We start from the raw sequence: 144179 nt of genomic DNA, 5'->3' as shown, positions 1-144179 counted from the left end.
GCTTGATGCCCGGGGCACGTAACAGCGGAGAACCCAGTGGAATTAATTTGACTGAGAAGTACCCAGGCCAGAGCTAGGAAAGCTTAGAAGGAGAAATGAATACTTGAGATCAAAATATCAGGACCCTGAGAGCTGATGCAAGGTGACTAGGCTGGTGCCTGTTGTGTGCACTGCACAACTCCAGGGGGCACCCTTTACTCATAATCATTGTAGATTTGTACAGTCATTTTGACAAATTTCTAGAAGGTATCAGAAAAGTGTCTTGAGTCTCCCACAATATGCTGGGGAAAAAAAATAAAATGGTGCTTGCCATACAAAAAAAAAAAGAAAAGTGTCTTGAGGAAGGATTTTTTTCTAACCCACACCAAGTTTCCACATGGACTAGCTGACTAGCTGACTAGTCCATGGACTGGAGGGATGAGGTGAGCAAGCCAAGCCCCAAAGGCAAGCTTCAAGGCTGGATCCCATGGCTTTAGGAGCCTAGCCTGGGAGCAGGCACTTCCAAGATTGCAACTACCACTGCTCTGCGGCTGTGGGCCACATCACTACCCCTAAACCTGACCTCTTGCCAGCTTGCTCTGTAAGTCAATCCAGAGATTATCTGGTGAGAACAAGCCCAAGGTGCCCACTCTCTACTCCTCTTCTCCCAAGGAGCTCCACCTTCTCACTTTCCACTTCTGTTGAAGGCCCCACCATTTTTCCATTGCCCAAGGCTGAAATCCTGAAATCAGCCTGGAGCCCCTCACCCCTCTTCTACTTTGGCATTCATCCAGAGATCACGCCCTCTTCCTTTGACAGCCTTGAGATCTCTTGCATCCAGTCCCTCATTCCCAGGCCTCTCGCCACCGTCCCAGTTCAGACTCATCTCCTGTTCCCTGAACCACACAAAACCCTCCTTCCTGGTCTTCAGATCACCAGTCTTCCTGCTTCATTGTTTGTCCTAAAACACTGCTGCAAACACATCATTTCCTGCCCCCCAAACTTCACTAACATTGGCCTGAATCAAGGCCAAACTGCCCCAGCCCAGTATAATACCACTATTCCCCTCCATGTAGGCAACACCCAGCAAAACCGGAATCCTTCTTGTTCACAGTTAAGTAGCCAGCAACCTCAAGAAAGCAATTTATCTAAGCCTGTTTCCTCACCAGTTAAATGTGGATATTAACCTTACCTACTTGATAGAGCTATTATAAAGATTAAATATGACAATCTATGCAAATGCTTAATGTGCTGTTGAACTCATAGTAAATGTCAGCGTAGATGTTGGTAAGGAAGAGAATCTCCTCTCCCAAACATGCCTTAAATTGCTTCATTTAAACTCTGGCTCAAGATCGTTCTCTTTCATATTCAATTCTAGCCAAATTCGACAGCTATTAGGCCCAATAAACGTATTTGATCTGGCCATCTGCTTTGCATTCTTCCTTTAATTTCCCCAAACTTGCCTTCTCTAGCTCTCAAGGAATGCAATCTTCTTGGAAGGAAGTGAAGTCATAGGAAGTGCGGCCCACTTATCTCCACACTTTGACCAGACTCTTCCTACCTTGTAAAAAAAAAAAATCATTCAAACCGAAGTTTCATTACAGATGCACGGAACACATTTTCTTTCAGTTCTTGAAAATGCAGGTCTTACTTTCCATTAACACTTAGCTACATATTTTTTTAAGGATGAAATATAATTCCTTTACGAATGCAAGAAAGATTTAAAATAGTTGAAAAACAAACTGTCTTCCCAGAGTGCAGAGAATTAGAGCGATAGAATGCAGAGTAGGAAATTCAGGTTTAGACAGATCTTGGATACAAGACCAGCTCTGCCACTTCCTACACCAGCTCAAGAGAATGGGACCTTGAGTGTAAATCAAACGACAGGGCTCCAAATCTGGATATTGTAGGTACCAGGAGATTACTCTGCGTCTCCGTTTCCTCATCTGTAAAATGGAGATAATGATACTCTCTCTGCTGGCTGTTGTGAGAACTAAATGGTACTAACTATAAAGACCCAACGTAGAGCCTGACTGAGCCCCAAAAGGGCCTGCTGCTCCCTTCCACACTTCCTGCCCACTGGGACTAGGGTGGCTTAAAGAACACCTGCTACTTTGTTTTTAAGCATGTATATGTTTTTTTCAGACTGCACATCCTGGGAACCAAAACTAGAATGATGGCAACATTTGGCAACTATATATGTCTGCTTGGGCTACCATAGCAAAATGCCATAGATTGAATGACTTAAACAACAGAAATGTATTTTGTTTGTAAAGACAGGAAAGTCCAAGATCAAGGTGATGGCAAGGTAGGTTTCGTCCTGAGGCCTCATCTCTTGGCTTGTAGGCAGCTGCCTCCTCCTGGTGTGTCCACAGGGCCCCTCCCTGGTGTCTGTGGGTGGCAAGAGAGCAAGTTCTCTGGTGTCCCTGCAAATAATGCCACTAACCCACCCCACCCTTACACCTCATCTAACCCTAATTACCTCCCCAAAGCCCCATCTTCACACACCATTACATTGGGGATCAGGGCTTTAGCAGGTAAATTTGGGGAACACAAGCATTCAGACCTTAACAACAAAACTTGACACTGCCCTTACTATTACAGGATCCTGACCTCCCTCCTCTGTCTCCGTATCTATCTGGGGGAAGTCTCCACCTGCTCACTAGCGGGGCTGCCCAGCCACTGCATAGCACCAGCCATCTTGCTTCTCTCCTGCTCCAATGCTGAGGTCTCCAAAACTCAAAAGTGCTGCCAAAGTACCAAGTCACCCCAGAGACCATGGAAAAACCAGCCTCCAGCACGGCCAAGTCCACTGCCTCCTGTTGCCGCTTCCCCTGAGTCTGCAGTGCCAGTCCTGAGAAGGTGCTCCTGGTGCCGGAGCTACGGAAGTGCCAACGCCTGCCACCTGTCACAGCTGGGGCCCAGCGTCCTGACCCACTGAAGCCCTCCCACCTTTGCTCTAGGCTGTGTTACAGCTTTCAGACAAACAGCTTTCCTCCCCCTCTTCAATATTCAGCACAGCTCTCTGTCCACACTGCATAGAGCATGCATTTAATAGGTGCTCAATAAATGCCATTTAACTGGTGGTGGCCCAAGCTAAAGGCAGTCCTGCAGAGCAAGTGCTGTACTCAAGACCATCCTTATCTCTGCCTGCAAGGCATTGGTCTTCAACAAAGCTTGTGGAGTTCAATTCTCACTCTCCTGAGGAACAAAGTAGGTTCCTAAAACCAGAGCTTTCCAACCAGCATGCTGCAAATAGGTCACCAGGAGATGCCATTGCCCCAAAATCTCCTGGGCTGCTGGGCTGAGGTTGAAGGGAAAGTGTCACAGGGCTAGACTCCTGGTGCAGACAGCAGCCCCCCAGCTTGTCTCAGACAACACCCTATTATCGTTCTCTGTGTGTAGTATGACTAGGAGAAGGTTGAGAAGCATTTCTCATGCCAAAGAGCAGACCCCTCTTTCCATCGTGTCTGTACCCTGGGACAAGCCCTGCCTGGGTTCAAAATGCCTAAGAATTAGTGAGTCAGGTACCATTTGAGTCCCTATGCTCAGTTCCACCCAGGCTGGATCCCATCCCTTCTTTTGCTTCCTTCACTCTTGTCTCACATTTGTCCTCAGCTGCTTTCTCAGTAGTGTGACCTCTTCATTTAGACCTTATCCCACCCCCCAGCCATCATCCTCCCACATCTTTCCCAGTCTTCCAGAACAATAATTTGCTCCCTGACAATTGTTTGAATGGAATTCCTTAAAACTGAGTGCAAAGAGGAAGGAGACTTCGTGTTTGGGGACAATTTTTAGTAGGACCCCCACACTTGGCTGCTGTGAAAAGCCATGCTATCAAATCAAATGCTGCTCAGTTAATATTTGTAAGCAAATGAGCACATTACTTTATCTGCATCCACCAGGAGGAAGCTGAGAGAGAGATTATACATAAGGCAGTTCCTCTGGTCAAGTAATGCTGGTCGTGGATAAAAAGGAGGAGGAGGGCGGAAAACATTTATTTCCGTGTGAGGATAAACACTGGGTACCTCACCCATGTGAAACCACTTGAATTCCCTCACTCTTTCAATCCTTCTAGTCCGACAGCTCCTTAAATGCAACCAGGCAATGATTTCTCCCTAGAACTGTGTTACTTGCCTAATTACAACCTTCCTTAGTTCGTTCCCCTCATTTCTCACTAAATTGTGAGAAGTAGGAATCAAACTTACCCCTCACAACCACTTTGCAACATAAAAGAGGATGAGATTCCCTCTGTCAAAAGAGAAGAGGTTGCTTCCGTCTATACATGATTTGCTGCATATGGATTGATCCGTATTGAAAAAATAGGTCTATGAGCACTAGAACAGAGATTGGAGGAGAGTATTTCCCAGTAGGGTTCAGTGGAGGGTTTTTTTTGTATGGGTACAAGTAGATTCGATATTACCACAATATGATATTTTCAATTTATTTATGAGGGTTATATGAAAGCCACAGGCATTGTACTCTAGGAACAGGAGACCCCCGCTAACTCCTGCCCTCACCTTCTGCCTAGCCTCATGGGAGAGAGTTCCCATCCTGACCCTATGTGACACTTTACCACTTAAAGACAGAGGAGGAAGAAGAAGGAGGAGGAGGAGGAGGAGGAGGAGGAGGAGGAGGAGGAGGAGGAGAAGGAGAAGGAGAAGGAGAAGGAGAAGGAGAAGGAGAAGGAGAAGGAGAAGGAGAAGGAGAAGGAGGAGAAAGAACTGTGGAAGTTAGCAGTGATGGAAATTAGAAGCATTTTGTAGCCCGTCTATTCCGTACACCCTCTTCTCCTGCGCCTCCTCCTCCTCCTTCTTCTTCAGCATTCGTGGTCCCAGTGTTCAGTCCCAAAGGCTTTCTCGGGCAGAAGTGCCTTTCTGGTATTTCTGTAACCAGTATGCATTCCTTTGACTTCATCAAGGCCTTTTTTCCAGACTCTCTCTGAAAATGCAAATGTCTCTGGGATGGAAATGTTAAGGACACGCTAAAGAACCGAGGCTTCAATGGGACAGAGAATTATACCAGTCATAATATTTTCATGGTAATTTACAGTTGATTAAGCACTTTCATGAGATAGAGCCTCGTTTGATTCTTACTAACAAATATATGACTCAGAAAGGCAAGAAATATTTTTAGTATTTTCATTCCTATTTTAGAGAAAAGACTCCTGACAACCAGAAATATTGACCTAGCACTGCCATCCTATCCAAGGTAAAAGGCTGATTACAGACCCAAACTCAGATTTCCACTTATCTGAGAATGGAGCTGGCCACAGTTAGGGCCGTTCCTACTCCTCCCTCTCCCTGCCCCGCCCCTGCTCCCCACATTGATCAGTCCAGAGTCTTTGTCCCGGAATCCCGGCTGTGCCTGGTCCCAGGTCCAGACACCTTCTCCCATCTCCTCCCACGTTTCCCTGCAGTCAGGCAATTGCCTGAAGGACCCTGGGCCCTGTCCTGACTTCCCCACGCTGCACCAGCAACCCAATTCTACATAATTCAGCAATCACAAATATCTGCTGAGCACCTGCTGAGCACCAGGCTCTAGGGATTAGGGTACAGCATTGTAGGATTGGATCCAAAGTCCTTCCTCCAAATAGGGGCTGTCTTGCTTGGTTATTTGCCGAATTCCAGTGGTGAAGGTAATAATCATGCCTAAGAGTTATGGAGACTTTGCAATGTGTCGGTGACTATTCTGAGCATTTGACTTACGCTAACTCATCCAATCCTCATAACAGCCCTATAAGGTATTATTCACATCTAACAAATGAGAGAACTGAACAGAGAGAGACTGCCTCGTAAGACTACACACCTAGCAGAGGTAGACAGAGGCACCTGGCTCCAGTCCATGCTCTTATCCGTTAGGCTATGCTGAAAACTGGCAGAAGCAGTGGAAAGAGAAACCACCTTAAATTCAGTATGTGTGAATTCACCACTTACTATGTGCTCAGGCCAGGGCACATACAGGAAATAAATGTGAATGTCTCCGGGAAAGAGCTTCCTTACTCCTCTCAAATACAAGTGCAGCCTGGGAAACACGTCTCCAGCAGAGATGATGTCCCGGCAGCAGGGAGGACCCCAGGCCTCCAAAGTCATCACTCATTCGCCCATTCTGTCTGCACCCCCTTCACCCTGCCCTGTCTCTCTGGCCCTCGTTAATCCTGGGCGCTGGATCCCAGAAGCACCACAGTCCCCTTGTTCTGATGATGCTTCGGCTCTGTCCCCAGTCACCCCAGTGCTCGCTCAGGGACCCGTTTCTGACAGTCAGCTCCTGACTTTGGTAATAGGTCAGCTCATCCCAATCTAACCTCGCCTCCCCCTACCTGGACGCGGGTTAAGATACTAGCCTAGACTTTCTACCTGTCTACACAATACGCACACTTGACTCACCTTGGTCCCTTCGATTCATCTTCATTCATTTATTCCTTCAACAAATAATGTGCATCTACTAGGTGCCGGGCAATGTACAAAACACTTCCTTATAAATGCGTTATCCCTTTCCATTTTCCCAGGGACACCATCAGGTTTCTATTACCCCCCATTTTATTTCTGAAGTAGCTGAGCTCCTGGCACTTCCATCAAATTCTTTGAGAACTAGGATGCTAGTTGAGAGGCCCTGGAGGCAAGCCTGCCCTTCACTTTTCTACCCCAGCCTGCAGCAAGCACTCAGCAAACAGTTAAATCGCACTGGGCTATCAGGCAGCTTCCTCGTGACAAAGCCAGTGGCCAGCTCCCTGCTCTGGGGGCCCTGTGTCATTCATACGCAGTGGAAATTGGCCTGGGATGTTTCCCTGCTGTTATCAGCAGCCACCAGGCGCCACCAGAGCTTTGCAAACTGGGGCTGACTAGAACCCTAGCTGTAGCCACATCTCCCACAGAGCAAGCCCAAAGCAGTCACCCGCGGTTAGGGGGTGCCACCCACAAGCAGCGAGGACCCCTTCCAGCCTCTTCTCCTCCTGGGGAGGTGAGCTTTCAGCCTGGGCTCCTGGAAGAGTATACATATGATGTCTGCTCTTTCCTGTGGCCCCAGAGGCCCTGACAGGCGTCGGCTCTGTCCTGACATATCCTGATGATAACGAACCAATGATGCCTCCTCGGCCGCTTGCTAAGTCATCATATCCCAGGGTGATGCCATCTGCTGCGGAGATCAGCTAGAGACTCTGGCCCGAAGCAGCAGCATACAGAGGGATTTTAGCCCGGGCCTCACGCCAGGCACAGAGGCACTAAAAGTCAGGCCTGACCTGACTGCAGGGTTTAGAATTCAGAGCCAATGGACCAAGCATCCCCAAGGGGAAAAGCAAATCCTTTCTGAAGACAGTGGCTCCTTCTGTTTCCTCTTAGGAACCCATTAATAAAATGAGAATGAAAATATAGTCCCACTAAAAGAACATATTTAGAACAATCGTTCCCTTTCAGCAGGTTGTGATTCCTGTAACTCTCAGGGAACAGCTTTGGGCCCGAGTGGCGACTCCCACGCAAGACGCAATCTGTCCCGCAGGGGAATGAGTCAGCCGCGGCGGGGAGGCGGCCAGCCGGCAGCACGCTCCGGTCGCTCGCAGCTGACCCGGCTTTTCTAACAACATGAGCTTTCAACCCAACTAGCAAGTCACCTCTCTCTGTTTCAGAAGGAGGCGTATCTCAGAAGCTTCCAAATTACAAAGGACGTGGCCTAAGCAGCGACTGTCCCACTGCAGAGCAGGACCGATGCCACCAACTCTTCCCCAGCCTGGGTTTTCAAAACACAAAAGTCTACATGCACCTTTGTCCCCTCACAGCTGTCAGTACCGATGCCTTCGGTGCTCCCAGCTAGGAATCTGCCGTGGCAGGACTTCCTTACGTGACATGCAGACGTGCACGCGCCCCCAGCGCTTCCCGAGGCTGAAGTGCACGCCAAGCCTGTGCTGGGATTTGGGACCGAGGCTGTGAATGTAAAAAGCACAGGCTGCCGCCGGGCCAGGCCAGTCGCCCTTTCTCTCTATCTTCGCTCAGCAACAGGACAGAGGCCCTGCGTGACACCGGCATGTCAGCCCCCGTTGCAGGAACGCCTGCCTTCCCAGCCCAGCGCCCTCGTGAGTCACTCTCCCCAGAGGCTCTGCCCCAGGAGCTGAGCCTCGAGCAAGGGACCAGGCAGCCTTTGTGCAGCCAGAGCCCGACTGATCGGCACTCAGCAGCCGTAGCTCCCCACTGCCAGGGAGCCTGCCCTCCCTGCCCAGATGTCGCCTTTACTGGGAAGGACGCCCCTGAGCCCCTCCCCCGTGGAGCCCACTGACAGAGTCCCCTGCCCGTCCAGGCTTTGCACGCTGTTGCCGGTGCCTGCCCACCTGACTTGTTCCAGCACTTTCCACTGGAGCCCTAGGAAAACACTTGGCTCAGCGACATGTGATGCTGACGTTCGTTGTCCCTGCTCCGTTTCCTCAGTCTTCTCTGCCGCTGCCCCCTAGACGCCCCGCACGTGCATCTATTCCAGCTACTAGAAGTCTCAGCGTGGAGGCACCAGGCATGAAGCGGCGCTGTCCACACTGTGGAGGCCCCTGCCCCCTCTAGATTCAGGGACAGCAGTGTCTTCGGGCTGCCTGAAGATGATCAGAAGAGGACGACTGTTTTCTTACAGTCCTGCCTTTCTCAAAGGCAGCTCCTCACAGCCCGTGTTCCTCCTTGGACCCAGGTCTTCCCTCCCTGCAGCCAAAGTGGTCTTCCTGAAACGTCCGTCTGGCCGTGTCGCTTCTCTGCACAAAACCCTTCGGCGAGGCCACACGGTCCACGGCTGTGCTTAAGAGCACAGCCTCTGAAGCTGGGCTGCTGGTTTCAGTCCCGACTCTCCCATTACTAGCTGGGTGACCCTGTGTCTTGGTTTCTCATCTGTAAAATGGGAATAATAAGAGTGCATGTTTCTTAGAGTTACTTTAAAGACTGATCGAGGTTAGCAGTGTGGACCTAGAACAATATCTGGCGCAGAGCAGGCATTCTGTAAACACTTGGCGCTCCCCACTGCCAACCATTGAAAATCCAAGTTTCTTAAATGGTCAAAAAATGTCGGCCAGGCATGGTGGCTCACGCCTGTAATCCCAGCACTCTGGGAGGCCGAGGTGAGCGGATTGCTCGAGGTCAGGAGTTCGAAACCAGCCTGAGCAAGAGCGAGACCCCATCTATACTATAAATAGAAAGAAATTAATTGGCCAACCAATATATATAGAAAAAATTAGCCGGGCATGGTGGCGCATGCCTGTAGTCCCAGCTACTCGGGAGGCTGAGGCAGGAGGATCGCTTGAGCCCAGGAGTTTGAGGTTGCTGTGAGCTAGGCTGACGCCACGGCACTCACTCTAGCCTGGACAACAAAGTGAGACTCTGTCACAAAAAAATTAAAAAAAATAAAAAATAAATGTCTTTGCTATCTGCTGCACTGACCCTTCCTGCCTCACCTCTCAAACCCCTAAGCCAGCGCACAGGGCTCCAAACACACTAAGCCAACTGCAGCCCCCAAGTGTACCCCTCTCTCTCCCCTCTCTCTCCCCTCTTCTCCTCACCTCCTTCCCCACTAGCTCTTTGCCTACCCAAGTGCCCCCACCTTCCCACTCCCTGCACACAGCCCCACCACGGCTTAGTGGCCTTTCTCTGTGCCCCCTGGCTCCCTCGTGTCACCTCCTACACTATATTCTACTTCCCTGTTTTTCACTAGCCTAAAAGCCCAGCCGTCTTCTCAGCGTGTTGCACAGTGCCTATTACCTAGTGGGTGCTCAGTAAATATTTGACGAAAGAGCGAGTGTCCAAGCTGTATGATAAATCAGTCAGCAGCCATATTGCCAACTCCCCAGTCACTGCGAATTCAATCGTTTCTAGACTCAGCTCTCAGCACCAAGAGAGGATGTCCAGATCCCAGCTGGACAGCAGGGACCGTGGCAGGGCAGGGATGGAATCTGGCCTGGCAGGGGGCAGCAACGACGAGCAGGCCTGGACTTAGCCTCAAAACTGGGACATGCACGGAGCACAGGACCCCGAGACGTTAGGGAAGGAGCTCTGGACTGCTGGGCAGCACCGGAGACCCGGCCTCGCCACCGGCTTGTTAGACAGCCCTGTCATCTCTCCTCTCCGGGCCTCAGTGTCCTCACCTGTAAGGGAGGGGTTTGACTTTTAACCTCTCTAAGGATTATTCCAACTCTTAAAAAACCCTAAGTTTATGATTCAAGTCATTCCTCCACTCTGAACGCGTGCAGTGGTTTCGCATTGCTTTTATTTTATTTTATTTTAGTTTTATTTTTTTTGAGACAGAGTCTCGCTCTGTTGCCCAGGCTAGAGTGAGTGCCATGGCGTCAGCCTAGCTCACAGCAACCTCAAACTCCTGGGCTCAAGCAATCCTGCTGCCTCAGCCTCCCGAGTAGCTGGGACTACAGGCATGTGCCACCATGCCTGGCTGATTTTTTCTATATATATATATATTAGTTGGCCAATTAATTTCTTTCTATTTATAGTAGAGACGGGGGTCTCGCTCTTGCTCAGGCTGGTTTCGAACTCCTGACCTCGAGCAATCCGCCCGCCTCGGCCTCCCAGAGTGCTAGGATTACAGGCGTGAGCCAGCGCGCCCGGCCCGCATTGCCTTTAGAATCAAGAGTGAACACCGCACGGCCACAGACGCTGAGCCTCCCTCCGCTGCTCCCGCCCGACCCCCAACCCTCTCGCTCCGTGGGAACCCTCCTGTCACGGCCACACCATTTCCTCGGGCCTATCCCCTGCTCTCCGTGAGCTGGATGTTCTTCCACCCGAAGTGCCTTCCCCCGTCCCTGCAGGCCTGACATCCTCCCCCTTTTCAAGACCCAGCTCGGATCCCAACTCCTTCCAACCTCCTCTGTGCGACTTTCCCCAACCTTCCCCAGCAGCCCCATCCGGGCCCTGGCCTTCCTCGCTGCCTCCACCGTGGTCCGTGCACAGCTACCACGGAGCTCACCTTCACTGGTCCCTGCGTGCTAGCACTTTCTTCCCGAAAGAAACCTGGGCTTCTCCCAGAGGCCCTGTCTCTATTTTTACACCTTTCTCTCACCCTGCCTCATACCGTTAGCCGAATAATTGCACTGAGTAAGCCTCAGGTTGGCTCACTAAGTAACTTTCTGACTGAATCATACCTCTGAGAGTCCACAGCTGTCAGAGAATGGTGCTAAATGTGACGATATTTAGGGAACTCGGTATTTGCTGATGGCCTCATACAAAACTGTGCGGTCACCTCCCTCTGGGCACCTGAGACTCCTTCACCTAAGAGACCTACACCTTCTAACCCTCCCTGCCCTACTCTCTCCCACCGCACCCTCATAAACCCTTAGCCCAAAGGCAAATGTAAGGAAATGCAAGCAAGAAGAATCTGTCAAATGTCCCATCCCCTTTTGGGACTTCCGCCTGAGTTAAGTCCACCTCCAGCTTAGCGGACCCAGTCTACTTTTCATGACTAATTTTTACCTAAAATAGACTATCCTGACTGCTAATTTTCTCTCTTTTTTTTTTCAAACAATAATGTCAGGCAATTTGCTTCCTCACCCATGGCATTTATTCGGAAGCACCCAGCATCGTTTCTTTCCTGAGCCTTCCAGGAATAGAATTCTCACTCCCCTCTTCCCTTCCCTTCCTTCTTCCCCAGCCCACACTTCCCATCGGGCAGAACAATATTAATCGGCCTAACGACACCAGCGCAGTTGACGCAGCCCTTTCTCGCTCTCGCTGCACTGGCTGCTGTCCCTGGGGAACAGACTCCCAGCCCTGCCCCAGCCCTCCACAGCCCCGGCCATGCCCGGACCACCGCGTGACGTCTGTGGGTGAAGGTGTTCGCTGCTGTGGTAAAGGAAAATGTCCCAGACAGACCGAGAGGGGCAGGAGCCAGGAACGGCGTCAGAGAAGGGCCATGACAGGAGGACAGGCAGAAAGCTGAAACTCAAAGATCAAAGTCAATGGCTGGTGGAAGTAAGGTGCCCATTTAGGAACCTGCATCTACCCCTTTCTGTGTCATTCGATAAGGTCAAGTCTTGGAATAACTGCCAAGAGCAGCTTCCCCTTTCCCCCGAACACGGATGGTGCCAGATACAGATTTCTTTCAGCCGTAAGCCAGCCTAGTGACTTTCAGAGCAGTACTCAGGCAAAGCTCACGCAGGCAGCCCCCACATACAAAGGGATTTGCGCCCCATCTGTGTCTAAGTCAGTTTTTGTGAACTTAACATGCTTTTTTTCCCCCAGAGAATTGCTTTCAGAAAAGGGGTGCCCGGGTTCCAAAACTACCTGCAACAACTAATTTCCACCCAAAATGTAGCTGCCATAGCACACATTTGCAAAAGGAAAAACCACTTAGTAGGAAGGAAAAAAATGAGTCTGATATTAGAAATGAGTATCGAAAGATGAGTTTAAATAATGAGTAAAATCAGATCGGGAGTTCCTCAAGGGCATAAATTGTTTCTTATTTAATTATTTGTCTGCCTTCCCAGTCTTAGCTCGCTGCCCATCACTAAATGTTTTTGCTCATTGAGTTTCAGTGCTTGAGAATAAAGTAGGTTTCATTAACAGTGGACTGAGGCCGGGCGTGGTGTCTCACACCTGCAATCCTAGGACTCTGGGAAGCCAAGGCAGGGGGCTCGCTTGAGCCCAGGAGCTCAAGACCAGCCTGAGCAAGAGCGAGACCCTGTCTCTACAAAACGTAGAAAAGTTAGCCAGGTGTGGTGGTGAGCACCTGTAGTCCCAGCTACTCGGGAGGCTGAGGCAGGAGGATGGCTTGAGCCCAGGAGTTGGAGGTTGCAGTGAGTAGTGATGATGCCCCTGCACCCTAGTGGGGCAAGAGAGCAAGACTCTGTCGGGGAAAAAAAAAGTGGATTAGGAGGTATCTGAAGATTTGTGTGGATTTTCTGAAATTAATTCCAGGACTCTAGATCCTGACCACCCCAGTTGCCCAACTTCACTCTCAGAGAACTTTCCTTTCCTTTTCTTTTTTTTTCTTTTCCTTTCCACAGATATATTGGTGGCAATATTCACGCATTTATCGATGATAATAAGAATCTTTTTTGTCTACAAATGGATTAAACAGAAAAAAGGGGGAAAGGAGGAGAAAAGAAAGTAAATGAAGGAGGGAGATTTTCCTAAGATGCCTGGACAAAACCTGGGGATGGGGAGAAGGGGATGTTATTAAGCTAGAAGGGAAAGAAAGGAGAGAGAGGAGAGAAGAAGAGAGGAGAAGAGAGGAGAGGAGAGGAGAGGAGAGGAGAGGAGAGGAGAGGAGAGGAGAGGAGAGGAGAGGAGAGGAGAGGAGAGGAGAGGAGAGGAGAGGAGAGGAGAGGAGAGGAGAGGAGAGGAGAGGAGAGAAGAGAAGAGAAGAGAAGAGAAGAGAAGAGAAGAGAAGAGAAGAGAAGAGAAGAGAAGAGAAGAGAAGAGAAGAGAAGAATAAAAAAGAGAAGAAACCCAAGCTCATTACAGGCAAGTTCTTCACACCTAATCTAGACCCTGCGTGCCTCTGAATCTCATTATCTCTGTAGCCTCTGTGTCTTGTGACTCCCAGATCTTGTCCCATGAACAGTTCTCACTCTGTATTTGGACAATTGCTTTAAAAAAAAAAAGTCTTAAGTGTTAACTTCATCCTATTAATTTCAGCCTATTATTCCAAACTGCTAAAATGATTTTAAAACCTTCAACCCACCATCATTTTTTATTACTAGATGTCCTGTTTCTTTCTTCCACTGAGTCATGGATAAAATTGTTGAACGGGACAAAGCCAAGGTGGAGGACACAGTCGTCTGCCTCAACCAGAGACCATCCCACAGGCTGAGAGAGGGGATTGTTTGTTCCAGCAGGTCTAAGTACATGGGACAACAACAGCATCCAGTCAAATATTGCACCCTCTGCTCCACGGACATAGCAGAGAGCACTTTCCAGAACGCAGGGCAGAAATGGCAGCACCCTGTATCCACAACTTTCCAATGCAAATTAATCGCCCTGGTTTGAGAAGTAGAATAACGTTAATTTCTCATATATTCTTCTTGTAGGGAGTGATCACTGCATGCATTTCAAAATATTCATAATCTCTTTAAGAAATGAATGCCTGAACGTTATCTGTGGGCATCTTGCTTATCTCCCATCTCTGGCTGTGGTTTCTCAGCCCGTATCTGCAAAGCTCTGAAGTCAGATCTGCACATTTCGCAGGCAGAGCCCACCACTGCCTCGCCTGGGCTGAGAGCAAACCTGCCTGCTTTAAATTTTCCATTCTTCTTTCTGGAGGAAAGGAGGCTTGTGTCAAGTCCTTTTTGGAATAGGTAGGGTAATAAATAAGCAAGAATAAATGTAAACAAGAGAATCACGGGACAGGATGAATTTTTTAATCTTGAATCTACTTTTCCATGCAGTGAGGATTTCTGGATCCAAACAAGGTTTCAAAAGCCTTTTTCTATTACACTCAGCAGTTTGTAGAGCCTTTCTTCCCGGTACCTTTTCCTGTCATGCTTTTCCCTAGGAATCGAGTCTTATGCCCTTTCCTTTTCTTTCCAAGCTCCTACAGCAGGCAGCACCCTGGGTTCAGGGGCGGGAGGAAGTTCACACACTTGGCTTCTCCTTCACTTAGGAGAATCCGTTTTGAGTCACTGTGCAACTTCATGTCACCACCCTCACGTTCCCCAGCGGCTCAGTCCTCCCTTCCTATGGCTGTCTGCAAGGAAGTTGGTGGACGAGTTAATGCAGTGGGACAGTACGACTCTGAGTCAATGTCTGAACATTTCCCCTCAAGTTAAGGGGCCGGGGGAAGGTGCCCAGTACAATGAAGAAAAATAAAGACACTACAGTTATCTAAATTAGACCCCACTGCCATTAGGTAAGTGTGACCTGCCAAAGGGCTGTGTAAGGGCAGCAAGCCCTGCTTTCTCCCTACCAATCTAACGTTTTGCAGGAAATGAAATGATGCCTTTGGAAAAACAGTTTAAAAATGATAATACCTAATGTTGGCAGGCGTATGGCAAAGTAAACGTACTCACTTATTGCTTGTCACAAGATAAATTGGTGCGATCATTTTGGATTGTTAATGCAAAGCAAGAATCAACAAGAAATTCACAACTTTAGACCCAGTCATGCCACTCCAAGGAACTTACCCTGAAGAAATAGAGAGAAGAAGAAAGAAATATAGGCAAAAAGAAACTCACTGAAGCATAATTGTGAGCCTTGCAAAATGCCACGTATGCACTCAAAAACATTTGCTGAAATCCCACTACTGGGTATCTACTCAAAGGAAAAAGAAGTCATTATAATATAATATAATATAATATAATATAAAAGACATGTGCACTTTATCTTAGTGCAAGTCACAGTTGCAAAGATACAGAATCAACCTAAGTACTCATCGACTGATGAGAGAATAAACAAAATGTGACATACATTAATACATATGCTATGGAGTACTACTCAGCCATAAAAAAGAATGAAATAATGTCTTGTGCAGCAACTTGGATGGAACTGGAGGCCATTATCCTAAGTGAAGTGTCTCAGGAATGGAAAAATAAACACCACGTGTTCTCACTTATAAGTGGGAGCTAAACTATGGGTATATATGGTCATACAGAGTGGACATTTGAGACTCAGAAGCAGGGAGAGGGATGAAAAATTACCTATTGGGTCCTACACTAAAATCTCTGACCTCACCACTATCCATTTCACCTACGTAACAAAAACAATCTGTACCCCCTAAATCTATTGAAATTAATTAATTAATTTAAAAAATAATAATAATTACCTCCTAATTTTTAAAAAATTTGCTGAAAAATAAATCCAACAGCCTGGTAATGATCTAATAAATTTTGGTACATGAATAAAATGGAGTATTACACAGCAATTAGAATTATAATAGAAAGTCTATCAAAAGATGGGGGAGATTACACAGTATAAAATTACACTTCAAAATAATATAGTTAATACAAATTGAATGCAAGTACAGTCCTCCCTCAGCATACTCGGGGGACTGGCTGCAGGACCCCTGTGTATACCAAAATCCATGCATACCCACAGTAGGCCCTGTGAACCCATGTACACAAAAATTGGCTGCCTGCATGCTCATGTTTCACATCCTGTGAATACTGTATTTTCTATCCATGTTTGGTTGAAAAAACATCCTCGTATAAATGAACCCTTGTAGGTCATACCCGTTGTTGTTCAAGGGTCAATTGTAAACAAATGTATGTACATAAGAGATAATATGCTAAAACAAAAATAGTTATGCAAAGTGAGAGAACTGAAAACAATTTTTAAAGTTTATTAAATTTTCTTTAATCCTGTTGTATTCTCTTTGCCACCTCAGAAGTGCTTTTTTACAGAAAGAAAAACACACTGCCCATGAAGGCAAGAGACAGTAAAGTCCTCTAGAACACTTTGTTCCCATGAATTTTTTATCTTTTTTTTTTAACCACTTTATTGAGGTTTCCTTGACATATAAAAAGCTGCACATATTCAACGTCTACAACCCAATGAGCTCTAATGTTGTCATCCTACCTCCCTGGGCTAGTTTTGCGAGTGTTTAGCAGGATTCTTCCGCTCTTCTAGAAGGTCACAAATGGGAGTGGCTCCTGCCTGGCACCACCAGGACGGGGCAACGTGCAGAGCCGGGGGGCGTTGAGATTGGGTGTCCTTCATGATTAGAGTTCAGTGAAGCTACACTGGGGCTCTCAGATGTCTTCTTCTCCTCACCCAAACACATGCAAAAAACCCCCCAACAACCACGTTTTTAAATAGGCAATAAACAGACTTAGTTAAATACAGAGGGTGCCTCCAGTCCAGAGGGACAAGTAAGTACAAACCTTGGAGCTCAGGAGCAGAGTGTGCAAGTGAGAGGGAATTCCTCCCATTCTCGGTCCTAGAACTGAGGGGCGGGCACGTGTGAGGTGTGGACGTGTGAGGTGCGGACGGGAGGAGACGCTCCTCTCCTGCCCACCCACCGACCAGTTCCGGGTGAAGGACACAGCCATGTTCCCGAAAGATCTCAGGCAGGCCCGGGCAATTATACAATATCCTAGCAACTACTTTGATATCAGACAGGAACTTGCTGATCACTTGTTTCTGTTTTTAGAGCCACTACCTGCAGAGTGCTGGGCATTTGACAAGTATTTTATCTCCCTCCATCTCAAAACAGCCCTGCAAATGAAGCATGATCAGGCCCCGCCCTACAGATGAGGAGGATAAGGTTCAACCAGCTTTACAAATTATGCCGAGCTCAGCAACTGCGAAGCTTCATCCACTGCCCTACCCTGCTGGACCACAAGATCAGGCGGAAGAGTCTGGGGTGGGGAAAGAGCCTGGTCCTTAGCAGCACCTGGTCACTTAGGGCCACCTGCTCAGAGCCCCAAGAATAAAAATCATACTCCATTGGTTTGGGGTTCAAAACTACTCTTTCTCCCAGGCTTGCCATCCCTTTCATGATGTCCTTTGAATTTAGAGAGCATTTGTCTGGCTTTTCATAAAGAAAATTCCACTTTTTCTACAATAAGCACATTGTTTGATATTCAGGAAAAAAATTAATAAAACCATATTAAAAAATCAGGAGACAGAGGAGACAGTGGGAGAAAACATTATACAGCAGATGAATCCACTTCCAGCACCATTTTCATTTTGGTTTCTGTCTTAACTTGGCTCACAACAGCTCCGTCTCTTAGCACCAGGCATGTGTACCCAGCATCTAATTATGTTAAGCTTGGAACAGTTTAAGCCACCCAAGCAAAGCCCGGCCTTCAGTGACAGAAAACCCTCCTGCCACTTCCCAGCTGAGTGCCTAAGATAGTGCCTTACCTACCCTCTCAGAGCCTCAGTTTCCCATCTATGACATAAGGACAGTCATCTTGGCTCACAGTGATATGGCAAAGGTCAAATTCAGTAAAATGTCTGCAATCTCTCTGGAAACTGTAAAGGACCATGTCCATATTTTGGGGCATTACAGTTTTACACATTGATTTGCTTAACATTCATCCTGCTAGCTTCCTCATTTGCAGCCCTCTGGCAAGTAGAAATCTGGGACACAACGCAGCGATTCTGGACACATAGAGAAAATGCAAACCATGAGCAAACCTAGCATAAATACACAGATTTACCAGAAAATCCTGTATATTGTAGCAAAGAAATTAATATCGGTGCATGAATATAGATGATTAATTTACTAACCAACTCTCATTCATTAGTCAAAGGTGGTTTCCTAAAGAAGGAAGGACTTTGGGTGATTTTTAAATACCAGCAAGAGGAACCTAAGATGCACTTAGGTGGGGGAAGTGGTCTGCTGACCCAGGATAGCAAGTAGATTTATCTCACCCCATGCCCCAGGCTGTCAAGAGAAGACAAAGGTATGAGAAGACATAGATAAAGAACATAGACCATGTTCCCTGTTTCACTGTGAGTCACATGAAGACCCTTGAAAGGTGAGGAAGTCAACTCAGAGCCTAAGGATGGCAAAATGAGGCTTCCTACCTTCTGCATACCTATAGCCCTTGAGATTAAGAGCTACTTAGATGACAGAGAGAAAGAGAAAAACAAGAGCTCTCTGACAGGCTGTCGCCGTTGCTCTGGTTCCAGCTTCCTCTCCAAGGCCAGGGATCTCTAGAGCTACATGAACAGCTATCAAGCAAGATCTGAAAAACTCATCTGCAATAAGATCTCTTTTGCAAGCGTAACAGCCCCAGCTGAAATGGACTGGCTTCTTAAAGCACTTTGCCGGCACTCTTAGAAAATCCTGTTGCGGGAGCACTACATGAGTGAGGGAGTGGAGAGCAGGGATGGTGGGTGGGTTTACTAAATTCTAAGAGCCAGTGGCCTCGTGGTGCTTTGTCTCTGGAGACAGGACTCAGGTGTTCTGGGCCCTAACAGACTTCTCTTGTTTTATTGCCTCCTCTGTCCGTCCCCCTTTTGTCCTTTTAATTCCTCTGGGGTGCAGCAATGCAACAGGGCCATGTTATGCAATGGGCTCAACCATCTGCTCTCTGAAGGCGCCACCTCGAAGCAGATGGGTTCTTCTTCCTGAGCTAATCCTCATCAGGAAGCTGCTTGCCAGCCCCACCCTAACATCTGCCTGGAGTCCCTGTGTTATCTACACGGTGCTCATCAGCCCCGCAGGCCCTAGAGTCGTGGGTCGCAGCTTGGGCGCCAGTAAAGCATGCAGCACTGCCTCCTCCAGAGCCAGCCACATGCCAGGAAACCTCCACGCTTTCACTGCCAGGCAGGCAGACGGGCCTCAGAAAACCACAAGCTTTGTCTCCTTGCACACCCCCCTCCAATATCGACTTGCCAGCTCCAAAGCACACGGATGACAAATGCATTATAGCCTCCTCAAAACAGCTTCATAAATGATGGTTTGGTTTTGAGGCAGGTTTGTGTGTTTGGTTTGGTTTTTTGCCTATCCTACTGGGAAGGCAGCTGTCTTCCTGACAACGTTTCAGTTATCGCCATGGCTCTCTTTAAAGCTCCTAGTCTTGCATGGGTAGCTCTTTCTCTAAAAGGAAACTCTGCAGCATCACTTTATTTATTTATTTATTTTTAATTCTGCGTCAGAAGACGACCTGCAGGCAGTGCAGGGCGGTTGGTTGGTCGGGGCTTTGCTGCCACCTAGTGTCCGGTCTGGAGGATGACGGGCGGAGCGGCGGGGACCCCGCGGATGTGGATCCTCGCGCGGTCGCGGTCGGTCCGCAGTGAGACTTGCAGGCTCCCGGGCCTCGTCTGCATTGCGGTGGGCGTGCGTGATCGTGCAGAGCTCTGGGTCACAAGGCGGCTCTGAGCGAAGGAGGCGGAACACGCACCCCCACAAACAGAAAACCCAAGGCTGGCGTCTGCGGTGCCCCCACCCCCTCACCTGGGCAAGGTGGGTGGGGCCGGCACGCCCCACTTCCACAGACCCTTGCAATGGCCCTGGGGCGACTTCTCTCCCACCCGATTCCTGTGCCCCTCTCTCGCCTAGGGAATAAACGGAAAGACGGAGGAGGAGGAGGCAGAGAAACATCCTGGGATTTTCTCTGGGTTCCTCAACCCCCTACGGAGAGCTCTAAGGACTCAAACCAAGACCTGAGGGAGAGAAGCAGATCTTAAAATGCAGCAATCTCCAGGAAATGCAAACCACTAAGGTGACATGCATGGCTTCCCATAGAAGGGTGTGGAGGAACCATGCTGAGCATGAACTCTGATCTTTTTCTTTTGCTAAAAACTCCTTCCTCAGGAGGCCAGCTGGGTCAGGCTGACAAACGGTAAATTCCCACTAAGCGCCAACCTGATTCTGGTATGGCATTAACATCACCTAAAAGATAAGAAGCCCCTGTCTTAACTCAAGCATCCTAGCAGATGCCTATCCTAAATTTAAAATATCTTAAAGCATCCTAGCAGGCGCCTATTGTAAATTTAAAATGTCCTCCTGTCTGGACCTCCCAGAGTGCTCACACCCTTATCTTAAAATAAGCATATCCTTTCTGGTCTTCTAGATAAAGTCTAACTCTCTCAGCCAATTGCCAAAGAATCTTTAAACCCACCTATAACCTGTAAGCACCCCCCCCCCTTGGAGATGTCGCACCTTTTTGGGCCAAACCAATGTATGCCTCTCATGTATTGATTTGTGGCTTTGCCTGTAACCCCTGTCTCTCTGAAAATGTATAAAACTGAACTGTAACCCAGCCACAGCGAGCCCACTTGCTCAAGGCCTCTTGGCAGTGGCTCTGGGTCATGGTCCTCAAATTTGGCTCAGAATAAATCTCTTTAAAATTATTTTACAGAGTTTGGCTTTTTTTTTCGGTTGACACTGTGAACCACCTAGAAACAAACACTTAGGAAAAATACCCAAAGCTGATTTAACTACAAATATGTCTGACGGTTGGTTGTGATCTCTCTGCAAGTCCAAACCCCAATAGCGCCTGGCATGTCTTATGTATGCCCAAAGTTGGGACAAGACTTCTTCAAACCTTTAATGATAGTGCTGTGAATTTAAGGAGGGTCAGGGACTGGAAAGCTTGATGAATTTGATTTTCTAGTTAACAGAGTTAATGAGGAAATTGTCTCTCTTTTCCAGGAAAGTGGTTTCTGGCAGTTACAACTGTCAGTGCTCATCTGTGCCCCGTTGAATATTTGTGTTAATGCATGGGAAGACAACAGCACACGTGCTTATCAAATTTTATATGGCATAGGCCGGAAGGTTTGATAACCCATTATATGGCAGAATTCATTAAAAAATAATCTAACAGGCTTATCCCATAAGACTAAAGTCCTGCTAATAGTTTTTTTGTTTGTTTGTTTGTTTGTTTTTTAAGTTGACCACACAAATACAAGATGTGGAAACTTGGATTAATATCAATTGATGTGGGAGAACCTAGGCATTTCAGTCGCCCTGTGTGGCCACCAAAAATGCCAACAGAGTCTTAGGCAGCACTGGTAGAGAAAGTCAGTGTTTGGGGCAGAGACGGTGGCAGTTCCGCTGAATACTGCAGTGGGAGGCAGCGTCGTGTCTGCAATGCAGCATTCTCTTCTGCACGCAACAGCACAAAAGGAAAGGCAGCTAACTCTGAAAATTCTGGAAATCATAGATTATGGTGACAGTTGCACAACTCTGTAAATATACTAAAAAAAAGCAATGAATTTTACACTTTAAACAGGTAAACTTTATGGTATGTAAATTACATATCAATAAAACAATTAAGAGGGGGGGAGGAGGGGATGAGTGAAAACCTACCTAATGGGTACAATAAACACTATTCAGGTGATGGGCACACTTATAGCCCTGATTCAAGCATTACAAAAGTGATCCATGTCACCAAAAACATGTGTACCCTGTAATATTTTGAAATTTAAAAAATAATAAAACAATTAAAATAATAGTTCCTACCTCACAGGTTTGGATTCAATTGGATATGCATATAAAGCACGTAGCATAGTGCCTGGCATATGATAAGTGCTCAATACATGTTAGCAATTATGTTTAGCTCACAAAGTCCAACCTCAAGACACTTCAGTGAGTCATTCTTAAATGGCGCTGAATGTAGACAAACATTGTCTAGGTTGAGCTGCAATAAGCTTGTCTGGAATTTTCTGGTTTTGTTCTTGCTTTTACCATCTACCTCTTCCCCAAAGTAAGACGAAGGTCACGGCTTGTGAGGTGCTCTCCTCAGCACCTGTCAATGACTCTAACAGTGAAAAAAAAGGAGAGAGAAAGGGAAATAATGAGAGGGAGGAAGGAAAGAAGAGAAGAAAGAAAGAAGGAAGGAGGGAAGAAAGGAAGGACAGGATCTCCAAGGAGAGATATAACTCCAGGAGAGTGGGATCTAAGCTATGCAAACAAAAAAATTTTTGCTTCTAAAAAGATATGATCTTATAAAGACACAACCTTGACAAAAATATACGCAGATTTTTTAAAATCAAACCAAACATGTTGTTTTTCAGTCTAAAATTTCCAAGCACTGCTAAGGATTATTTCTAAAATTTCTGGATTAATACCTATGGAGAACCTACTACACACCAAGCACGTGTGCAAGGTTTTAGAGAGAAAGCGGTGGAAGACAATCTTTTGTTATCAGCCAGGGCCAGGTCCAATCCACTCACATGCAATAAATCAATCACTGTGACATGGGTTTTATAAAAGAGAAAAGATTTATTCTCAAGGCTGTAGAGTGATCCTTGAGCCTTGAGAACACCTCTCAATTCTGCCTCCCCAAAGATAAGGCTTAGGGATATTTATAGGTTAGGGAAGTAGGGTGTTCTAAGGCATGGGGAAAGGTAATTGGCAGGGAGGGAAAATGAAGTAACAGGTTCATCCGCACAAGCACAGTAGGGGTTCATGGCATCACACAGGACATATGTACAGAAAATGGTTTTGGCCCTCCAACATCAAAAAGCCACCTCTTGGCCATTTTCACAGGCTCATTTGAAAGGTCGGTGGTCTCAGCCTGTTTGAACTAAACAGGGGCTGCACCAAGTTTCTGAAAAATAACTGAAGCCAGTGAAGGTTAAGTTTCAGTGTTCACAGGCATGGCCTCCAGCTACCATAACCTTCAGCTTCATGGAAAAAGGGGAAAAGAAATAACAAAATGCAAGTGACCAAAAGCAAGCAAGGCGGGCAAACTTGATCAAATTAACCTCTCGGTTTCACTTTGTCCCCAATTGTAACCCAGACAGTCATCCACCCTGTGACAGCAGAATAAATCAATTCCCAACATTTCCATTTTCAAAACAGTGGTGTAGAGGCAAGTTGGCTTCTCCACCCCCAACAAAAGAACAAAAACAAATATATAGTGTTGAGATTTTCACCAGCAACAACCCAGAGCTCAAGTATGAGAATGAGACAGTTCCCAGGAACACAGAGACACAGAAAAACCCTGCACAGACAGTGGGAGGAGCAGACTGCCACATCCATGACACCCTTGCCCTCCATTCTGCCAGGCACCACCTGCCTAGAAAATCTCCTCTCAATTCACAGTTTCTACACTGAAAAAAGTGAAATTGAGGTGGTCAACAGCTTCCCCACCTTCCTGAGTACCCTCGCAGAGCTGTCTTTGCTTTACCCCATGGGTAGCATTATAACTGCCTGAGAAGAGAAATATTCCCAAGGACAAGCAGAGACAAAGGGAGGAGGTAGGACTACCATCCCCAGCCAGGAAACTCTGCTCTGTGTCTCAGCCAAAGGAGACATCAAATAAAAGTGGCTGTAGGAGGTATGATCCCAGGTCCCCTGAGCAAGAGCCAGCCTTCCCACACTGCCAGCGTAATCCCTTTGGGCTCTACCCAATTAGGACAGGCAGCACCCCAACCATCCACTAGAACCCAGGCAAACCTGGACTTAAGATGCCACCTAGAGCCAAAGAGAAGGCAGTGACCCAGCAGTGAAGATGTGCTAAGCAAATGTATTCAATAAAAACCAAAGCAAGCTGGACAGAGAAAAGTGGAATAAAGAACGAATCCTTCAACGCAAACACATAGGTGTATACCCACAAGAAACAACAGAAAACAGGGAACCATGACCTCCCCAAAAGGGCAAAGCAAAAATCCAGTGACTGACCCTAACAAGATGGCAATTCATGAGCTCTCTGACCATGAATGCAAAACAGCAGTTTTAAGGAAACTCAGTGATCTCCAAGATAACACAAAGAAGCAATTCAGAAATTGATCAAAGAAATTTAACAAAGAGATTGAAATAATAAAAAAATCAAACAAATCTTGGAACTGAGAAATATATTTGCTGAACTAAAGAACTCTTTAGAGGCTCTCAACAGCAGAGTGAACCAAGTAGAGGAAAGAATCAGTGAGCTTAAAGACAGGTTATTTGAAAATACACAGTCAGAAAAGAAAAAAGCATGAAAACAAATGAAGACCACCTATCTACAAAATTAAGAAAATTACCCCAGAAGACCAAATCTGAGAATTATTAGTGTTCAAGAGGGAGTTCAGCAAGAGCAAGGGGTGGAAGGCTTATTCAAAGAAATAACAGAAAACTTTCCAAAACTCAAGAAAGATATAAATATCCAGGTAAGGAAGGCCTTAGAACACCATATAGATTGACCCCAAATAAGATTACTTCAATACATTTAATAATCAAACTCTCAAAGGTCAAAGACAAAGAAGCAAATAACATAAAAAGGAGTTCCTGAGGAGGCCCTGAGAAAAAGTGAGTGCTATGAAATGTCTCCGATGCCTGTGGATTTTCTCCTCGCTCTACCACGCCCGCCACTTTGACTCTGCACTTTCTTATTGTTTGCAGGCTGCCGAACAGCAGCCAAGTGTTGTGCGATCATCAACCACCTCCTCGCCTCCCCCACAACTATGCTTGACTAGAAAAATAATAATCATCATCTCCTCGCCTCAGTAAAGCTCACCTGTCTGATGTCCTTCCCTCAGCAGCTCACTTCACTGCTAGCTAAATAATATGATCGTTTGTACAGTATGGAATAGTATAGGCAGTGATAAGTTGACTACATACTCTTCAGAGATAATATTTACATAATAAAAGATGTTTTCTTGTCTCATCCCCAATGAGACACAAATTGGCAAAAAATAAAATTAAGTTGGAGTAGGTGAGGAAGCAGGAGGTAGACTCTTGGAGGCTCCATCGTCACAGGCTTTCAAATCCTATCACAGGGGCTGTGACCTGCTCCATGCGTGGGTGAGTTAAACCCATGTTTTCTCATCGGTGAAGTGAGCAGACTGCAGTAAATGCCTCCTAAAGTCCTTATGAGAGAGCAATCCTTGAGCTACCGTGAGTGTGCACAGGCTGCGTGTGCAAGGCTGTGTTCTGGCGTGGTTGTCACGTGGCAGTAGGGAGACGGGGAGGACCTACACAACGGAGGTGGCACTTCCTCTGCCTGTCACCCAGAGGGGAGATGGTGAGCCTCAGAAGGGAAACTCCCGCTTTTTTTGTATGTATCAGTCTCTCGGTTTGAATATCAGGGAATTTAGATATCTATTGAGGGCATCTCACCTAATGAATGGAAAGATGATCCTCCTGAACCACGGGGCAAGGTGGGAGCTGTCCAGGGTGCTGCAGACTCGGTGATCAGACGCAAGAGTTCCTATGGTTTGGTTCCATTTAAATGAAGGTCAGGAACAGGTTAAACTAAGACACGGTGGTAACGGTCAGAGTCCTGTTGATCTTGGGGCCAAGGATTTCCATGGAAGGAGCCCAGGGGAGCCTTCTGGGTGCTGGAAGTGTTCTACATCTTGATCTTGTTGGGGTTTCACAGGCATGTATGCATACGTAAATATTCATCAAGCTGTACACTTAATGATTTGTATTCTTACAAATATCACATCTCAATACAAATAAAGATGTGTAAATAGGATGTTGATAAATTGAAGATGATTAACCTATACCTTTAAAATTAATTTTTCTGGATGTATGGACCCCTTTATGCATAGTTTTCACACGCAAGCACTAAGCCTCTAGAAGAAAGCCATTACAGCGTGGTCTGTGCACCACGTGGGACAGTCGTAGCTCCGTGTCCGAACCCCGGTGACAGAAGCCAGCACTGAGAGGCTGTGGCAGTTTTGAGAGATACCCCAGGAATCTAGAAGCTGCGAAATCTAAATGCCCCTCCTCACAGAACATTATCCCTCTGTTGGCCCTGAGAAGGAGCAGGGTTTGATTTTCGCAGTGGTGACGGTGGTTTCCATCACCATTAACTGCCGGCTGTGGTACTTGTGACCCAGGCCCCTAAGTGCACACTGAGAACCAAGCTGTCTGTGGCGCTGCTGAGCACACAGGCTGAACAGTGGTGACAATTCAAGCACACCCTTGGGATCCAGCCACATTGTGGAAATACTCTCTGCTAGTCAACCAGAAAGAGAGCAGTATTCGTCCAGCTAGCCGTGGGACTCGCGTTTAACACACACTCTGCCCGGTATAGATCTGCAGAAAGCAAATGTTGGGAACATTCATGTAAAGAGACCATCTCGGTCCCCATTCTGGGCTAGCCTAGTAATAATGTAGGTGAACGAAGCTTTCTACTTGCCACTGCTTTTAACCACTTACCTTTATAGGTGTTTTAAATTTCACTCTGTTTCCAATAAATCTCCAGCTTCAGCTCCATTTTCTCTATTTCTAGGCACCTCTAGTGCATTTTTTCAGGCCTAATGCAGCCCGTAACATAGCGAAACTTGGAACTAACAAGGCTGCGTGCCTTTGCCGGCGCTGGGCTTTTGGTGCTTCCTGTCGTAGTCAGGACTCTTCAGTGCAAGTGATAGGAACCTCGGAACCAAAACCAACTCTGCCCAGAGAGGCAGAGTCCAGTACAACCCCCAAAATAGACGTGTGGATGGTGGAGGAGGGAAGGCAGAGCCCCCAAGAGTTTCGGGGTCCTATTCCCAAAACAAGGTTGGGTGCTGGGCAGACGACACCATAGATGTCTCTACAGTAATGACGATGGAATGGTTTTGGAGTCTTCAGACGGAGAGGCTCTTCCCTGATATCTGTTTTAGTACCACATACACCTCCCGTAACCTCTGTTCCAGGCCCTCATGCTCTGCTTGCCAACCTGGCCAGGAGCAAACAAGCGGCTCAGTACGGTGAGGATGGCGGGAGAGAATAAAAAGGGATCAGTTGAAAGAATTGCCACTGGAATGCCCCCATTGCCGTTCCCAGCTTTGAGTGACCCACCGTTCCATAAAACAGGGTTCATATTCCTCACAAACGTGATATTTTAACCTTTTGCTTATTTACTCAAATGTATTCTAGTCTTGGGGGAAATTGGCAAATACCTACCAAACTTCAAAATATTTCTTATCGAGCTTTTTTCTTAATAACGTAGGTGATGCAAATATCACTCCCCTCACGTGACCTCCCCCCCTGCCCCTTTCTCCCGGTTCCGGGGGACCACGACTCAGCAGCGTCCTGAGAGCAGCTGGCTTCGGTACGGTGGCAGAGGGATTTGTGATAAGCCTGGCTCACCCGGGGACAGGGAGCTGGTGAGGTCACACAGACCCAAATAAAGGCCCCACAAGGGGGGACACTTTCAAATAGACCAGGCTTTAGGGAGAGTTAGAATCTCTACCATGTGGCTAAAAAAAAATTGTATAACTATTTCTATTCAGGTAGGATTTCAGTTTCTCTTAAATTTCGTGTGATTGATAGGCCAGAAAACCTGAAGTGGCACCGTTTCTTTTTTATCTTATAATGCACTAGGTAAAGAAGATATATGAGCAAGGAAATGGTATGCAAGACTCCAAAGTTTATCTAACACATCAGAGAAACTGTCATTTATCACACCGACTTAAGCAATTAGTGTTGCTTCTTCCGATCAGAAATTAGCCCTAAGACTATTTGGAGAACAGACCCAAAAGTCTCTGGCTGGGTGGATAACAGCAAATACAGATGCTGTATGCAGCACCAACACAACAAATAGAGATTGTGTGTTTAAGGACCATTGCAGATTCCAGGCTGAGCATCCCACAAGATTGGTGAGATGGGATCGCCCCACCATCAGCTAATGCTCACATCATTGCTCTGCAGTAGACCCAATTCACCTGCACAGTATAAAAGAAAAAAGAACGAAGGTCATTGCCTCCTTCTGTTCTGTGCTGCTGGGCCACATCTTCTGCCTGCCCCGGGCTGGGGGAGGTACGGGAAGGCTGAGACTGAAGGCGGGTTTTGATAGACCTAATTGCACTCCATGACTAACAGCCACAGTGACTAATGAAGAGGCCTTTGCCAGACCTGCCGGGGTAACTGGAGGCCACAGTAGCCTCGAGTTCTAACAGAATGAGAAATGGCCACTTTTTATAACTTGCCAAAATGCCATCTTGCAGAGATGCTAATATATTAATATCTTAATGGCCTGTAATGGGATTGCAAAGGGACTGGGAAGCCAGAAACAGTCCTGGCTTGGGGGCATATGGGGACATTGTGCCTGGGCCACTCACACACCCATCAGCAGCCCAGAGCTCTGGCCAAGCAACCCTGAGTGGGATAATGAGGGTTCCCAGGACACCATGTAGCTGGAGTGGCATTGTATCCAGTTGTTGCCAGAGATCCAAAAAACGGAATAGTACAGAAATATTGGGCAGTGCTAAACACATGTTAAAGGACATTTCGCCATAGAAAGAGCCAAGGACTCAACAGTGCCATGTTTGGAGTGGGGTGGGTTTGCATGGGCTCAGCTGACGGAACGTTGGAGGGGCAGCTGAGCCACTGTGAGCCTCCAGGTGGAACCTTAGACCCTCTGTGAAGGCCCTGCGGAGGCCGTCTCAGTCTACGCAGTGTGACGTTGATGTTTGGAGAACCGCTCATCACGCAGGTCTGGAAGCCTCACTCCCGTGGTTATTAGCACATCCAGTCGTGGGTAGCAAAGAAACAGGTAACTCATGAAACAGTGATTTTGCTCATTGGTGACTGCAATGACTTTGGCTGGGGCAGAGGTGGAGACTCATCAGAAATGAGGTTCCTGGGGCATTTGTTCCGTTTCTCTATTCTAGGCAAGTAGCTTCCAAACCTGGCTCCTCGACCATTGCTTGGAGTACTTATTCGAAATGCAGATTCCTGGTCTCCAACCCCAAAGATTCTGATCCAGCAGGTATGGGGTGTGCCCGGGAATCTGCATTTCTATCAGGTGCTCCAGGTGATCCCAGAACAGGGGATCCAAGGACCTATGTTTGGGAATAACGCCTCTAGCGCCCCATCTCCATATTATCATCATCCATTACTGAGAGTCCGTTGAGCCTCAGATGAGGAGCCCGGGAAACACCCAGGTTGTTCCTGGGCTCCCACCTGACACACCACGTGTCCTGGGGACGTGTCTTCTCTGAGCTCCACACCACCCTTCTAGCACACACACTCCACACCAGTTCAGCTCAGGAAATGTTTATTGGGCACCTATGACGGGCAAGGCACAGTACCAGGTGCAGTGGGTACAAAGACAAGGCTAGCCCACCCTCCAGAGGCTTGCAGTCCAGCTGGGAGAGAGACACACTCGCAGGTAACAAAAATACAAGGCAGAAGGAGGTGGGCTCCGTGGCAGAGGCGAAAACAGTGGGGGAGCAGGGAGCAGGGAAAGATCAGCTATACCTCGGCCCATCAGATGCTAAATGCAGGGAGTGACGCTCAGCCCGTCCCTGGGAGGTGGGGAGGACTCGCACAGTGGACTGACAGAGAAGGACACTTCCGGCTCAGGCGAGGTGTAGAGGTGGGAAAGTACAATGGAAGTTCGGAGAACAGAGACATCTGCCAAGACCGAAACACGGATGCCACAGGGAGAGCAGAGGGAGCTAAAGCCGGGGAAGCGTTTTCAGGGCAGATGGTGGAGGGTCTCCTTACAGTAAGGAGATGTGACTTCATTCCATAGGCAATGGTGAGCCATTGAAGGTTCCTGAGCGAGGGGGTGACAGGACCTCATTTCCTCGCTTCTGTGAGTTGATACATGCTGTAATACGTGATTAGCTTTATCCTGGGTGTTAACCTTACTCTATGGACTCACACCCTCTCTTGATCTCAAAGCAGAAACCAACCTGGGCCCTGTGGCCAAACATACAGTTGATCCTTGAACAACACAGGTTTGAACTGTGCAAGTCACTTATATGTGGATTGTCAGCCAAACACAGATTGAAAATACGGTATTTGTGATGCAAAACCCACGTATGTGGAGGGCCGACTGTCCACACACACAGGTTCCGCAGGGCCAACCGTGAAGGACTTGTGTGGGTGGATTTGGGTACATGCAGGGGTCCTTCCTGGAACCAAACCCCCAGGTGTTCTCAGGGACGACTGTACTTTCCCGGGCTGCACAAAGGAAGCAGTGGCCTTAACTAGGTAAACTTTGAGCTCACCCGACAGCTTTCTACCACCTCCGCAGAAAAGGAAGTGAGGCTTTCCAGAACCATCTGAGAGGAAGGGGCAGGGCACAAGGAAGGTATCCCTGAACTTCTGTCATCTAAGCAGGGCAAGGATAAGCTGCAGAGGAATGGTAGTGCAAAAGAGAGCGGTGGAGAGGCACAAGAGATGCAATCAACATCATCCAAACTAAACCCTGTCCCAGGAGGACTTGTGGTATAACCCACCCCCCAGCCCCCGGGAGGGGAGAGCCTGCAGTCGGACCCCCGGATTGAGTAGATGGGGTTTCTAAGCGCTCTACACAGAGAGGGTCCCAGGACCCCGCCTAACTGTCCAGCGAGGCAGGGGAATGGCGCCCACTGCCACCCGGGCCGCCCCAGCCCGAGAAGGGATGCGAGGCCACTGCCGTCCAGGTGGACACGGCGATGCTGGTCAGCGCGGGCTCCCCCAGGACCTCCATGGCAGCCGAAGTGGGTGCTGGGGCGGAGAGCACGGAGGGGGGCGAGGTCACAGCCGGGTTCCCGAGGAGGAATGCCCCCGCGGTGCTGGCGTGCACCTCTGCGCCCGGCCCGGCGGGGGCCCCGCCACCGTTGCTGATGGTCACCAGGCACGGATAGGGGCTGCGGAGACAGAGAGAAGAGGGGCGTGTCCGATGGCACTCTGAGGGAGAAGTGCCCCCCGCAAGCCCGCGCACGGTGCTGAGGAGGGCAGGCCGCAGACTAGGCCTGACTTCTAGCTGTGACACGGATTGGCCCCATTTCTGCAGAAGAGCCGAGAGAAGCAGCGAGGTCCGGTGGAATGAGGATAAAATTAGGTGTCCTGAGACCCGGGTTCTGGTGCTGGCCCTGCCACTGGCAACTTACTCGGTGGACACAGCGTTTCATTCCTCCCGCCTCCCTTGTGGCCTGCATACACGGGCAGGGCAGCGAAAGGCAGGCACCGTGCGTGTGCCCCCTGCCCCCGCTGGCCCACGGGGGCATGTGGCTCGGTAAGCAGCACATGACACTGTCAGAAGACGTGGGCTTGAATCCCAGCTCCACCACTGCCTGGTTCCGTGACCTTGGCCAAATGATTTCATGTCTCTGAGTGTCATTTTTCTCATCTTCAAGATTTGGAGTGATAATTTTACATACCTTACAGAGATCGCTCTGAGGATTAGATGGGTATATGATGCCCAGCACCTGGCACTCAGTAAATGGGGGTTGTTATAAGGAAGTCCTCCGTTCCTGGTCTCCACCTGTCAGCTCTGGTCCCTGGCACAAAGGCTGGGGACTTGGGCCACTCTCCTTGCCTTCTCTAGTTCTACAGCACTGGGTCACAAACTTGGCTGCCCATTGGAAGCACTTAGTGAGTTTTAAAAACTAATACCGATGCCTGAGTCCCACCCCGAAAGGTTGATTCAACCGGTCTGGCATGCAGTCTGGGCATCAGAATTTTTTAAAGCTTCCCAGTCGATCACGATGTGCAGCAAAGCTTGTGTGTCCGTGTAGAACTCGCCGCTCAGGCCTGCAGCTGGAACAGGTGCAATGACCACCGATGTTCTCAGCCTTTAGTCACCACCTGTTCTGACATTTTAGAGTCTCTGCAGTGTCTGGCGCTGGATTGCTTGATAACACTGCATCGCATTGATACGTTATCAATGACGGCACTGAACATATTTGTGTTTTTCAAACAAAATCTTTACAGGGGAAAAAAACAGAAAAGAAAAAAACAGGGGGAAAAAAAAAAAAAAACCTTTACAAAGTCAGTAATGGGTTAAATAAGCCAACAGGGAAACCAGAGGTGGCAACACCACCCTGCACCCTGTGCCGTATGTCACATGCTACAGACCTCCTTGGACCTGCAGGGCCCATCCTCCGAGCTCCCAGAGCGCTCAGCATGCTGGGATTCTGGCCCTGCTGTCCAGAACAGGCTTTCCTGACTTATCACTTAGAGACGCTTTCTGATGCCTCCTGGGCCGGCGGGGGAACCACAGACTCTGAGTTACGCTGCTCGCTGTGTGACCTTCGGGAAGTTTCTAATGCCTCTGAGGTTTAGGCTCCTCATCAGTAAAAGAGGAAGTTTTATGCCTCGCAGATGTTGGTACTGCAGGTGACTTACGTAAAGTATCCGGCACAGAACTTGGCACGGGATTATCTAATATCCTCAAGGACCCTCAACTTCATGCTCTTCTCTCACCTCCTATCACAGCCCAAATCAATGCTTTTCCCTTCGGCCCCCAGACCAGCACCGTCCAACAGAAATGCAGTGCCAGCCACACATGTAAGTTGACATTTCCTAGTAGCCACACTTAGAAAAAGAAAATAATGAGCTTATTGTTAATGTTTTATGTAATTGAAAATATTTAAAATGCTATCATTTCAACATGTGTTTGGTATAAGAAATATTAGTGAAATTTTTATCCTTTGTTTCATACTAAGTCTTCGAAATCCTGAGCATCACACTCACAGCACATCTCAATGTGGACTAGCTGCATTTCAAGTGTTCAAGAGCCACAGGTGGCCGGTGGCGGCTGCACCGGAGCCTTGTGGGCCACATGTCGTCAGCAGCAGCTGGGAGCCCATTAGAAATGCAGAGTCTCAGGCCCCCACCCAGGCCTACTGATCAGATTCTGCATTTTAACAACACCCTCGGATGACTCCAAAACATTATAGTATGAGAAGCACTGCTGTAGACTAAAGGCCGTCACATTCTCCTAACTTTCTCTAGACCCCCCAAATCACAAGTCATCTGAAGTCTCCCCAAGTCCCATCTTTTAATTTGGAATCCCTTGTGGACCTTCTCAAAATTCTGCATACTCATATGAACATAGGAGCTGACACTTACAAAGCAGATTACTGCATTTTCTTATTTTGCTGCACACCTTAACTCCATGGAGTAGCTCGCACTGTTTCCATGCTACAGATAAGAAAGTTGAAACTTGGTAAGGCTAAGAAAATTGTCACCAAAGTCACCAAGTCAATGTAGGAGGTAGAACTGGGACTCGAACCCATGTCTGTCAGACCACAAGGTACCTTCTCTTTCCCCACCACAACGCGGATTTTCAGAAGTCAGAACTAAATGCAGATCTCTGGAATGTGGATTGTACCACAGGTCCCGTGCGTTACAGTTGGCCCTCTTGCCAGGGCTGTGGGCCAGGCACCCACAGCCTGTCCTCCTTTTAGGACAGGTGGCTTATGAGAATATGGAAAGCCAAGGGTCTTGATTTCTCAGTGTATAGTTACACTTTTCCTCTTTAGTTCCCCGATAGACAGTATCTGTCTGCTACCACCACAGTTTAAAGTATTTTTGACGGAGTTTAAGACAAATTATCTCAGGCTGTCGTGTTTTTCCCTTTAAAATATAAAATGCCAAAGCCACAAAAGAAAGAATATATGACCGAGCAGGTGCTTTCCCACGACTAGTTAAGAAAGGAGAACTCCGTCCTGTTGTCACCTTCACTTGCTAGTTAGTGGCTTAGAAACTGGGACAAAGACTCAGACCAAGCCACCCTAGGAAAAGGATGAACTTGAGTCCCCAGTGCCAAAGCAAACCCCCAAGACCGCCAACGAGTGCGCCGCTGGCGCCGGGCTTACCTAGGCCCTGGGTTGACGGGGCCGTTGGCGTGGGGCACGGACAGGAGGCTGGCGTGCGGCGCGGAGGATAAGGAAGTCCAGCTGTCGGGTCCCGAGAAAACTTGCAGATTATTGCTTGAGCTTTCTATCAAATTCACTTTGGGGAAATAACAACAGTTGAATTGAGGGTGCGTGTAGAACACAGGAAGATGGTGACCCATGACATTGCCCTGGGGCAAAATATACCCATGGCTTGTACTGCAGGCATCGACAGTTTGTTGGCGCTTTCTCAGGGAAACGGAAAAGAGGAAGGAACTTAGGTTTATTGACCGGCAACCATATATGCCAGGTATGGTTCGCAGTTTAATCTCCACAACAACTTCCCGTCTCCATTTTATAGACTAGGCTCAGAGAGGTAGGATGATTTGCCTCTGTGACACAGATCTGTCTGGCTCATTCCCCCACATTCACTGCCCTGTGAGCAGGGACCATAGCAGCCTCCCCTCAAGACGAGCCCAATTGCTCCAGCGTGCCAGATGAGATGTCTGAGGTCCGGGACCTTTACCCTTGTCAGCAGTCCCTGAGTAGATTTAAACATCTCAAGAATAGTGTCTTCTCATAGGATGGAAACGACTGTGAGATCTCACTTGTGTATGCAGCCTAAGAAAGTTCCTGCACAGAAGCACAGTAGACTGGTAGTGACCAGGGGCGGGGAGGTGGGGAAATGAGGAGATGCTGGTCAAGGTATACAAAGTTGCAGTTACGTAGGATGACCAAGTCTAGAGAAGGAATCTACAGCATGACGACTGTAGTCACTAATACTGTATAGGATACTGGACATTTGCAAAGAGAGTAGATTTCAGGTGCTCTCATCATAAAAAAATAAATAAATAAATAACCATGTGAGAAGATGGATATGTTAATTTGCTTGACTGTAGTAACATTTCACATGTGTATATCAAAACATCATGTTGTGCACTTTAAATACATATCATTTTTCTGGGGGGAAAAAGAATAATGTCTTCTATTTCTTTGAATCTCCATTTGCATAAATAGTGTGTATGTGTGTGTGTGTGTGTGTATATATATATATATATATATATATATGAGGGAAAGACAGAAAAGAGAAAGAGAGAGAAGAAGGAAGGGGAAAGGGGGAAAGGGAGGAAGTGGAGGAAGATTCCAGTGTGTATTCCCCATGCTATAGCTAGAACGTGTCCCCAGTTCATGTGTTGGAAACTTAGACCCCGGTGACACAGTGCTGAGAGGTGGGACCTTTCAGAGATGATTAGGCCACGAGGGCTCTGCCGTCATTAATAAATTAATGCCAATGCTGTGGGAGTGGGCTCCTTAGAGAAGGAAGCGTTCGGGCCCCCTTCCCGCCCTCTGTCACCCATAGAGGACTCCTGCCATATTATCATGCAGCAAAAAGACCCTCGCAAGACACCAGCACCTTGCTCTTGGGCTTTCCACCCTCCAGAACTGTGAAAAAATACATTTCTGTTGTTTATAAAGTACTCAGTCTCAGGGATTTTGTTACAGCACTGCACCTGAGACTACAGTGGACTAAGACGCCTGGCCATGCTGCTCTTTTCATGATCTGCACTTGCCACCTCCTCAGCCTTAGCCCTTGCATCTTCCATCCATCCCTCTACCCTCCGCTCCAAACCTGTCTCTGGACAGCCCGGGCTCTTTACCCTTCTGTGTCTTTGCTCTCCTGGACCACCTGCACCACTGCCTGTGTCACACGTCACACCATCTGCCTTTCACCCCTGCCCACTCCCACTCTGTCCTTTTCCATTCATTCTGCAAGGCTCAATTTAAATGTCAGCTCTTCTGGGCAGCTTTCGCTGCCCCACCGGGCGTATCAAATGCTCCTTTTCCTTCGTTCCCCTGGCACCTCGGCTTGTGTGGTTCACAAACTGTTTCTCAAACTTTCATGTGCACGTGAATCTCCTGGGGATATTCTTAAAGTGCAGACTCCGATTCAGGAGGACAACCTGAGAGTCTACTTTTCTAACAAGATTCTAGGTGATGCTGCAGGTCCGAGGACCCCATCAGAGCTCATGACATTGTATTATGATTCCTTATTTATGTATTTGTGTAGGCCTGAGCTCCTCCAGGGAAGAAACTGTGTCTTAATCACCTTCCTGCCCTCACTGCCTGTAGCAACCTGGTGCATCGCAGGTGCTCAGACGGCACGCTCTGGGTGATGACTACAGGAAAGAACCAGGAAGTCGAGTGAGACACTGCTCAGTTCTGATATCGTTAAGCTACATTTTCTCCCCTCCTGGCAGCAGCTGTTGAGGTCGCCGGCAGTGGCAGGCTAAGGAACATAGTGACAGTAGCTGGTGACCAGGAAAGCCCTCTACCAATGCAGAGTTCGGGGTGTCCCTGAAGAAGGAAGGAGGCTGGAACCTAAACACTCTTCACCATGTCCCATGCCACGAACTTTACTTGCTTTAGTGTCAATCTCTTCACATTGGTATAGAATCTCCATAAAGGTAGGGTATTTGCCCATTTTTTATGTGCCTAAAACAAAGCCTGGCATATAGTTGGTCCTCAATAAATATTTGTTGCATGAATAACTTTTTGTTGTTGTTGTTGTTGTTGTTCACCTAGGCTAGAGTGTTGCGGCATCAGTCTAGCTCACTGCAACCTCAAATTCCTGGCTCAAGCAATCCTCCTGCCTTGGCCTCCCTAGTAGCTGGGACTACAGGCATGTGCCACCACACCCAGCTAATTTTTTCTATTTTTAGTAAAGACAGGGTCTCATTCTTGCTCAGGCTGATCTCAAACTTCTGACCATAAGCGATCCTCCTGCCTTGGCCTCCCAGAGTGCTAGGATTACAGACGTGAGCCACCATGCCCAACCTGCATAAATAATTTAATGAAAAATTAACTTTTGTTATCATTTCTCCTTTCTTCCTACAAATCTAATAACTAGGCAAGGTCTAGGAAGCTTTCACAAGGCTAAGGTAGACAGGCAGCAGTCAATGAGGAAAAAAAGCACATAGACAATAGCGTTAACTTAAATAAACTATCAGACTGCAAAAATTATAGTTGGGTTTGCATGTCTCCAGCTGAATCAAGCTGAGGCCTGAACTATTAGAAGAAACCTTCCTAATAGTTCTCCAACACTGGACCCAGTATTCCCTGGACTGAGCCGTGAATGCAACAGCAGAAAATGGCCACGTGAAGGCTACGTGAACTGAGTGTCTTAGACCCACTCAATTTGGCTTGGCTTTTAGAGATGAACCTGAAACCACTCAGTACATCACCACCCTGGCCTTTCACACCCGTTGGAAACCAGGAGACTGAGTGTTTTATGAAATAATTGTAAAACACTAAGACTGTTATAACCAGTTCATAAAATATTTTTTTATAATTTATTTTTACTTTTATTTCTTTTTTTTTTAATTCAGTCTCTGTAGAGACTGTCAAAAATTGCCAATGCTGACTATACTTCAAGTTGTCATGTCGGGGTATTAGGGAAACTTTTCAATTAGCAATAATTGCATCTCAGATAAACCTCACTGGCTACGATACTGCCATTGCGCAAAACTGAGATCATCAAATATTAATACATAAAATAATAATAAAACATAGAAGTAATAATATACAATAATATTAGATATGCATTTTAGATGAAATGGGTTCCACCTTCAGACACTTCTTTTATTAGCTGTTCATCCCCTTCTCCCCCTGCCCCCCACCCCAGCCCACACCCCAAGAGTTTAATTAGCAGATCACACACCAGAGGGAGCGTGGTTTCTATGCATGTACGCAGAAGGGTAGGGGGCCTGCCGGTGTCCCCGGAGGCCCGAGTAGTGCTCACAGCCGTGGTGCGGGTGGGGGGCAGGCAGAGGCAAAGGAGCAGCGTACGGGTAGTTGGTGTTTCCTGCAGGGCACACGCCATCTGGATTGGAAAAGATCCAGCCTCCCACTGGAACAGAAAAGAGGAAGACGCAGAGACTGAGTCTGTGAACTTCCACATCAAAACTCAAGTGACTGGCTGTTTTGTGCAGCTACTAATACAGTTCTTGTGACACTGATGCCTTCCTGCGTGGGGTGCCCCCAGCCCAGCTGCGGCTGCCCTTGCCCACAAGCAGGTAACTCAGCCTCTCTGCAGGTGCAAGACCAGTCCTATCAAAGGACCCTGTCCAAGGGTGGAAAACCCCTTAAGGAACACTGGAATGTAGCTATGCCAATCTGAACCTGAAGTTAACAAAAATGCAAAAGTTAAGTTGCTTCTGACTTAATTTAATTAAAATGAAAGCCAGTCTAGGAGGCATTAAATGGACATGTAACTCACTGACCTACAGCTACTAGGGAATGTCCGGTGTGGTTACACAGTAAGAGCAGAGGCCTCTCTATTTCTGCCTAGTAGGAAGGTGTCTTCAGTTCTTACTCCAAGCAAGACAGAGCATAATCACTCCCATCACTCTCCACAAATAGAATTCTCATAGCACAAAGAGAGAGAAGGAGCTGGCCTAGCACACCTTGACAGCAAGCATTTTGCAGAATTTTTCAAAAGGCTGCAAAATACTTCATAGAAATTAGTTAGTGACGATTCTATACAGAATGAGTTAATGGGACTGAGACTTAGTAGTGCAGGCCCTGAAATAAGAAGCATGTGCTCTTACTGACCAGATCTTAGCTGAGAGATGCACAGATGGGGACTCAGACAGGACCAAAGCTATTCCTTAACAATACTGACTAGGCATTATTACCTGGGCTTCAACAATGAGGAAATGGATCTTGGTATTAGAATCTACTATCTTTGCTTTTTAAGTATAAGTAAACAATTGTACAGAATTCATATTACAGTCACTCTCAACAAATCCTCTTATCATCCTCATTTTCCCATTGTTCTATAAACCTATGGCACAAGGGGTCCTTACCTATCAATATTCAGGTGTCCAGAGGGCAAAACCAGGCAATGGCCCCTCAGGACCACTCAGTTTGTAGCACATAATATACACAACTCAAGGCTGGGCATGGTGGCTCACAACTGTAATCCTAGCACTCTGGGAGGCCAAGGTGATAGGATCACTTGAGATCAGGAGTTTGAGACCAGCCTAAGCAAGTGTGAGACCCCGTTTCTACTAAAACTATAAAAAACTAGCTGGGTGTGGTGGCATATGCCTATAGCCCCAGCTACTCAGGAGGCTGAGGCAAGAGGATCACTGAAGCCCAGGAGTTTGAGGTTGCTGTGAGCTAGGGTGACACCATGGCACTCTAGTCCAGGTGATAGAGCGAGACTCCATCTCAAAACAAACAAACAAACAAGCAAACAAACAAAATATATACACACACACCCCACAAGAAATCTGCTGAGATTATAACACATAAATTTTGAAACAGTGCAGTTCTGCACATTGCATATATATGACAAGAACTTGGAAAACCTAGGAGAAAATTGGATAATTTTCTGAATAAATTCCTACACACATACAACCTACCAAGAACCAAGAAGAAACGCAAAACCTGAATAAACCAATAACAAGAAATGAGATAGAAGCAGTAATAAAAGGTTTCCCATCATGGATAAGTCTAGGACCCAATGAATTTATTGCTGAATTCTCCAGCCATTCAAAAAAGAACTAAGGCCAATCCAAAAACTATTCCAAAAAATCGAGGAGGAAGGGTTATTCCCAAACTCATTCTATGAGGCCTTTATCACCCTGATACCAAAACCAAAGGCACAACAAAAAAAGAAAACTATGTGCCAATATCTCTGATGAACATAGATGCAAAAATCCTCAACAAAATACCAGCAAACTGATTTCTACAATACATTAAAAAGATTGTTCATCATGATCAAATGGGATTCATCTCAGGCATGCAAGGATGGTTCAATATACAAAAATCAATCAATGCGATACATGTTATCAACAGAACAAAGGACAAAAACCATATGATCATTTCAATTGATGCTGAAAAAGCATCTGATAAAATTCAACACCACTTCATGATTAAAACTCTCAAAAAACTAGGTATAGAAGGAACATACCGCAATATTATAAATGCCATATATGATACACTCACAGCTAGTCTCATACTGAATGGGGAAAAGCTGAAAGCCTTTATTCTAAAATCTAAAACAAGACAAGGATGCCCACTTTCACCACTGTTACTCAACATAGTACTGGAAGTTCTAGCTAGAGCAATCAGACAAGAGAAAAACATAAAAGGCATGCAAATTGGGAAGGAAGAAGTCAAATTATCTTTGTTTGCAGATAATATGATCTTATATCTAGAAAAACCTAAAGACTCCACAAAAATACAATTAGAACCAATAAACAAATTCAGTAAAGTTGCAGAATACAAAATCAACATACAAAATGCTACTGAGCATTTCTGTATGCCAACAGTAAACAATGTGAAAAAGAAACCAAGAAAATAATCCCATTTGCAATAACTACAAATAAAATAAAATACCTAGGAATAAACTTGACCAAAAAAATGAAAGACCCCAATAACAAAAATGTAAAACATTGATAAAAAATAGAAAAGGACATACAAAAGGGAAAAATATTCCATACTCATGGATTGGAAAAATCAACATTGTTAAAATGTCCATACTACACAAAGTAATCTACAAATTCAATACAATCCCCATCAAAATATCAATTACATTCTTCACAGAAATAAAAAAAAAATCCTAAAATTTATATGGAACCACCAAAGACCCTGAATTGCCAAAGCCATTTTGAACAAAAAGAGAAAAACTGGAGGAAACACATTACCTGATTTCAAATTATACTACAGAGCCATAGTAACCAAAACAGCATGGTATTGACATAAAAGCAGACACACAAACCAATGGATCAGAGTAGAGAACCCAAAAATAAATCCACACATCTATAGTGAACTTATCTTCAACAAAGATGCCGAGAACATACAGTGATGAAAGGATGATCTCTTCAATAAATGGTGTTGGGAAAATTGGATATCTATATGCAAAAGAATGACACTAGACCCTTATCTCTCACCATATACAAAAATCAAATCAAAATGTATTAAATACTTAAATCTAAGACCTGAAATTATGAAACTACTAAAATAAAACAGTAGGGAAATACTTCAGGATATTGGTTTCTTTTCTTTTCTTTCTTTCTTTCTCTCTCTTTTTTTTTTTTTTTTTTTTTTTTGAGACAGAGCCCAGGCTAGAGTGCCATGGCATCAGCCTAGCTCACAGCAACCTCAAACTCCTGGGCTCCTCCTGCCTCTGCCTCCAGAGTAGCTGGTACTACAGGTGCATGCAACCTTGCCCGTCTAAGTTTTTCTATTTTTAGTAGAGATGGGATCTCACTCTTGCTCAGGCTGGTCTCCAATTCCTAACTTCAAGTGATCCTCCTACCTCTGCCTCCCAGAGTGCTAGGATTACAGACATGAACCATCACACCCACTCAGGGCATTGGTTTAGGCAAGGACTTCTTGAGTAATACCCACAAAGCACAGGCAATCAAAGCAAAATTGGACAAACAGAACCATATCAAGCTAAAAAGCTTCTGCACTGCAAAGGAAACAATCAATGAAGAGAAGAGACAATCCCACAGAATGGGAGAAAATATCTGCAAACTACCCACTTGACATGGGACAAATAACTAGAATATATATAAAGAGCTCCAACATTGCAGGAGGAAAAAAATCAAATAATGCAATTTAAAATGGGCAAAGGATCTGAATAGACATTTCTCAAAAGAAGACATACAAATAGTCAACAGGTATATGAAAAAAACGTTCAACATTATTAGTCATCAGAGAAATGCAAATCAAAAATCCAATGCCATATCATCTCACAGCAGTTAAAATAGCTTTTATCAAAAAGGTAGGCAATAATGAATGATGATGAGGATATGAAGAAAGGGGAACCCTAGTACACTCTTGGTGGGAATGTAAATTAGTGCAACCACTGTGGAAAACAGTATGGAAGTTCCTCCAAAAACTAAAAGGTAGTTTTACTAAAACTACCTTCAGTCATAAGGTAATCAGACCTTATGACTCAGCAATCCCACTGCTGGCTATATATACAAAGGAGAGGAATTCAGTATATCGAAAAGAAATCCACACCCCATGTTTATTGCAGCACTATTCACAATAGCCAAGATTTAGAATCAACCTAAGTGTCCATCAACAGAAGAATGGATAAAGAAATTACGGTACAGGCCAGGCACGGTGGCTCACACCTATAATCCTAGCACTCTGGGAGGCTGAGGCAGGAGAATTGCTTGAGTTCAGGAGTTCGAGAATAGCCTAAGCAAGAGTGAGATCCTGTCTCTACCAAAATGAAAGACAAAAAAAAAAAAAAAAAAAACAGCTGGGCACTGCAGCTCACGCCTGGAGTCCCAGCTACCTGGGAGGCTGAGGCAGCAGGATTACTTAGAGCCTAGGAGTTCAAGGTTGCAGTGAGCTACAATGATGTCACTGCACTCTACCCAGGGTGACAGAGTGAAACTCTGTTTCAACAACAACAATACAAAAACAAGGCAATGGAACACCCCTCCCCACAAGCCCCCACCCATTCATAAAAAAAGGAAAAAATGTTACAAAAAAAAAAAAAAAAGAAGAAGAAATAATCATGGCACATATACACAGTGGAATACCACATAACCAGAAAAAAGGATTTGCAGCAACTTGGATGGAACTGGAGAACATTATGTTAAGTGAAATAAGCCAAGCACAGAAAGACAAATCTCTCAAGTTCTCATTCATATATAAGAGGTTCATATTAAAAACAATTCATCTCATGGAGTCAGAGAATAGAATGATGGTTACCAGAGGCTGGTAATGGCAGCAGGGAGGGGAAATAAAGTAGGGTTGGCTAATGGGCACAAAAATATAGTTAGATAATTAGATAGAATAAACAATATTTGATAGCACAATAAAGTGACCAGAATCAATAATAAGTTGGGGTATACTTTAAAATAACTAAAAGAGTGGAATGGGAATGTTCCTAACACTAAGAAATGAAAAACTCCTGAGGTGATGGATATCCCAACTGCCCTGATTTGATTAATTCACATTGTATGCCTGTATCAAAACATCACATGCACCCTATAGACAACTTTATGTATAATTACCGATATTTAAAAAAATAAAAACTAGAGTCTAAGAAATTCATCATTCTCAATCTTATCTCCTGCCTAAAATTTGTTTAAGCTCCCTAAGCCAATGACCACCTGGGAAAACAGAAAGGAATTCTGGGAATTCTGGAAAGGGCATAAACTTATGTGGAGCAGAAGGAATAACTTGCTGGGTGTCACTCTGGAACAGACCTTAAGCAGCCGGGACAGGCAACAAGTCCGAGTGTGGCGGGAGATCATTCCCAGTGTGACCCCACACCTGCCCCCTCCCGTGCACCCAACTCACAGTGAGAATAGGCCACATGCTGGCTCTCCGATACAGCCTCTGGAACGTCTTTTAGGTGATTCCTGAAAGAGTAACAAAAGGGCACCATGGTCATCTACCTTATTGTCCAGGTGCAGCATAAAGCACACCCAAAATTCCCTTTGGAAAGCAATCTATTTCTTGGAATAAGAAAACCAAACACCTTTTTCTCAAAGCTGCTGTCCTTCCGCCATCCTCCTGCCTCCAGGACACCGTCCCTACCTGTGCGATGGCTCTCCGAGCTGCAATTTCACATTTACCCCTCTTCACCATAGCACAGCTAGCCCTGTTTACTTTGATCTGACGGATCCCCAGCCATTGCTCCTGCCTGGCGGGGTTCAAGCAAGTCCTGAGATTCGCACAGGACGTCAGACACACATTCCAGCATACGGGTATGTTCCACCCACCAGCAACCCTGTGAGGGCAATATTATTATACTTTTCTAATTTCGAAGATTAGAAAAGTGGGTCTCAGGGAGGTAAACTGATTTATCCCAGAGCAAACAACCGGGGAAGAAAGACAGAGGGAAGACGCAGGACCTCTCAGCCACAGTCCTAAATTCTTTGTAGTAGACCGTGCTCCTATCGTTTTGAGTCTAGATTCTGTTATCTCACATACCGGCTTGCTCTTTAGGCCTTTTGTTAGCTGAAAAAGTTATAATTACATCTTATCCGGCATCAAGATATTTGAATATTGAACAGGACGGGTGACATATCATTACAAACATCTGTCCATTCATCCAAAGTCTCATCAGAGCCTTTAAGGTAATATTGAAAAAATTTAAAATTCAGGCAATACAGTTGAACACTTCAAAGGTAATCATATTTGTACACTAGGCCTTGTCAATAGAAAAGACAATGATACGAACCATTATCTTTTGTTTTGTCCTGTGATGGAAAAGAAAGACTCAGAGATGGCAAGTCAAGTCACTGGGCCAAAGTGGCAGAGTTATCACTCACACACACCCCCAAAGTCTCCAGCTTCTTTCCTCCCCCAAGAAATGTGGACCTCCCTCCATTCCTCACCTTTCCTAGGCTAAGTGTAGTTTTAAAAAAACTTATTAAGACTATACTACTTATAAGTAATTAGGAGAAGGGCAGAGTTGATTATGATAAATCTAAATCAGTTAATTATTTTTTAAATTGGACTGTGCTGCTTTCAAAACAGAGCCAACAAAACACTGCTCGTTAAAGGTTCTCCTGGATCCTGTAGTATAAGCAGATAATTATGATTTGGTTGAAGTTTGTTGATTTTGTTGAATATGTTTTTCCATTAGATGGATTTTTTGAGACAACATTTTTTGAGACTCACATGCAGCTGTAAGAAATAATACAGAGAGCTTCCTTGTAGCTTTTACCCAGTTTTCCCCAATGGGAATAACTTTCAAAACTATAGTATCACAACCAGAATATTTACGTGGACACAGCCAAGATACTGATCATTTCCATCACCATAAGGGTCCCTCCTGTTGCCCTTTTATAGCCAAGCCCACTTGTCTTCCTCCCCTTTGCCCTCTCTTTTTTTTTTTTTTCACTTTTTTTTTTATTTTGGCATATTATGGGGGTACAGATTTTAAGGTTTCAATAAATGCCCATTTTCCCCCCTCCCCCCACAAGTCTGAGTCTCCAGCATGATCATCCCCTAGATGGTGCACAACTCACTCATTATATATGTATATACCCGCCCCCCCTCCCCCCTGCCCAATACCCTATTACTGCAGTACCTATGTGACCACTTAGGTGCTGTTCAGTTAATACCAATTTGCTGGTGAGTATATGTGGTGCTTGTTTTTCCATTCTTGGGAAACTTCACTTAATAGTATGGGTTCCAGCTCTAACCAGGAAAATATAAGATGTGCTATATCACCATTGTTTCTTAGAGCTGAATAGTACTCCATGGTATACATATACCACATTTTATTAATCCAGTCTTGGATTGATGGGCACTTGGGCTGTTTCCACAGCCTTGCAATTATGAATTGTGCTGCTATAAACATTCGAGTGCAGGTGTCTGCCCTCTCTTGTTGAATATTGAAATGCACATTGAAAGCATATTTTCCAACAAAGATAACATGCTACTTGTCTAGTTCCTTTCAAGATGATCATACATTTCACATTTGCATAAGTCAACCCATAAGATTTTACTGAAATTTCTCTACTCACCTTTCCTTGGCATCCAAGAAGGCTTTGGCAAAAGGGTTGTACTTGATTTTGAGAGCCGTTATCTTGCATTTACAAAGACAAGAAGTGTTAGTGAAACCAGGACACATGGGCAGACAGAACTCTTTGTCTTCCCCTGTGAATTTATATAAAACCAGGAAAATTCCCTCTGGGTTTTTTTTCCCTCTCCTCTCCATGGTTCTTTGCTGACTCCTACACTAAAACACTGTCGCACTGTCTCCAACAAAAAACATTTTATTGTGGCATGTGGTGAAACACCAGATGCCGCGTAAAGTGAGAAAAGAAAGGGCAAAGCGTTAGAAATGAGCAAAGCCCTCTGTGCTGAATCTAGCATTCATTGCTTTATTCATTTATTCATTTTCTTCAACATTCATGGAGCCCCTGGCACATGTTGCCTTTCTAGTCACTTGGAGCACCGTGGAGAGGAGCACAGGAGTGATCCCGCCTCTCCTGGAGAGTGTGGTCTATAGTCGATTCCCTCACTCTTAAGCAATCACTTGCCCATTGGGCAGTGTCTATGCAAACACAAACTATCGCCCACATCCCCTATCCCCTCGCCACCCCCTTTAGTCAGAGCCATCTGACTAAGATGATGTCAGAGAACGTCAGAGGCAGAGATAGAGAAATATTTGGTTTTCTCTCTCCCCCCCGGGATGTAAGGGCCTTGAGGACAGGGTACTCATCTGCTGTACCTATTCGTTGCTGGGACTATTCGTTGCAGTAGTCTCAGCATCTAGAACAATACCCAGCCCAACATTTGTTGTCATGCCCAACAAATATTTGAGGCTGGAACAAACATTAAGAAGAGTGTTTATGTCAGCAAAGGCCTGAGACTTGGCTGTTCTCTGGTGGAAGGAAGAAAAGCAAAATAAAAACCCAACTCTTTCTGGCCCAGAGCTTGTGGGAGGAAATAGGAAAAAGAGGGAGGAGAGGTTTGGGGTCCAATAGGTATGACCTGGCCCTTCTCTTGGCTTAAACCTGGAGAGGTTGAGCTGGGAGGGAGGTTTGGGCCTCCCCCCTCCAAGCCACCTGCCGGCCTCTCAGGGTGCATCTGGTCGAGTTGGCAGGGAAACATGGCTGGCAGAGGGAGGCTCTGGGGCTTGATTTTCCAGAGCTTGATTGCCACGGGGCATGTTTAAGACCCAGACACAGCCAGCCGAGTCAGGACGGGGAGCCTGCTGGAGGGGTTGCCATGGCCAGTCAGGTGGCTCAGCGAGAAGGTCCAGCACCTGTGGGGAGGGGAAGCTCCTGACTGTTCGCCAAGCCAGCAGCCAAGTGGCAAGTTCAGCCGCCACCGACCGAGAGTGCCAGCAGCAGGCAAGCGGGCAGGGGCCTTGCCTGGAGGCCAGAGGAGGCTAGGACGTGGTCTCTAGACCTCCCCAACTCCCAGCGTCACAGAGACCCCTCACACACTGAGACTGCAGCCCAGGAGGGAATGCTGGGAGGGAGGGGGGAGGACTGTCTGAGAAACAGAGTGACGTTGTCCTACAAAGACTGGCCACCGCTGGCCACCGGCTGCGGGACTGTTCATCAGAGAGCTCGTTTCTGTCCCTTTGGCAAGCTGCAAGAGCTCTGCCAAGAGGTCAACTTACTTATAGAAAAGAAATTACATTTTCTCTCTACATCTGTGATGTGAGTTAAAGCTGCAACTTAATTTCACCTGTAGACACTTAAGGCAGTAGTTTCCAAACTCAGGTGACCCCTAGATTCCTCTAGGGAGACTCTTAAAACTACAGGCTCTGGGCCGGGCGCTGTGGCTCACGCCTGTAATCCTAGCTCTTGGGAGGCCGAGGCGGGCGGATTGCTCAAGGTCAGGAGTTCAAAACCAGCCTGAGCAAGAGCGAGACCCTCATCTCTACTATAAATAGAAAGAAATTAATTGGCCAACTGATATATATATATATAAAAAATTAGCCAGGCATGGTGGCGCATGCCTGTAGTCCCAGCTACCCGGGAGGCTGAGGCAGAAGGATCACTCGAGCCCAGGAGTTTGAGGTTGCTGTGAGCTAGGCTGACGCCACGGCACTCACTCTAGCCTGGGCAACAAAGCGAGACTCTGTCTCAAAAAAAAAAACAAAAAAAAAAAAAAAAAAACTACAGGCTCTGGGCACCGTCCTTGGAGAGTCTGACTCATTTGGCTGGGTGGCAGCCCAAACTCTGTCTTTTCAATCCTCCAAGTAAAGAAACACAGATGAAAGCAACAATAAGGATATCCTTCGTTTAACCTATGAGTTGTCAAAGATGGAAAAGACTGATAACAGCCATTGTGGATAATGGTGTGGGAGACGCCCTTTTGGGGGAGGCAATTTGGCAATGTCTATCAAAATTATACACATACACTTCCCTTGACAGGACAATTCCAATTTTTGGTATTCATCTGTGCAAGTAAATAATGATAGATAGCACCAGGATATTCATTGCAGCATTATTTCTAATAGAAAATAAAACAACTGGAAACAACCTAAATGCCCATTGGTGGGGGGCTGATTGCATGAAATATGGTATAACCATACAATCGAAATTCTGCAGCGTGACAGAAAAAGAGATATGCCTGGATTCATTTACATAGAAAGATATCCATCCTACACTGTTAAATTGGGGAAAAATAAATTTGCAGATTAATAATCTTTATTAATAATGTATATAACATGAGCCATTTATGTAAGGAAATCTCCATTCACATATACATTTATTTATGCATAGCAAATGTGTGGAAAAAAAAACCCACTCTAAGCTATATTTGTAGTGTCCACAGAAAGTGAGATTCCAAAGGCAAAAGAAAAATGTCAACCTTTTAGTTTTCATTTTTACTTTACATACCTCTGTACTATTGGTTTACTGTGTGTTTTTTAAATAAATACATATTACCTTTCAAACGTTGTTAAAGTTTAATCAAAAAGAATCTAGCCTTCTCTGGGTGCTGCCGGCAAACAGCAGGCCAGGGCACCCCTGGGGTACGAGACAGACCCAAAGCAGTTCAGAGAGGCCAGATGCTGACCGCTCAGCTCTTGCAGTCAGAGTGGCTCAACTTACTGGGCAGGGAAAGACCTACCCGTGCTCAGATATTAAACATTAGCAAGCAGGACAGATAGCATAATGAAACCCAAAGGAGACGGCACCTTGGATCACTTCCCACAGACCTGCTTCTAGAGCAGGGGAGTGTAGACCCCACAGCCCCTGCCCCGTCGTGCCCACTGCAGACACTCCCAGCTCTGTGCAGGCCAGGGGCACATCAGGGCCCCAAAACAAAGACTTCTGAGTTTCAACAGAACTCAAGAGTTTTATAAGAATGCACAACTGTGCCCTCTTGACACCAGAAAAGGGCACACTCTTGGAAACGGGCAAGAGGAGGTGTAGAGCAGCTACCCCATTGTTTACTGTCATCTCTGCTGAGTGTATCTGAATCCTGGAAAACCTTTCATCTCATAGGACCCCCAACCCACCCTGCCACACTCTCCCAGGTGACATTCTCACACACACACACACACACACACACACAACTTACCTCCTCATTCTGATAGGCAGTCACAGCTATGAACTGGGTCTCAGGGAAGGAGCAGTTCATCACCATGCGGTGGGCACCTCCAACACGCACTATGTGAACCTGGGGTTCGTACTTATGCAGAGAATTCAACATTATCTGTTGAGGTGGGAGAGGAAGAGAGAGAAGAGAAAGCGAAGCCCGGTGTTTCGCAGGTGATAGTGGAGCCAGCGCCTTTGGTTATTCCCAAGCTCAGCGCTCACCCGGGTTAGGGACACACATGCCAAACCCCAGGTCACCGGCACTGCCACTGCACGTCTGAGAATGAGTGGGGAGGGGGTTCAGAAGCTCCCAGGCGCGTAACACGGAAGCCCCCGCAGGACGGAGGGGTAGGCCGCCAGAGAGGAATCGGGTTCAGAGTGCTCAGTTTCCTGCCCAAATCCTGGCTTCCTTGGTTTCCCTTCCCCTATTTTCAGCACAATACTGTGCATTTCAACCCATTAAATAACACTGTTTGGGGTTTTTTTTATATATATATGAGGACCCTAATAACTCAAAATACTGACCATGGCTGCATTTTACACGTGACTACGGAGTCATGAAATCATCTGATGGTCACAGATAATCCACTCTTTATGATTCAAACGAAAGGTTTATGGAAAGTCTCGAGTTGTGAAATCCGGTAGGCAATAACAATTTACTTTTCAATTCCCTGTTTCAATAAAGAACTAGAGCCTTCTGAGTAACGCGGAGACTGGGTGGCATCACCCCCACCTCCTAAAACCTGACTCCCAGGTCCCGGCCAGCCACGCACGGAGAGAGCCACACGTGCAGGCTGGGACGAGAGTCCAGACCCTCCCTCCCAGCCGCACGTCTGTTCCCCAGGAGCAGTCTGCGGTCTATAAAGTCACTGACAGCCTTGCACAGCGGGCTAGAATTCACAATCCTACCACAGAAAACGAGCGGAAAGCACCCCAAAATCTTGTTTACTCTAATTGTAGGCCTTAAATAAAACCTTCCTTATTTCAGGTTTGTTTGGATTATTATTTTTTTTTTTCTGAAAAACCAAAGCTGCCTCAATATTCTATTGATAATTATCATAATGCCCAAGCCGGGGTAGTAATTATTTCATTTAGGAGCAGCTTTTTATGAAGGTATTTGTCTATTGCCAAAATGCCACTTACACCAAAAAGAGGGGAGAGAGGGAATAACAAAACCCTGGTACCTCGGAACATCTTCCTCCAGGGCTGGGTAAAAGCCCTGCACACAAGACCCAACTATGAAAAGGGCCCTGATGATTAAGTAAACCACCGGCTCTCTCACTCTCTCCACAGCAGGAAGTCCATTAAAAACTGAAAGCAGCAATTAAGAGCTGTTTATTCCTGTTTACATTTGGACTCCAGGGAATAATTGGCTTCTGTGGGAGAAGAGGCTGGTGAGGACACCTCTAATTGCCTAAATGCACCCTTGATATTTCTTGATTGGTGTTGCGGGGAGGCCAGGGTGGGCGGCCAGGCGACCTGCGCGTACCTGCCCACCTCCGTTGAGCTTGTTGGTCAGCTTCACCTTGCTGAAGGAGATGGGGGCTTTCATCCAGTGGGCCCCGAAGTTGGGGGAGTCGGGGTGGATGTAGACGCAGCTGTGGCTGGAGACCTCCGGCTTGCCCGCGGGCACCCACTCGCCGTTGACGTACTTCCAGCGGTGGCTGTCCATGGGGACAAAGTCCAGCAGGAGGGAGTACATGGCATTGGGGTCCAGCCCGGAGACACTAATCTTCAGAACAGGGAACATCCGTCTGAAAGAAAAGACAAGGCAGAAGCTCAGCCGCGGGAGGGACGTTAGAGGACCTCCCGCCTTGTCCAGAGGTCTCTCAGCCGGAAGGAGACCGTCCATGGGATCCCTCGGAGGGAGGCCAGACAAACGGGGCCCACGTCCCCAACTCCAACCCACCAGAGCCTCTTCTTATAAACGCATCTGATGTTGGGGATTTACTTTAAAACGTCTTCCGTTTTAAAGTCTGAAAACCACTGATGTAATGATTGGACAAAGGAGGAACCGGAAGCTTGAGGTGTATTATCGGTCAGATGCCCCGGCCTTACAGAGCTTTTTCTTCAAAGATTTCCCACCAGGGCTCTAACGCTGCCAACCCCGCCCTTCCCAGTCTCACCGAGAACACCATTCCTGACAGTCGTGGCATTTATAGCAAAAAACGAGGTTATGTGGTAAAATAAGTGAGGGAACTGTTGGCCATACAGTTAGACAAGTTCTTTTCTTCTAGGACGTCTCAGAACCTCTAACATACAATGAACGCCAAGAACCTTCGAAAAAAAAAATGTGGACCTGTGCACGCCCTAAACTTATGTGACAGTGGAACTATCTTTTAACTGAGCATTTTGTGGGAATCTGTGTCCAAGGCACACATTTTTGAGATGTGCAGCTCTGGCTTTATCGATCCTTCTTCCACCCTTTAGAACAATATCCACGAGTTTACTCTCACAAATATTTGCATCTGATTCTAGAATATTTTCATCACCCCCTCCCCCCCCAACCCCAAAAAACTCATAGCCGTTAGCAGTCACTCTCCATTCTGCCTAGATTTCTTGTCTCCAGAAAGAAAAGCAGAGGGAAGAGGTTCCCACCAGCCAGGCAGGAGGGAGGCAGAGTTCCTGTCCCTTGTGCTTCCGATGTCCAGAGTCACTGCCTAAGGTAAGATCTGGAGCGGACGCAGGGCTGGGCAGCGGAGGGCTTGCATATGACGCAAGACAGCCAACACCAGCAGGGCGTGTAGCAGGCGCAAAGCCCTGGAACAAGCACTTTCCATGAATTAACTTGCTGAGTTCATGCAACAACTTTATGAGGGTGTCTTGGAGAGAAAGTGAACTTAAATAGGAGGCTAGGACAAGAATATGAATTAAATGAAACTTCTAGGGGGGGAAACTGCATCAGAGAATGCATCCGAAATCCAGATCTTGGCTGAGCGGTCCCCTCCCTTCATGAGATGACTGTACTTTCATGTTAGCTCAAATGATGAGCTACCTCTAGAGGGCTGGCTATGTGGTGTAAAATCCTCCTGCTTTAATAGAAGGATTTTTTTTTCTCTATTATTTTCTCTTGATATCAGATTAAGCTATTCCCTTTTACAATATATTTTAAGGTTTTCAACTATTTCAATAGTATCAGCCAATTGTAGAGAACAGAAGGCCTCTGAAAGCACAAACGTCATTTGCAAAAAATCATAAGAGTGGGCATCAGAAATGACTTCAGGGATCACAGAGAGTCATTTGACAGCCAGGGGTCTGGCTCATTTACCTGAGGCAAGCGGACAAATGGCCCCTGTGTGCTGGTCTAGTGCTTTTCCTGAAGTGCTAACGTTTATTTTACTTTATTTTTTATTTTAAAGAAAATACAAAAGTGACATGCGTATAATTGTCATTTTGCACACTAAAGTTTAAAAGTACCAAAAGTTTTCTCAGCAAGATGATGTAGTACATGTAAAAGCAAAAAAAAAAAAAAAAAATTAAAAATTAAAAAAGCTCATAAAGCATATGCTCCGAATGAACTAACCTGCCGGGGTAATGTCGAAACTACTCAAGCATGACAGCAAGATGTGAAACGTGAGGAAGTTTCAAGTAATTCTGACATGATTTAAGAGATGATTTAGGCCAGGCGTGGCAGCTCACGCCTGTAATCCTAGCACTCTGGGAGGCCGAGGCGGGAGCATTGCTTGAGGTCAGGAGTTTGAGACCAGCCTGAGCAAGCATGAGATCCCGACTCTACTAAAAATAGAAAAAAATAGCCCAGCAACCAAAAATAGAAACAAAAAATTAGCCGGGCATGGTGGCGAGTGCCTGTAGTCCCAGCTACTCGGGAGGCTGAGGCAGGAGGCTCACTTGAGCCCAGGAGTTTGAGGTTGCTGTGAGCTAGGCTGACGCCACAGCACTCTAGCCAAAGCAACAGAGCAAAACTCTGTCTCAAAAAAAGGAGAGGGGGAAAAAGAGACATGATTTAGTGCAAGATAATTTTTCTAATGGTAACAGTTGTCATGTACAGTTGGGCCTCTGTTTCTGCAGCTTCTGCATCAGTAGACTCAACCAAATGCAGATTTAAAAGATTTGAAGAAAATACAATAAAAATAAAACAATATAGTATAATAACTATACAGCATTTATATGTATAATGGCTTTTTTATTTCATGCCATATTCAGAGCTACGCATGATGTTTTAAAGAAACCACGATCACAAGAATAGACGCTTAACATGATCAGCCAACAGAGAAACTCAAAACCAAACTGCAGTGAGCCGCCACTTCACACCCAGGAGGGTGGCTGTAGTGTAAAACGCAGACAACAACAAGTGTCAGCAAGGATGTAGAGAAACTGGAACCCCGTACATTGCTGGTGGGAATGAGGTAAAAGAGTGTGGTTACATTAGAAAACAGTCTGGAGGTTCCTCAGCTGGTTAAATGCGGAGTTACTATATAAGCCAGCGATTCCACTCCTAGGCACAACCACAAGAAAAATGACAACAGTTCCACACAAAAATTTGTACACAGCTCTACAGCATTATTCTTTTTTTTTTTTTTTGAGTGCCCAGGCTACAGTGAGTGCCGTGGCGTCAGCCTAGCTCACAGCAACCTCAAACTCCTGGGCTCAAGCAATCCTTCTGCCTCAGCCTCCCAAGTAGCTGGGACTACAGGCATGCGCCACCATGCCCGGCTCATCTTTCCTATATATATTAGTTGGCCAATTAATTTCTTTCTATTTACAGTAGAGATGGTGTCTCGCTCTTGTTCAGGCTGGTTTCGAACTCCTGACCTACAGCGATCCGCCCACCTCGGCCTCCCAGAGTGCTAGGATTACAGACGTGAGCCACCACGCCCGGCCTCAAACAGCATTATTCTTAATAGCCAAAACATAGAACACCCAAATGTCCATCAACTGGATGAATGGATAAACAAAATGTGTGATGTCCATACAATCAAGTAGTGTTTAGTAATAAAAAGGAAGGAAGTACTGATACATGCTACAACACGGATGAACCTTGGAATCATTACGCTAAGTGAAAGAAGTCATTCACAAAAGACCACATACTATAGGATTCTATAGGTATGAAATATCCAGACTAGATAAAGCCATACAGACAAATAGTAGATTAGTGATTGCCAGAAGCTGAGGAGGTAATGGCTAAAGGGCACAGGGTTTCTTTCTGAAGTAATAAAAATGTTCTAAAATTAATTGTGGAGATGGATGCAGGACTCTGAGTATACCAAAAACCACTGACCTGTACACTTCAAATAGATGAATTGTATGCTGGGTGAATTATATCACAATAAATCTGTAAATATAATATATAATAAAAATAACTAAAGGGCATGATTTCATTCTTTGTTATGGCTGAGTAGTATTCCATTGTGTCTTAAGTGACACAAGCCAGACACCGAAAGACAAATACCACATGTTCTCACTCCTAAGTGAGAGCTAAAAAGTGTGTCCGCATGGCTGTAGAGGGTGGGATGACAGACAATGGAGACTTGGAAGGGTGAGAGGGTGAGGGGGTGAGAGAGGGTGGATCATGAGAAATTACTTACTGGGTACAACGTACGTTATTCGGCTGATGGCCACCCTAACAGCCCTGACTAGAACACTATGCAATCTACGCATGTAACTAAATTGCACTTATACCCCATACATTTATATAATCTTAATAATCTTTTTAAGAAGCTTTCCCCACACTTATTACATTGATAGGGTCTCTCTCCAGTGTGATTTCGCTGATGTTCTGTAAGACTTGTCCTTTGAACGAAGACTTTTTCACATCAAACAACAACCAATAAAGACACCATGGAGTTCCATCTCTTAGGAGAAGGACATATCTGAAAAATGGTAGAATGATTAATCACTTTATTTTCTTTATTATTTCATTTGCCAAGATCTTTGCAACTATTTCCGGGTTTTCTCACTACACAAATGAACTAAGAAGTACCATGTACTTTCTAATCTCTTTGAGGACCTAAGAAATACGTAAATCAGTCCTTAATTCACAGCGTAACTTCCCTTAATCCACCCTTGAGAAAAAGTCTCTTCAAAGAGAGAGTAAGAGAGAGAGGGAGAAACTGCAGAAAATGTGGCAGTGTAAATAAGCACTTGTGAAAAACCGTGTTGAAGAAGCACAGGTGATTGGGCTTTGCCTGCAAACTCGTTTCGCTTTTGCTCTGAGGCTGGCTTTCCAGCTTTCGTTTCACCGTCAGGGACTCTTCAGAGCCAGCACTGCTGGAGGAGGCAATGAGATGGGATTTTGCAGGAAGAAAAGGGGCAGAAACGCGGCAGGCTTTGCAGGCGGGAGAACAGCAGGGACGTCTAAAAGCAAAATTCAAGACGTTTCACTTGTAAACGCCTTCCTTCATCTCCCCGCAATACTATACTCATCAAGAACTCATCACAGCTTTCAGAGGTCTGTGTGTGTGTGTGTGTGTGTGTGTGTGTGTGTGTGTGTGTGTGGCACCCATCCTGCATGGAGGGGTGACATTTCCATGAAGGTCAGCAGGCATGAGAATAGCAGAAGGTGTCAATTAAAAATAAATAAATGAAGAAAAAAGAAGAATAGCATCAGAGAAGTAAGGCGATCTGGTGAGAGGCAGAACACACAAATGCATATGATGCTCTTAAGTTGTAATTGTACAGTTTAGAGAAAGTCCACGGGCTACAGGGACACGGAAATGTATTCACCTGATGTGCAACCTTAATTGTCTCCTTTTGCACCGCCTTCACTGGAAACTACAAACTTCAGCTCAAAGTCACTGCAACAATACCTTTTAATCATGAACAAATTCAAACTTAGTGATTCCCAACTCTTATTTTATGATGACAAGTGAATGCACAGTTATATCAGAAAAATGCTCCCAATTTCTTAAAATCTGCTCAAGGCGAATTTAATCAGAATTAAGTCAAAATCAGTTAACTGTACGGAAATACACATGAAATATTACAATGTCTCCTTAGGTGAAGATGTTACAGGCAAAGCAAACAAGATATGTAATTTTATTTGCCTCTGAAGTCTGAAATGAATTTTTTCTGTAACAAAAAGTTATAAGTTCCTAGCTCAAAGAATGGAGATGAAAGGAAACACAGGCTGGATGCAGGAGAATGATCCCAGTGAGCTCTAGGAGGTATGATAACTGTTATTGTTACATCCGAATGACTACTGAACATGAATGACTAAAAGTTTTAAATAGAACAAAGAAGAGTAGAAAGAAAAGAAAAGAAGGAAAGGGGAAGGAAGAAGTAGTAAAATTGGCAGGGGAAGAAATGGAGGAAAGTAGAAAGACAGGGAGGAAGGAAGGAAGAGAGGGAGGGAGGGAGAGGGGAAGAAAGGAAGGGAGGGAGGGAGGGACAGAGGAAGGAAAGTAGGCTGGCCACCATCAGGGTCCCAGTTTCCGGATAACTCTGTGGTTTTCAGGGAAAATCCTCTCTCTTTACTATTTCCGATCACTGTCAGAGGCAAGCCTCCTATTTATATATATGAAAGTTGATCTCCATCAGATAATGAGTCTTAATTCTTTCATCAGCCCATCCTATCCTATTTCAAAACTTGCTATTACGCAGAACAATGAGACCTCAAGTAGACAGAAGTGATCTAAACAAGGCTAATTGAGGCTTTTTTTAAAAAGTCAGGAAGTCAACCGCCTACGGGTGAAAAGGGCTAGGGCGGGTATTACATACCAGGAACATTCTTTTCCACAGAAAAGGGCTACAGATCTACCTGGGCAGGGGTTTGGAGGAGACACCTCGAGTCTACAGACATAGGGAAATGGATAGAAAGGAGACACAGAGGAATAAATAGTTAGGGGGAAAAGAGAGGAGGAAGAAAGGAATAAAGAAGAAGGCGAAGCAAGAAAGGTATGTCTATGTCAGGAATGGTAAAGTGCTACGAACAGTTTAATCTGAGAAACTACAGAGATTAAGAGTAATTTCAGACCAAGCTCATTCATTATTAACCACAACAGTTTCTTAGGGATTTGTCTTCCCTTCCTTCTCCAAAGTATAAAGGGAACTTTCCTCTCTGTCTCCTGGCAAAATCTTGAGCGTAGGGATTCAGAGACCTTAGGGGAGTTTAAGAGAAATATTCCATTCACAGGAGGAGGACAAACACCAGCAGGACATCATGGGTAAGAACAAGGAAGTGGACCACATGAGGTTTTTTTCCTACAAAGACTATTTTTCACACAGTTAATATTAAATTATTTTAAGAGTGAAGAATTTTAAATGTTAAATATGAAGGACATTTATGTAGGTGAAAAAAGGCAAGAGAAAACTTTTTTTTTTTTTTGAAACAGAGTCTCACTTTGTTGCCCAGGCTAGAGTGAGTGCCGTGGCGTCAGCCTAGCTCACAGCAACCTCAAACTCCTAGGCTCAAGCTATCCTACTGCCTCAGCCCCCCGAGTAGCTGGGACTACAGGCATGCGCCACCATGCCCGGCTAATTTTTTCTATATATATTAGTTGGCCAGTTAATTTCTTTCTATTTATAGTAGAGACGGGGTCTCGCGATCTTGCTCAGGCTGGTTTCGAACTCCTGACCTCGAGCAATCCTCCCACCAGAGTGCTAGGATTACAGGTGTGAGCCACTGCGCCTGGCCAAGAGAAAACTTTTTAAATGGTAAAAGTACATTCCAATATAACATATTATTAAGTCAGACTTTATAACGGTTTCAGAAACTTTTATTATTTATTCCTTATTGAAATAGATGAAGAACCATGTTTTAATTCAGTGATTATACTTATTTTTACTTTAATAGACGGCCATTTGAGCAGACAAATAAACAGGGTGAGGCTAAGTATTAGTGTAATTACCATCCAATAAGCAAAAAGAATAATAAACAGAAAGTTCTACCTATTATCGGACATAATAAAATGTTTACAATTGCATCATCACTCATGTTTGAAAGAAAGAGACTAAATCCAATTAAGAATTTGGAACGATTCTTTGAAATTAAAAACTTGTTTTATATTTTTTTCTACCAAAGAGTCTAAAAATAATGTGTAAATACAGGTCAAGAGAAGGAACAAGTATGATTACAAATACAAATATTAAAAGCAATAAATCTTCTATATGAAATAAGTGTGGAATCCATTTAGAGAGAGAAAATATAAATATCAAGTAATGTTGATATTCCTGCCACTGGTATAATCACAAGTTATTAAAATGTCCTTTATTTCGGGTACAACATTCACTTACAGAACATTTTAATGTCGTGCCTCAACTCTCAAGTTCGTAATTCTCCCAGACAGACATGAAATAGTTCATTTTCTATGGTGTGCCTTATTAAAAAAATGAAAATCCAGACACCAGGAATGGAAAGCATTTTGCACAAGGACAAAAGCCTGCCAGAAAGAAATGCAGTTGGCTCCAACTTTTCTCTGTTAGCAGCATTTCTCTCAAGGGTGTCACGATTAGAGTCCTGACAATGCCTTCCAGCATTTTATGCTTTTGCAACCACGTACCAAGATACGTGAGCAACAACTGAATGTTGGGAGCCAGTTTGGCCAAGCTACGGACAGTGAGATTTTCTTTCAAAATATTTGCATCTCCTCTACTAAGTGAAAGCTTCTAATATTACCTTGACAACCCCTTAAAGGATTAGGTTTAATAGAATCCAAGAAATGCCAGCGGAGATCAGTTTCAGTTAATCCCTAATTTGTCGCCGTGAGAGAAAAGAAGGCATCTTCTCTTCTCCAAGGCAGTATCGTATGGTTTCATTCACTGCTCCTGCAACAGCTTCCGCATCATCACAAGCACACCCGGTCTCGCAGGAACACTCCCCACAAACACACCGAGGGAAGCAGATGGAGTGATGGGCGATGAGCTTAAATTTGGCTTTTGCACCCAATCTTCAACTAGTCAAAAATGCACGGTACGTTTGCTATACTTAAGAGGGAACCATCCAGCTTCCAAATAAAAAAAGTTGACTTTCGCCCTATCTCCTGGGCAGAGTTGGAGCTCAGGTCTGCATCAGGGTATGCAGTCAGTCAAAACTTAGGATCATTTTCTGACATGTGAGTGCATTTCCCCAGCCCATGGGACATGCTTGCCTTTATAGCAATTTCCCAGAATTTCTCTATTTAAAATGCAGGTAAGACAGGTGGCTTCATCCTCCACTTGTCTGATTATCTCAGAGAAATTAATTAAGTTGGCTGGGAGAAAGCCGCACGAGACCGCCTTTCTCATGAGCGTGTTTAATCAGACCCCACTACCTCTGAGTGACAAGCGGCAGCCTCTTCAATACTCAAGGGGTCCCACCTCCCTTGCTAAGCCCCCCAGCCCAAGCAAGGTGGCAGATAGACTCACCTGCCATTCTTGGTCACGATCATTTCATTAGTGACTTCCTTGAATCGCTGCCAGAGAGGTGCATCCTCCAAGATGATCTGAAGTTGCTTCTCGGTAGGGTCGCCTTTCTCCCTCCCCGCCTGGAGCTCACTTTCCACCACGTTGAGCAGGCGAGAGACAGTGCCCTCGCTGGTCTGCTGAGAGCCCAGCTCACTCATGGCCACGGGCTCCCCTCAAACTTTGCTGGGAGCCGTTAGCTACCTTGCCTGCTCCCAGCTCCCTCCTTCCCGCACTCGCCTGCTTGTCAAACCAGCCGGACTCTGCCTCTCGAGCTGGGAGAAGATGCCCTGGCTCTTGCCTGAGCTCCTAGGATGACACCCCTTAAAGTGTCCACATTATACCACCAACCTGTTAAGCCTGAGTTGGGGAGCAGGGTGAAGGGAGGGGAGAGGTAGGGAAGAAAAAGCCCTCTCTTAATTACTCATTGGATCAGGTGGGGGAGAGCCCGGCTTTCCCATTGGCTGCCAAGCTTAGAGTAGATGTTTAAGAAGAGTACTCCATCCAAATTATCAGGCTTTTATCTTGTTGTACCTGAAGAGGTCTAATCGGTGTATTGAGGACCATTTTCCCATTAATTAAAATTATTCCAGGCCCAGACTGCAACAATCAGGCAAATCATGTTTGTGTGCAAATCAAGGCACGTGGCACCTATGGGGGAAGGGGTCCTGGGGGGAGTGGATGAACTTGATGCCCACCCCGCTACCCCGATGCCATGGATGGCCAGAGCCCCCAGCCGCTCCCGGCACCCTGGACACGCGGTGGCCCTGGCGGGCAGAGCCGGTACCTGGAAGATCAAAGGCGCCGTGCCAAGAGACGCGACTACAGCGCCGCAGAATAGGGGAGGATGCTGTGTGTGCCACCGCGCCAGGGGCAGGGCTCAGGAGGCAAGAAAAGAGCTAAGGACCTCTTCCCCCCAGGGGACCCCCTCCTGTCTTCTGCATCCAACACGAGATCACACCCCACTCCTCTCAAAGGCCCTGCTCACCTCGCACGAGCAGAAGAGCCTTAGACCTTGTCCTTCCTCCCAAGAATCCAGAGCCCCAATTTTTCTTATTTCCAGCCTTAGCCAGAGGAAGAAAAAAAAAAAAAAGCAGTTAGTTTCAGGTTAATCTCTCCAAGGACGTACTCTGCCCCCCAGCCCCACGTCAGTGAAAATAAACTTTTTACATTATTAGGCAGAGCAATTTTGATTCTCAGTGCAAAAAGGCATTCCGGTTTTCTCTTTAGGCAGCCCGCCATGGCCTGTGGTGGTGGCATGCCAGGGCAGAACCCCAGTTCCTTGGGAAGAAATAACGAATGGACAAGTTTTCTTTCTAGTACCGTGACACACGGCACTGGCGCTGGGGGACAGGAGCAGGGGCGGCTTTGCCTCCGTGCTCAACCCCCAACTCTGAGAGAGCCTGGGGGTGCGAGTTTTGCTCTCATTTCTCTATAGAAAGTAAGAAAATCAGAACAAGGAGCAAATAAGAGCAAAAAGGTAGGATAAAGTCAGGGGAAAGATGACTTAAAAAAAATGCCTATTCAGTGCCTACCAAGTGCCACCTACTTACTAGGCATCACACAGAGTCATGAACGAAGCAGAAATGGCCTGCGCCTCTGCAGGATTAACAATCCCATACCGAAAATAAGTGATATGAAGTGAACAGCTAAGTCATTATCAATGGGGCTAGTCTGGTTTGTGCGAGGCAGGGTGGGGAGAACCCCAGTCCGATGGGGCTGCATAGGAAGGCTTCTCCAAGGAGGAGACATTTCGGCTGAGACCAAAAAAGCTGGAGCAGGATGTAGTCAGGGAGGGGCTGGGAGAAGGTTCCAGGCCGAGGAACCACATGTGAGCAGCGTGGCTTGGGGCCAGTGAGAGATCTCCAGGGAGGCCGGCGAGGCTAGAACGAGGTGTGACAGAGTTAACCAGTGAGATGTTCTCAGAGAGCCGGCAGGGCCCGGCCACCTGGGCTCTAATAAGGTGTGATGAGGAATTTAGATTTTCTTCAACATGAGACGGGAAACTCTTGGAGAGTATTAGCGGGCAAACAGCGTGACTTGATCTGTAGTTGTGAAAGGTCTGGCTGATTCGTAGAGAATAAACTAGAAAAAGGCAAGAGTTGAAGGGACAAATGAGGAGGTTATTATGGTGGTTCAGGTAAGAGATGGTGGTGGCTTAGCTTAGGGAGGTGCAGTGGCCACGAAGTGATGTGGATGGATTCTAGATACATCTTCGACGTGGACAGAAGAACATGAGAGACTGGACGTGGGGGTGGGGAGAGCAGGGACCCCAGTGTCTGATGGGAACAGCTGGTAGATGGCAGGGCTGTTTACGGAGACAGGGAAGGTGAGGGAAACCAAAGGGTAGGCAGGGAAACAGTTTGGTTAGGAGACTCAAAATTGCAATTTTATATAGTTAATATTGAAAAGCAATGTGGTAGGCTGAATAATGACCCCCTCAAAAGATGTCCTAATCCCTACAACTTGGGACTGCATCACCTCACATGGCGAGAAGGGACTTTGCAGATGTGGTTAAGGGTCTCGAAATGGGGAGATTATCCCGGATTATCCGAGTGGACCGGTGTAATCACAGCGTCTTATAAAGGGTCTTTATAAGAGCGAGGCAAGAGGATCAAAGCCAAGGTGAGAAGATATAGAGGCAGAAGCAGAAGTCGGGGGGAGAGAAGATGCTAAGCTGTCACCTTTGAAGATGGAGGAAGGGCCACAAGCCAAGGAATGCAGGGAACCCCTAAATGCTGGAAAAGGCCAGGAAATGGATTCTGCCCTGGCACCTCCCGAAGAAACAGTCCTGTCAACACCTTGACCTTAGCCCAGTGAAACTGATTTCTGACCTCTGATCTCCAGAACTGTAAGATAATGAATTCGTGTTGTTTTAAGCCACGAAGTTTGTGGAAATCTGTTACAGCAGCCATAGGAAACTAATGCAAAGTCCATGAAATACGTAAGTGGAGATGTGAAGAAGGCACTTCTTACAGCTGTGGCACAAGTGTGGCTCTGAGCTTCCTAGTGGCCGATGGAGAGGGGGAGTATAATCTGGCACACATCACACTGTGTTCCTAAAATAAAAACAAGCCGTTTGCCTGTGAGGAATTTCCCCAATAGACCTTCGTAAGGAAAACACTGTGTGATACAGTGAATATTTTCCTCCCAAACCATCCGCAAGTTCCGGTAAGACAAGGATCCCTGCCTTAAATAGTTTTATAATCTAGGAGAGAGAAAAAGACAAATGGCTCAAGGAATTTCAACACAGATATAGGAAGTGTCTTAGAAGCACTAGTAGGGGCGATAGTCCCCCCTTATCCACAAAATTTCATAAATTGTTTATTTCTGGAATTTTCCATTTAATATATTTGGACCACAGTTGACTGTGGGCAAATGAAACCATGGAAGGTGAAACCACAGGTAAGGGGGAGATTACCGTAATACTGTTTATCTTATTAGTTATATCCAAAATAGTGTGCTCCTGTTAACCAGGTTAGCACAAGTCTCTTCAACCAGTGGACCCAGGAAAAATGGCTCTTCGAGAATAGTGCATGCAATGGCTGTGTGGCAAACCCTATGACAGGGCCTTCTAGCATAAAAATGGTTCTACATTCTCTTCACTTTGAGTCTGGCCTGTCTAGACAACAACTCCACTTTCCAGCACTTCCCAGGACTTTCATACAGTTCAACCTAATAGTTGGATCTGAAACTAATATCAATAGCATAAAATCCTTTAATATATCTTTATAATATCTTTTTACTTGGATGGCTGTGTTCTAATTAATAAATATCTTACTGTAGACAATTTTGAAAAATATAAAGAGGAAAAGAAATAAGGAAAAATACCCATAATCTCAACATCCAGAGATGACCTGTTCAAACACATTTGGCATATATGTTTTTTGTTATTTGCAAATATATGCACACCTTCTCATTTAAAAATGGGATTCAAAAATGCCTCTGGTTAGACAGGGCAGATTGAATGCATACTTTTACGTCTGCTCCAAAAGCCCTCTAAGATGGCACTAGGGTGGTATACAATGTAAACCCTCAAAGCTGCACAGTGCAGAAGAGGAAACAACAGCAGACAAGAGACGTGAACAAAATTTTGAACAAAATAAACAAAACTGAAAAACAAATGGCTGAGTAGTAACTGATGGAGAAGATTGCAGAAACCTATGCCTCAGGTGGAGAATCCAATAAGAAGCAAGAAGATTTATGCCACAGAACTCCGAAATGACTCAGGGATTGGATGCATCATTAGCTCTGAAGGCAGAGGGGGACCAAACGGAAGGTATCTTAAAATTCTATCTTTTATGTAAGAAACAGTGAACCTTTGAGATCTCCACCGTCAGCCAGGCAACTGTCCCTTCCCTATTGCAACAGAAAACAAGAGACTGGCTTTCTGAAGAGAGTGGGCCTGAGAGGGTTTGTGCTGAGAGATACCAGTCATTGATGAGGGTAGGGGTGAGGACCATACTGAAAACAGGGGGTTAAGAGGATCATACTCCTCAGGTAAGACACTTGAGGATTCCTCAATGAACTGACCCATCCTCAATTACCAACAACCCGGTCAAGTGGGGACAGCCACATTTGCAAAGCCCTGCTGGGCACAGGGGCATTCCTCTGGTGTGTCTCAGCCTTAAACATGACCATCAGACATCGGACATGGAGGTCAGAGACCAAAGCAAACAAAAAGAATTCTGAGGAAACAGAGTTCATGGAAGGAGCAGAGGATGGCAAAAGAAAACACAATTTAAAAAATTATAATGGTTATGCACTTACAGTTAAAAGAAAATATTTATGAAATAACATAAGGATATGAAAGGAAGGGAGGGAGGGAGAGAAGGGAAGAAGGACAATCATAGCAGCTTAAAACAACACACATTTATTATCTCGCAGTTTCCATATGTTAGAAGTCCAGGCACAGCGTAGCTGGGTTCCCTGCTCTGGCCGGGACTCTCACGACTGCATTGCAGGTGTCACCTAGGGCTGCAATCTCATCCGAGGCTTGGGTCCTCTTTCCATCTCATTCAGGTTGTTGGCAGAATTCCATCCCCTTTGGTTGCAGGACTGAGGCCCTCGGTTCCTAAAGGCTCTCTGTCTCCATTAGCAGCTGAGAACTTAGCTGTTTGTTTTCGTCCTCCAGGCCAGGAGGAAACATCTGCTGCTGCTTCTTGGCTAGCTTCGTTCACCTGATTAGGTCAGACCCACCTAAGAGAATCTCCTTTTTTAGTAACTCAAAAGTCAACTGATTAGGGATCTTAATGACATCTGCAAAGTCCCTTTTGCCACATCATGGACACAGCGTAATCACAGCAGTGATGTCTCATCATATTCAGAGGTCCTGCCAGCACTCAGGGGAGGGGATTATACAGGATATGTATTAGCATAACATGGGCACCTTTCCAAGCCAAGCCATAGGCTAGACACAAATGCTGGAATGTCTCTGCATACTTATCAGGGTGCTGTACACCAGGGGGCAGGAATCTTGGGAGCCATCTTAAAATTCTGCCTTCTAAAAATAAATAAGAAAATAAATGGGAAAAAAAAAACTGAAACAACTAAACTACAAAGAAAAACCAAATCCAAAAAGAAAATGTAACTACAGACCACTGCAGTTCAACTAGAAACACAGTTGTAAAAATGTAAATACTGGCTAGGTATTGACTCACGCCTGTAGTCCCAGCACTGTAGGAGGCTGAGGCAGGAAGATGCCTTGAAGCCAGGAGTTTGAGATCAGGCTGGGCAACACAGTGCAACCTTATCTCTACAAAAAAATAAGAAAAATTGGCCCACCTGTAATCCTAGCACTCTGGAAGGCTGAGGCAGGCAGATTGCTCGAGGTCAGGAGCTCGAAACCAGACTGAGCGAGACCCCATCTCTACTAAAAATAGAAAGAAATTAATTGGCCAACTAAAAAGATATAGAAAAAATTATCCAGGCATGGTGGCACATGCTTGTAGTCCCAGCTACTCAGGAGGCTGAGGCAGAAGGATGGCTTGAGCCCAGGAGTTTGAGGTTGCTGTGAGTTAGGCTGATGCCACAGCACTCTATCCTGGGAAACAGAGCAACACCCTTTCTCTAAAATGAGAAAACAATGAAAGAAAAGAAAAGAAAAAAGAAATATCAGCATAAATAAAATGTTTAGAAACCTGGAGGTCAATAGCAGAAGTAACAGCAAAAGAGAGGAAAGTGACTGTCTCTGGGAAGAGGAACAGGTGAATGCTGGGCTTTTTCTTTATAAGAAGTTTCTTAAACAATAGTGATCTAGCACCTCTTGTATATTCCTGGATACAGCTGGAACCCATTCTACTAAGTGAAGTATCTCAAGAATGGAAAAACCAGCACCACATGCACTCACCAGCAAATTGGTATTAACAGATCAACACCTAAGTGGACATATAAGAGTAACATTTATCGGGTGTCCGGAGGAGGGGGGGAGGGGAGGGGTATATACAACCACAACAAGTAAGATGTGCAATGTTTGGGGGATGGACACGCTTGAAGCTCTTACTTGAGGGGGGAGGGGGGCATGGGCAATACATGTAACCTAAACACTTGTACCCCCATAATATGATAAAATAAAATTTAAAAAATAAATTTAAAAAAATGCATAAAGAATATTTTTCTCATGTCATCAAATAATTTTTTACCTTATTATTTTGACATTTGCAAATTATCCCATCTTATAATGAGTCATGTTTTATTTCATCTTTTATTTAATCTTCTATTTATATATTTACTATTTCTCTGCTTTTATAATTTTAAACAATTAGATTAAACAATTAAGATTCCAGACAATAAATATTTAGGAATGTCCAGGAGTATATTTTTAGAAGTATTGCTAATCGACAAGAATAAAATATACTAGGCATATTTACATCTCACTTATAAAATCCTGTAAAGCTGAGGTCCCCAACCCCCGGTACCATGTCTCAGTATGGGTCTGTGGTCTGTTAGGAACCAGGCCGTGCACCACCGCCTGAGCTCCATCCTCTGCTACGCCCCAACCCCCCACCCGCCACCCACCCCGTCCATGGAAATATTGTCTTCCATGAAGCTTAGGAACCACCAGCTGCACGGCAGGAGGAGAGCAGTGAGCGAAGCTTCATCCATATTTACATCCGCTCCCCATCGCTGCATCACCGCTCAAACTCAACGCTCCGCCAACAACATTTTTGGAAAAATTGTCTTCCGTGAAACTGGTCCATTGTGCCAAAAAGGTTGGGGCCTCTGCTAAGGTAAATGGTATAATCATATCCATTTTACAGATGAGAAAGTTGAAGGTCACAGTAAGTAACTTGCCCACAGGCACCTGGCCAATGAGTAGCCAGGCCAGTATTTGAGCCCAAGAGTAGCTCATGCTCTTAACCATGAAGTTATACTGAACACTTACTATGTACTGGGCACTAAAAGTGTATGATTTATATACATGATCTCATAGAATATTCAGAATCTTGTAAAGAATAATTACCTCCACCCTTTTTTCCTTAAAGAGGGAGGGCGCTGAGGCTCTGAGGGAGTGCGTATCTTGTCCGCGTTAAATGCCCAGCAACTGGTAAAGCCTTTCTGATCCAGGCCATTCTCATTCCAAAGGCTGGGTACCAACCTGGAGTCCAAGCAGATAGATTTTATTTTAACCCTTCCACCTGCAGGAACTAGTTCATTCAGTGTCATAATGAGAAAATCAGGAGATCCTAATTATCTCCATAATAGAGATCTAAAAACCAGGTTAAAAAGGAAAAAAGGATATAGCCAATAAGCAATAAACCAGGAGAAGGATTGGAAAAGGAATGACCTTCCCACCCCTAATTTATCTCCCCCTGAACACAGAGCACCCAGATGTACAAATTGTGTCACTTTTAGGGAACCAGGAAGAAAAACTTTCTCATAAGTGGCCCTCGATCCCCTTGCTGGACTGAGATGGCAGAAGACTACCCAACCCTGTACTTTCTTCTGCCACAGAAATTCTTTTATGTATTATTATGTATTGGGCTGCCATGGAACTTTTTGTTAGGAAAAAAAAGAGGTGGGAAAGTGTTCTCATATTTTTTAAATTAGATACAAAACTTTTTAAAATAAGTTTCAAAATCCCTGGACTATGTGATGCCTAAGGTATTTCCCAACTCTAACAATCTGGCATTCCCTCTGATAAAGTACTGATGGTGCTGCTGTGATTGTTGTTATTTTGCTTACTAGCAAGGGAGCAATTATTATATATATATATATATATATATATATACATACACATATATATATATATATTTTTTAAGAGCTAATAACACTTCATGGAAGCCTCATTTTCTTCAGATATGGTATTAGGGCTTTCTATTACAGTGCGTTACTACTTTCTGAATTCTTTTCTGAAAGCTTCCAATTTGTGTCTCTGGCATATTTTATAAGTAGGTGGTTCTGGTCAATCTTCTTAGAAAACATATCACTCATATTTTATAGGAAAAGAAGAATAGGCCAAGAGTAGTGGCTCACGCATATAATCCTAGCACTCTGGGAGGTGAAGGTTGGAGGGTCGCTTGAGGCCAGGAGTTCGAGACCAGCCTCTACAGGTTTTGTAGAGACCCTGTCTCTGTGTCTACAAAAAATAGAAAAACTAGCTGGGTGTGGTGTGCGCCTATAGTCCCAGCTACTCAGGAAGCTGAGGCAGGAGGATCGCTTGAGCCCAGGAGTTGGAGGTTGCAGTGAGCTGTGATGATGCCACTGCACTCTAGCCCCAATGATGGAGTGAGACCTTGTCTCAGGAAAAAAAAAAAAAAAAGACAGATTGTCAGAGTGGAAAAGAAGAATTACAGGAAAGTCTTCACTTGGGAAGGCCCCGAGAGTGATCAACAGGAGTGAATCAAGGTAGCTAGACAGAAGAGGGGCTAGAACTGCTTCTCCCCCTGCACAAGTGTGTCTCATTCTCACACTAAACAGCTCAGTTTCATTCTTATAAAAGTCTAACTCGTCAGGCAAATACCTGAGTTCCTTTTTACAGAGCTCAGATTGTGAGTGGCACAACCCTGGCAGGACCAAGGTGGGAGCCCCAGTCACTTGACACTTCCTTCTCAGCTCGGGGCCTGCACGTGCCCACCTGCATGGCCCATGTGGCCACCTCGTCAGGAGGCATCTGAAATGTTGAGGTCCACAGGAAAGAGTAAGAGAACGTGGTTTCTAGACTCTACCCAGAAAACCCTATATCCACAGGCAGTTGATTTTGCTGTGCCTTTTTCTTCACATGCTGGGAAGAGATCTCCCAAGCATCCTCCAGTTTCATCATGGGGCTCATGACGGCAAGGACGGGGGCAACTTGCCTGCCATCATTTCATCTATTCATTCACCCGACATCACCGGGAGCTGACTTTGTGCGAGGCAGCACCTCCGACCTCAGGGAGCTCACAGTGAGGCAGAGATCGACAAGTTTCCTGCAGTGGAGGTTTGGGAGGGAAGGAAAGAGAATGTCTGCCACTTCCTGCGGGAGCCAGGGCCACCTTCACAGAGCAGGGTGTGACAGTAAGCTTTTTTTTTTTCTTTTTTTTGAGACAGAGTCTTGCTCTGTTGCCCAGGCTAGAGTGCCGTGGCGTCAGCCTAGCTCACAGCAACCTCAAACTCCTGGGCTCAAGCGATTCTCCTGCCTCAGCCTCCCGAGTAGCTGGGACTACAGGCTTGTGCCACCATGCCCGGCTAATTTTTTCTATATCTTTCTAGTTGGCCAATTAATTTCTTTCTATTTTTAGTAGAGACGGGGGGGGGGGGGGTCTCACTCTTGCTCAGGCTGGTCTCAAACTCCTGACCTTGAACGAATCCGCCCGTCTCAGCCTCCCTGAGTGCTAGGATTACAGGTGTGAGCCACCGCGCCCGGCCATAAGCTGAGTTTTGAAGTAGAAGTTTGCCCTGGGCACAGGGAGGAACTACATTCCAGGAAAAGAAAATATTCCGTGAAAAGGACAAATGGCTCTAAAGCATCGGGTATTCCATAGCAGCAAATCCGGCCGATCGAATACTGGACTAGAGAGGAAATAGTGAACTTTGAAAAGTTCAGTATTCCATCAGTCTATTGCCAGGAAAAAAAAAATAAAAAAAAAAAGAAAAAAAGAAAAGTTCAGTATTTCACACAAGGAAACAATTTTAGGTGGCACATGGACTAACATTTGCTATTATAAAAGTTATACCAGAGAAAGGCAACTAGACTGTGAAAGCCTTGCCTTTAAGGATAGTATTGCTTAGGACAAGTCAGAGGTAAAACTAAAAAGAGAGAGTGGTAGTTTAAATTAAAATGCTAACGTAAAGCAATAGTGGAGGTGAAACTTGAAAATCACAAAAGGTGGTAAGAAGATGGCTGAAGCTTAGCAATCGCTGCGTCTAGGTGATTAGGAACCACTGGATCATTTTAAGCAGGTAGACAACCTGATCAGATTTGCGTTTTCAGAAGAGCGCTGCGGTGGCAGGTGGACGGGAAGGGAACAGGACCGCGGCAGGCGGGGAGACTGCCGCAAAAACCCCCACGACGGCTGGCGGGGAGGAAGGGGCAGGTGCAATGCGGGAGGAGAGGACAAAACAGCTGTCAGAGCTATTTGGATAGTAGAATCCGCGGCAATCGGTCACCACTGGATGTGGCTGCCAAGGGAGAAGACATCCAGGATGATGGCTCAGGCGTCGAATTGGACACGAACTTGAGTATTTGGAACCGGGAGCCAGGGAAAGGAGATGACCAGGTCTGTGACCTCTGGCCTTGAACCCTGCTGAAGGGGTTAAGATCGCTAACTGTTCCTCTTCTGCTTGTCACCTTAAGTTCCATCTCACAGGCCCAGCAGCCTGGTTGTTGGCAGGGATGGGGGTGGGGGTCATGGGCTGGTAATTAAGGTGCGAGGTCCAGCTGACACCTGATAGCACTGCTGTGTCCTCTGGCACACAGTGGCCCACGTCTCCGACTTAAAGGACAGAGATTAAAAGCCATGCAACCTGAGCTCACAAGCTTGAGCCCCCCTGAACTGTGCCTGGATCTCAAGGCACGGCACACACCAGGCAGAATCCCCGTCTGCACTTTCAGTCCCTGCAGCCTGCGGAAACCTAACACCTTTCTCTATCCACCAGCGGTGCCACCAGGAAATTAACACTCGCCCGGGTACTTGGTCATAATTAAACGGAACAAAAAGACAGCTGCTCCTACCTTTCTTTTTAAATCACCAACAAGCGGCCATGGGGATTACTACCTTTTGGATGACTTAGGGAGGATTACTCTTTCATTAGTCTCTGGGGCCAGTTCCAATACTATGTCATAAGAGCCTTTTAAGATCCCTCCATGTCAACAGCTCGTCCCTTTCCATGTCTGAAAGGTTAGGTTTTTGCAAGCTGCTGGCAGCCTGCCATACATCAGACCCCCAAATATGTATGACTTTTAACCAGAAACATCACCCCAAAATTATTTCTTCCCTGAGTTTCTAGGTATCTATGAGTGCAATGGATAAGCCTCGCCCTGGGAAAACCACCTTCCTGATCATGGTATCTCCCCTGCCAGGTGAGTATTTAGGTATCTATGAGAATGGTATTCTAAATCCCCAATGTGGTTTCTGATAATGGTGAAAAAGAACAAATTTGGGATGGGAATATGGCCGATCCTCCACGTTGGCAAAGTTAAAAGGTCCTTGACTTCCCCTTAGGTACCCACTTCCATCCAAGGGCATCGGAAGACAAAGAACTTTGACCGGCCGCGGTGGCTCACGCCTGTAATCCTGGCATTCTGGGAGGCCAAGGCGGGCGGATTGCTCAAGGTCAGGAGAGCAAAAGCGCGAGATCCGTCTCTACTATAAATAGAAAGAAATTAATTGGGCAACTAATATATATCGAAAAAATTAGCCGGGCATGGTGGCGCATGCCTGTAGTCCCAGCTACTCAGGAGGCTGAGGCAGGAGGATCGCTTGAGCCCAGGAGTTTGAGGTTGCTGTGAGCTAGGCTGACGCCATGGCACTGACTCTAGCCTGAGCAACAAAGTGAGACTCTGTCTCAAAAAAAAAAAAAAAAAAGAAGACAAAGAACTTTAACCATTGTATGGAGATAAACAAAATGTGCCTGTAGGCTAAACTCTGCCTGTTCACAACCTCCTTTACCTCTGTATACTTTCATGCTTTCAGCAAATACTTTTTAAGTGTCTATTCTCCCTTAGGGTGTTTGCCAAGTGCTGGGAACATGGTGGTTGGCAAAAACAGACGCTGCTGAGGACAATGCTACTGAGTCAGGCAGGTCAAGGAAGGCCTCCCTGAGGACGAGAGGGTTTCTTGGAAATCTAAAGGGTAAGTAGGGTAGCTTGGCACACAGGGGAAATACAGGCAGATGGAACAGCATGTGCAAAAATCATACGGCAAGAGGGAACATGACAAGACGGAGTACCTGGGAAAAATGAAATGAAAAGGTACGTGGACGCCAGACCATATAACGCCATACACAGTCTTATAGGTCAAAGCACAAAACACTGGAGACAATAGAAAAATGCATTTTGCAAAGATCACTTGACTCTGGCTACAAGAAAGAGGCTGTGTTAGAGAGGGTGTTAGAACAGATGTCGATAGACAAATCAGTAGACGGCCAAATAACCCCAGCAAGCCATGGTGGTAAGCTGGATCATTATCTCTCAGAACCACAAATGTCTTGTTTACTCCCCTGCTAAATAATGTGAATCTGAAATGGCCTCCTTTGATCTTCAAGGGGTGGCTCTGCTTCTTGGATTCAAGGATTTGGTGCACCAGTCTGCTTTCTCTTATGACTCCCATTCTCCCCTCAAGAGATAAAGTCTTCATTCATAGCCTCTTGGCTAGTTTCATTTTTCTATCCTAAAGGTAGAAAAGATATCTTAAGACCCCAGAACTTTTTATTCTGACCCCATTCAGAAGTCGTAGGATTTTCCGAACCATTTCTAGCTCTACCACAGCTTTCTTGAGGTGGGCGATCAGAGTTGTGCCTACTGTTTTGGAGCAAAAGCACCCTGGGAAGACTTTCTACTTTGGGCTGAGCACGGTGGTTCATGCCTGTAATCCTAGCACTCTGGGAGGCTGAGGCGGGTGGATAGCTCAAGGTCAGGAGTTCGAAACCAGCCTGAGCAAGAGCGAGACCCCGTCTCTACTATAAATAGAAAGAAATTAATTGGCCAACTAATATATATACAAAATTAGCCGGGCATGGTGGCGCATGCCTGTAGTCCCAGCTACTTGGGAGGCTGAGGCAGCAGGATTGCTTGAGCCCAGGAGTTTGAGGTTGCTGTGAGCTAGGCTGACGCCATGGCACTCACTTTAGCCTGGGCAACAAAGCAAGACTCTGTCTCAAAAAAAAAAACAACTTTCTACTTTGTTTATAATACCTATCCATCAATGTCCGTAAGGACTGCAACGTGCCTTTCAAGGTCTGAAATGGCAAGTTGGAGCCCAAGATCACAAACGTATTTAGGTAGCTTTCACCGAAGCACCTATGATGCTTAGTCATCTTCTCTTTTCTGCTCATTGGTAAGATTTGGTTAGATTTTCCTGCACTTTTACATCAGCTGAGAGTTGTTACTCTTCAGGTGAACTTTGCCCCATCTATAAATTTCTCAGTTTTACTTTGTAATTCCTCAAGGAGCAGGTATATGAAAAGGTTAAAATAGAAGCAACCTCAGGTTTGATCCTCAATGGGCCTCACTATTTGACATATTCCTTTATCTCTTACTTTAATCTCCTCAACCTCACAGTGATTTAGTAGAGTTTTACTTGTTCAGAAAATATTTCTATGCAGAAACTTGCTATTAATAATTGTTTTTAGGATATTGCCCATTGGTTGATTGTCTTACCTACCTTACAACAAACTATTTGATATTCTGTGTAGGGGCAGAATTTTCCTCTTTTTCTTGAGTTGGCTTAACAATAAACATGACTCCAGAAAAGAGAAGCATGATCCCCATGAAACAGTTCAAAAGAAAATAAATTTAAATAATTTGTTGTGGGTTAATTTTTAAAAAAAATTTTTAAATTGAAATTAGATGTTTATTAATTACCTACTATGTGCACATGTAAGTCTAATGAGAATCATTTTTAAAAATAGAAAAATATGGCCAGGCACAGTGGCTCACACTTGTAATCCTAGCACTCTGGGAAGCCAAGGTAGGAGGATCACTTGAAATCATGAGTTTGAGACCAACCTGAGCAACAGCCAGATTCGGTCTCTACAAAAAACTCTAGCCTGGGCTACAGAGTGAGACCTGCCTCAAAAAGAAAAAAGATACTGATGGAAAATGGCTGAGAAAAAAAAAAAAAAAAAAGAAAGAAATGAATATAGCAACTCCAGCTTTCTTTTTTGTTTTTGTTTTTTTTTCTTTTTTTTAGATAGGCTCTCACTCTGTTGCCCGGGCTAGAGTGCAGTAGTGTCATCGTAGCTCACAGCAACTTCCAACTCCTGGGCTCGTGTGATCCTCTCGCCTCAGACCACCTGAAGAGCTGGGACTACAGGCGCCTAGCTAGTTTTTCCTTTTTCTTTTTCTTTTCCTTTTTCTTTTTTGTAGAGATGAGATCTTGCTGTTGGCTCAGGCTGGTCTCAAACACCCTGGCCTCAAGCAATCCTCCCACCTCGGCCTCCCAAAGTGCTGGGATTACAACCATGAGCCACCTCAACCGGCCATTAATTTCTGACCTAGTAAATTTCAGAGCAAGGATTACGAGGGATAAAGAGGGACATTCCTTATGTATCAATATATCAAAAAGACATGACAATTCTAAATGTGGATACATCTTGTAATAAAGAGTTTGTTTATATTTTAATGTTTGCTGGTATCTTTTAAGGCTCACCTCTTCCTCTTCTTTCCTCTTCTGCCCGGCACTGCACAAGCGATAAGAAAGCCTGTGTGCTCCTTCACTGGAGTCAGCAGGAGATTCCAACCAGGCAAGCCCTGTGTACGGGAACCTTCACACTGTCCTTGCTCCCTCATACCATTTGAATCTGCCTGGTAAGCCTCCCCTACCGTCCCCAGAAGTAATAAAGTAATCAACTTCTACTGTCAGGTCTGGCCTCTTGGCAGACTGTTGTCCTGGTTCTTCGGCTCCTTGCTTGGAAAATTCACAAGTAGGGCCAGGGTGACAGAGCGATCACAGGCAGGAAGCAACTGCACACAAACAGCTTTCACTGCAGAAAGAAGGGTGCTATACAAAGCAAGAGCACGTCCCAGAGAGGAACGGGTCAGTCTCCACGCGTGGAGAAAGACATTGACTCCCAGGTGGTTTCCTTCCATCGGCTTGGGGCTCACAGGAGGTGCAGGATGTTACCAGGTGATTGATACGCATGATTGACAGGTGTCCTTATAACAAAGTTGCAGCTCCACAGGCGTGTGTGTGCCTCAAACCTCAAGTTCCTGCTCTTTGTGGTCGTTTACTGTGTTTTCCTGCAGTCCCCTCCCCCGCCCCCCCTACACACACACCCCTGCTTCTCTGCCCCTAGGAACCGCCCTCCTGGCCTGTACCTGCCACCTGCAGATTTGGTCCCTGCCTAACAATATCCTCTTGGTATGTGTGGCATCATGAGTCTTGGTATCAAACCAAATTTGGGGTGGAGCCCCTCTCGCTTCTGTGGAGTGTCACAACGCACTAACAAAGCCTCAAAATACATGAGTAAGAACTGATAGAGGCTGGGCGCAGTAGCTCACACCTGTAATCCTAGCATTCTGGGAGGCAGAGGCGGGCGGATTGCTCGAGGTCAGGAGTTCAAAACCAGCCTGAGCAAGAGTGAGACCCCCGTTTCTACTATAAATAGAAATTAATTGGCCAACTAACATATATAGAAAAATTTAGCCAGGCATGGTGGTGCATGCCTGTAGTCCCAGCTACTGGGGAGGCTGAGGCAGCAGGATTGCTTGAGCCCAGGAGTTTGAGGTTGCTGTGAGCCAGGCTGATGCCACGGCACTCATTCTAGCCTGGGCAACAAAGCAAGACTCTGTCTCAAAAAAAAAAAGAAGTGATAGAATGGAAAAGAGAAATAGCTACCATGTTTCTGTGAAAATAAGACAGGGTCTTATATTTATTTTTCCTCAAGAAGACACCCTAGGAATTATTTTCAGAGGATGTGTTATTTTTTTTTAAGTACGGTACAACAATCTACATTTATTCAAATATAGTTAAGTCGTCTTCTTCTGGAACATCAGCATAACTCTCCAAACCCCGAATTCCATCCTGAATTTCTTGTGACTCGATTTCCTTTAGAACCATTGGCCCCAATCTCTCATGTCAAGCAATAGAGCTCTCATGGGGCAGATGAGAAGGGCTGCTTGTTTTCTTTCCCACTCCCTGACGAAATGCATGGGTTGTGCAGATACGCTGCGTAGCCACGCCCATCACTAGGTCTTATTTTGGGGGTAGGGCTTATATGGCGCAAATGCTTAGAAATCCTGCTAGGGCTTATTTTATGGGTAGGTCTTATTTTCGGGGAAACATGGTAAGTCCAAATTATAATTGACACTTCTCTCTCAACAAATGATAGTAGACAGAAAATCAATAAGGTTAAAACATGAACAACACTATCGACCAATTTGACTGAATATTTATAGAGTGCTCCACCCAACAACTACAGAATATACACTCTTGAAGTATACATGGAACACTCACCAACATAGACTAAGATGGTAGGCCACAAAACAAGTCCCAATAAATTTAAAAGGATTAAAAGCATTTAGAATATATTCTCTGACTACAACGAAATTAAATTAGAAATTAATAATAGGTATCTAGAAAACCCCCAAATGTTTAAAAATTAGACACACTTCAGAGTAATCAATGGATCTACAAAGAAATCACACAGGAAAATAGGAAAATATTTTGAGCTGAACTAAAATGAAAACATACAAATTTGTGAGATACAGCTGGAACATACTGCGGTGGTAATTTACAGCTTAAATTATATCGGAAAAGAAGGAAGGTATAAAACCAATGATTTAAGTAAGCTTCTAACTTAACTAGCTAGAGGGCAAATTAAACCTAAAGTATAAGCAAGAAAATAATAAAGAGGAAAAAATTCAAATAACAGATAATGAATAGTGAAAAATCAGTGAAATTAAAAGCTGGTTCTGTTAGTGTAAAACATATCAGAAAAGTACACAAACAAAAAAAAATATACATGTATAGAGCACAATGACTTATCAAATACCTTGTACTTACCACTTTATCAAGAAAGAAGACATGACCAGCATCAGGGGCACCCTGTATCATGTCCCCTCCCTATCACTACCCTTGCTGTCCCTCCCAAAGTAATCACTATCCTTTTTTGTGCAACAGAGTCTCACTCTGTTGCCCGGGCTAGAGTGCCGTGGCATCAGCCTAGCTCGCAGCAACCTCAAACTCCTGGGCTCAAGCAATCCTTCTGCCCCAGCCTCCCGAGTAGCTAGGACTACAGGCACCTGCCACCACACCTTGTAATCACTATCCTTTTAAACCAATTATTTCCTTGCTTTTCATTATAATTTTACTACCTACGAAGGCACCTAAGAACTTTAGAGTCATTTTACCTATTTTTTTAACCTCAGATGTTAATACAGTATGTACTAGATGTGTTTTTTTAGCTATTCACATATCTTCCTTTGTTAAATGTGTGTTCAAATCTTAACCAAGTTACTTGTCTTTGAAAAGACCAGTTTAAAAAACCAATAAACTTCTAGCTACACTGATCAAGGCAAAAAAAGAAACAACTCGGCCGGGCGCGGTGGCTCACGCCTGTAATCCTAGCTCTTGGGAAGCCGAGGCGGGCGGATTGCTCAAGGTCAGGAGTTCAAAACCAGCCTGGGCAAGAGTGAGACCCCGTCTCTACTATAAATAGAAAGAAATTAATTGGCCAACTGATATATATATATAAAAAATTAGCCGGGCATGGTGGCTCATGCCTGTAGTCCCAGCTACTCGGGAGGCTGAGGCAGAAGGATCGCTCAAGCCCAGGAGTTTGAGGTTGCTGTGAGCTAGGCTGACGCCATGGCACTCACTCTAGCCTGGACAACAAAGCGAGACTCTGTCTCAAAAAAAAAAAAAAAAAAAAAAGAAACAACTCAAATTATCAGTATTAGCAATTAAACAAGGGGCATAAATTCAAATCTTACAGATATTAAAAGAATAAAGAAACATTATGAACAACTTTATGTCAATTAATTTGACAACCTACTTTACAAAAAATAACTAAACCAGCTAAGTGGGCAGGAATATTCCAAAATAAACACTTGGGGAAATTTCTTACCTTTCAAAACCCTTCAAAACTGTTCTTAGACCCATGTGAAACCCTAAAACCCTGAGAGGACTACATATCAATTTAGCTTCCCCAAAAACCTTTAAGTGCCTATCATGTGGGCTGTAACACTAAAAATTCAAATTAAAGATATGACCTTTTCTAACAGTTATGCAATCTTCATTTGTCTTAGTGACTCCTGGAAAAACAGACGTGAATAAGAGACAACACTAGATTTATTAAAGATTATGCTACCATTTATTGGAAAAGGAAAAAACAGCAAATAACAATAATTGTGATGGAGGAGGGGGAAACAGCTTAGCAACATTCTCTTTGAAATAAGTTAGTAAAAAGAAAACAAGATTTATTATATGAAATAGATTCTCAAGGTAGGAAAAGTAGTACTCAAGAATATATTTCTGGATATAAAAATTTAGTTATACAATGAGTGGCATTCAAAATTACTTACGAGTATCTACACAATTACAAAAAACTGATTTATGTTTTAGCAAAGTATTTTAAAAGCTCATCATATTAAAACAGGCACAATGTTCTGAAGGCATAGAAATTCACCATGGGCTTTTGAACATCTTCACTCCCAACTTCACAATCAGAATTTACAAAAGCAGCAAAAGATCAGACTTCAGAGGGTTATTTTTTTTTTCCTTTCCTTATTTAAGGCTGCTAAGTCAAGCAAACATTGAAAAAGGCAAAATAAACACTGTTCACAGCAGAAAGATCACAAAATTGAATGTAAACTATAGCTCTCCTTTAGGGGATTACACAAATACAAGGCTCATTTGTATTAAGAACAAGGCTCATTACCTGCTGTAGTACAGATACTCAACAGGCAGAGAGCAAATTTACCCAGACACCAGCCTCAATTTGACCTTTAGATGCTTCACAAGGATGTTATGTCCAGGTAGCCAGCCCTTTTATACTAGAGACCATTTGTCTTCCCTTTTTAAATAGCTGTTTATTACACCTAGTGACGTTACTTTGTTGTGAATATATGCATCACTATTGTTTGTTATGATGCTGTGAACTGACCTTTCATTTTAAACAGCAAAGTCTGTCCTGCCTAGTGGACTCACTCTTCCCTAGTTTCAGACCATCCTGCACACAGAAAATCATAAGCCCCGTATCAGTTTGTCAGCTCCTGCTAAAAAAGGATGTAATTTTTTGTCAATTTACATTAACAAAGGCTTTGCTGTTCCCCATTTGCTTCACTGCAACAAAAATCTGATAAATCAAGGGTAAAGCGTAAGCATCAAGGACTTCAGAGTGTCACCTATGCTTTTATTGGAGAACTGGAAACAACCAAAGTGCAACCAAATACCCTATTCTTGAGTGAACTGAAATCAAACTTCACCGTACTTTCTTCTTTACTAAAAACACAGAAGATCTCAGAATTTCATAAAATTGTTAATTAGAAGGTACTTTAAAGTCACATAATTTGACCTCCGAACCAACTTTTTAAATAAAAATTTAGATTTCTGGTTTTTATATCTTACCAAGAGTTACAATGACGTACATAAAATCTGTATTTAATTTCAGCTAAAGGCGTCTACTAACTTTTTTAAAAATGCTATCTGCAAATAAACTACTGCAAATCTTAAACTTAACAAAAAAAAAAAAAACTTGGATTTGTTTAAACTAAAAAAAAAAAAAAACTACGCCAAAAATCTAGCAAATGGCTTCGCAGATCTTTAAACACTGAGGTTGGATTTTTTGTTTGTTTTTTGCTGAAAATGAGGTTTCGGAATAGGTTGTGAATTTTAAAGTATTTGATAATCCTGCAGCTGACTCTAGTCAGGGAAGAGAAGACAGGGAGAGTCTGGCGTGGGCTGGCCCACAGAAAAGGAAAGCCACAGCCACAGGGCTGAGCTTCGATTTTTGTACTCATTCCGGCAAATCTCGTCACTTGTGCTGCAGCACCTGTCACTTTCATGAGGCTATCGAAAGCAGACGCCAATCCAGCATTTGCCACACCTTTGAAGGCATGGTCTCTTGTTATCTATCCTAATGGAGGTATCACAAAGCGACCTTATTGACAATGCGTTTCATGATTGTATTTCCTGCTCCCTGAAGATACAGTGATTATGGTGGGAGGGAGGTAGCACACTCAGGCAGATAATCCACAAAGTCACCTTAGGAGGGTGATGGACAGATGTTCCAGCGCTGGAGATAACCAGCCCAGTGAAAACCCTAAACTGGGGAATAGTGTTCGGCGCTTCCCGGAAATAAGGAGACAAGACGGCTGGAGCTGCGGTCTGAGCAGCAGCCACACGGAGGAGCCTGAGAACTAAAAGCTCCAGCTGAGCACATGCTGCAAACGGGAAGCCTTTCTGATTTGAGACGGGAGACAGAGTTAGCACGCAACCCGCCTGACGCCCAGTGAGAGTCTCGAGGGCCTCGAAGAAGGGGAGAGGGGCAGGAAGCCACCTCTGCTGGTCCAGAGGGCGGTGCTCCCCCCAATAAAGCACTCAAAGAGCCAACAGCTGGGGGCAGAGGGCACGCGGGAACTGCTTCCTCATGTCCCTGGCTGAGTGCCACGTCCCCACCTCCAAAGGAGTCGCTCAGTGGTCCCTTCACTCCTACAACGCAGTGACGCCTCCTTCACCCAGCAGTGGACAGCTAGGATGGAAGGCGGGTGGCCAGGAGACGGACCACCGCCAGCCACAATCTGGAAGCCTAATTCTCTACTCCTGTCTCACCCACTAGCTTTGCTTTTTAACCAGTGCTGTTGCTTGGTAACAGGTTTTAGCAGTTTTGAAATGGATTTCTTCCTCCCACTGTCTAGACAAAAGCAAGCAGGGAAATGACCAAAGGATAAGGCGACAGAAGGAAACATTCAGAACTCTGGAAACTGCTGGAAGACAGGAAACCCGATGAGTGTCATGACACGAGCTGTCTGAGCAAACTGGCCACAAAGCCCCCATCTCCCTGGCGCCATCTACTGGTGAGATCTGGGACGGGCCCCTGACCCTCTGGGAGGCTGGCTGATCTCAGCAATAATAACAGAGACAATGCCATTTGCCTGGCAGTCACTGTGAATACTAAATGAGATAAAACGTGGCAGTGTCTATAGTGCTGGATACATCGTACTAGACAAATATTTTTTAGATAAATTAATGGTCAGAGACGTTCATTCTGTCACCTTCCACGGTCATCAGTTATCTGGGGGATTAAATACTAACACTTGCTCTTTACTGAGACTTTGCTTATGCTGGCCCCAAGCTAAGCACTTGACACGTATCTCACTGGCAGCCTGCAGTGCTGCTGCAGGAATTGCCTCCACCACTTTCAAACAGAAGAGCAAACTGAGGAACCAGAGGTTAAGTAACTTGTTCAACATGCCACGATTAGCATGTGACTGAGCCAAAGCTCACACTCAGTCTCACTACCACTATGATATATGGCCCTGGGGGCACCTTAAAAGGCAACTCAGGCTTGTGTTCCCCAAAGTCAAGTCCAGCCATTACAAAGGGCAGGAGGGGCCAGCCCTCTAGGTGTCCTGCTGCAGGCTGTCGGAGCTCTTGGCATCCACCAGGCCTGCCTCACATCAGCTCCGAAGAGAAGGAACCACGGGTACTCCTGGCACCAGAGCCCTTCTGACATCTCAACTGTTTCCAAGAGGCACCTGGGACATGAAGAAGCCCCACAGAAGCCAGAGGGTGGCATATAATTTCCCACCCTGGCTGTTGAGGACCTCAGTTATGGACCCTGAGTTATGGACCTCAGCATATGACAGGATGCTCCCAACAGCCTAGAAAGGGCCTGGGGAAGACTAGCTCCTCCCTCCAGCCCCGTCAGGCCTGTTCACACCTCCCCAGCTCCCAGAAGAAAAGGCCAGAGTTCTTGGCTGCGGCAGGATAAAGAAGTTCAGCAGTTAGCCACAAGCTAGGAGACAACCAGTGGCCACTGCCTTTGGTTTGGACGGGCCAGAGCAGGAGCCCAAGCGAACCAGTTGGCCTGGGATAAAGAGCAGAAAGGCAAATCCAAATGGACCTCATTTACGGGGTGACTGCAGAGGACCTAGAGTGCCAGGAACCCTGGCTAACAAAAGACACTGATGATTAGGCAGCAAAGAGAAGCTGAGAGGGAACACAAGGGAACAATGAACATCCTACAGACCCCAGGAGGAAGCTTCCAGAAAGGGAGATGAGCAGGCAGGGCCAGGTACGAGGTGACACATGTGACTTGACATAAAGAGACAGGAACTAGAAAAGGCACAGGCTTGGCTGGTGAAAAGTTACAGGTGGTACAGCCAGAGAGGAAACACCGGGTCACGAAGGAGACTGAGGCTGGTGCACCCGGGCTCTGGGCCCGACGCTGCCACGCCTGTGCTGTGGGTGGATCTGAAAACCAATATGAGCTTCGATTTCCCTGACTGCTCGGTGGGGTGCCAATCCCTGCTCCGTCACAAGGCTCTCACGAGGACCAGATAAGACCAGGGACACAAAAGCACTCTGTATGTGGTTAGGCGCGTGAGGCTGCAACATGACCACGTGCCATCCACGGGGTCCTCCGCAGTGCCTGGAGCACAGGCTGAAGTGCAAATGCTGGGGCTATCTAAGGTCACTGGGCAGGCGTGCCGACTTCCTGTTGGGCCTACAGTGGGGATCTGTCTTCCCATCCACTCTGCCCTGGCCCCCGCTCCAGAGGAGAAGGGAAAATAAGATCAGTTCAAAAGCAAGCATTTATAAACGATGAAGAAAAAACGTACAGCTAAGAGCAGCAAGTTTTCTCACCTCCTATTTGCTCGTCCAAAAGGAAATAGCAGTGTTTTCTGTTGCTGCTTTGCTCTCTCCACCTAGTGCCAAGGTGTCCTAAGTAAAGACATGTAGGGAGAGGTGGAGGGAGGAGATGGAAAGAAAAACCCAAGAGAAAAAGAGTCTGCATGGAATGTTAGAAAATGCATTCGACAGTGAGGCGTAGAATCAGAACAGCGAGGGTGCCTGGGTTCAGATTAAGAAACAACATACACCACCAAAAAGTGCCTATCTTCTACTTCCCTCCACGGCCAGGCTCCCCACGGGCTTGTGTGAGGCAGGATCACTTGTTCTCAGATGCCAGAGCATGTCCACTCTATGTGGGGCAGTGGTGATGGTTTCCATGCTGAGGGACAAGTAGCAAAGCCCCTGTTGATCCCCAAATCCTGTCCCTTACTGTTGCACCCCTGCAATCTCTGATGGGGCTGCCTGTTGCCACCTGGGCATCACTGGCACACAGGGCTTATCTGCTGCTGCCTAACAGGTTTTTATTTGTGAGGGACGACATCCAAAGAGGTGCGTGAGGAAGATTCCAATCCATAAGCTACAGAACAGAACTCACTTCTCATACCGTGCTACAGACATTCAGGTTTGGAAACACGGTGTTCCTTCCAAAAGCAAGTCTCAAATGTTTGAATCGCAGGCAACACGTTGCTGCAAGATAAAAGGCACATGTCTGTAAGACAGAGGTTTAAAAGATATTTACAAAACCGTCCACCAGCTTCCATCCATAGTGCCTTCCAAAGCTTTGCAAAATCGGCCGTGTATCATGCAAGACACGTGACAAAACACTTCTTCACAGCATCCCTAGGAAGGAAAAAAACACAAAGATGAGTAGAACATACCGTCACCCCAAAGGCTCTCCTTTACGGTTTCCTTGGCACCCCGAGTAGCAGCTGCAGAGTGGAAAACTGCAGCTTCAACGTTTATTGGCAGTATGACCTAGGCAAGTTATTTGTCCTCTTTGAGTTGCAAATGCCTCACTTACCCTACAGATTGGTTGTAGGAATTAGTGCACTGCACAGAATAGGTATTTAATAAATGATAGCTAATCAGATGTAAAGGTAAGAAAGTACAGGCTGTTAGAAAATAAGAAATTAGGACTGCTGCATTTTAATATCAGCCATAATCACAGAACGCACTGAAAGTATTAAGTCAAATAGTCACGAGGACCTTTCTTCAGTCTAAGCAGGCAGCAGAACTTTTTAAGGGACACCTTTCAGGAGCTCCCTAAGACAGAGATCTCTCTATGGGAACCAAGCGCTTATTAACATGCTGTACCAGCCCCATCACAGGCATTTCCTCCTTGGAATCCAGTATAAAGAGTGCAAGGAAAGAGTGGGTGCTCAGCAAATTACTGTTCTGCCCCAGCAAGCATACCCATTTCCAGCACCACACCTCGCTGTGCAACGTGGCACTAGGCTTCTCACGCCCAGCTCTGTTCCTTCCGTGTTCTCGACTGCACTTGCACTAAGGAAACTGAGAATCACACAAGGGAGGGAGCGGCGAACAACCCATTTACACGAGCAGGCACTGCATTTTAATTCCAAGGTGATTGCAGGGCAGCACTTCTTGAGATATGCTCCGCGCTATAGTCCTAAGAGGTGCTGTGCACAACAAGGGTTTTATGGGCACAGGAGTCCCAGTCGTGGCTGCTCACAATACACACAGCTCATTAAAGGATCTGGAAAGCCAGGCAAACACCAACCTGCCTGATGTTGCTTAACTTTTTTTCCCAAACTTACTTGATCAGAGAACGCTCTTCTGTTTCTATGGAACACTGTGGGAAAAGCTATTCTAGGGGAAGTTACAAATAGAAGGGCAGGATCTAACTTTGTGATTCCCTCCCTACCTCAGGAAATTTCTATCTGCTTGGCACATGAAAACTCAAATAGAATTCCACTGTCCTACCAATCACTTAACATACATGTATAAAACATGCATGTTTGTTTGTATGTATGTATTTTATACATGGCAATCCAGATCAAGCCTGCAGCCCTGAAGAATGACACCACACAAGCTTTACGGCTAAGACCTGTGCAACTGCACAGGGCCCCATGCTTAAAGGGTCTGCACCGAGTTTAATGCTTTGATGTCACCACCTGGAAATCCTTAAGATCGCTTTTTAAAAAGATGCCCACATTTTCATTTTGCACTAGGCCTCACAAATTATGTAGCCGGTTCAGGCACCAAGATATATTCAAATGTTGGCAGGTTGATCAATATCTCATTGGATGCTCAGCTATGATGGGCTCTGGCTCACTTCATATAAAAACCTAGCTCCCTAGGACATCCCTGCCCATAATCTTCTCAGACAAGCCACCACTCCCCAAAACTGGCCAGGTCTGCATGGAGTATTTCATAACTGTTACCCTCCTAGAACCTATCCACAAAGCCACCCAGCTGCCTTGACTTGTTGGGCTTGTTGACGTCTCATCTAATCAGTCCTCAGCACTTTCAAATCACTCTCAGCAACAGACTTGGAATGCAAAAGACGGGGGATTGCTCTTCCTGCCTTCCAGGTCAGGCATCATTTTTCATTTCCTCAATGCAGTTAAGGAAAAGCCTTTTTTTTTAGTTAACAGATAATGATAAAGAAGGATGGAAGCTAAATAGTTGCATTAGAACAGAGTCAGAGGCAAAGATCACATGGCTGATTTTGAGAGGCCGCCAATGAAAAAGTATTAGAACTGCAGAGTTCGAATGAGGCCTCTATCCAACCCAGTATAGTAATCAATGCCTCAGCCCAGGCCAGAGGGGTCAAGAGGGTTGTCCAAGGTCACGCTGCTAGTAAGGAAGCCCTGGTCCTGATTACTTTCCCTTTATAAACTCTTTAGAAACGTTCCCATCAGTGGGCTACTACAAGAAAACAAGCACAAACTGAGATCCCTCCATCTCTTGCTCAGTGATATTCAAGTGATAGTCACCCTAAGAAAAAAAAAAAAACCTACTCAAAGCTCCAGGTTAAAAGATAATGTGCAGGCCGGGCGCAGTGGCTCACGCCTGTAATCCTAGCTCTCTGGGAGGCCGAGGCGGGCGGATTGCTCGAGGTCAGGAGTTCGAAACCAGCCTGAGCAAGAGCGAGACCCCCGTCTCTACTATAAATAGAAAGAAATTAATTAGCCAACTGATATATATAAAAAATTAGCCGGGCATGGTGGCGAATGCCTGTAGTCCCAGCTACTCGGGAGGCTGAGGCAGGAGGATCGCTGGAGCCCAGGAGTTTGAGGTTGCTGTGAGCTAGGCTGACGCCACGGCACTCACTCTAGCCTGGACAACAAAGCGAGACTCTGTCTCAAAAAAAAAAAAAAAAAAAAAAGATAATGTGCATAAATGCACTATGTATCAGAGTGAAATGTTCAACACTATCGGGAATTAGTGGACCTGGGTCAACACCCACCATTAGTTGTATAATATGGGTGGGTAGAGGGGTGACCTTTAGCTTATTCATCTATAAAACAGATGTACGTTTGCCTATTTGACTCAAGAGATTTTAGTAAAGATAAATAAAATAGCATGTACTCTCCGAAAGCACACTTTAAATTAAAAGGCCTTATGCGAACATAGCATCGTCCTCAAATGACAGAAATTGTACTTCTAAATACACAGTTAGTCTTACCTTGCATACGGTATGAAGGAGAGGCTATACCTACAATGAAAAACAAACAAAAGATCAAACCAAATGAAGGAAGTAGAAGATTACACAGTGGGATGGGCTTCTGAGCTGTAGGAACCTCTGCAACGATTTATCCAGACCCTCTCCCCTCCTCCGCCTGGGGCATGCGCATGGACACACAAAGGCCCACTTGTACACTGTGCCACGTGTACAGCCATGGAGAGAAACCCTGTGACTTCGGCCTCACTGGGGTACTGCTCTAACCAAATGAGCAAGAAGCAATCACCTAAAATAGGCACATTCCAGATATCCAGATAGCATAGGAACCCTCTTCGAAAAAATGCCAAGTAAAATCTCAATAGTTAACTCTTAACATTTTATAGATCCTCGACAGAATTTAACTTCTACCCAATTAGGATAAATTCTCTATTCTACTCCTGTTAATATTTTAAAGAACACAGAACAAAAAAGGGGAGGCACACTATCAATGCATGTAAATTCTCCATGCATGTAAATTCTATGCATGTAAATTCTACAAAGATACAATTCTTCAAGGAACCTCGGGAGGCTGAGACAAGAGGATCTCTTGAGCTCAGGAGTTCGAGACAAACCTGGGCAATACAGCAAGACCCCTTTCTCCTCTACTCCTCTCCCCACCTCCTGAAGGTGGCTCAATTCTCTAGAGTTTATTGCTACACATTTGATTGCACCTTGTTTTCACTATTATAAATAAGGCTGAGATAACATATTTTATATAAAAAAATAAAAGAATCCATGCCCAAAGTATCTTGGTAAATCACAGTTGCCTAAAAGGCAACCAAGCAGGGAATAAGCTCCATAACTCTAAAAAACAGGTACTTTGTGTCAGGCAGGTTGTAAGTTGGTTGGCCCTACAAAAAGCAGACGCAGTCAGAATACGTCGGCGTTGAAGGGAATACTGCTATTCATCTGAGCCCATCTGAATGCCAAACCTTTGAAACAGACTTTAAAATAAGTCTATAAGCAAAGAAAAGCATGTGTATGTCGGTACCAATTTCTGCCCCTAGAGGAAAATCAAAATATAAACATAAGCCACCAAATCAGGCCTGTTTAGGACCTATGGCCAAAATGTGCATGTCATATTAAAACCACACCACCATCCTTCTCTGCATCTTATCATGTACAGAAGTTCATTTACTTGTGAACAAACAGTCAATTCCAAAAGGCATTTTCAAAATATATTTATTCAAAAGTCCAAAGTTACTAAAAGGAGGGGTGGGGGTTAAGCTTACAGTCTTAAGATTCATCACCAAATAAGAGTTCATTGATCCTTGGGCGCTTTAAAACGTCCACAGTCCTCTTTTCTTTGCATTATAGCAAACATGTTTTTCTAAAATAGATCAGCCACACCCATACTGAAGCTGCTCTAGCAGACACTGTCCCTTGATAAACGCTAAGAAATGTCTCCGGAGCTGCAGATTCCATGCCTGCCCCCACCCCTCTGTATGGCACCAAACCTTGATGTTGTACAGGTTTGAAAAGGCCCCCTGGTTTTGGAAAATAACGTCTCCAGTAGCCCTTTAACTGTGCTTGGCTCTCGAGTTATACTTTCCTAGTCTTCACTTGAATTACCAAAAGCCAACAGGCCTCCACCCCAGTGCACATGCTGATGCTACAGCCCACAGCCACACGGTTTTCCTTTTTGTCAGTGACTGTTCCCCATCTCCTACTGACAATTCACTCTTTGTCCTTCTGTTAAATGATTCATTCCATCACAAATGTAATGCTCTTTATTTTTCTTACCACTTTCCTATTTCGTTAGCATCTACTTGACTCACAAGCCTCTTTTTATCAGCCCTCATAATACTTTCATTGTCTTTGCACTTACTGACATGAGTGGTTTAAATAACGTTTGCAACATCTCAAAATCAACCATGAGCCCAGCAAAAATGCTGCAGCAGGCAAACAAGCAGCCTCCCGTGGCCACTCAAGACCCCTAATGCCATCTGTTGGCAGTGGGCCGCATCGATGGGCTTTTGCTCTGGAGCCTGACCTCACGTGCATCACTGAGAACTCTTTTAAAGAGCGTCTATGTTTTCCTAATCCTCCTGCCCACAACATGTGGGTTTTATCTCCTTCAGCTGCATCAGTCACAGGGCTATGTAGGAGGGGACTGTATAAAAGGTTACCTACCACGTCAATGCCAAAGACTGCAAAATGCAGAAGATGAGTGCAAGTCCCTTGTTATGCCACTGAAAGAAAAATGATATGGTCACAGGAGAGTGTGTGACAGGGGCACAAGCCAAAAAGGTTAAGAAAAATTAAAATACACACTTACCCAGAAGGCAGAACACAGGGTAAGTGCAAAACACAACTAGAGGAAGAAAGGAAACAGTATTTAATTAATACAATGACAACATAGCAACAACAACAACAACAACAAAAAACTGTAAGACTTATTCTTGACAAGCTCACAACGGTACTTATGAGGCTGCAGATGCAGTTCTCACAGCAACCAGATGCATCCATCCTTCATTTTAAAGCATTTAACCCACCTGAGCACCCATGTTTGGCAGAAAAGTTAAAATCCCCATGAAATCAAATTGGCCAATAAATATTCATGTAGAGTAAAAAGAGAAAGATGCTCTTCTACTTTCAGGTGTTCCCAGAATTTCTGCCCAGCAAACAGAATCCATTTCTAGCCCACCCATCTTGTCATTCAAACACACTAAAATAAGCTTAACACAAATCTCTATGTTTTAACTTCTGCCAGCGCTGGAATAGAAAGGGCATATAAGGACAAAGGTTAACATGAGATGTCGATCTCACAGTCAGCAAGCCGGTTATTTGTTTACATGTCACCTAACACTTCCCCTACGGCCTTTCTTAGAAAGTTCATTCTACAGGAGTCCTGGGCTGGCCAAGACCGGCTGGTGCTCGAGCGGTCAGCCATGCCTTTCCTTCTATGACACTCCCTGCTCAGGAAGTAGGTCCTAAGTATTTCCTCTAAGCCCAGCATCGTGCTCGATGCTCTGAAAGGGCACAAAACAAATAGCGAATGTGACCATGACTTTATAGAACTTACCTATCTGAACAAATGAGATGTACACAAATGAAACTAAAAATAAAAGTATGCTTGATCAAGTTCCAAGAGCTGCAGTACTGATCATTGTAACAGCAGTCCAGAAACCGTGGTCTGGAATGATTTCCACGGCCACATGGAAGAGAATGGGCCAAAAATGAGAGGCATCCCAGGCAGACAGGACAGGAAGCTCTAACAAAACTGAAGGCACTGTTGTCAGAGCAAGGGACAAGGATGACAGACCATAAGGAGGCTGCTCCCACTTCATGAAGACTGATGAAAAAACAAGTAACATGATCCAAAGTCAGATAATGATAAGGAAAAAAAGGGCCCATCCTGGAAGACTGGACACCCACTCTAGAGAATGAGCCCTGTGTTTCTGGGTTATTCCCTCCAAGCTCTGCCTGTGGGTGGCTTCAGCTGTCACCGGGAAGGTGTCCCAGCTCTCCTACCACCACCATGCCGGTTGGGCTCATTTGACAAGCAGCGCCCTCTAGGGGTGCTTCATAGAACTGGCAGCACCTGGACACCAACTGAAACAGGCGGAGGAGCAGGAGGGAATCGTGGTATTACTACCTACTACCCGTAGATGAAGAACGCTCCCTTCTGCCACGAGGTCACAGGAATTGGGGAATAAGGCAAGATGAAAGAAAAAAGGAAAGAAGACCTTAGGTTTAAAAGGGGAAAAACTCAGGCCAGGCGCACGGTGGCTCACGCCTGTAATCCTAGCACTCTGGGAGGCCGAGGCAGACAGATTGCTCGAGGTCAGGAGTTGGAAACCAGCCTGAGCAAGAGCGAGACCCCGTCTCTACTATAAAATTAGAAAGAAATTAATTGGCCACCTAATATATAGAAAAAAATTAGCCAGGCATGGTGGCGCGTGCCTGTAGTCCCAGCTAATCGGGAGGCTGAGGCAGGAGGATTGCTTGAGCCCAGGAGTTTGAGGTTGCTATGAGCTAGGCTGACACCACGGCACTCACTCTAGGCTGGGCCACAAAGCAAGACTCTGTCTCAAAAAAAATAAAAAAATAAAAATAAATAAAAGGGAAAAAACTCTATACAACAGAAATGAAAACTCTCACTTGAAAAGCCCCGCTACAAAGCAGAACTTACCAGCACCATGATAGTTGCAATCAGACGCGTTGGCTCAAACATTCGCTTCAGCTGTTTCACTGGCCCCATGAGGAAGATGGTACTAAGAGGCAAACACACATGCGAACCGTCAGACCAGACCAGAACCACACGAGGCACGTTCAGTCCGCCCCAAGATTTCCTGTGGCAATAAACTGTAATAGTAGCTAACATTTGAAAAGCTGTTACTCTATGGCAGGCACTGTGCCTAAGGGCCTTTTCTGCATTACTTTTGTTTAATCTATCAACAACCTAAGGAATAGGAACAATTACACTGAAGCCCAGAGGGTAACTTACCCAGTGCCACCCAACTAGTAAATGAGAGACCGAGGCTGAAAGTCAGGGGGTCCTCAAACTTTTTAAACAGGGGGCCAGTTCACTGTCCCTCAGACCGTTGGAGGGTATCGTTTAAAAAAAAACTATGAACAAATTCCTATGCACACTGCACATATCTTATTTTGAAGTTAAAAAATAAATGGGCAAAAACACCTGCATGTGGCCCGTGGGCCGTAGTTTGAGGACGCCTGCTGTAAATGCATGCGGGTCTGACTCTAGAATCCTATTCATACCACCAGGTTATATGGCCCCAATCTCTAGAAGATGCTACCTGGTCTCCTTGACAATCTACCCATGAAACAAACCAAAAAGGATCAGGTAATTAAAAAAACAATAATAAACCATACCTTACAGGCTTAGGTTGGTTATGCTAAAAAGTAGAGCATTTCTTTTTCTTTCATAATTTCCAAGGAATAATTCTAATGATAATATCATCTGTTATCTGTTGAATGTTTGCTAAATGCCAGATATTACATATATTACCTTGTTTCAGCCCCTCAACAACACTGAGTTATATATTAAATTTATTTTAGAGATGAGAAAATGAAACTCAGAAAGGTTAATTGACTTATCCAAGATCACACAGATAGGAACTCAAAGAGCTGACTCACTTCAAACTCACGTCTACCGCATTCCAAAACGCCAAAAAACATCCCCATCATGAATTCTGTGTGAACGAACCAGAGAGGTGTCCAGGGAGAGTAATCACAAAGGAAGCAGACCATTATCACGCCTTGCACACCAAGCGCAAGGGCCAGCTTTACGTCATGTTTCCTGAGTCCTGAAGAAAATGCCCACGTGGTGTCATTCCAGTGATAGCTCCTCAGTTATAGCTAGTGTTTAATACACGTCAACCAGCAGACGTTAGCTACTGAGTATTCAACAAAGACAAGAATTTTAAAAAGTAAGTCTTCTTACTTCTTACTTAAAAAGTCAGTCTTCTCTTAGAAGCGCCATGAAGTTACAACTTTGAATTCAAGGCTGCACTCTCAGCTCAAGTGGCCCAGTAAGGGTGCACCTACCTCTTTAGTCTATACCAAGTAAGAAGCAACAGCCAAGGCTGGTCTTAAAAATGAAACACAGCATAGATATAAAATATAAGAGATTACAGGGAAATCCGCAAACTCCTAAACACACCCTGGAAATAACAATTTGCTCCCTTTATTGTCTCCCTACACAGTGCCTTAAAGAGTCCATCCTCTTAGGATTTGCTAAATAGCTCTTGTGGATTAAGCATTATACCCATAGATTTATGCCCAGTCTAGACTGTACATTATAACCTACACTGTCTGCCCAAAGACAAATTCCACAAAAGTCAGTACTTGAGAAAGCTTCAGAAGCAACATTAAACATCTCTGAGGGGCAGCATTTTACTGTCATATGCACTGATTATAAATCAAGCTTTAAGAAAGTGCCAAGAGTCACGCACTCAACCACTTTTCATTAACATTTCCGGCCACAGAGCTAGGTTTGGGGACAACTGGGGACAAGTAAGACACAGGCACAGCCCTTGTCAATGGCTTACGGACGTGTAACGGTCAGTGTAACAAAATGCTACCTGTGCCATCACTTAAGTATAGATGGGCTATAGAGAACCCAAAGGAAGAGACCATCGATTCTGGGGAGGAAGACGAAATTAGGAAGAAGAGTGTCATAGAAGAGGTGACTTCTGAGCTAGGTCTTGACAAAGGAGCAAGTATCAAACCAAGGAAGGTACAGATAGGGCAGCACTCTTGGCAGAGAAAACAGCCTGAACAAAAGCACAAAGACACTCGGAAAAAGCAAGAAGCTCAGTCCGGGCTGGAGGGGCACTGGCTGGGGAGCCAGAGCTCACAGGGCCTTGCTTGTACGCATGCTCAGGCGTCTGGACTCCACACGCGGAGAGGGAACAGGGGCCACTCAAGGAGGTTATGCAGCTATGAGCAAATGGCTCCACAACTCGGTGGAAAATGGCCTGGAGAGGGGCAGTGAAGGAGGCAGAGGGACCCAGCAGGCGCTTCCTGTTCAGGTGGGAAATGATGCAGGCCAAAGATTAAGACCAGCTCAGACAGCACCTTATCTAGGAAGCCCCCCATCCCCAACTCGTGCGCCAGCTCGGGTCGGCTGTCCCTCCCTGAGCATCTCTCTTTCCATGTCCTGTTGTGTCATCAATTTGATTCCATGATGGCTGCCTGCCTGGCTGACCAGTGAGCTCCACGGCAGCCGGGACCAAACTGTACTTATCTCTGTGTCATCACAGCCCAGCGCGGCGTATGATCGATGCTTACCCACTGGGCTTGTAAGTCAGTCAGTGAGGGACAAACAGCCATGGGGACAAAGAAAGAGCCAGGTATGCCAGGTCTACACCAAGCCTTGGTGAGTAATCACGGGGTAGGGGGAGGCAAGATGACCGAGTTCAGGTTCCTACGGGCCATTCAGGAAGAGGCTCCCAGCTACGCAGACTGACTGCAGCTGTCGGCCGGGGTGTCCGTGCACCCGCAGCGTGCGGAACGGGCTGCCCATTTCTGGGAAGCGCTCCATCAGACGCCCTGCCCGCACGAGCTGCTATTCAGGTCTGGGATGGTCTGACAGGATATAAAAACCGGTTTCACCCAGGGCCACTGGCAAGGTAAGCCCTTTAAAAACCACCAACTCAGTCTCTGGCAGCAACAAGACTACAAGCAATGGGGAGGACTGTGTCACGAACCTCAGAGGCAGCTTTCAACTGCTCTATGTCGCAGTTCCCTCATGCAAGAAATCACAATGGCAATATATTTCCTGCTTTCTCCCAGGTGTTTCAAAGATAAACTACGATATACAATGTTTCAAAATAATAGCATGTGATTGTGATATATTCTAACTACCTCTTTTCTCTCCAAATCCTCAAAACTACTGGAGCATCCTCCTTCAACTCCCTCAAGCACAAGCCACATCCATTTCCCCATCTAACGACAGGCTAAGGTTGGATTAAAGAAAAAAAAAAAGGTTACCTCCCAATTGATGCGATGTTACCAAGGGTGTAAAACACTGCAAAGAGTGGTAGTCCCTTCCTGGGCACCCATAGCAGAAGAGTCCCCTGGAATTTAAAGCACAGGGAGTTTGCGTGTGAACAACCCCTCCTACCCAGCCTCACAACCAGGGGCTCACAGAGGAAGCCCAGAGAAGCCAGTCTCCCTCCCTTATTTCCCACTTCTCTCACCCATGCATTCTACTGCAGAACAAAAGGGAAAAGGACATGCTAGCTTCGGCAGCACGTATACTAAAATTGGAACGATACAGAGAAGATTAGCATGGCCCCTGTACAAGGATGACATGCAAATTCTTGAAGCATTCCATATTTTAAAAAAATAAAAGAAATACAAAAAAATAAAAAAAGGAGAAAGGAGGCAGATGAAAGGGGGAAATATACTGAAGGAGCACAGGGAGAAAAAAGAGAGGAGGGAGGGAAATCTTACCAGGAGTGAGCAGAGAATTCCTATAGCAAAACACGCAGCGAAGCCTTTTATTCTGGTACCCCAGCTTAATGAAGATGCCTCAACAACCTGAAATTATTAAAAAAAAAAAATTACATATATGTACATACATATTTAACAAAAACAATGAAAGCACACAATTCAATTTGGAAATAGTGTTAATCTGTACTGGGGAAGGCAAGGGACATGGAATCCTATACTCGCAGCTACAGAGAGTCATGGAATGCAACTCCTATTAGGGCTGCAAGCTCTTACCCAGACAGAATCTCCTCTCCAGGGGCTGTTAGCTTACTGTGGCTCCGGCCTTCAGAGGTGGAGACTCCCTGCCTCAGGCTCAACCCATTTCCCAAACAGGAAGGCAAGACCGCAGGCTCTAAGCAGCCCAAAGTCTTCCCACAGCCCAAGCAGGATGAGGACCACAACTGGAAAGCCATGAGCTCCGCCAGGCAGGGGCCCATAAAATAGGGAAAAGACGAGGGATGGCACGCAGGCGGCTGGTCCGCTGGGCATTCTCTCCTACATCGCCCAGCCGGCTGCAGCAGGCGCTGCTCCTGCAGCACTTCCGGGACCTCAGAGGGCGAAGGCTCTCATCCGACCAGGACTCTCGTTCACAGTATGCATTCTCCATGCAGATGTTGGACTTACAGTGTGCTGGCATCAGCCAAGTCACCCGAGCGAGACAGATCCCAGTTAATTAATTGCTGCTCTGCTCATTCTGACTCTCTGCCATCATGATAAATCACTGCCCAGAGCAAAGCTCAGGGCAGGCCAAGACTTCCAGAAAAACTTTACTGAAACAGGAGAGCCCATGAGCAGCCCTCAGTGGTTCCTTTCCCACGTTAAAGGCGACAACCAAGTCTCTGCACCAGAGACCTTCCTAGTCTGTCCACTTGCTGCAAACCAGCACAGCTGCTCCAAGCTGGACACAGACAGCTGCCACTGAGAGACCAAAGCCACGGCAGGACAGCCAGGCCCATGTATGCCCCTGCAGGGCTCACCTTACATGGCCAGCACGGTCCCCCTCTGGCAATGTGGTCAAAGTTGCCTACCACATTTCCACTCCGCTGATGAGGAAAGTAAGTGGTGGCAGAGGGTGCACAGGTCACTAGACTGCCAACCCCCTCAGTCTTGACTGCCCCCAGCTCAGGGACTCATTTTCAACCCTGTCTCCAAAGTTCCTGTCAAACCAAAAGCTTGAAGAGGCTTCCCCAGGTGTGGCAGGTGCTGCCAGAATGGCTTAACCTTCACACAGGAGAAAGGTATTTAGGTCAGCTTAGCAAAAAAAGGTTCTCCTCCAACCCCTAAATATTCACACACATTGAAACTGGGCTCATGACACTGCAATAGCACGCCCCCCCACACACACACACACACACACACACACACACAGCATTTGCACAACATGTGGCAACACATGACCCTGCAGAGAAAGCACGCTTAGGCACTTAGGGAGGGTAACACGTAGCAGGCAGCACAGTGTTAGGACCTCACAGATGAGCCGTCAGGTTTCATGCTAAGGAAAATTCCTTCTCCTTATGGAGCCTGCGAGCTCCAAAACGAGCCGTGTGAAGATGCTCTGGTAACAGGCTCTACTGGGCCCAGACAACCTCGTTAGGCTACTTCTGACTAACCTGTTTAACCTCCCACCAAGGACAGGATAAAATAACAAGCTACCACTCTTCCTACTCATACAAGAATCAAAGAACTTATGTCGCCAGGTTGGAAAAAAGAACCAAGCTGCACGCAGGGAGAACAAGGTGGTAGCAGGACTGGACCTCAGCCTGAGCACTACTTGGTGTCAACAGGGATATTGGAAAAGGTTCAATCTTTTTTCCTTTTTTTTAAGGAGGATCACCATAAAGTTTAGGCATCAAATTTGAACTAGCCCTGTCATCTAGAGTGCTACATATTCTCTACAGGACAGTGAGATTCTAGTCCTTGTAAAAACCAAAATCAATGGCAATACGAAGTAGTTCCACCAAAAATATGATCCTGGTTTCTCCCTCCAGAAGGGAAAGTGACACTTCGGTTCTCTAAGTCCAGGGGTCCTCAAACTTTTTAAACAGGGGGCCAGTTCACTGTCCCTCAGACCGTTGGAGGGCCGGACTACAGTTTAAAAAATACTATGGACAAATTCCTATGCACACTGCACATATCTTATTTTGAAGTAAAAAAACAAACGGGCAAAAACACCCGAATGTGCCCCACGGGCCGTAGTTTGAGGACGCCTGTTAAGTCTCTCAAGCTGAATCCACCCAAACATTACCTTTATTTGCCAAAATCTTGGGGTGTGGGGATGGGGGAAATTTCACCACTGTGTTTTTTGGACTACATGTCTATGTTGCAAATTCTTCCACACACACACTTGGTCAGGGAAGGAGGAAGCTGTTGTTTCACTTCTATTTTAAGCAAAACACTTCTTTTTGGCCAATTTATGAAAACAAACTCAGTTTATATAAAAGATCTCTCTAAATTCATGGTTGCTGGAAGCTGTGCTAGTGCACTTTTTTTGGAAATTAGAGTAGCTAAAAGTACCTGGATAGAATGTGTAGGCAGTGTGCTCACAAGCAGTCTGACTGGCAGTTACTCACAAAGGTCCTTTGACTCTGGGACGTGGAGAAAAGGGGCTCTTGCCAAGAAGTAAAGCTAAGAATCCTTCAGGGAAACAGAGTTGGTAACGAGAAGAAGGTAAGAAAGGAACACTGCTTTATTTCTGCACTTTAAAATCAGGTACCAGTCATATCTTCCTCGTCCCTATAATCCTTTATAAAAAACGTAAAACCTATACTTTCAGAAAGAAGTCTACTAAGACTAAAGACTTAATTAAGGTGCATTTATGAAGATGGGTATTAATTAGAAAATTTATCATGAGGCTATGATTAGACACAGCCACGCAAATTTTATATAACTACCAAGCAGAGGTAGGAGAACCAGAACTAATCATACTTTTATGGTTTATATTAAAAGGATAAAAATGTTAAAGAGCACTCACTTCTGGTGACCTCCTAAAGAGATTTTTAAGGCCACCTCATCCAAACTTCACCACAGAATCCTCCAGCTTTGCCAGCCTCAAAACTATGAAAAACGTGACAATAAAATCAGTACCGATATTTTAAAGGAGGCCCTGACCTAATAAGTAAAATCTAAGCCAAAACAGCCCTGAAGATGAAATCAGTCAGCAACAAAATGCTTCCCAGGAATCCAAGACTCCGGAAGTGCCATACAATGATGCACATAAACAGAAATCCCACTCAGAAAGAGGAAACTGCCCCAAGTATTTTAGAACAAGAGAAGCACTTATTCTTTCAAAAATAGATTTAATATGTGCCTGAGCTTACAACACATGAAAGCCCATTCATTGTAAATAGTGAGCGCAGGCACTCACTATTTTAGGTAAAAACAAGCTCAGCATTTATGTTTTCAAACTTTGCTGCATCGTGCACTCTAGAAGGTCTGTCCACCCCACCATGATGATTTGCTAAATGTGTGATATCTGCGTCATCCCCCTGTCAACAGTAGAGAGACCCCCCAAGAGTCTTCAGGGAGAGAAAGTGTCTCCCCTTAAGCACCAACTGCTCATAAAAGCGAGTTGCCAGTCAATGGGGATAAAGTTTCAAATAACAATAAGGGTCAGCTACTTAAGTCAGACCTGTCTTAGGTTCAACTTGAGAGCTATAAAGACAACAAATTAGAAAGAACTCGCCAAGCTATTTGGAAATGTCAGAAAAAGTTAAACCTCAATTCCTGTAACATTGTATTCCTATAGTGTTACTCCAAGGTGAATATTCACAGAACAAGTTTTATATTCTGAGATTTCATGGAGGGGGTGGAGGTACCAGTATCATACAAAACAAAACACAGAATAAAATCAGCAATCACATGCTTCACATTTGGCAAAAAAAAAAAAAAAAAAACCAACAACAGCAACTACAAAATCAGCAACCACAAAAGTGGGTGAAAGCAGCTTGCTGAGAAAACAAGAAACACTAAATAAAGTGAGAAGGAAAACTCAGGTTTCCAGTTGAAAGAGGCCCTACCATCTTGTTCGACACCCCCATTTTACAAGCGGGGAAACAGGCTAAAGAAAACAACAACAAGAGAAAAGTTGTTCTGTCGACCAGAAAGGAAAACGAAAACAAGCGCTGAAAGCACCGCAAGCAGGCATACACAGGTGGTTCTAGAACAGGGCATGGGTGGCCAGGCTTCGGCTCTTGGTAAACACTTGTACTAGCACAAACGCGCAGCAGGCGGTCTCCCGAGGCGCTGGCGCAGTCTCCGTGCGGACACACACGCAGGGAAACGAGACGCGGCCCTGCTCCCCTGTGGCGGAGCCAGCTTCACAAGCCAAGGCGGCGTGCTCGGCCGGGTGGGAGTGTCACACGCTGCGGCCAAGCCGGGCGCGCGCTCGGCGCGGGGGAGCGCGGGGCTCGGCCACAGGCCCCGCGCGAGCCGGGAAGGCTGCGGGAGCGCCACCCCGGCCTGCACGCGCCCTCCCCGGCGGGGCTGCCGCCTGGCGCGGCGCTGAAGTGCTTTCCCGGGTCTGCAGGAATGGGCCGAGCGCCTGGAGGCCGGGCCTCGGGCTCGCAGACGCGCCGGCGCCGCCCTCTCTCGGTGGGGACCGGCGCAGGGCGGGAGGGCGGGAGGGCGCAGACGCCGGCGGCCCGTGCAAAGCGCCCGGGCCCTGCGCGGGGGTCCCCGCGACGCCGGGCAGGGGAGGCCGGCGCAGAGGCAGAGGCGCTTTCCAAGAAGTCCTGGAGGTCCCGCCGCACGCTCTGAGCCGCCACCGCGGGACGCCGCGCCAGGCCGGCCGGCGGGGGTCGGGCGGCGGGCGGGCACTCACCTCGGACAGCCCGCCGCGGTCCTCGGTGTCCTGCCCGCTCAGCACCTTCTTCAGCTTGTCCATCGCGGGCCTGCTCCCCACCGGGCCGCCTGTCGCGCTGGCTGAGGGCACGGCGCTTCCGGGTGCTCGCCCCCGCGGCCACGGCCCGGCCACCCCGGCGCGCCCCGCCCAGGTACCTGCCCACCTGGGCGGCGCCCTGCAGGCCCCGCGCCGCGCCCCGCCCCGGGCGCCCGGCTCGCCTCGCCGGGGGGCGGGGCAGCCCGCGCTGCGTTCCCGACCCGGACCCGGACCCGCCGCGCCCCGCCTCGCCGGGTCGGTCCACCGACGCCCAGCGCCCGTGTCGCGCGAGGAGCTGGAGAGACAAAGACGGCGAAGCCTGGAGCCCACGCGAACGTGGGCCGGGGTGAATGCACACTCTGATTGCGCTTAACGCTGTTGAAGATTTTTTTTTTTTTTTTAAATCACCAATGGCCAACTGGAATAAATTCAGTCTGTAACAAATTTTGTGAAAAAGTTTTGTGGACGTGTTAGAAAAAAACCAACAAAACTGGAAAGGCATCATCAAGGGGATGGCAAAAGGAATAAGAGGGGTTTTGTTTTGTTTTGTTTGGGTTTTTTTTTTTTGGATACAGCGTCTTATTCTGTCCTGGGGCTAGAGTACCATGGCATCACATAGCCCACTGCAACCTCAAACTCCTGGGCTCACGGTATCCTCCTGCCTCACCCTCTCAAGTAGCTGGGACTACAAGTGTGCACCGCCATGCCTGGCTAATTTTTCTTTCTTTCTTTCTTTCTTCCTTTCCTTCCTTTCTTCCTTCCTTCCTTCCTTCCTTCCTTCCTTCCTTCCTTCCTTCCTTCCTTCCTTCCTTCCTTCCTTCCTTCCTTCCTTCCTTCCTTCCTTTCTTTCTTTCTTTCTTTCTTTCTTTCTTTCTTTCTTTCTTTCTTTCTTTCTTTCTTTCTTTCTTTCTTTCTTTCTTTCTTTCTTTTCTTTCTTTCTTTCTTTCTTTCTTTCTTTCTTTCTTTCTTTCTTTCTTTCTTTCTTTCTTTCTTTCTTTCTTTCTCCTTCCTTCCTTCCTTCTTTCCTTTCCTTTCTTTCCTTTTCTTTCTTTCTTTCTTTTTTTTTTTTAGAGACAGAGTCTCATTCTTGCTCAGGCTGTCCTACAACTCCTGACCTCAAAGAATCTCCTGCCTCAACGTGCTAGGATTACAAGCATGAGGTGGTACCTTCCCTGGGCCTGTTTTGTGTTTTTTGAATGGTTTGTTTTATTGACCTCAAACCAGACTCCAGCACTAAAGATTCTGTGTTGGAGAATCCGTGTAATCCCGAAGACAAGGCCAAACACAGGACATGGATTCGCATTGCAAACCACTTGCTGGGGAATGTCTGGAAAACCTACTTAAAAATGAAAATGGCTCAGAAAAATAAGTTCACAGAGAAGTTATCAAGAGCACCCACTAAAAACATCAATTACAGTATCTCCCCCAACACACACATACACACATGAACACTTGTGAAAAGTAGTAATGCTGTGTCTGTCTGGAGAGAATTTAAATGTTACCTTGAAGTTGGGCCTGTTGGAAATCATTAAATCGGCCGGGCGCGGTGGCTCACGCCTGTAATCCTAGCACTCTGGGAGGCCGAGGCGGGTGGATCGCTCGAGGTCAGGAGTTCGAAACCAACCTGAGCAAGAGCGGGACCGTCTCTACTATAAATAGAAAGAAATTAATTGGCCAACTAATATATATATATATATATATATATATATATATATATATATATATAAAATTAGCTGGGCATGGTGGCACATGCCTGTAGTCCCAGCTACTCGGGAGGCTGAGGCAGGAGGATTGCTTGAGCCCAGGAGTTTGAGGTTGCTGTGAGCTGGGCTGACGCCATGGCACTCACTCTAGCCTGGGCAACAAAGTGAGACTCTGTCTCAAAAGAAAGAGAGAGAGAGAGAGAGAGAGAGAGAGAGGGAGGGAGGGAGGGAGGGAGGGAGGGAAGGAAGGAAGGAAGGAAGGAAGGAAGGAAGGAAGAAATTATTAATCAACTGGGCAATGGGATTTGCACAGAACCCTATTCAAGTAAGTCATATGGTTGTAATCTGACCCTGGATGTGATCTCATCTTTATGGATACACTCACGTGCTTTGCTTTATAATTTCAATTTACACCTCACACCTTGAATAACATGGTGCTGCTTTTGCCTGAATGCTCCTTACCCTGCGTGTTCCACTCAGGTAAGCTCCTACACATATTTCAAGACTTATCCAGTATCGGGACATAGTACAAAGTCTATCCACTACAGAGTTAGGAAGACCTGAAAGTTGCAACTCTAGCTGTGTGGCATTGAGCAAGTTCCTTAACCTTCCCGGCCCTCCATTTTCACACCTGTAAAATGGGCCTAAATGACTACTTCTGGCCGGGCAAGGTGGCTGACGCCTGTAATCCTAGCACTCTGGGAGGCTGAGGCGGGCGGTTCGCTCAAGGTCAGGAGTTTGAAACCAGCCTGAGCAAGAGCGAGACCCCATCTCTACTGTAAATAGAAAGAAATTAATTGGCCAACTAATATATATAGAGAAAAAATTAGCCGGGCATGGTGGCACATGCCTGTAGTCCCAGCTACTTCGGAGGCTGAGGCAGAGGGATCTCTTGAGCCCAGGAGTTTGAGGTTGCTGTGAGCTAGGCTGATGTCACAGCACTCACTCTAGCCTGGGCAACAAACTGAGACTCTGTCTCAAAAAAAAAAAAATGACTACTTCTGAAAGTTACTGTGGGAAGTAAATGTGACAGTATTCGAAGAGAGCCTATAACATAGCAGGCCTTCTGTTAGCATTTAATGGAAAGTACTACTATTCTGCCATGTCTGAAGCCTTCCCTAGGCCAGGCCACAGTGACATGGGCAGTTGCTCTTTCGTCTATGTTCCTTTATCACTTTAAACACACCTGTAAGTACTAGCCTCAATATTATCATTACTCACAGTTCAATTCTGTCTCCTCCTCTAGAGTATGAGATCTTGTCATTCATTTCTTTACTCCCCAAAAAGCACCTAGAAAACAAGGTGCTTGGTAAATACATATTGAGTGAGCGAATGAATGAGTGAGAAATTTTGTGTCTTTTGCAGTTGTGTGAATTATAATAGCCAGACTGCAGATAGGACAATACTTAAAATGACAATGGCATACAAGTCAGCAGGTAAAGCCTATTTTTGTCAGCAAAATAAGAAAATTGGTCCACCTTCCAACTCCATCTTCCTCATGGTAAATGAGAGTTGGATTAGAAAGGCCATATTTATAATCTCACCCCATGGCCTAAGAGTATCATTGCCTTTAAAACAGGGCAGGAGGGGCCTCTTCGTGCTTTGGGAGAGCCTGCAAATCACAAACACACACACAAATGAATTTTTTTTTTTTTTTTGAGACAGAGTCTCACTCCGTTGTCGTGGCTAGAGTGCCATGGTGTCAGCCTAGCTCACAGCAACCTCAAACTCCTGGACTCAAGAGATCCTCCTGCCTCAGCCTCCCGAGTAGCTGGGACTACAGGCACGTGCCACCATGCCTAGCTTTCTATATACATACTTTTTTTTTTTTTTTTTTTTTTTTGAGACAGAGTCTCACTTGTTGTCCAGGCTATAGTGAGTGCTGTGGCGTCAGCCTAGCTCACAGCAACCTCAAACTCCTGGGCTCAAATAATCCTTCTGCCTCAGCCTCCCGAGTAGCTGGGACTACAGGCACGCGCCACCATGCCCGGCTAATGTTTTTTTCTATATATATTAGTTGGCCAATTAATTTCTTTCTATTTATAGTAGAGATGGGGGTCTCGCTCTTGCTCAGGCTGGTTTCGAACTCCTGACCTTGAGCAATCCGCCCGCCTCGGCCTCCCAGAGTGCTAGGATTACAGGCATGAGCCACCACGCCCGGCCACAAATGTATTAAAACGCCTGGGCACCTCTGTGACTTGGGATCTCACACTCAGCACTGGGACAGTGCGCCCATACCTGAAACCTGGCCGTCATGAGTAACAGGTCCCGGGGAAATGCTTCTTCACAACTCTTGTCCTAGGTCCTTGAAACAAAAGGCAACTACATCCTGGTGCTCAGAAGGTTGAGGGTTGTGCCACTACCAGTGCAGACAGACACTGCTTCAGAGTGCCACTCGGGTACAAGCACGCAAGTGCTTAGGTAAAAGAGAAGACAAGTCAACTTGTCAAATCCCCCCTTTCAGATACCTTGAATGCAGTAGATTCTTGCATAGCAATATTCCATTTCCCAGTAATGCCTGCCGTCTGTTTTCTTGTTTCTCATGCTCTAATTTCAGATTCCAAAGGTGCTCAAAAATTTGTACAGTATTTGCAATAGTTCACATACAGGATTAGGGACATTATGTAATATTAAACAATTCATTTTACTCTGAAACATGTGTATTTATGTAGGCCTAGGCCAAACATATATGAAGCATGACACTGATTCTAAAACATTGAACACTGGAATCATGAATAGCTTTTTAATAAAAATATTTAATAAGATTTCATTACATTTTCAAAAAGTCAAAATTTTCAACTCTATTTAAATAGTTTGTTTGTTTATTTATTTATTTATTTATTTATTTATTTTTAAGACAGAGTCTCACCCTGTTGCCTGGGCTAGAGTGCTGTGGCATCAGCCCAGCTCACAGCAACCTCCAACTCCTGGGCTCAAGCAATCCTCTTGCCTCGGCCTTCGGGGTAGCTGGGACTATAGGCATATGCCACCACGCCTAGCTAAATTTAGTTGTCCAGCTCATTTCTTTCTATTTTTTCAGTAGAGACAGGATCTCACTCTTGCTCAGGCTAGTCTTGAACTCCGGAGCTCGAATGATCCACCTGCCTTGGCCTCCCAGAGTGCTAGGATTATAGGCGTGAGCCACCATGCCCGGTCTTAAATAGTTTAAATTTCATTTTTTAACACTTGTTAATCATAAATTATATTTCTTCCCTTTAACTTTTATAGATGGTTTTTAATATTTTAGGAAAATAACTCTTAGAAATGTGAAAGATTATTTTGGATTTTTTTGTTTTTGTTTTTTTTTTGAGACAGAGTTTCGTTTTCTTGCCTAGGCTAGAGTGAGTGCCGTGGCGTCAGCCTAGCTCACAGCAACCTCAATCTCCTGGGCTCAGCGATCCTACTGCCTCAGCCTCCTGAGTTGCTGGGACTACAGGCACGAGCCACCATGCCCGGCTAATTTTTTTATATATATATTAGTTGGCCAATTAATTTCTTTCTATTTTTATAGTAGAGACGGGGTCTCGCTCAGGCTGGTTTTGAACTCCTGACTTTGAGCAATCCGCCCGCCTCGGCCTCCCAGAGTGCTAGGATTACAAAGCATGAGCCACCTCGCCCGGCCTGATTATTTTGTTTTAAAATTGAATTAGATATGATACCAAAAGCACAAGTCATAAAAAGAAAACAGATAAATTGAACTTCACCAAAATTAAAAGCTTTTGTATTCAAAGGAAACCAAAAAGTCAAAAAACAAACCACAGAATGATAGAAAAGACTTCCAAGTTATCTATCTAATAAGGGACTTCTATCTGGAATGTGTGAAGAACTCTTACAATTCAATAAAAAACAAACCAATTTTTTTTTTTTTTTTTGAGATGGAATCTTACTCTGTCACCTGGGCTAGAGTGCCGTGGAGTCAGCCTAGCTTACAGCAACTTCAAACTACTGGGCTCAAGTGATCCTCCTGCCTCGCCTCTTGAGTGGCTAGGATTACAGGCACATGCCACCACAGCTGGCTAATTTTTTTATTTTTAGTAGAGATGGGGGTCTTGCTCTTGCTCAGGCTGGTCTTGAACTCCTGACCTCAAGCAGTCCTCCCACCATGGCCTCCCAGAGTACTAGGATTACAGGCATGAGGCCCTGCACCCAGCCTACAAACAAGCTTTTTAAATGGACAAAGTCTCTGTACACAAATGACCAATAAGCATAAGAAAAGATGCTCAGCATCATTAGTCATCAGAGTAATGCAAATCAAAACCACAAGGAAATATCAATTCACACCCACTAGGGTAGCTATGATGCTAAAGACAGATAATAACAACTTTTGTTGGATGTGGAGAAATCAGAACCCCCATACAATCTGGGTAAGAATGTAAAGTGGAGGCCAGGCGGGTGGCTCACGCCTGTAATCCTAGCACTCTGGGAGGCTGAGGCGGGTGGATCTGCTTGAGCCATGAGTTTGAGACCAGCCTGAGCAAAAGTGACCCATCTGTACAAAAAAAATAGAAAAATTAGCCAGAGGTGATGACTTGTGCTTGCAGTCCCAGTTACTGGGGAGGCTGAGGCAGGAGGATTGCTTGAGCCGAGGAGTTTGAGGTTGCTGTGAGCTATGATGATGCCACTGCACTCTAGCCTAGGAGACAGAGCAAGACTCTGTCTCAAAAAAACACAAAGGGAATGTAAAATGGGAAGTTATTCTGGAAAACAGTCTCGCAGTGCCTCAAAAGTTGGAAAATAGAGTTACATATGACCTAGCAATTCTCTTAGATATCTACCCAAGGGAAATGAAATACATCCACACAAAAACTTGTCCACAAATGTTCATAGCAGCATTATTCATAATAACCAAAAAGTGAAAACAATCCAAATAGCCATTAACTGATGAATTAACGAACAAAATGTGAAATATCCATACAATGGATTACTATTCCACAGTAAAAAGGAATGGAATACTGATATTAATACATACTACAAAATGGATGGACCTTGAAAACACTGTATTGAGTGAAAGAAGACAGTCACAAAAGACCACATATTGTGTGATTCCATTTACAGGAAATGTCCAGAATAGGCAAATCCATAGAAACAGAAAGTAGATTAATGGTTGCCTAGGGATGGAGGAGGGGAGAGTGGTAACAGGGACTAGTGGGGTGATTTAAGTGTTCAGAAATGAAGTGGCGATAGTGGTTACTTGCACAACTCTGAATATACTAAAAACTGTTGAGTTGTACACTTTGAGTTAATTGTGTGGTATCTGAATTCTACTGCCACAAAGCCATTTTTAAAATGCTTAGAACAGTGCCCAACACATATTTCACAATCCATGGATGTTACCTATTGTACAGTGTAACAGGCAGCCACTCCTATATTTCATTAAATATATGTGAGTCCGAACCCATAAGCCAGGCTCCTAATTTATCTCCAGGTACATCTGTACATTGTACAATTGGCCTTTTCATAGGAAAACTCAGAAGTCATTAAAAACAGAAGAATGAGGAAGCTCTTTATGTTTTGAAATGAAACTATCTCTAAGGCGTGTTATTGGGAGAAAAAAATTCAGGCGCAAAACAGTGTGGGAGAAAGTAGACAGATAGACAAGCAGACATATATGTGTATACATATGTGTATTTATTTGCTTACGTACCTGGAAACATAGCAAAACACAATTACCCAATTACCTTCTCCCCCACCCAAAAAAAGGTTATTCTTTACCTCCGAGGAGGGAACTTTTCACTATGTACCTTTTTATGACTGCAATTATAAACCTTGTGCATGTACTTGCTATTCAAAAAATAAATATAGACACAAAAGGGCATATATTGTATAATTCCACTTATTTAAAATATCCAGGATAGGCCGGGCACGGTGGCTCACGCCTGTAATCCTAGCACTCTGGGAGGCCGAGGTGGGAGGATTGCTCAAGGTCAGGAATTCGAAACCAGCCTGAGCAAGAGTGAGACCCCGTCTCTACTATAAATAGAAAGAAATTAATTGGCCAACTAATATATAGAGAAAAAATTAGCCGGGCATGGTGGCGCATGCCTGTAGTCCCAGCTACTCGGGAGGCTGAGGCAGAAGGATTGCCTGAGCCCAGGAGTGTGAGGTTGCTGTGAGCTAGGCTGATGCCACGGCACTCACTCTAGCCTGGGCAACAAAGCGAGACTTTGTCTCAAAAAAAAAAAAAAAATTAAATTAAATATCCAGAATAGATAAATACAGAAAGCAGATTGGTGATTCTCGGGGGCTGGGAGAAGGGGAATGAGTAGAAACTGGTTAGTGGGTTTCTCAATCCATTCAGCTACTATAACAAAACTCTATAAACAGAGTGGGCAGCTGATAAACAACAGAAATGTATTTCTTATGGTTCTAGGGTCTGAGAAGTCTAAGATCAAGGTACCAGCAGAGTTGGCGTTTGGTGAAGCCCCAATTTCTGATTCACAGATGGCTGTCTCCTCCCTGTGTCCTCACGTAGCAGAAGGGTGGACAGATGTCCCTTTTTTCCTAAGGGCACTGATCCCGTGAGAGTGAGGGCTCCACCCTCATGACCTCATCACCTCTCAAAGTCTCCCCCCCCCAGATACCACCGCATTGGGGATTGGGGTCAGCATAGGAATTGTGCGGGGACACATATTCAGGCTGTAGCCATGGGTAAGGGATTTTACAGGTGGCGGTTCCACAGCATTGTGAGTGAACTAAGTGCCACTGATTTGTTCACTTTGAAACGGTTAATTTTATGTTATGCAAATTTCACTCAATAATTTTTTTTTTTTGAAACAGAGTCTCACTCTTGTTGCCCAGGCTAGAGTGCCGTGGCATCAGCCTAGCTCACAGCAACCTCAAACTCCTGGGCTCAAGCGATCCTCCTGCCTCGGCCTCCCAAGTAACTAGGACTACAGGCGTGCGCCACCATGCCAGCTAATTTGTCTATTTATTTTTAGTTGTCCAGCTAATTTGTTTCTATTTTTAGTAGAGATGGGGTCTCGCTCTTGCTCAGGCTGGTCTCAAACTCCTGAGCTCAAACAATCCACCCGCCTCAGCCTCCCTGAGTACTAGGATTACAGGCGTAAGCCACCACGCCCGGCCATCTTCTCCTTTTAAAACGTAACACTAAAAGCTGATTATTCTCCCAGGAAAGTAAAGATGGAGCCTGATCCCTCCAGGGACTGCCAGAATGTCCACTCCCCACAGCCTCAATCTGTCTTTCCTTGGTGGTGATTCTCTCTTCCAAAGGCCAGCCAGGCTGCTCCGCCACCTCAACCTCCAGTGGCTCCGGCTGCGGTTGTCCCTCTGCCTGCCTCTCTCTCCCTGTCATTGTGTTCTCACTACTCTGCCGCCTCTCCTTGAACCTGCCCATACCCCAGACTAAACTCTTCTAGGGAAAAAGTTCTTCACACTTTCCTCTACTCTCCATCCCCCCCTTCCTTCCCAGCCCTGTCCCTGGTCACCTCACACGTGAAAAACTACAGTAGCTTCCCAAATGGCCTCCTGCCTGTTCCTTGTTCTATCTCACATCCGTCCTGCCACTACCACAGGTTTAGTCACCTTCATGTGCCACTGTCATTAGGTCACACCCCTGACTCCCTCACCCTCACCCTCAAGTCTGAAGGCCTGACCTGGAACCTAGAGTTCCACTAAATGTCCCCAAACTGGCTGTCCAGACTTGTCTTCTGATACAAGGACTTATGCATCATGCTCTGCACATAATTGCTTGATCAACACTTACTAATGGAGTTTAAATACTACACATTAAAATTTAAAATGCATTTTTCCTGATAAATATTTATCAAATTTAGAGGCTCAAGCATTGGTGGACATAGTCTAACTGAATATTACTTTTAGGTGATTTCTGTTAAGGTCTAAAGCTCAAAAACTAACTGCTTCCTTAGCTTCTGTAATTACACTGGCTAAATAGATAAGGCTAAAAATGTTAAAACTGTCCCATACTCCTTCTGTATAACAAACACCCCAGACCGGTGCTGGGAAAACTGGATAACCACATGTAGAAGACTGAAACAAGACCCACACCTTTCACCTCTCACAAAAATCAACTCACACTAGGTAACAGACTTGAACCTTAGGTGTGAAACTATTAGAATTCTAGAGGAAAATGTTGGAAATACCTTTCTAGACATTGGCCTAGGCAAAGAATTTATGAAGAAGACCCCAAAGGCAATCGCAACAGCAACAAAAATAAACAAATGGGACCTGATCAAATTAAAAAGCTTCTGCACAGCCAAAGAAACTGTTAAGAGAGCAAACAGACAACCCACAGAATGGGAGAAAATTTTTGCAAGCTACACATCTGATAAAGGGCTGATAACTGGAATCTATTTAGAACTCAGGAAAATCAGCAAGAAAAAATCAAACGACCCTATCAAAAAATGGGCAAAGGACATGAACAGAAACTTCTCAAAAGAAGACAGAATAATGGCCAACAAACATATGAAAAAATGCTCAACATCTCTAATCATTAGAGAAATGCAAATCAAAACCACAATGAGATATCACTTAACTCCAGTGAGAATGGCCTTTATCAAAAATTCCTCAAACAACAAATGCTGGAGTGGATGCGGAGAGAGAGGAACACTCCTACACTGCTGGTGGGACTGCAAACTAGTTCAACCTCTGTGGAAAGCAATATGGAGATCCCTCAAAGCGATACAAGTAGATCTACCACTTAATCCAGCAATTCCACTACTGGGCATCTACCCAAAAGATCAAAAGTCACTTTATGAAAAAGACACCTGCACTCAAATGTTTATAGCAGCACAATTCACAATTGCAAAGCTGTGGAAACAACCCAAGTGCCCGTCAATTCATGAGTGGATTAATAAAATGTGGTATATGTATACCATGGAATACTATTCAGCTTTAAGAAACAATGGTGATATATACCTCTTGTATATTCCTGGATACTGCTGGAACCCATTCTACTAAGTGAAGTATCTCAAGAATGGAAAAACAAGCACCACATGTACTCACCAGCAAACTGGTATTAACGGATCAACACCTAAGTGGACATATAGGAGTAACATTTATCGGGTGTCGGGAGGGTGGGAGGGGTGAGGAGGGGATGGGTATATACAACCACAACAAGTAAGATGTGCAAAGTTTGGGGGATGGACACGCTTGAAGCTCTTACTCGAGGGGGGAGAGTGGGGCATGGGCAAAATATGTAACCTTAAGACTTGTACCCCCATAATACGCTAAAATTAAAAAAAATTTAGGCTAAAAAAAAAAAGAATAGTTCCCAGACTATTCATCTTCTTTCTAAAATTGCTCCTCAAATTCCTTTTTGTTTTTAAATTCATGTTTATTGAAGTATAATTGCATATAAGGAAATTCACCTTTTTTAGGTGTACAATTCAATGAGTTTTGATAAACATATATGGTCATATAACCACCATCACAATAAAAATATAGCATATTGCATCACACCCAAAATTTCCTTTCTGTCCTTTTATAGTCAATACCTCCCCCAACCCTCGCAACCATTGATCTGATCTGTGCCCCATAGTTTTGCCTTTTCCACAATAATATTGTAGTAGTTAATTCTATGTGTCAACTTGACTGGGCCAGAAGGAGCCTAGACATTTGGTAAAAGTCTCTCAATTTTTGTCTGAGAAAGTCTGTATTTCTCCTTCACTTTTGTTGTTGTTGTTCTGGTTAATGTTTTATCACTAACTCTTTTTTGTTTGTCTGTTTTTTTGTTTTTTGTTTTTGCTTTAACTTTTTTTTCTTTATTTCAGCATATTATGAGGGTACCAATGCTTAGGTTACGTGTGTTGCCTTTCCCTCCCTTCCCCCCGAGTCAGAGCTTCAAGCGTGTCCATCCCCCAGACGGTGCGCATCACATCATTATGTATGTATGTACCCATCCCCTCCTCCCCCTCCCATCTGCCCAATGCCCGATAAATGTTATTCCTATATGTCCACTTAGGTGTTCTCCTTCACTTTTGAAGAACAATTTCACAGGGCACAGAATTCTAGGTTGGTAATTTCTTTCTCTTTTCTCTCAACACTAAATATTTCACTGTACTCCTTGTTTGCATGGTCTCTGAGAAGTTGTATGTAATTCTTACTCTAGGTGCAGTGTCTTTTTACTGTGGTTTCTTCCAAGGCTTCCCCCCCCCCTCGCCCCCTTTTAAACGACAGAGTCTCTCTTTTTCACCCGTGTTAGAGAGTAGTGGCGTGATCATATATATCTCAGTACAACCTTGAACTCCTGGGCTCTAGTGATCCTCCTGCCTCAGCCTCCTCAGTAGCTAGGACTACAGATACATGTCCCCACGCCTGGCTAAATTTTTTTATATTTTGTAGAGACAAGGTCTTACTATGTTGCCCAGGCAGGTCTTGTACTCCTGGCTTCAAACAATCCTCCTGCCTTGGCTTCCCAAAGTACTGAGATTATAGGTGTGAAACACAGTGCCTAGCCACTTCCAAGACTTCTTTTTAAATATGATATGCTTAGGTGTAGTTTTCATTTTTGTTTTGTCATTTATCCTGTATAGTGTTCTTTGAGCTTCCTAGATCTGCAATTTTTTTTTTTTTCGGAGACAGAGTCTCACTTGTTGCCCTGTCTAGAGTGAGTGCCGTGGTGTCAGCCTAGCTCACAGCAACCTCAATCTCCTGGGCTCAAGCAATCCTCCTGCCTCACCCTCCCAAGTAGCTGGGACTACAGGCATGCGCCACCATGCCTGGCTAATTTTTTCTATATATATTAGTTGGCCAATTAATTTCTTTCTATTTATAGCAGAGACGGGGTCTTGCTCAGGCTGGTTTTGAACTCCTGACCTCGAGCGATCCGCCCGCCTCGGCCTCCCAGAGTGCTAGGATTACAGGCGTGAGCCACCGCGCCCGGCCTAGATCTGCAATTTGATGTCTGACATTAATTTGTGGAAATTCTCAGTGATTATTGTTTCAAATATTCCTTCCTTCCTTCCTTCCTTCCTTCCTTCCTTCCTTCCTTCCTTCCTTCCTTCCTTCCTTCCTCCCTTCCCCCCTCCCTCCTTCCTCCCTCCTCCCTCCCTCCCTCCCTCCCTCCCTCCCTCCCTCCCTCCCTCCCTCCTTCCTTCCTTCCTTCCTTCCTTCCTTCCTTCCTTCCTTCCTTCCTTCCTTCCTTCCTTCCTTCCCTCCCTCCCTCTTTCTTTTTCTCCTTCTGATATTCCCATTATACTTATACCTCATGTCGCCATTCTTGGATATTCTGTTGGAATTTTTCTTTTCAGTCTTTTTATTCTGTTTGTGCTTCCATCTTGGAGGTTTCTATTAAGATATACTCAAGCTTGGAGATTCTCTTCCCAGCCACGTCGAGCCTATTAATGGACCCATCAAAAGCATTCTTTATTTCTGCTAGAGATTTTTATCTCTAGCATTTTTTTTATTCTTAGAATTTCTATTGCTCTGCTTACATTGCCCATCTGTTCTTGTATGATGTCTACTTTATCCATTACACTCCTCAGCATATCAATTATACTTGTTTTAATTTCCTGATAATTTCAACATCCTTGTCATTTCTGAGTGTGGTTCTGATGCTTGCTCTGTCTCTTGAAACCGTGTGTGTTGGGGGTGGGGGAGGTTATTTATTATTATTATTTTGCTTTTTAGTGTGCATTGTAATTTTTTTCCTGATAGCTGGACATGGTATACCAGGTAAAAGGAACTGCACTGAACAGCCCTTTAGCAATGTGTGGTAAGATGTGGTGGGAGGGAAAGTGTTCTAGAGTCCTGTGATTAGGTCTCAGGCTTTGAATGAGCCTGTGCCTCTGGACTGTGAACTTCACCAGTGCTTCTCAGTGGCTTCTTCCCCAGCATTAGGTGGGGCAAGATATTGAGAGAGCTCCAGAGAGCTCGCAGGGATTGGATATTCCCTTTCGCCCAGGTCAGTGAGGCTCTGAAAAAACTTCAGTAGATTAGGCTTTGGTAATACAGTTTTTCTTAAGGGCAGGTCTTGTTCAGAACAGAAAGCTCTGGCATATTTCAAAATGGTTCCTTGGCTCCTCTCTCCTACTGAATGCCCAGAATTTTTCACTAATCTTCATGGTGAGAACCTGGTCGAGCTCCTGGAGGTAAAACTCATGAAAGAGTTGTCAATTACAATTTAGATTTTTTTCCTGCTCTGGCACTAGTTCCCACGGAGGTTTACGCTAGTGGGTGTCTGCTCCATTGGTTGTGATTCTCTGTATTTGCCTGTCTCTCCAACGTAGGGGATAGGTGTTTGCCCTGTGACCTCACTTCTCTGAGAGAGATCCAAGAAGAGTTATTGATTTTTCAGCTTTTTACTTACTGTTAGGCTGGAGTGATGACTTTCAAACTCTTTACCTACCAGGCCCTTTAATTCATTGTTTTCTTGTTTGTATACTTTGTGATGAGGAGTTGGCTGTAATTGTTATGTTTTCTTTCTTAGTGTGTAGACATTTACTCTTATCTTTGATTTCAGTAGTGTGACTTAAGATACAGGATTTCTGGAATTCTAGGGTCTGTGGTCTATTGTTTTTCATTAACTTCCGAAAATTTTTGGCCATTGTCTCTTCTGATATTTCCTATCCTCCAGTCTGTCTCTACCGTCTCTTGGACTCCAGTTACATACAGGTGTACCTCATTTTATTGTGCGTTCCTTTCTTCTGCTTCACTTTGGTGCACAACACACACAGCACCACGGCACACACGGGACCCACGGCACGCACGGCACGCACGGCACAAGATACTGCATTTGTTACAATTGAAAGTCTGGGGAAACCCTGCAGTCAAGCAAGTGTATCAGCACCGTTTTCCAGCAGCCCGTGCTCACTTCATGTCTGCCACCTTCTGGTAATTCTCCCAGTATTTCAAACTTTTTCATCATTGTCACATCTGTTATGGTGATCTGTGATCCACGAGCTTTGATGTTACTGCTCTAACTGGTTTGGGGCATCACCAACCGTGCCCGCGTGAGACAGCCAACTTAATAATTGATAAGTGCGTGTGTTCTGACTGCTCCGCTGACCAGCACTTCCCCCTCTGCCTCCCTCTCCTCCGGCCTCCCTATTCCCTGAGGTACAATATTGAAATCAGGCCAGTTCATAGCCCCACTGTGGCCTCTAAGTGTTCAAGGGAAAGGAAGAGTCACACACCTCTCACTTTAAAATAAAAGCTAGACCTGATTATGCTTAGTGAGCAAGGCGTGTCAAAAGCCAAGATAGGCTCAAAGCTAGGCCTCTTGCTCCAACAGTTAGCTAAGTTGTAAATAAATGCAGAGGAAAAGTTTTTGAAGGAAAGTAAACGTGCTCTCCACACATGGATGATAAGAAAGCAAAACAGTCTTATTGCTGATATGGAGCAAGGTTTATTGGTCTAGATAGATCAAACCGGCCACATTACCTCAAGCCAAGGCTAATGCAGAGCAAGGCCCTAACTCTCTTCAATCCTGTGAAGGCTGAGAGAGGTGAGGAAGCTCTCCGAAGAAAGGTTTGAAGCTAGCAGAGGTTGGTTCATGAGGTTTAAGAAGCCATCTCCTAACAAAAAAATTGAAAGGTGAAGCAGCGAGTGCTGATGTAGAGGCTATAGCAAGTTATCCAGATCGAGCTAAGATCACTGATGAAGGTGGCTAAACAACAAATCTTCAATGTAGATGAACAGCCTACTATTGGAAGAACATGCCGTCTAGGACTTTCATAGCAAGAAAGAAATGAATGTCTGGCTTCAAAGCTTAAAAGGACAGGCTAACTCTCTTGTTAAGGGCTGATGCAGCACTTTAAGTGGAAGCCAATGTTCCTTTATCATTCTGAAAATCCTTAAGAATTATGCTAAATCTTCTCTGCTTGTGCTCTAGCAATGGGACAGCAAAGCTTGGGTGACAGCACATCTCTTTACAGCATGGTTTACTGAACATTTTAAGCCCACCGTTGAGACCTACTGCTCAGGAAAAAAGGATTCATTTCAAAACATCACTGCTGATTGACAATGTACCTGATCACCCAAGAGCTCTGATGGAGATATACAAGGAGACTCAGGTTGTTTTCGTGCCTACTAACACAACAGCCATTCTGCAGCCCATGGATCAAAGAATAATTTTGACTTTCCAGTCTTATTATTTAAGAAACACATGTTGTGATGCCATAGCTGCCATAAATAGTAATTTCTCTGATGGATTTGGGCAGAGTAAATTGAAAACCTTCTGGAAAGGATTCACCATTCTAGATGTCATTAAGAACATTTGTGATTCATGGGAGGAGGTCAAAATATCAACATTAACATGAGTTTGGGAAAAGCTGATTCCAACCCTCATGGATCATGCTGAGGGCTTCAGGACATCAGTGGAGGAAGTCACTACAGATGTGGTGGAAATAGCAAGAGCACTAGACTTAGAAGTGGAGCCTGAAGATGTGACTCAATTGTTGCAATCTTGTGGTTAAACTTTAATAGATGAGAGTTGCTTTTTATGGGTGAACAAAGGTTGTTTCTTGAGATGGAATTTACTCCTGGTGAAGACGCTGTGAACAATGTTAAAATGACAACAAAGGATTTATCATATGATAAAAGTTTAGTTGATAAAGTAGTGGTAGGGTTTGAGAGGGTTGACTCCAGTTTTGAAAGATTTCTTCCCTGAGTAAAATGCTGTCAAACAGCATCACATGCTACAGAGAAATCTTTCCTGAAAAAGAGTCAACTGATGCAGCAAACTTCAATCGACTGTTACCTTAAGAAATTGCCACAGCCACCCTGATCAGTCAGCAGCCATGAACATCAACACAAGACCCTCCGCCAGCAATAAGATTTTGATTTGCTGAAGGTTCAGATGATCATTCAATAAAAAGGCAATAAAAAGTATTTTTTAAGGTACATACATTGATTTTTTTTAGACATAATGCTATTATTGCACATTTAATAGATTACAGTATAGTATAAACATAACTTTTATATGCACTGGGAAACCAAAACATTCATGTGACTTGCTTTATATATTAGCTTTATTGTGGAGAATCCACAATATCTCCAAGGTATGCCTGTACATCAGACTGTCTGATCTCGTCCACAGTTCTCGGATGCTCTGCATTGTTTCCCTACCACTACTTTTTTTCCTTCTTGTATCTCAGTTTAGATCATTGTTACTGGCCTCTCTTCAAGTTCACTGATTGTTTCTTTAGCTGTATCATGTTTTCTTAAGAAATCCTCTCTGATATTGTGGGTTTTTAAACTTTAAAGTGTTTCTCTTTAACTCTTATCCATTTCTCTGCTGAAATTTCCTCTGTTCATGATTTCTTGCCTTTCTTACTAGATATGTTAATATATTAATCAGTTGTCTTAAAGTCTGTCTGATAGTTCCAACATTTGTCTCTGAATTGGGTCCTGTTGATTTCCGATTGAATGCCAGATATGTAAGTGCAACAGAAGGAATCAGGTAGATTGCGTTTACACCTGGAAACACACACATTTCTTCTGTCAGACCATTAGTTTGGGGATTGTGTCAATGCAGACACACATCTGTATGGGTTTGGATTATATTGCTGTTGCTGTCAGTACACCACAGGCTTCAAATTCCAGTGGTTGATTGCTGGTACCTTGTGCTTACAATGTGCCTGGAGTGCAGGAGGATCTTTGAGTCCCACCCTCAACTTTGAGGGATCCCTACATGTCTACACCACAGAGAGGATCTTTATTTACACTCTTGCTGCTTCCTTAACAATAGACTGGTGTTCCTTGTTACTTAGAGCTAGGCACATAACCTAAGCAGGGACAGGAAGGTTTTTTTCTGTTGACCTTGGCTAGGCTGAGTCTTAGGCTTTGTGTGCCTGGCCCTCAGGTATATGGCTTCTCAACATTCCTGTTCCATTTCCCAGTAGTAGCCAAACTCTGACTTAAATATATCGTCGGTCTTGTGTGAGAGAGAATTTCATGCCCATCCCCCAGTGCTAGCAGAGCTCATTTTGCTATCAATGCGGGATCCTGGGGCAAGATGGTTTTTGTGTCCCTCCTACAAGGTAGGATAATTTTTGCTTCTACTCCTCCTCTAGCAGTAATGATTGCTTATTTGTGTCCTGAAGGCGGAGAATTTCCTACCCCTTTCCCAGAGGCAGAAGGGTTTTACCTCTATTCCTCCCCAAGAAGCAATGGATTTTTGCCTGGGCCCTGGGGGTGATATGGTTTGTTGCTCTTCCCCACAGTAGCTTAAGGCTTTTGCATCCTTTAAGAGAAGCGCCTAGGGAAGGTGAGCAGGATTTCATACTTTCCCCCAGCAGCAGCCACTTACCTTCTGCATGCCTGAATCACCAACTGAGACTTTCTGGTCCCTGCCCTGCTCCAGTCTTTCTTGTGAGCCCCATGTGGGCCCTTGGGAAATAATTTGTGAGGGTGTATGAAGTTCCCTTATTTGAGACTCTCAGCCATTCCAAACTGGTACACTAGCCCACATGTAGCCATTGAGTATTTGTTAAAATTTTTGTTAATGTTTTCTTACTTGCTTGTATAGTGACCACCTCTTTCTCTTGGGTTCTTCCTAAGATGAATAGTTTGGATGTCCCATTCCTCTTTGGAGGGTGTATTGCTCTCTGGGATTCAGTGTACTAGTTTGTCTTGTAATCTCAGTTCTTTGATATGCTCAAGAAATGCTGTAATTTGTAGGTTACCCTGCCTTTTTTCTATGTTAAACTGGGAATGACAGTTTCTTCAGGCTTTCTATATTTTCTTCAGAAGCAAAACACTGACTACTTCTACTAAAGCTGATTTTGTTTTTTCTTAAATCAGTTTTATTTTCATCACTGCACCTATTAAAATTTGTAATTATTTTTACTTTGTCTCCTCTAATTAGACTTTAACTCCATAAAAACATATATCTCTTCATCATTGCAATCCCTAATACCTAGCACCATAATGGACACACAATACTCAAAACAGAATGGTTTCGTTTTTTGTTTTTTTTTTCTTTGAGACAAGAGTTTCACTTTGTTGCCCAGGCTAGAGTGAGTGCAGTGGCGTCAGCCTAGCTCACAGCAACCTCAAACTCCTGGGCTCAAGCAATCCTCCTGCCTCAGCCTCCCGAGTAGCTGGGACTCCAGGTATGGACCACCATGCCTGGCTAATTTTTTCTATATATATATTAGTTGGCCAATTAATTTCTTTCTATTTTTATAGTAGAGACGGGGTCTTGCTCATGCTCAGGCTGGTTTCAAACTCCTGACCTCGAGCAATCCGCCCACTTCGACCTCCCAGAGTGTTAGGATTACAGGCGTGAGCCACCTCACCCGGCCTCAAAACAGAATGGAATGGTACACATGACAGGTATTTTCGAAAACAGAAAACATTAACCCAACATACAGAAAATATTGGCTAATTAAAACATCCACAGAAGCATTGAGGAACAGAGGCAGAGGAGGGATAAGACCCAAAAGTAAAATGGGGAATTATATTCTGACCTACCTGTTGTTTTCATTTATAATCTGCCTGTAGAATCTGTCTAATGTTAGCTTTATTCCTGGTGTAAACCTGAAAAGTATGTATAGGACAGAATGTGGTTAATGCAAAACTTAGGCTTGTAAAACAATAGCCGCAGGAGTCTGGGGAGTCCCGGACTTTGTGGATCTAACAGCCAGCTGCAGCCAGCATTCCTTCCCCCTCCCTCCCTGATGGAGACCAAAGCTGTCCCTTCCTAGCTCTCCTGATAAGGACGACGCCAGAGCAGAATGGATGTGACTGGGGAAAGGAGTCATAGGAGTTGGTTGTTTGAAGAAAAGAATTTACTACAAACAGTGTTCTGCCAACCATCCTCTGCCATACATGAACTGCATGTGGCAGGAAGCAATTCTTCACCTGGCAGTTTGGCCCAGAAATAAAGAACTAAACAGGGCAGGTGGGAGGGGGTCAGCTATCCCTGTTATAAAAACCCTCACTAAACTCCCTTCTGTGCTGACTATCTTTTTGGACTCAGCCCACTCACACCCGGGTGAATAAACCAGCCACGTTGCTCCCACACAGCCTGCGTGTGAAGTGTGTCCTTGGGGTCATTCACCCTTTCATCTACAATGTTGACCAAGTTCACAACATGCAGCACAAACAATAAAGGAATACCCCAAACCATTCTTCTTCAATTCAGCTCTCAAAAAACTGAAATAAACAATATAGAAAACATAGATCAGTAATTGCTTGTTTATTCTCCTTTTACAAAAAGACACTTCCAAATAAATATAAAATGGCATATGTCATATTTAGCAATGGGCAAATACACATTTTCTTGGTATTCTCCACAGAAATAAACTAATAAAATTTTCAGAAGCACATTCATCCTACCCTCCTCCCACCCTCTAAAAGGAAAAAAAAGGTCAATTCTTTTAATTTCCTATAATTTTTAACAATGGATTCTCAAACTAATCTACAACTACTCAGGGACCAAGACATCTGAATCAACAAGTTAAAAAAAAGTGTGTGTACACGCACATATTCGTGCATGGGCGTAGATACACATAATATGTTGCCCAGAAACTCCAACTCATGAATATTCTTACAAGTTTTTCATTTCTTATAATTTACGTGAATAGTCTGTTCTGTTCAAGTCTGCATGGCAAATAAAACAGAAAGCTGAGTACAACACATGTGTGTATATACATATATATACTTTTCTGTACTAAGAGAAAGCATTAAATACAGGTATTTTTAATATACAGTGCACATACCATGTGTTTTTTTAAAGCTAACTAAATCCTGATTTCCTATACCTTAGCGGTGATACAGAAGGCAGACAAATACCAAAACTATTTGTGACCAAATTTAGCTAATAAAACATACCCTGCCCATTGGCTCACAACAATATACCAGAATTTGAACAATGATGAATATCCAAGTGTTATTTGTTTTACTAAAATTTATCTTCAGGCTAATATCTGAAGAGCTTTGCTAATAATACTTTCAATTAAGCATTCTTATTTAATGATTTATCTATCAAGTGGAAATATGTACAACAGTTATTTCAAGTCAGAACAAAAGGAGTGGTTTTTTTCCTGCCTGCTCATCAAAAAATTATTTTTAAAAATCCATTTCAAATAATTCCTGGCCAGGCATGGTAGCTCACGCCTATAATACTAGCACTCTGGGAGGCCAAGATTGGAGGATCACTTGAGGTCAGGAGTTTGAAACCAGCCTGATCAAGAATGAGGCTTCATCTCTACTAAAAATAGAAAAAATTAGCCAGGCATGGTACACGCCTGTAGTCCCAGCTACTCAGGAGGCTGAGGCAGGAAGATCACTTGAGCCCAGGAGTTTGAAGCTGCTGTGAGCTAGGCTGATGCCATGGCACTCTAGCCTGGGCAACAGAGCAAGACTCTGTCTCAAAACAAAACAAACAGAAAAACCCAAATAATTCCTTATTTGGTGCTTTATAATAATTTCTCACTTTTTGAAGACCATTTAGAAATAACAAAATATGTTTAAAGGGTGATCATCAAAATAACTAAATGGATTTGAAATGTACTTTTGTGTACTTTCTGTAATACCTAGATCCTGTGGTAATTAATTATATTTTACTGGATCCCCTATAATGTGACAAACATGAATCTCAAAATAGAAAAAAAGGCTTTTATATTTTAAACTATGCCCCCTCTTCCTCCACACCTATCCCCAAATATTTTAAGAAGAAAATTAATCTTGTTGCTTTAGGGGGTTGATGTAATATTTGCAAAAAACAATTGTTAATAAACTCTTCAAACTTTTTAGGACCAGTATCAAATTTAAGGATTTATTCATTCTGAGGTTGCATGAAAGATGGAAATTTAAAATATCAGTACAAATAGAACTACGTATAAGAAAAAGCACCTAAAGATGGAGGAAAGAGAACCACGTTCATATGTTTCCATGTACGTAATAGCTTAAGTTCTCCAAAAAACTAGGCTTTTTTGGTTCTGGTTCTACGTTTAAACTGTCTTTAAATTTCAAAGCCAATTTAAAATTAGGAAAAAACTATATTATAAACTTTTGTGGGTGAAGATCACTAAACTATGAGACTAATTTCCTGGATGGCAAGTTAAAACTCCTATGAAAGTCAAAGGCCTTGGGATTCAGTGATTTAAATTGACCTCGTCATGTTAAAAGACAGTGCTTCATGATTCACGCGGATCATGCTCACTACTCATGGCACACACATACGTTACCACTGCTGAGATCCCACTGTCATAATTTAGAAATCCAAATTTAACTCCAGAAAACAAAACCTCTGGAATATGAATTTGAAGACAGACAGTACAAATAGCAGTTAAGTGGAACCTGCCTGTGACAATCTTTTATTATTGTTTTTTCCTTTAAGGCTACAGAAAATCTGCACATTAAACAAGGCAATTAATTCTCATAAAAATACCCCCCTACAAATAGCCAAGGTATCTAGTCAGTTCCACAGTAAGTATATGTTGTATCACATTCTATTTTGCAGGTGTACTTTCTTGTGAGTCTTCTGGGTTAGGATTAATTTTTTCTGGAAATATTAGCTTCTCACAAACTGCTTCCTTTATTGGTAAATACTGGGATATTTCATTAGGTTCCGTGAAGAGAGAAGGTGGAACATGCTAGAAAATACATAAATCATATTAGCATACACTCAGTCATCATATTGCCATTTCTTAAAAATGTTTTGGTTCAAGCATTCATAAAGCATACCAATTTCAAAATCAGGTGCAGTATATGTATATAAGGAGCACCATTAATTGCTCCTAATAATAACAGGTATTTCCTGTTATTGAATCATTCAACTTTGCTACTAAATGATTTTGATTAAAGATCACAGGATTATATAATTTACAATGCTCCCATAAATGTCCTAGTAATCTTAAACATCTTGATTCAATGCCCTGTCCCTGTTGGTTTTGTAACCTGAAAACACCAGTTATCAGTTACAGCCCAGTATAAAGTCTACAACAGAATCTAAGAAACTTTTCTAACCCAAGCATACTCTATATGCAGACAGAAATAAGAACTAAGGGTGAAAAAAAAAATCAAGTTTGTAGGAAGGTATCACTATTTAAGCAACCCATTAAAGACTTCTTAATTCTATGGAAGTCCTTCATAAGTCCCAAGGGAGCAAAAAATAAAGGAGAATTATGACAAAACAAGCCATGGAACAGAATCAATACATTTTAGGAAGAAAAAAACAGATTGCGTAGAAAGAAATTATAGGGTGGCGGGATGATAAGTGGAAAGAATATCCAATTTGTGCCAGTTGTAGCTCCACTGCCAACCAGCTATATGACTACGGGTAAGTTACAGCTCTGGTCTCAATTTCTTCAGAATAAAATGTGCAAATTAGATTGGGTGATGGCTGAGGCATCTAACGACTCTAATTGTTCTTGTATTTGAGGTAAGCCCAGAAAATTTATGCCCTAGTAGAATTTATACTATAGAGCCCATTAGGTGAATGAATGGGTTTAGGGATATAAATTTAGGTGGATGAGGATGAAGGATAACTTAACATGAAAAATTAAAATTCAACCTATAAAAACTGAAATTTAAATACTTACCATTAAGCTAGCAATTTTGCTCTCTCGTGATGTATATTCTCGTAACATGTAGGTTTTATCAGCCTATATTTACAAATAAAAAAGTTGCAATAAATTTATTTATATTGATTTACAAAATCCTTTCTATTAAACAGAATGCCTACATTTTAGAACAGGTTTTGAAAGTAGCATGAAGTGTGACAAGAACACCTCATTCTACATTGAGATAACTCCTATTTAATTCTCACCAAGAATTCTGAATTAGTATTTCCAATATCTATAAATTATAGTAATACTGCATTCATATATGTAAACAGATTTAATAATTACCATGTAAAAGAAACACAAGCAAAGGTTTTACTTTGAAAGAATATGTATATAAATGAGATATGCAAGAGATTTTTTTTTTTTTTTTTTTGAGACAGAGTCTCGCTTTGTTGTCCAGGCTAGAGTGAGTGCCGTGGCCTCAGCCTAGCTCACAGCAACCTCAAACTCCTGGGCTCGAGCGATCCTTCTGCCTCAGCCTCCCGAGTAGCTGGGACTACAGGCATGCGCCACCATGCCCGGCTAATTTTTTCTATATATATTAGTTGATCAATTGATTTCTTTCTATTTATAGTAGAGACGAGGTCTCGCTCTTGCTCAGGCTGGTTTTGAACTCCTGACCTTGAGCAATCCGCCCGCCTCAGCCTCCCACAGTATTAGAAAGGCGTGAGCCACCGTGCCTGGCCCCCATTTAAGATTTTTCAAGTTAAGTTTTAGAACAGCAATTTATTACAATGTGCTTATTGGTGAAAAATTTTTCAATAAAAGGAAAACCACAGAATTATACTCCCTTAATATTTCCATCTTTTATAAAAGATTATAGGCGGTGGCTCACGCCTGTGGGAGGCGTGAGCCTCAGCACTCTGGGAGACTCAGGCTGGGGGATTGTTTGACTTCAGGAATTTGAGACCAGTCTAAGTGAGAACTTATGTCTACTAAAATAGAAACAATTAGCTGGGTGTGGTGGTGCCCCTCTGTAGTTCTAGCTACTCAGGAGGCTGAGGTAGGAGGATGCAGGAGTGTGAGGTTGCTGTGAGCTAGGCTGACGCCGTGACACTCTAGCCTGGGCAACAAAGTGAGATTTTGGGCCGGGCGAGGTGGCTCACGCCTGTAATCCTAGCACTCTGGGAGGCCAAGGAGGATGGATTGCTCGAGATCAGGAGTTCGGAACCAGCCTGAGCAAGAGTGAGACCCCGTCTCTACTATAAATAGAAAGAAATTAATTGGCCAACTAATATATATACAAAAAATTAGCTGGGCATGGTGGCACATGACTGTGGTCCCAGCTACTTGGGAGGCTGAGGCAGAAGGATTGCTTGAGCCCAGGAGTTTGAGGTTGCTGTGAGCTAGGCTGATGCCACAGCACTCACTCTAGCCTGGGCAACAAAGTGAGACTCTGTCTCAAAAAAAAAAAAAAAAGTGAGATTTTGTCTCAGGGAAAAAAAAAAAAAACCAAAACAGATTAATGCTTACTATAAAAAAATCAAATAATATAAAATTATAAGGAAGAGAGTATAAATCATCAGCAATCACAGCTCTTATGGATAACACTATCTTTAATACTTACAAATCTCTACACACAATCTCATATGAATAGACTCATACTCACTTTTTAAAATGCAACATTGAAATGAAAATCTTTCCACATCTAGTCAGATATAATTATCTGCCATTAATTTTAATGATTGTATATTTTTCTACTACATAGGTATAAAGTAAAGGATGTAATCAAAGCCCATTTACTGGGCATTAAGCTCTTTCCTTCCTTCCTGTTTGTTATTATGAACAACACTGCTGTGAATATTCACGTGCATACAACACATGCCCATACAACACTGGGCAAGTGCCTGGTTAACATCTGTAGATTATTGTATAAAAGAATCTTTTTAGGAGATAGTCCTAAAACTCAATATTGTTTAGTTAAAACATAGTATTTTTAAAATTTAGATTTCACAGTTTCTGGGAGACAAAAATGTTGCCTACTTTTAGTAGTTTACCACAGTTTTAAAAAGAAAATGGTCTGTCACAGTCATCATGGTATTTTAAGGGAAAACACCATCTCCAAGTGAAGAATTTGGGGAAAAACCAATCGAATCCCACCCTACAGAGTTCAAATACCAGTTCTGCCACCTAATAATTATATAACTTGGGCCAGTTACTTAATCCTTTGCCTTGGCTATAAAACAGTGATAATAACAACATTGACTTCATGGGGTTGTCATCAGAGTTAATCATTATTTTGACTATTACAACTAATACTGGTGGTCTCTAATTCCTTATCCTACAGGATCACAAATCTGAAGTTAAAAATTCAGAAAGGACTGGCTACTATAAAAATATTAGAGGAATTTTTATGACTCAATTTAAGCCCCCTCTTTTTAAAACTTTTTTTAAACCCTGCATGTTAACAGTTCCTTCAGACAGAACACAGAGCTTTAAAATTTTAGAACATGAAAGTAATTAGATAATAAAAATTTTAGGAAGCCATGTAATTGGTATTCCTAACATCAGCACATATATAAACAACATATATAATACTATAAACAATGGACAGTTTTCTCAAATAGAGATTAAGTATATACCAAATTCTTTAAAAAGCATCAGACCTCTCCCCCACTAAGGAGTATCTTTTAGAAAACATTTTCAGGTACCAGAACTTTTGGAAAAGGAGATGTAATGTTTCAATAACAGCATGCAATTAACAGTCAATCTGAAACACCCAAACTTAAAGGCTAGAAGAATTGTCATATAATATAAACATTAATTTCAAATTCTCAGATTAACAAAGAAACAATATCAATAGGCCCAATATCACTTAGTATATTCATTAAATGAGAAAAGGTACCTCATGGTAAAGTCTTGTGTCATTCATTCTGATAAGCACCCCATCAATTCTCAAGAAAAACCGCAATAGCAGGAAAAAACTAGAAGGCATTACTCTCTGAAAAAAAAAGTATATTAATATTTTAATGAAAATCAAATATTTTATTAATTTGCTAAAAGAAAAATTTATTTTTCAGCTGGGTGCTGTGGTGCACGCCTGTAATCCTAGTACTCTGGGAGGCTGAGGCGGGAGGATCATTTGAGCTCAGGACCACCCTGAGCAAGAGTGAGACCTCATCTCTACTAAAAATAGAAAGAAATTATCTAGACAACTAAAAATATATATAGAAAAAATTAGCTGGGCATGGTGGCACATGCCTATAGTCCCAGCTACTCGGGAGGCTGAGGCAGAAGGATTGCTTGAGCCCAGGAGTTTGAGGTTGCTGTGAGCTAGGCTGACGCCACAGCTCTAGCCTGAGCAACAAACAGAGTGAGACTCTGTCTCAAAAAAAAAAAAAAAAAGAAAAGAAAAAGATATTGAGGTTTAAAAGGCTTAAAACATAGCCAAGTAATATGAAAATTGTAATGTTCATTTTAAAAAATGGTAGTACTGATAGTAAATGTCGACACCAATAAAATGAAAATGAAAGAACAACCTAGTTCTTTGTCACTACTCACTTTTATGCACTTTACATCAAAAGGCAAAAGACCCTAAACAGAATGCTCTAATTCAGTGCAACCAATTAGGCACTATTTCATATTGACAAAGAATGGTTTAGTAGAACATTTTTTTTCCTCTCTCTTTTTTTTTTATTTCAGCATATTATGGGGGTACAGATTTTAAGGTTTCAATAAATGCCCATTTCCCCCCCTCCCCCCAAAAGTCTGAGTCTCCATCATGACCGTCCCCCAGATGGTGCACATCTCACTCATTATGTATGTATATACCCGCCCCCCTCCCCCCTCCCACCTGCCCAATACCCTATTACTGTAGTACCTATGTGTCCACTTAGGTGCTACTCAGTTAATACCAGTTTGCTGGAGAATATATCTGGTAGCAGAACATTTTAAGATGTTCTTAACATCTTTCATCTGTGGCATATCTACAAATCCCTGTGCTTTCTGAGTAAAACTGCTGAAGAAAGCCAGAATCATCGGTGAGAATAACAAGGTAGGTCCTGATGGCAGAGAGGGAGGGGCTGATGGGGCATGATGTATTTAGGTCTTTAAAATAAATATGCTTGACTATTTACTAAATATTTATTGTCTACTGAGTGCCAAGTTCTTACTATAGTAGGCCTTGGATTTATATAAATGAAAAGATAGAATCCCCATGTTGAGAAAGTTTATCAACCAGGGAAACAGTCAAACAAAATGTGGTAGCTGGCATAATAGAGGTATGCACAAGATTCAATAAGCACTCAGAGAAAGAAGTACCTAAGTCTGCTGAAGAAAGTCAGAGAAAGCAATGCTTGAGCTGACCACTTAAAACATTCTACTTCCTTAGTTTCCCAAGCACCACATTCCTGGTTTCTCCCTTACAGCCTTACTTACCAGGCTAGCCTTTGTTTCTACAGAGGGAAACTGCATTTGTCTATACATCAGAAACTACCGTGTTTCCCCGAAAATAAGACCTACCCATAAAATAAGCCCTAGCAGGATTTCTAAGCATTTGCGCAATAGAAGCCCTACCCCCAAAATAAGACCTAGTGATGGGCGTGGCTACGCAGCAGATCTACAGAACCCAGATGAGCTGCCCTTTTCATCTGCCCCATCGTGACAGCTACTATCCTAGAGGTGACTGGAAAGGTGCGGGCTCCCTGTGTCAGGTCCGGGCAGATCTGGTGTGCTGCAAGCTGAGGCTTTGAGGGGAAATAACACATCCCCTGAAAATAAGCCCTAGGGTGTCTTCTTGAGGAAAAATAAAATAAGACCCTGTCTTATTTTCAGGGAAACATGGTATGTCATTTATTTTATTTAGCGCAATATCTGTTACATTGTTTGAAAGAAACCAACCCAGAAAGGACACTATATTAATGAAATCTTTCCAGGTGTTCTTAAAAATGCAATCCCATCACATAACTTATAAAAGTTACACAAGGTAAAAAGAAGAAACATTTTAAGAATACATTACTCTTCAGTTAGAAACTTACTATTTATGGTGGTATACACATACTACATTTATGCCCATATATTCTCGAGCAACTCCTTCATCTACCAAGACGTATGTGCTCCCCACATATCTATCCACTTACATACATCATAGATATATCCACCCACTTGGATACAAATGCACACTCAGACATGCAAACTCATAATGAACATTGAACATCGTCAATTCAGCAGGTGGACAGACAAGTGGAAAGTAACATGACTGGATGAGTTGGAGAGTGATTATATCTAAATAAAAAAAGTTAATTCAAAGACAGTTATAAGTAAACAAGGGAGTAAGGGGCTATGAAAACAATTATCTAATGCTAGAATGATTTATGTCAGATGGTATAAAGAAAATTTTGTAAATAATTCATTTCATGACTTTAGATATACTAATCTTTTTGGGCTTTGTTTATAGAACATGGAAAACTGGATACAATAATTCTATAAAAATTCATTACAATTCCAAAGTCCTATGATTCTACAGAAAAAATTCACTTTTGTAAATAAAGTTTATTTAACTAAACTAGTTAGTTTAAACTAAACTAAAGTCTTAACAGTATAGTAAGATTTTGTGACTTTTATAATGGATATTCAGTAAGATATACTCTAGATCAGGCGTCCTCAAACTATGGCCCACGGGCCACATGTGGCCCTCGGGGTGTTTCTGCCACCACTGCCTGTCCTGCTTAGCAACTGACTCATCCCGGGCCCACAGTGCGCATGTGTGGAATGTGCACCGCACTCTCCAACGGCCCTCCAACAGTCTGAGGGGCAGTAAACTGACCCCCTGTTTAAAAAGTTTGAGGACCCCTGCTCTAGATCCAAGTGAAATTGCACATCACATCATGTTAAGACTCAGTGTGATTCAAAGTGAGTCTTATATTTCTGCCCAATGTTAAGAATGGAAGAAAAAAAAAAGAATGGAAGAAAGATGTTAATTTTAAACAAAAATCATAATACTCACAATTTTCACGCTCAGGCTTGAAACTCCATGATCATGAAGTTCATCCTCAAACAGAAGAACTTCTTCAAAAAACTTAATCTGTTCTCTGGCTTTCAATTTCTCTGTGTCTATATGATCTGTTGTAGGTACAACCTGAAAGAAAAAAATTTAAAAAGGAGCACATAAAAAAATTTTAAGTAGCTACAGAAACACAGGAAAATAGTTTTTCCTGCCAGTCTTTTCTGAATAGCCAAGGCACACAGTTCTAAATTTAGGTGTTGTTAGTAGACATCAACGGTCAGAATATACCTCAACTCTGAAAAACTGAAGAAATTACAGACACCTCATATTATACCTTCACAAAAAGACAGAGTAAAAATTCACCATTTTTCATAGAAGCCAGATTAAAATCAAGTTTTCTATTGTGACTATGAGAAAATTAATCCACTAAAAATCAGTGTGATGAGTTACTACAATAGAAGGTCAAAGCAGTTCTATGTTGTGAAAATCCCTTTTAAGACATTCATGTGGGACTTGTAAAATATTTTTCCATTTTTGAATATTACATATTTTCTCAACCAAACTCCTCAAAACCTACAAACAAAAAAAAGTGCTTTAGATAATAAAGTGAACAAGAACTTTTAGAGAAATTCTGAGGGAAACTCCTGGCACCGCAAATGGCTTTGAAAACAAAGCCGGCAATTTTTTCAATGTATTATTTTGTATCTCACAGAAACACACATACATAATCTAACAAAAGCATCAAAAATCCCAAGGCAGATCATATCAGTAGCTCACTGATACATATACCATATATATGCCATTTTCTACTACATCCAATTTTACTACAAAATGTTCAGCTGTTCTATTCTTTGACAAGGTTTATCACAAAAACAAATACAACAGTGCTTGTCAAAACAGAGATATTCAGTAAATAGTAGCTATTATTTTGCTTTACTTAACAGTTATGATTAAGTCATTAATTGACTTATGGACAGTATGAAGACATGGAGAGAAATTTGAGATAACTGGACAAGAATTATAAGAAAATAATAAAGGTTGTTGAAGAGACTACAGAGATTTGGGGGAGAAATCTAAGGGAGTATTAAGTGATAATGGGGGGGGGAAGTTCCAATGAAAACAAAGTGGCACAGTTTGTATGATCCCCAAGAGGTGAAAACATGTCCATAGTTACTCCATGTTCACCTACAGATAACACTTTATGCAGTTTTATTCTAAAATGCATCTAGAGCAGACAAATAGCCACTTTGAAGGTGAAAATTGGGAGGGGGGCCGGGCGCTGTGGCTCACGCCTGTAATCCTAGCTCTTGGGAGGCCGAGGCGGGCGGATTGCTCAAGGTCAGGAGTTCAAAACCAGCCTGAGCAAGAGCGAGACCCCGTCTCTACTATAAATAGAAAGAAATTAATTGGCCAACTGATATATATATATAAAAAATTAGCCGGGCATGGTGGCGTATGCCTGTAGTCCCAGCTACTCGGGAGGCTGAGGCAGAAGGATCACGCAAGCCCAGGAGTTTGAGGTTGCTGTGAGCTAGGCTGACGCCACGGCACTCACTCTAGCCTGGACAACAAAGTGAGACTCTGTCTCAAAAAAAAAAAAAAAAAAAAAAAAAAAGAAAATTGGGAGGGGAAGGGAGTTACAGTGTTGGGGCAGGGCATATAACCAACCCCATGCATCACACATAGGTTTATGATCTATTTAAAATAAAAGTTGGTCTGCCAACTACGACTGCCTAAGGTTATAAAAGTTAAGTTAGTGTTAAATACATACACTTGTAAATTTCCTCTCTTTTATATAGTTTTAGTTCTAATAAACTAATTTTATTACATTTTTAAGATTCTCCTTCTCTGAGTCTCTGTTGCAGCTACTCAGCTTTGCTGTTATAGTCTAAACCACCCCCAGATAATATATAAATGAATGAACACAGCTATGTTTCAATAAAACTTTATTTATAGACATTGAAATTTGAATCTCATGTAATTTTTGTGTCATGGAATATTTTTCTTTTAATTTTTTTCTCCAGTCATTTAAAAAATACAAAAACCATTCCTAGCTTGCAGTCTATATAAAAATAGGCAGCAGAGCAGATTAGACCCACAGGTCTTAGCTTGCCAACCTTGGTCTAGGAACAGAGTTTGAAGTGTAGTAGGTCTGTAGATAAGCAGCTCTGAAACCAGTATAGCTCTTCAGGGTGTCATCCCCAAATTGGGAGTGGGCAGGGAATTCTCCAGGGTCCTGCCCTTGGTAAGCACTGAACAAAGATGGCATCAAAAGCTAGCAGAGCCCAGCCTCTTCTCTGGATTTGCCAATGCTGATGCCTCAGGGCAAAAGTTAGCCAACTACAGAATCACTTTTCTAGACTCCAGTCTTCTTCTAGATCTCTGCCCAGTAACTCCTTATGGCCTTGGCCATTTGACGCTTTTAAGAAGTTTTTGGGCCAGGTGTGGTGGCTCACACCTGTAATCCTAGCACTCTGGGAGGATGGCCTGAGGTCAGGAGATCAAGACCAGCCTGAGCAAGAGTGAGACCCTGTCTCTACTAAAAACAGAAAAAATTAGCTGGGCAACTAAAAATAGAAACAAAATATTAGTTGGGCATGGTGGTGAGCGCCAGTAGTCGCAGCTACTCAGGAGGTTGAGGCAGGAAGATCGCTTGAGCCCAGGAGTTTGAGGTTACTGTGAGCTAGGCTGACTTCACGGCACTCACTCTAGGCCTCTAGCTGGGCAACAAAGTGAGACTCTGTCTCAAAAGAAAAAAAAAAGAAGTTTTTGTTTTTTCAGCCAGGTTCTTAAATTGTCTTTGTCAAGAGTGTTTGTCTAGATTACTTATTCTGCCAATACTGGAAGCCAAAAGTGTTCCATATGTTTTAAGTTTAGCTGGTTTTTTTTTTTTCCAGGTGTCTAAATTTAGGGAGGAGATAAAAGGAGTTAAGGAAGACAGAGGGCTGAGAAGTATAAAGTTCTAAAAGTATTTGTCATTGCCAGTGAAAGAAGATAGCATAAAGTTAAATATAATGAATGTCTATAACTCATGTTTTATCAAATTGATTTTTGTCTTTCTCTTTCAAACATTATATAAGAACAAGTAAATAGGCCGGGTGCGGTGGCTCACGCCTGTAATCCTAGCACTCTGGGAGGCCGAGGTGGGCAGATCATTTGAGTTCAGGAGTTCCAGACCAGCCTGAGCAAGAGCGAGACCCCGTCTCTACTAAAAATAGAAAAAAGTAGCCGGGCATGGTGGCGCATGCCTGTAGTCCCAGCTACTCGGGAGGCTGAGACAGAAGGATCGCTTAAGCCCAGGAGTTTGAGGTTGCTGTGAGCTAGGCTGATGACACAGCACTCACTCTAGCTGGGGCAACAGAGTAAGACTGTTTCAAAAACAAAACAAAAACAAAAAGAACAAGTATATAAATGGCAAGACTGATGGATTCATTTTAACCAATTATTATTGAAGGCATATATGAAACATTAATAAAGTAGCAATTTTCCAATGAGAAAATTCACATAATGATTAATTTTTTTGGAAGTCAGGAGCATCTATAAGGAGACTCTTTTTTTTTTCTTTTCTTTTTTTTTTTATCATAGTATTGCTCAGTGCTTACAAAGGGCAGGGACCCTGGAGAATTCCCTGCCCACTCCCAATTTGGGGATGACACCCTGAAGAGCTATACTAGTTTCAGAGCTTCTTATCTACAGACCTACTACACTTCAAACTCTGTTCCTAGACCAAGGTTGGCAAGCTAAGACCTGTGGGTCTAATCTGCTCTGCTGCCTATTTTTGTATAGACTGCAAGCTAGGAATGGTTTTTGTGTTTTTTAAATGACTGGAGAAAAAAAATCAAAAGAAAAATATTCCATGACACAAAAATTACATGAGATTCAAATTTCAATGTCTATAAATAAAGTTTTATTGAAACATAGCTGTGTTCATTCATTTATATATTATCTGGGGGTGGTTTAGACTATAACAGCAAAGCTGAGTAGCTACAACAGAGACTCAATAGTCCACAAAGCCTAAAATATTTACTATCTGACCCTTTCTTTTCCAGAAAAAGTTTGCAGACCTCTGTCATTGACTATGAATGCCCTTGAGTGCCTGTCAGAAATAAACAAAAATCCTCTCTGGAGAAAAACAACATCATCCTAGGATTCAAACAAAAATGAAAAGGCATATTAGGAACATAGACATCGTAAGCCAGAACCAAATGAAGTAACAGACAATGAAAGACCCTAGGTACTCCACAAATAGAAATTATTGGGCCTCTGTTGGGCTGCTATAATAAAATATCATAGATAATACATCTATTTTTATTTTTGGTATTTCAATAATATTAACTTAATTCCCCTGCTATTTGAGATATGATATTGTCATAACAGGTGCCATTTATTTTATTTATTTATTTTTTCCGGTACCATTTATTGATATCTTACTATGTAACAGACACTGTGCTATACATATGTAACCCCCCCCCCTTTTTTTTGGAGACAGCGTCTTGCTCTGTTGCTCTGGCTAGAGTGCAGTGGTGTCATCATAGTTCACTGCAACCTCAAACTCCTGGGCTCAAGTGATCCTCCAGTCTCAGCCTCCCAAGTAGCTGAGACTACAGGCACACACCACCAAGCTCAGCTAATTTTTCTGTTTTTAGTATGGACAGGGTCTCACTCTTGCTCAGGCTGGTCTCAAACTCCTAAATTCAAGAGATCCTCTTGCCTTGGCCTCCCAGACTGCTAGGATTACAGGCATGAGCCACTGTGCCTGGACTACATATACAATCTTATTTCCTACCTCACAGCTGGTATTATCCCCAGTTTACCAAAGTGAGAAGCAAGGCTTAGTAAGATTAAATTGTTTTTCCAAGCTGGTAAATGATGATGCTGGGATTTGAACCCTCGTCTGTGTTCTGACAATGCTACTCATTACCACCACGAGTGGGTGATCACATTGACATTTATCAGCAACACCTTAGAAGAAGTTACGTTGTAGGCTGAAGTGTCAAGAAGAGAGTACTGAACACATGCTTTTCACCTCCTACTATTCTCACACTCCCTGTCTCTACTGCTGTGGTTCTTGCTCCTCTATCACAGTTAATGCTACTTCATAGCCTCCCAGAGGCTTTTCCTAAGTCAGCCCATAAAGAAAGTCATCATCATTATTGCATGGGGTTAAAACAAGTTCCCATTTCCTTACTCCTGATAATGAAATATCAAATGGCTTATGCTCTCTGCAAAGCTTTTCAATCAGAAGAGAGGAGAACACTAATCTATGAAGTATTATAAGGACTAAAATAACTTTGCTCTCCCATTAGACCATAAAGGAGGAATTTTTGTCTGTTCTCTCTTGTATCCCCAGCTCCTAGGAGTAGTGCCTGGCAAACAGTAAGAGCTCAAGAAATATCTGTTGAATGAATGAATACACGTTCCCTCAAAAAGTGTTTTTTACTAGAAGCACAGAAAAAGTTAAAACTTGGAATGTAGGAAAGGCAGAAACTGAAGACAAAAATTATTAGGTTCCTGCCATGAACTTATCTTCCCAAGTCTGTACCCTCAAAATTTCTGTACAGACAAGGAGCCCATATATTACCCTATTTTCTTAACATTTCTGCCTGAGCACCAACATATGATATAGGGTCTCTAATAGTTACTTTTAATATTAGTATAAATAGTCTATGTTGAAATAATTTCATTGTCTATAATAGTCTATGATAGTTAGATATAAACAACCTAAGTTAAATTTGCTTCATTTCTGTCATACTGTGTAAGATTTCAAAATACAGCTAAGCTCCCAATATAAGACCTACCAATTCCACCTTACTAGTGTCATTTACCATGAAGTTTATCTCTTCTTAAGCAGGGGTTACACAGACCACTTAACACTAATACAGAGCTTTAGAATTTATTAAGAACATTCCCATAAAGTATTTCATATCGAAACTCTGCTGCGAGGTAGATATTTCTATTTACTCAATTAACTGATAAAATTGAGACTCAGATAGATGAAATAACTTGCCTAAAGTTATACCAAGCAGGCAGGAACAAGCTTAACATTGTCTGACCAAAAGTTCTATTTTCCCACCTATTTGTTCATCTATATAATTTATAAGCTAGTAGGTTCTGTCTAAACCACCTAAGACATTACCAAGGACAGATCAATATTTTAATGCTTCCTGATGGTAATAATGATAACATTAAAGAAGCTGGCCATTGCTACCAGTCACACTTTTAAAAGTATTGTTCTACTATGGCCTTCTGTTATTTTCTGCTGATAAATCAACAAGCAAAATCCCCTCACATTAGGTTCTGAGCCATGTCCTCATTGTCATGAGGACAATGAAAGTAGTAGCAAAAAATAATCCATTACTAGAAAGTTCTATTGCTGAGGCTGTCCAAAACAATTCATGACTCATAAAAGGAAAAAGTAAGATTTACCTTTAACTTAAGAGATTCTCCAAGTAATGTTCCCTTATAATCTGTTGTATAGGTCCAATCATATGGTTTAATAACCTCTTTGGAGTGTTCACCCTCCGTCCTCAAATATCAAAATTAGAAGGATCAGATTCAGTGATGTAGAATATAGATTATCTGTATTCATATACCACATCAAATTACATTTTACAAATAATATAAAATATCCTACTAGTTACATACACTTGTCAAAAAGCACTATTACATGATTTTTCTTACAGTTTTCTGCACATTTATTGTTATTTAACTTGTCATGTGCTGATGTAGTCTTTCTAATTAGGCTGTATGTTGCCTGAGAACATGTATAAGTTTAAAGGCTTATAATTCTTTGTATTCTCCAAGATACCTACTACATAATAAGCACAAAGTAAATAACTGATGATTTGATTATCAAAGAAAATAAAATTTTTCCTAATTTCAGTGCTACTCAAATATTCAAAAAAGTCATATATAAACATTTTCTTAAAAAAACAGGAATGTTAAGTACAATATGCTCTCTCTTCACCAAGGAAAACTCAAGGCTTAAAAGTAAACCCTATATAGCTCACCTCAACTGTAATTCAATTTAACTCAACAAGCATTCAAGCAGTGAGGTACTTGAATTCTAGAATGATACAACTATAAACTTTAATTGTAATACTAGCCCTTCATTCTAATAAAACACATATATATCACTACTAAATATCTCTTTCAACTATTCTTTTTGTTTAACGCATAACTGACTAGACTCTCACCTGCTTTCCTGCCATTCTTCGGCACAGGCTACTTTAAGCATTCCTTGATAGTTGTTTACACATCTTAACGCATCTGTAGCATTGAACTCAATCCCAAAGCCAGAGCCATGTTGGATTCTTAAAACATTGTCTCCAAACATCATTTCAGGGAGAGATGGCATATGCAATTCATCCGCTAACCTATACATAATCAAAAGTCAGGTGAGGTTATTTTATATCACTGTTGGCACTTTTGTTTCCTTTTCATCCCCAAAGAATTCTTTCTATTAATACATTACTGAATGAGTTAAGTAACAAATAATAAACATATATTTGTAAAGTCCATATATAATGCTTTCATCATCCATTTTATCATCATACTTTTATGGCATTATACTAGGTAGTAGGCTAAATAACAGATAAATGACTATACAAATACATTACATAAAATCAGCTTATTATATTACTATAGCATATATTATAAATAATATATATACAGGTTGAGTATTATGCTAATCCAAACTCTGAAATCTAAAATGCTCCAAAATCTGAAACTTTTTGAACACAGACATGATGCTCAAAACAAATGCTCAATGGAGCATTTTGGATTTCAGATTTTCAGATTAGGGAAGCTCAACCAGCATGTATTCTGCAAATATTCCAAAATCTGAAAAAATCCAAAATCCAAAACACTTATGGTCTCACACACTTTGAATAGGGGATACTCAATCTGTATGATGATGATTATAATATAGTAAGTGATATATGAAAAAAACAAAGGAAGGTAATTAGGATATGGGGGGTGCTGTTTTAGGCAGGATGATCAGAAATCACTTCTAAGATAGTGAAATTTAAGCCTCAAAAGTACCCTGTATAAGTTAAGAAAGGCTCAGAGACTTGAAGTAGCTAATGCAAGATCACAGATCTAGAATGTTTTGACACCAGGCCTTTTTCCAATATACTAGACTGCTTCATATACACTAAGATCTCGTTTGCCCAGCCTCATTAGAGAAAAAAAAAAAAGCCAAGAACCACAAATTCTTAATCAACAGATATGTTTTGATTGGCCAGCACAATAAGTTTTTTAAATATTCAAAATAGTTCCCAACAACTACAGTATTGAGAGTTGTCAACAAAAATTGAGAGATTTTATATAATTTGGACTTCTGGTTTATTTTTTCTTTTTTGAGACAGGGTCTTGCTCTGCCACCCTGGCTAAAGTGTAGTGCTGTGATCACAGCTCACTGCAACTGTCAACTCCTGGGCTCAAATGATCCTTCTGCCCCAGCCTCCCGAGTAGCTAGATCTACAGGTGCATGCCACCATGCCTAGCTAATTTTTAAATTCTTCTGTAGAGACTGGGTCTTGCTATGTTAACTAGGCTGGTTTTGAACTCCTGGCCTCAGCTTCCCAGAGTGCTGGGATTACAGGTGTGAGCTACTGCACCTGGCCCTTTCTTTCTTCTTCTTATTTTTTTTTTGGTAAAAAAAATATAGACCTAGCAACATTGAACCTGCAGTGCCACATGGTACCAACTGAGTAGAGGCTGCCCCCCTTTAAGTGGGGCATGTGCTCTCCAGTTCACCAGTCCCCTTGGCCTTTTAGAACGTTTATACCGTGTTACAAAGGTTTTTAAGTGGCAAGTAGTTACTTCTGAAAAAAGTAGCTACATGTATAGGTTACCAGGCTTTATGACCACATGACCTTGGTCACAACCAGGACTTTCAGTTTCGAGATAAAAGTTCAACATCCCAACCAAAGGCAATTATTTATGGGCTGGCTGGAAACTGAATTTTAGCCTGAGAATTCTGCCTAATATAAGTATCCTGAATTGAATAATGATCAATTAACTCACTCTGATTCTCTCTTTTAAGAAATCTGAATGACAGTCAAATGAAGCACAGGCCAAGAGACATGGCATGAAACAGAAACCACTGGGCAGACAGGAGGGCACAGTGAAGTGAAGCTCTTAATTAACAGCAAGGGAAGGGCCGGGCATGGTGGCTCACGCCTGTAATCCTAGCACTCTGAGAGGCCAAGGCGGGCAGATAGCTCGAGATCAGGAGTTCGAAACCAGCCTGAGCGAGACCCCGTTTCTACCAAAAATAGAAAGAAATTAATTGACCAACTAAAAATATATATACAAAAAATTAGCCAGGCATGGTGGTGCATGCCTGTAGTCTCAGCTACTCGGGAGGCTGAGGCAGGAGGATCGCTTGAGCCCAGGAGTTTGCTGTGAGCCAGCCAGGCTGACGCCATGGCACTCACTCTAGCCTGGGCAACAAAGTGAGACTCTGTCTCAAAAAAAAAAAAAAAAAAAAAAAACAGCAAGAGAAGAAGACAAGCAAAAGAAAAGCAAGGCAAAAAGACAAGCAAAAGCAAAAACTTGAAAAATAAAAGTAACAAGAAAAGTAAAGACTTCTATAGTTTTGGGGGCCACAAGAACTGCTCTCCAGTTTCTAAGATTATTCCTATGTTTAATCATGTCCTCATAGTTTTTTTATTTTTTTTTTTGAGACAGAGTCTCGCTCTGTGCTCCCTGGCTAGAGTGCAATGGTGTCATTCATAGCTCACTGCAACCTCAAATTCCTGGGCTCATGAGATCCTCCTTCCTCCTGCCTCAGCCTCCCAAGTAGCTGGGACTATAGGCACATACCACTAAGCCTGCCTTATTTTTCTACTTTTTGTAGAGACAGGGTCTCGCTCTTGCTCAGGCTGGCCTTGAACTCCTGAGCTCAAGCGATCCTCCTACCTCGGCTTCCCCAAGTGCTAGATTACAGATGTGAGCCACTGTGCCTTGCCCCTTACATAGTATTAAATTCCCATTACTTCAGGTAACCTGGGTCTCCATTCCTTGCAACCCAAAAGCATAACTAACACAGAGATTTCACACAAGTATATTTTCTAATTATTTTATATACCAATTTTATTTTAGAAATTTTTCAAAATGTTTTTATATACTTTTCTGTGTTCTTTTTTTTTTAAAAAAATAAAACTATTTCTTGATCAATGTTCACCAATATTTACAATAAAGTAAACAACCATATACAGGTGGATAACATTCTGATTACTACAAAGTTATTGGTTTTCCTGGCTTCTGCTGAACCAGTAACCCAGATACTGAAAAGACTGAGACTACATGGAGAAAATGACTTAGGTAAAGAAAAAATATGCAGGTCAATAGCTTAGATTTAAAAATTTATTCACCCGTTTATGCCAGCAGTTTTTAAACTGCCCAACATCTCTAACCATCAGATTAAGTTTCTATCAGTCAAGTCTTAGACATCCCATAAATCATAACCTGTTAGCCAGTACAGCACAGGGATTTCAACTGTTTGATAAGGAACAGCTCACTAGAGGATTCTTTAACTAAGTCTTGCTTGGCTAACTAAAACACGCCAAGATTTGTCTACATTCCTCATCTGGGTGGAGAGGTTGTTGGTAGTGATAAAATTTTTCCTTTCAGGAACTTTGCAAATAAACTGTTACATTTATATGGCTATAGATATAGATTCTGATATTGCTGCCTTTAAATGATACAATTTGAATTGCTGACTTTTCTGTGTTCTTAAACAGATAATAAAAAATGTCATTTTACTTTTCTTGATGATCAGAGATCATCAAGTTTAATAATCACATAAGACAATGTCCTTAAGTTCAATTGAGTGTACACGCCTCTAGCTGCTCCAGCATGCAGGTATCTGTCCCTGAAGCACTCCATCCCTTTTCATTTGTTTTCTAGTCTATTACAGGCTGGAAAACCGAACAAGTACACTTCTTAAAATTGCATAATGAAAAATAAAAGAAGAGAACATGAAAAATAACAATTCATTTATTAGGGCAAAGAGACTATAGGGAACTTTTTCTTCCTTACATTTCCAATATAGTTATAATTAAAAAGTACGACAGAGTCAAAAGTTTAAATATGCACTGAGAGAAGTTCTAAGGGATGCAACAGGATTTCAGTGCAAGTTTTTACGACAAAATACTTTGGCAGATAAGAAGGCTTTCTTTTCCTTTTTCTTCTTTTGGATTTTTGAATAGCTATATTATATAGCTATAATTGTTAGGCAAGGTAAAATAATACTATATTAAAGAACATATTCTTACATAAAGCCAAAAAAGGATCCATGCATATATCCCAAGTCCACAATCACTCTTTCCAATTGCTTTAAATCTATTTCTAATTAGATATATCAAACAGGTCCGTGTGCATATGTGTATGTGTGTATATATATAAAACAAACAAGTAAAAAACCCTGCATGACCAAATTAAACAATTTAAATTTTAGAAAAAACACTGGTTCTTATTGGAAACATCTATCTAATTCCTGGATCATCAAAGGCCAATAACTTTCAAAATAAAGATGGTTTTAATTCCATTATGCCTGCCTAGGAAATGGCTTAACACTCATAGTGCTCTGTCTCCATTAGTGCCATATTTCTGGTGAACTTTTTGTTCTTACATGACAATTATTAATATTAATACATTAATATTAGCTATGAAGACAAGATAGCAATTAAAGATATTGATACTTGTAGGAAAACAATTTTTGCAGTTAAATTCTCTACTAAGTCTCAAAAGGTGGTGACAAAAAAAGCAAAAGCTCCTGGCACTGGTAGAGGATAACCAGTACTTCCTTATGTGGATTTCAAGAAGGATTATGCCAATTTACATTCCATCCTCAGGCAACAATCAAGTAAAAAATAGCAAGAATTTAATCAAATGTATACTCTCTGACTAAAAATACCAACTTTGTGGCCTGGCATAGTGGCTCACGCCTGTAATCCCAACACTTTGGGACACTGAGATAGGAGGATTACTTGAGGCCAGGAGTTCAAGACCAGCCTGGGAAACATAGCAAGACTTCGTCTCTATAAAAAATAAAATAATATAAAATAAAATATCAGCTTTGGGATATCTATAATAAATAATCCCAAATACAGAAAAAAACTATGTACATTAATACTTATACCAACCTTATTTATAATAGTGAAAAAAATATTCTGAATGTCCAATTATAAAGAAATAAATGATTATGTAAACTAGAGTATATCCATATGATGAAATATTATGGAACCATTAAAAATATTTAAAGAGAGACTATACTAATGTAGAAAATGCTTATAATATAACAGTAAGGAAAAACACTGAACATGCATTGAATATTTATTACATCTGTGTGTATTTATGTGTGTACATATCAGTGATCTAATCTTTTTAGTTAAACATCTTTAGGATGACACCTAATGCTAACTTTTTATCATACATGTAAGTAAAATGTATTCCTTGTTATTAGGAGACAGAAAATGTTAATATAAAATGTGATTCTATGGGTTTTACCTAATATATCTGGAAAAATCTGGTAGTCCTATAAAATATTCCAATTATATGTGTAAAAGTTGAAAGATTTATATGATCTGAAGAGGAACCTGAGTATCCAGTTATATATGTAAAAAAAAAATCACTGTTCCTAACTTAAATTGCTTCAGATATTCTAAATTCAGAGTACCTTAAACACAGGCCAGCCAACTGTGATGGCTCATGCCTGTAATTCCAGCACTTGAGAAGCTGAGGCAGGAGGATCACTTGAAGCCAGGAGTTCAAGACCAGCCTGGGCAACATAGTGAGACCCTGTCTCTACAAAAGAATCAGAAAAATCAACCAGGCATGGTGGCTTGCGCTTGTAGTCCTAAGCTACTCAGGAGGCTGAGGCAAGAGGATTGCTTGAGCCCTGGAGTTCGAGGCTGCAGTGAGTTATGATTGTGCCACTGCACTCCAGCCTGGGCAACAGAGCAAGAACCTGTCTCAAAAAATAATAATAATTAAATATAAAAATTTAAATTAAAAAAATTTATAAACACAGGCCAAAATGTCCCATTTCTAATGTCAAGCTTCACTCTTAATAAATAGGCATAACCAGTTATAATGGCAAGAAGAGAAGAAGCCCCTTATAGGGGCTTCTCTAACCGAATTTTTACCTAATCAATTTATTAAGCATCCTAGAGGTTTTATCTCCTATGACAATGCAACACAGAAAAATTTAGGATGGGTAAGGGTAAGCCTTTTTTTTGTCATATGAAAAAAGGACTAAGTATACTCAGGTAGACCTATTTTAGAAATAATACATACAGAGATTATAGACCTGAAATTTGATTCCCTTAAAACTGTCCATGTGTACCGCATCTCTTGGAGAGTCTGAAAGTAAATTACATGAGTGTCCAATTTAAAGCTGTTTTATATATAGTATAATTATACTGAGAGGAAAAATTCAAAGAGTAATTCAATCTGTGGTGAGATGAAGGTAATTTTTTTCCCTTTCTTTGCTGTATTTTCCTAATTTTTTTCAATGAATCTCCAAGAATGTTACAATTCACTTATTTTTGACTCTTCCCTGGTCACTCCTTCTGCTTGAATCTTAAATTAATACAAATGCTCCCTAGGGTTCTAGCTCATCTTTTCTTCTGGATGACTTTTAAATAATCTTAATTCATTCCCAAGGTTCCAGGTACCAACTATAAGCTAATGATTCCCAAACCTAAACCCACAGACGTCATCTTTTCGGAGCTCCACGATTAATACATCCAAATGCCCACTGAACAGCTCCACTTTATGACCTACACCCACCTCACATTTCAACAAACTAAATTCATCCTCTATCCAATGTCTGGCCCCCAATCTGTTCTTCCTCCTGTGCTTCTCACCTTGTTCAATGGCAATGCTATTCATGCAACAGCCCAAGCCAGAAATCTTGCCATCAGTATAGATTCTTCTTTTTATTTCTCCTCTTATTAACTGTCCATCTAACCCAGGGACTTAATCTTCTAAAACTTCTCTCCTCTCTTTCCCAGCCCTGCAACCCTCCAATCCACCCCTACCCACATCACCTCCAAAGAAATCTTTCAGAGTGTGCATCTGATAATGTAGCTCCTTTGGATAAAATTACAATCAGTGTTTGTCAGACAAAAGTCAAAACTCCTTAGCCTGGCATAAAAATTCCCTCAGCATCTCGACTTCCCTGGGGCCTACCTATCATTTCTCACTACACCCCCTCAGGTATCTCACCCTCCATTCGCACAGAAACAGTTCTCCAAGCACATCACAGCTCTCCCTCTCCCAACCTCCCGGCTCTGCACGCGTTCCCAACTCCACCCCAACGCCCCTCCTCCCAGAACTTTGTCAAGATTCAGTTCAGGCATCCCAATTTCCCAGATGCTTTGTCTCTCTAAAAGACCTCAAATCACTCTGTGTATACATCTTCAACATAAACAGTTATTCACAATGTAATATCATTGCCTATCTGTCCCTCTGATGAAACTGTGATTTATTTGAGGCTCTGGCTGTCTTTCACTGTTTCATATTTCAAGTACCTGGTACAGCACCTTACATACTAAAAACTAAAGATATGTCATCCCCCTGATTAACCCAAGAAAATAGGTCACAGCCACTCAGGAAGAAAGGTGGCGCCGGCGGGGGCAGGAAGAGACGTTCGGGGAGGGCAAAGTCCACCAAAACAGTCACGCTTTCCTCAAACCCAACCGAGTGACAGTTTCGCGAAGGCAGCGCCTTGCGAACTCCAACCAATGGTCTGCAGGTGAGGGCAGGATTATTTACCGAAGTTGTCAATCAAAGCTCCAGTCCTGAGGGACCGAGACTCGGCCGCAGGGGAAAGGAGAGGGGCTGCACCGACTTCGCCCTGCCTCCCGCCTTAGCCCAGCCACCGGCCCACGCCCGGACCCCGCGCCCCGGAGCCTCACTTCTCCACATCCGCTGATTTCATGATGTGGGTCTTGGATGCCGTCAGCTTCCAGGGACCGAAGGAGAAGTCCTGGTGGCTGCTCTGGAAGCCGTGGATCATCATGGCTGAGGCGAGGCCCACGGCGGCCACACGGCACGGACTGGAGCAGCGGCAGCGGCGGCGGCGGACACCGGTTCCTCCGCCTCCCTCCGGCCCAGCCCTCTCGGCTTCCGAGCCGTTACCATGCCCTGCCCCGCCCCCTGCCGGCCGACCCGGACGCGGGGCCTCTCTTCCGCCTTCTTCTCCGCCCTCTGCTTTTTACTTCCGGGACCAGTTGCTAATATTCCGTGACCCACAACTTACGTTACTACGCTCCCGAAAAAACAGGAATGGGGAGGAAAGGGGCGGGCCTTCGGCTGCAGGGGGCGTGGTCCGGGGCGCATCGCCCTCCTGCACTCATTGGGTGACGACGTCTGGGTGGGGGATGGGGGTTTGCGGAATGCCCGGGAATGGGGAGGCGACTCTGACTTGACCCTTAAGAACCTCTGAAGGCGGTACAACTACCTCGTATGTTAGTGAATTGTAGAGAAGAAATGCCCAGCGTTTTTCTGTTGTGGCCAAAAAAAAAAAAAAGTAGTCCCTTAGGAGGTCCATCATCAAGATTTAGAGGCCCGGGCGCAGTGGCTCACGCCTGTAATCCTAGCACTCTGGGAGGCCAAGGCGGGCGGATTGCTCGAGGTCAGGAGTTCAAAACCAGCCTGAGCAAGAGAGAGATCCCGTCTCTACTATAAAATAGAAAGAAATTAATTGGACAACTAATATATATAGAAAAAATTAGCCGGGCATGGTGGCACATGCCTGTAGTCCCAGCTACTCGGGAGGCTGAGGCAGCAGGATTGCTTGAGCCCAGGAGTTTGAGGTTGCTGTGAGCTAGGTTGACGCCAGGGCACTCACTCTAGCCTGGGCAACAAAGTGAGACTCCGTCTCAAAAAAAAAACAACAAAAGATTTAGAAGTGGCCTTCTAGCCACGATTGACTAGGCCAGACTCCTATCACAAATTTCATCCTATAGATATTTCAAGACTTTCCATGGTCTAGCTGCTACCCAGGCCCCAGGTACAGTGGAAACAACACAGGAGACCTGGTGCTAAATCCACTTTTGTAACGCTATTGTGTGCACCCTTGGGCAAACCGCTTAGCTAATGATTTTAGATTTCAGTTTCCTCAAAATTAAATGGTTTGGAGGTAGGGCATCTCCCAAATCTGTCTTTCTGGCCTTAATTCCAACATTCTCTCTCACCTCTTACCACTTGCATTCAGCCTTACCTCTGAACCCATACACTTGCTGTTCTATCTACCTGAATACTGTCCTGTTTCAGACTCACTGGCAACCTTTTAAAAATACAGATTCTGCAGATCTTGTGCCTTGCACTGATCTGGAATAATCTG

General features: G+C 43.9%; 3 protein-coding genes and 2 non-coding genes across 5 annotated transcripts; 1 reads left to right on the top strand and 4 right to left on the bottom strand.

The window, feature by feature from the left end:
• Nucleotides 1-30547: 30547 nt before the first annotated feature.
• Nucleotides 30548-59373, bottom strand: TBX19 (T-box transcription factor 19). Its single transcript, XM_012783888.3, has 8 exons — nt 59177-59373; nt 50364-50628; nt 48858-48992; nt 45335-45396; nt 43155-43216; nt 37534-37722; nt 33798-33933; nt 30548-30842 (listed from the first exon to the last, which is right to left on the bottom strand). The coding sequence occupies exons 1-8, from the start codon at nt 59371-59373 to the stop codon at nt 30548-30550; spliced, it is 1341 nt and encodes a 446-aa protein (XP_012639342.3).
• On the bottom strand, nt 37202-37342 carry LOC142869660 (U4 spliceosomal RNA). The gene has a single exon (XR_012918240.1). It is a non-coding gene; the product is annotated as a U4 spliceosomal RNA (small nuclear RNA).
• An 18269-nt stretch (nt 59374-77642) lies between the features above and the next one.
• SFT2D2 (SFT2 domain containing 2) lies at nt 77643-98777 on the bottom strand. Its single transcript, XM_012783887.2, has 8 exons — nt 98619-98777; nt 93761-93847; nt 93296-93381; nt 89973-90054; nt 88116-88151; nt 87971-88029; nt 85802-85831; nt 77643-82989 (listed from the first exon to the last, which is right to left on the bottom strand). The coding sequence occupies exons 1-8, from the start codon at nt 98679-98681 to the stop codon at nt 82950-82952; spliced, it is 483 nt and encodes a 160-aa protein (XP_012639341.1). The 5' UTR covers nt 98682-98777; the 3' UTR covers nt 77643-82949.
• On the top strand, nt 93541-93647 carry LOC142869709 (U6 spliceosomal RNA). Its single transcript, XR_012918283.1, has one exon. It is a non-coding gene; the product is annotated as a U6 spliceosomal RNA (small nuclear RNA).
• A 19703-nt stretch (nt 98778-118480) lies between the features above and the next one.
• TIPRL (TOR signaling pathway regulator) lies at nt 118481-143080 on the bottom strand. Its single transcript, XM_012783885.3, has 7 exons — nt 142750-143080; nt 135013-135192; nt 134243-134342; nt 127817-127948; nt 124718-124813; nt 121849-121911; nt 118481-120900 (listed from the first exon to the last, which is right to left on the bottom strand). Exons 1-7 carry the CDS (start codon nt 142851-142853, stop codon nt 120757-120759), a joined length of 819 nt encoding a protein of 272 aa, XP_012639339.1. The 5' UTR covers nt 142854-143080; the 3' UTR covers nt 118481-120756.
• Nucleotides 143081-144179: the final 1099 nt, after the last annotated feature.

Source organism: Microcebus murinus, chromosome 2 (assembly GCF_040939455.1).
Source record: "Microcebus murinus isolate Inina chromosome 2, M.murinus_Inina_mat1.0, whole genome shotgun sequence".
NCBI lineage: Eukaryota > Metazoa > Chordata > Mammalia > Primates > Cheirogaleidae > Microcebus > Microcebus murinus.
The sequence above is the reverse complement of the archived record's forward strand: the minus strand, read 5'-3'. Positions and strand labels throughout refer to the sequence as shown.

Bases quoted from the DNA above. Each gene is read 5' to 3' on its own strand.
- TBX19 (XM_012783888.3), bottom strand. From the start codon at position 59,373: ATGAGTGAGCTGGGCTCTCAGCAGACCAGCGAGGGCACTGTCTCTCGC. The intron at 33,934-37,533 runs GTGTGTGATCTG...ATTTCCCCAAAG, and splicing joins TAGAAACCACGCTCCCTCTG to TGAATTTGATAGAAAGCTCA. The intron at 30,843-33,797 runs GTAAGCCCGGCG...CTGTCTCCGCAG, and splicing joins CCCGTCAACCCAGGGCCTAG to CCCCTATCCGTGCCTGGTGA.
- SFT2D2 (XM_012783887.2), bottom strand. From the start codon at position 98,681: ATGGACAAGCTGAAGAAGGTGCTGAGCGGGCAGGACACCGAGGACCGC. The intron at 88,030-88,115 runs GTAAGTGTGTAT...TTTTTCTTTCAG, and splicing joins CCCTGTGTTCTGCCTTCTGG to TGGCATAACAAGGGACTTGC. The intron at 82,990-85,801 runs GTAAGACTAACT...TTTCCTTCCTAG, and splicing joins TCCTTCATACCGTATGCAAG to GGATGCTGTGAAGAAGTGTT.
- TIPRL (XM_012783885.3), bottom strand. From the start codon at position 142,853: ATGATGATCCACGGCTTCCAGAGCAGCCACCAGGACTTCTCCTTCGGT. The intron at 134,343-135,012 runs GTGAGAGTCTAG...TTGATATTTGAG, and splicing joins GAAGAATGGCAGGAAAGCAG to GACGGAGGGTGAACACTCCA. The intron at 124,814-127,816 runs GTGAGTATTATG...TTTTTTTTTCAG, and splicing joins CAAGCCTGAGCGTGAAAATT to AGAGTAATGCCTTCTAGTTT.